Below are 144,179 nucleotides of genomic sequence, written 5' to 3'. Positions count from 1 at the left end.
CCTAGACTAAGAGCCTCCAGTTTTCGAAGCTTCTTAGGTAAGGATCAGGTTTCATAGTTTTGTCCCCCATTTATGCTTGAATTCTGACTGACTGGAAGATTGCATGCTCAGATCTTCTAGAGGCAACCACATCCATTCTGAATCCATGAATGAAATGCCCCTCCCATGTCCACAAAATGCCATTTCATAGCAGTAGTCCCCAACCTCTGGCTTTTACAGCCTTTCCATCTCCATGTCTTCAATGTTCTGCAAGCCATATGGGTAGGAGAGTAATGAACAAACGAGTTTAATCATAGAGATTTGTATTTTTAAGTCATAAATAGCCAAGAGTTTTCTAAATAGGGCTCCAATAGCAAAGGCAATAATCCCAAGAATTGTCAAAAATGATTACATAAAATCAACAATTTTTATTTACAGTGAATGGACAGCTTCCAGAATCAAAAATTATTACCATCTGTACTTTATAAATGGAATTAATATCTAGAATATGTAAAATACTTCAAAAATTCTATACCAGGGTTGGAGAGATGCCTCAGCAGTTGAGAGTACTGACTGTTTTTCCAGAGGAGCCAAATTCAACTCTTAGTAGCAGCACAGTGGCTAGCGACTGTAACTTCAGTTCCAGTGAACAGGTATATTTTTCTGGTCCCCAGATATGTACATAGGACACAGACATGCATACAGGTAAAACCAATACACAAAAGTAAGTCAATCTACAAATATTACTAATAACATCAAAAAATATCAATAATTGGATCAATAAATTGAATAGAAAATGATTAACATAATATAAGAGGTCAATATTTATGCTTATTTGTTTTCCTTTTTTTCCATTTGTTTTTTAACAGTTCATGTAATTCAATGAATTTAACATTAATTTTGCTCTTTATTTTCTTCTCACGTCCTCTCCCTACACCTCTGAAATCTTTCTTTCCAATTTGACATTGTCATTAGATTCATCCTCATTCATTAGAATTCCTTGCATAATTGTGATGTTATTTACTAGAGCACAAGCAACCAAAAAATCTTTTAGGAGGTATTTAGTATCAGGGTGTAGGCATTGGGGTGGCTCAATCAGCAAAATGCTGTTGTGCCAATATTAAAATGTGATTTTAGATCCTTAGCACCCTATTGAAAAGCCAGGTGTGACAAAATGTACCTGTCATCACTGAATGAGGAATGTTGGTAGAAATAGATTCCTGACATTGGTCTGCCAGCCTAGCCAATTAATAAACTTTAGGTTCAATGAGAGACTCTGTGTTAACATCTAAAAGTAGAAACTGATCAAGGAGAGACATCTATCATCAACCTCTGGCCTCCACATACAATTAGGTACATGCATGTTCACCTACATATACATACTCACATGCTGCATTCTGCATGACTTGGTCCTTAAAATATGACTAAATATAGCAAGCAGATGAAGAAAAGATAGACAGAAAAACACACATAGAAAATTTTGATTTAGTGGAGCTGTATATACTGTAACAGGGCTGCATCAACTATTCAACGATGTGTTTATTATGTACACTACAAAGAAGAGTAGTTAATAAGCCTTAGAAATAGTTCTCTATAGGAAAACACTCTTAGGCTGCAAATATCCAAGAGAAGGAAGCTGAAATTATTGGATTTCATACACCATGGTGAATCATTAATAAAACTTGAATGTGCAAATACTCTCAATTCTTATACTTGGACTAAAGGAAATCATGGAACTAAAGAAAGGCTTTGAGAGTCACATGAGTATGAGATGTTGGGTCCTTGATATGATGTTATTCTTGGTCATTATGTTTTATCACACCAACAGAAAGTAACTAAAACACCAACTTTTAATTTTTGAGTATAAAATTTTAAATTTTATGCATATATATGAGTGAGAAGTCTTTTTAGGTCCTAAAACTAGAAAAGCAAAAAGCAAACAAACAAACAAAAAAAATAGTTTAAAAGGTCAGGAAGAAGATAATGGATACATGTGCCATGAAAGTAGAAAGGAAATTAAGAATAGAAGGGGCCAATTAAGAGTATGGTAGCAAGATCAGAAGAGTAAACAGGAAGATCAAAGAAGGAAAATGAATGCTATTTGATAATCAAGAAACATTTTCTTTAAATTATATTTAAAATAAAATCAAGAACTGTTCTATTACAATGTTAAGACACCATGATTAAGGCAGCTCTTATAAAAGAAGGCAGTTAATTGGGGGTATATTACAGTCAGAGGTTTAGTTCACTATTATTGCAGCAGTGATAATGAGGGTGTGCAGACAGATGCTGAAGCAGTAGATGAGATCTGTATGATTATATTAGGCAGAGAGAGACTCTGGGCTTGGCAAGGGTTTTGGAAACCACAAAGCCCACTTCCAGAAACACACTTCCTCCAAGAAGACCCTACCTTCTAATCCTTTTAATCTAGTTAACAGTATCACTCTCTAGTGAGTGAACATTCAACTATGGGAGCCCTTTATACGCAGATCACCACATTCCACTTCCTGGTCCATAGGCTTATAACCATATCATAATGTAAAATGCATTTAGAATTAAAAGGCTAAATTCTCTTCTGAGACTCATGAATATAACTCATAATTATAACCCCATCTAAAAACAAATGGAAAAATCATATCACATACTTCCAACACACAATTGATCAGAATATACATTGCTGTTCAAAATGGGAGGAAAGGGAGCATAGTGACAAAATACTGAAACCATAGGAAGACTGAAAACCAGCAGGCCAAATTCCACATTTTTCAACTTTTATGTGATGTCAAAGTACTATGTAGATCTTCAACTTTCAGCTTTGTTGACTGGAGAATATTTTTCTTTCTTATGCTGGTTCCACATCCAGGCTGCAGCAGGAATCCCATGATTCAAAGGCACAAAAATTCTGTCTTCAACACAATTTAGTCTTCACCTTCACAAGATTCAAGCAATGACTTCTCTGGGCCTCCATATAAGTACAACCTTAATTGACATACACCTATCTTCTGTAGCTTTCCTTAACCATAGAGGGATATTCTAAATCTCTTTTCAACTCTAAAGCCAGAACCATGATGCTGAAAAGATGCCATAACCAAGGTATCTCTTGCAAAAGAAAGCATTTAATAAGTTAATAGGTGCTTGGTGACAGTTTGAAGGTACAGTCCATTGTTATCAAGGCACGGAGCATTTAGGCAGTTCCTAAAGCAGTAGCTGAGAGTTGCAACATGTTATAAAGCAGAGAAGCAAGATAAGGAGGGAGGGAGGGAGAGTGATAGGGGAGAGAGGGGGCGGGGCATGGGCTTTGAAACATCAAAGAGATACCTTGTTCCTTTTCATTATAGATCTGTATTAAGACTGACCACTAATAAACACACAATAGAGTTGATACTACCCTATCTTAAAATCTTCCCTGCCAATACCATTAATCAAAAACTCTTCAATTTAGCCTCAGGTAAATTTATGGACCAGGGTAGAAACCAACCACATTCTTTAACAAATACCACTAGAATAATCACCAGGCCAGTTACTAAATACAACTCCCCCCTGAAACTACATGTACTGGGTCCAACCAATCGCAGTTACCCTCAAATCTGCCCTTTTCATGACCCTATTAGGATGCCCCATTGAACTCTGCTTAAAGCGTTGAAGAAGTCTATTTCAGTTTAATTGGAGATACAGGGGATTATGCTTCTCTGAGAAGCCATATATTGCCAAATTTTAAAACCTTAAAAATCCTTAAAATGGAGTCTTCTTGAGCTTCATGTGGTCTGTGGATTGTATCTTCGGTATTCTGAGCTTCTGGGCTAATATCCACTTATCAGCGAGTGCATAGAATATGCATTCTTTTGTGATTGGGTTACCTCACTCAGGATGGTATTTTCTAGTTTCATCCATATGCTTAAGAATTTCATGAATTCATTGTTTTTAATAGCTGAGTAAAATCTCATTGTGTAAATGTACCACATTTTCTGTATCCATTCCTCTGTAGAGGGAGAGACCACATGAAGCTCATGAAGAAGGAGGACTAAAATGTGGGTTCTTCAGTCCTTCTTAGAAGTGGAAACAAAATACCCATGGGAGATAGAGAGACAAAGTGCATAGCACAGACTGAAGACCATCCTGAGATGGCCCCACCTGAGAATCTATGCCATATACAGTTACCAAACCCAGATAATATTGTGGATGTCAACAAGTGCTTGCCGAGAGGATCCTGATATAGTTGTCTGTTGAGGGGTTCTGACAGTGCCTGACAAATACAGAGGTGGACGCTCTCAGCTAACCATTGGACTGAGCAATGGAGGAGCTAGAGAAAGGACACAGGAGCTGAATGGGGTTTGCAGCCCCATAGGAACAACAACAATATGAACCAACCAGTACCCCCAGAGCATTCAGGGACTAAACCACCAACCAGAGTACACATGGAGGGTCCCTTGTGTCCAGCCACATATGTAGCAAAGGAAGGCCTTATTGGACACGAATGAAAGTAGAGGCCCTTGGTTCTGTGAAGGCTCAATGCCTCAGTGTAGGGGAATACTAGGACAGGGAAGTGGGAGTGAGTGGTTCGGTGAGCATGGGGAGAGTGGATGGGATAGGGGGGTTTCAGTGGGGAAATGAGGAAAGAATTTATTTACATTTGAAATGTAAATAAAGAAAATATCTAATTTAAAAAACTGATTCTTTGAGAATTTCACATCATGTACCCCAACCTTACTCATCTCCCTGTCCCTTTCTATCTGCCCTTTCCCTTGCCATGCCCCCTTCAAAGAAAATAAGAGCATAACAGAGAAAAAGGTCTTGTCATGTAGTCTGTCACACTGTGACACACAGTATACAATTTTGTCCACATATATTTATTGCTAATGTTCATCGCAGTGAGTCATTGTTCTATTTTGAGGCCTGTGGCTTCTGCTACACTATTTATACTGGATCCTCACAAGGACTCCGATTCGATATCCTGTTGTTGGCCTGTGTCATGGATATCCTGCAGCTTTGGATCTATAGGAATGGCCCTTCCATATGCTCCAGGAGATGATAGATGGGGTAGATTTTGTGATTCACCAACTTAAAGCTCAGAATCTGGGCCTGGAAGGTAGCTGAGTTGGTCAGCTAGTCACCTTTCCTAGGCCTGTGAGCTCTCCAGTATTACTGCTGCTTGCTCATCCAGTTACACAGCCAGCAAGGAGCAGGCACAGCTCTACTATTCTCCTGTCAGCAGGCTCACTTGCACACTAAACAGAAAGCCCAGCTCTACTGTGATCCCTAGGTGAGATGCAGGGCTCACTCTCCTGTGTATTACAACCAGTGAGAGGAAGGGACAGCTCTGTTGCTCTCAAACTCAGGGCCAACTCTCCCACCTGTCACAGAAGTCAAGGGTAGAGAGGTAGTGGAGGGCATTTCTTCCTTGCCCAAGCCACTCCAAAGCAGACTAAGAGTGGGGCCTGATCTCCCATGCTTAGGCGCTTAGAGGGCTCACAGACTCATCAGTGCAATGTTTACTATGCTTCCCACTCAAGGGGTGGGGCCAGCTCAGCACAGTGCCTCAGGTGGCAGTCCAGACCAGAGACATAGGTGTGGCTTTCGGTAGATATCAACACAGATCTGGGTGTATGAAATAATTAAGAATATAGTAAAGATACCTAGTAAAAGTAAGTAAAAGCAGATAGTATAAGGAAATAAAAGAAACATATATAGACTCCTTGACAATAATATAAATGTCAGAAGCCAAAGATGAATAATGATGAGCATCTACTAGTATTTTAATAGTAGAAACACAAATGAATAACATATGTGAGATATGGCAAAGGTGAAGTCAATGGGGAAAGAAAAGCAAATAATGAGTAGAATGATAAGTATTTAAATAACTAAAACTACAAAAGCCCATTAGAGAATTAGCAGATGTGTAATAAAAAAATTTTAAAATGAGAGATAAAGATAGAAATTCAGAATTATATGTCAATATTTTGATGTATCATAGAGAAAATGTGAATTCAAATAGGATACAGATACACAAAGGAAGATTAATATATCAAAACACAGCCGGGTGGTGGCGTATGCCTGTAATCCCAGCACTTGGGAGGCAGAGGCAGGCAGATTTCTGAGTTTGAGGCCAGCCTGGTCTACAGAGTGAGTTACAGGACAGCCAGGGCTACACAGAGAAACCCCGTCTCAAAAAAATATATATCAAAACACAGAAGACGTAGAAAATATAAAAAGAATCAATGGGTAAGCAAGAAAGTAAAAAGAACAAGAAGAAATGTCTAAATATAAGTCATCAAAGATACAAGCTATCAGTATCTTTATGTCAATGCCAACTCCTTAAATATTCCAGTTTATGATTGAACCTTTGAAACGCTAGCCTCTCCACTCATTATGTGATATTAAGATCAGTATGTTTCCAGAACTTAGGAGAGAATTCTGTAAATAGTACCAAACATTAAACCGAGAGAAAATGAGATACTGAATTGATGTTTTCTTATCATTGCATTCTTATCATTGCATTCAATTCTGAGATTTAATGCCAGTCAAAACAATTCATACCAAATAAGCAATAGTGAAATACAACACTACAAATTTTCACTATCATTGACTAGTGTTGTGCTAATCATTTCTCAAATTAGAAAGAAGTAGAAAATGGAATTTATTTAATGTTTGTAGTTGAAATTGTAAATTCAGAAAAGTAAAAAATTAGATGCATAAAACTTTTAACAGATATCTGAGCATGCTTAACACTCACAACAATAATTTTTCTATCTAGCTGATCATTTGGGTATGATAGCTTCAGAATATGTTGATAAAACGGCATGAATTGAAAAAGATAGTTTTCCTCAAATCTTCTTCAACCTTCTGAATGAAGGCATAAAACCTAGTTGAACATTCCCCAAAGTAAGAAAATCTTCATTTCAGAGATATCTACCCTATATCCCAAACCAGGTAAGCCTTTGTGCCCCCGGCTGCGGGGCTTTTCAACAGAGGACCCTAGAAGAGAAGGGCAGAGAAATAGAGACAGGAGATGCGAAGAAGGCCAAGACCAACTTTGTTCAAGGCCCCCAAAACTGTATTTTCTCAGGGAACTTATATAGGCAGGGAAGAATTAAGGCAAGTGGGATTTTCCATGTAGCCCAGGCATTCTGCCAAGGTGAATCTCTGGCAGCTGTAAGATGCTTTCTTCTTCTGGGAGGGCACAGTAACCTGATCTCTCCAAGGTCTGTAGCTGAGAAGGCAAAACTCAAGTCAATCTTTAAAATGAACTCTAAACATAAAGTAAGGCCAGTTTGACTCCGGGCATCTCCTCCCTTTTTATTTAATTGTGAGGCTGGCGAGACAGCAGACATCTATAGGTCTCATTGATGTACGAGTGGGCATTAACCAAAAAGGGGGGAAGAATTGACCGGATCCTTCTCGTGGGGAACAGAGGATTGTTCTTCCCACATCTTAGGTGGCTCTTGGTGTCTTTTAGAGAGGAGGGGGCAGAGCCTATCTTGGTGGGAGGCACCCTCATAACGTAGAGTGGTCCGAGGACCGACACCAACCCCTATGCAGATCGTGTGTGCTTTACAGGGGACTCAGAAGTAGACATTTGGGTCCTCCCCCTGCAATGCCTTGCTCTACACCCCTTAAGGTGCCCACACTGAGTTCATACCATGCTGAACCAGTGTGCATAGTTCTGAGTTTCTATGCATTCCCCGTGGGGGCGATGTCATCGCATGGCTCAGCCCAGCCTGTCAGTCAAATCAAGTTGATGATAATGTACTTGTATGGTTTTGAATGCCACAAAGTCAACCTGTTGTCTAATAAATCTTATACATAAGCAAAGGCCCAACAAGGGGCATAAGGAGGGAAAACACTACCAATCAGTGGCAGCTCTAGAAAAATTCTGTCTCTTAAGATCCTCACTCAGCTTATGGAGTTTATGCACCTGTAATTCTATCAGACCAGATTCATTAACATAATAATGACATTCTTCCTTAAGAAAAAAACCACCCTTCTCAACTGTGAGAAGGTCTAAGGCACAGCAATTCTGAAAGGCAACTTGGGCAAGTGGAGTTATTTGCCTTTGCCGGGAAGCCAGAGATTCAGCAGAAGCCTCTATAGCTAATTGAAATTGTTTAGCTAACTTAATGATGATTACAATGGAATGTCCCAATCATCCACCCGCCAGTCCAGGGGCCACCACAGAGGTAGTCAGGGAAAGGCCGATTACAAAGGGAATGCATGTTTCTTCTGAAATGTTCAGAAGACATCAAAAATTCTGCAGGGGGATGTTGCGTCTACAGATGTCTGTAGTGTCAGCACTAGCAGGAGGCGTCGTCTAAAGGTGTCAAGGACCATGGCTGTTTTCAATGATCAGCATCTCTCGTTAACCACTCTGGCAGCTAGCATGCTCCTTCAGCATCCTGCAGAAAAACACAAACATGCCCTCTTCCCCACACTCAGAGAGTTCCTTGGCAATTGAAATTCTAAAATTTTTGTAGTGTATGGAGACATGATTCTCCCCTTTTATTTATAAAAATATTGTTTTAAAGTTCTATGGGCCTGTTCCACATTATCTTGTCCTTGAGGATTATAAGGAATCTCGGTAATATGACTAATATTAAACTGTTAACAAAACATCTCAAATGACTGACTGTAATAGTTATAATATTTGTTTTAATCTTATTTGAAACGTCTAGTATAGAAAAACAACATAGTTTTATTTTTAGTTGCTTCCCCTGTTATAGCAGTTGTAATTAGAACTTGAAAAACTGTTAATAGTCATATGTATATTTTTAATTTTTTAAAAATCAGAAATATGAGTTACATCTATTTGTCTTGATTAGGTACAAATCTTTAAGGTTTGACACTATTGTGTGGTACATGAAGAACTTGAGGACATTGAGAACAAGTCTTTATAATTTGACTTGTACATTTTTAGAAATATTAAATTATTGTTTTAAGCTATAAAGAATGAGACCTTTGTGCAAAGTCTATAATCTGCCTGCTAGGTAAACCTGCTGTGTCATTGTCTGCATTAAGGAGTCTGGGCAATCTAGTATGAGCTTTTAGGTGTATAAAATTTGAAAATTAGCAATATCTATAAAAAATATAATTTTAAGCTATTGTAAGCCATGAGCTATTTCAATTATCAGTCTATAAATTAAAAGCTTGATTATTTAACGTTTTAAAAAAACAGTGGCTATAGCACGCAATTTAATTATTTGTGAATAATATTAATATTATATTAGGAGATATATTAATGAGAATAAACATGTGATCTAATATATATTTTTCTATCATTAGAGGAACTGTTTATAAATATAATAAATGTATTTTTATTGGTTATATATATATATATATATATATATATATATATATATATATATTTACAAAAGTATGTATAGAGGCAAATTTTAAAAACTTGTCTTTGGGATAATGATTATCAAATTTGCTTAAAAAGTTTGCTATGCAATTGCCCAAATATTAGTATTCTTCAATAACCAATGTAATTGCTGTTTGGACTAAGGAATAAATATAGTTTTTTACAGTATTTTTATAATTCTATCTTATAATTTTGTATTAACATAGCAACATATTTATAATAGGGTGTTCAAAATTTACTTGGAGGTGAAGAAATATGAATTTATATTAATGGTCCCTTTTGCCAAAGGACTGCTGTGAAACAGCCAACAATTGACTTTTTTGCAATGTTATTTATCCCTCATCAGTTAATTGTCCAGGGGATTAGGATTTGCATTCACCTTGAGACTACCAAACAGAGGTTTAAGTTCTCCTGTGGCAAGCTTGAGGTGAGGTCTTAACGAATTAACATTTTCTCAAAACTTTTGAAAATCATTTAAATCAAATAAACTATCTTTTTTTATTTGAATTTTCTGTGTCACAGTTTGTTTAGGATATAACTGATCCATTTGTCTGATTTTTTTTAATTACAAATATGGATGAGTTAAAAATCCTGAGCTTGTGATTGAATTGTGAACTGAAACTAATGGAACATTGGCAGTTTATATTTTAATTTTTTTTGTAATATTAGAGCATGCCTATAATTTTGAAGAACAAAACTCAGTTTAAAATAATCTATTTTTTTAAATTAATATTAAGATCATTACTTTCACAAACAAAGTTTGACTGCCAGTTCTTACTTGTAAATGCATGACAGTGTAGCATTTAATGCATCAGTAAAGAGACATTGTTTTAAATTCTATCTTTTATAAGTCTAGTTTCTAGGATAAGAATTACGTAAATATTATCTCAATTTAGAACTGTCTTTAGAGACCTGTTTTTCTAGGTTGGCTCATGTCACCTGTTCTTTAGAATGACTCCAACCCTGAGTTACCAATTTAAGCTAACTTTTTATTACCAATGTTATAAATGTTTAATCATACCCAATAACTTATAAGTCAATACGCTATAACCAAGACATGTAAAACATATTTATATCTTAAAAGCCAGTCAGAAACAAAAGTGAAGTGGCTATATGTATAGACTTATTTAAATCAGACAAAAGTTTTTTACATTTTTTAACTGTCATTTAAAGAGAAAAGCACCTTGTCATTTGTTGAACCCACTAAACACAATCACAGAGGTTTCTCTAGGAAAAAACAGCCATCAGCTCTTTTACCAAAGAAAAAGAGCTGTTGGACCCTTTAAGAGTGTAGAAAACCAGGCCCTAGCAGGACTTGTCCAGCTGCACTTGACACCCAGTCACAGTGCAGGGTAACTTATCAGTTTCTGCTGTGCAAATTGAGACTGCCTTTTAAACAAGTTAAACTAAATCAAACCATGGACAGCCAGCACAAAAAGTTTTAACCATTTTTTAAACATGAAACACACATCAAATCAATCATTCAAACAACAAAAACAAACACAAATTGACAGACATATGGTGCACCAAGGACAGACAATAGACAGAGAGGGAAGAGAACTTGATGTCCCAAAGAGATCCAGATATCCTAACCAGAACTAAGGATATCTCCAGTAGGATCCAGCGAGGAAGCAGGATGTCTCCTGCTTTCCTCTCATCTCCAGGAGACACCTGAAATAGCTTATAACCATTTTTCTTCTTCTTCTTCTTCTTCTTCTTCTTCTTCTTCTTCTTCTTCTTCTTCTTCTTCTTCTTCTTCTTCTTCTTCTTCTTCTTCTTCTTCTTCTTCTTACTTTTATGAACAGTATTTCTATTTTTTTCTGCTCAAAAGATTTTTTTATTCGATAGTCTTTATTTACATTTCAAATGATTTTCCCTTTCCTGGATCCCCCCTCCCTGAAAATCCCATAAGCCCTCTTCCCTCCCCCTGTTCCCCAATCCAATGGCATACTATTCAACCATTAGAAATAATGAATTCATGAAATTCTTAGACAAATGGATGGAACTGGAGAACATTTTCCTTCTTTTGTTATAACGTCCCAGACACAGAACAACTGCTTTTCTGAAACCTACTTTCTCTCTCTCTCTCTCTCTCTCTCTCTCTCTCTCTCTCTCTCTCTCTCTCTCTCTCTCTCTCTCTCTCTCTCTCTCTCTCTGTCTTTTTCAAGCCCTAACTCTTTATCTCCTTCTTCTTTTGGGAATTCTGCCAGAGAAGGGAGAGGAGGCACAGTGGCAGCCACTGATAGGTGTTCCCCAGCGCCCTGCTTTTCCAACTTTCTAGATTCCTCTTTACATGCACAGACCTTTTATTTACATACCCACTTTCACTTCCAAAAGCCATGCATAGCACAAATATACTTGAGCTAAGAATCTTTCTAGCATCTGTTTTTTTTATTTTTTTTGTTTTTGTTTTTTAGTCTTTTTATTTTATATAAACATAAAACATTTATGAAGATCTTAATTTTTAACCCTTATTCCTCGTGCCTTGAGGGCCTCCTTGAGACCATAAAGAAAAGCTTCCTGCTTTACTTAATGCCTGACCCATAATGCATTTTTTGACTTACCCTGGATCTCCCACAGATGGGTGTTTCTGTGGTGATCAATTACCCTGGATCTCCCACAGACAAGCACTTCTGTGATAATCACCCATGACCTGATGAGTCAGTGGTTCCAAATGATGAGCAGCTGCTCCTTTTAGAGGACTTTCTTTGTGCTCCTTACTCAGGAAGGGGCCCCACATCCAGCACCAGTTGCCCCTGCCTGCAGGGGTTTCTGACACATTTGTCTCCAAAGACTCAGGAAAACAGATATATAAACAGGAACAAACTTTGCTAATTTCTCCCTACTAGCAGATAATATAGGATCTTTGTCCAATGACACTCTTGTACAGTATCTGCCACATCAGAGTTGGCATAAAAATAGACATATAATCAGGTTTGTTTGGGTATATCAGATAAAACTTATTGAATAATATTTATGATCTTTTCCTATTAAGTCTTTCTTGTAGAGTCCCATGTGTAACCCTAATGATATATAAGGGAAAAATTGTTCTCCCTGTCAGAAACAGGAAGCTGAAGAAAAATATCTTTTTTTAAATCTTTTTTTTATTGAATATCTTCTTCATTTACATTGCCAATGGTAAAACCTTTCCCAATTTCCCCCCTCCCAAAAGCCCCCCTCCCCAACAATTCCCTACCCCTCGTCCCACCCCCTGCCTCCATGTATATGCCCCTCTACCCAACACACTCCCACCTCCCCCCAACTTGCTGCACCCCCCCCCCCCGAAGTCTGTTTTCCTTTGTTGGAGCCTTTATTGAGCCTTTACCTGACCAAAGACCACTCCTCCTACTGATGCCCAACAAGACATTCCTCTGCCACATTTCTGGCCGGAACTATGTGTACCCCTTGGTTGATGGTTCAGTCCCTGGGAGTCTTGGGGTGCTGGATGTCCGAAGTCATTGTTCTTCCCATGGGGCTATATACCCCTTCAGCTCCTCTGAACCACCCTCCAGATTCTCCATTGGGGACCCCAAGCTCAGTCCAATAGTTGGTTGCTAGTTTCTGCCTCTGTATTTGTAGGGCTCTGGCTGGGCCCCTCTGGAGACAGCCATGGCATGCTCCTTTTGGTATATGCTTCTCGTCATAGTGTCTGGGTTTGGTGACCTTTTATAGGATGAATCCCCAGGTAGGGCACTCACTGGGTGGCCTTTACTTCAGACTCTGCTCCACACATTGCCCCCCCTTGTTGCTCCTGTGAGTATTTTGTTCCCTTTCTCAGAGGAACCATAGCACCCTCACTTAAGTCCTCCTTCTTTTTGAGCTTCCTGTGCTGGGTGAATTGTAAATTGTTTATTTTGAGCTTTTGGACTAGCATCCACTTATGAGTGAGTGCATACCATGTACATTCTTTTGTGACCTTGCTCAGGATGACACTTTCTAGTTACAGCCATTTGACTAAGGATTTCATGAAGTCATTGTTTTTAATAGCTGAATAGTACTCCATTGTGTATATATACCACAGTCTCTGTATCCATTCTTCTGTTGGGGAACATCTGGGTTCTTTCCAGCTTCTGGCTATTATAAGTAAGGCAGCTATGAATATAGTGGAGCATGTGTTCTTATTACGTGTAGGAGCACTTTCTGGGTATATACCCAGGAGTGGTATAGCTGGGTCCACAGGTAGTATTATGTCTAATTTTCTGAGGAATCACCAAACTGATTTCCAGAGTGGTTTTACCAGCTTGCAATCCCACCAACAATGGAGAAGTGTTCCTTTTCCCCCACATCCTCTCCAGCATCTGCTGTCCCCTGAGTTTTTCATTTTAGCCATTCTGACTGGTGTAATGTGGAATCTCAGTGTTGTTTTCATTTGCAGTTCCCTGATAACTAAGGATGCTGAACATTTCTTGAGGTGCTTTAGAGCCATTTGAGTTTCCTCAGTTGAGAATTTCCTGTTTAGCTCTGTACCCCATTTTTAATAGGGTTATTTGATTCTCTGGAGATTAACTTCTTGAGTTATTTGTGTACGTTGGGTATTAGCCCTCTATCAGATGTAGGGTTACTAAAGATCTTTTCCCAATTTGTTGGATGCTGTTTTGTCCTATTAACTATGTCCTTTGCCTTACAGAAGCTTTGCAGTTTTATGAGGTCCCATTTGTCAATTCTTAGAGCATAAGCCATTGGTGTTCTGTGCAGAAACTTTTCCCCCGTGCCCATGTGTTCAAGGTTTGTCCCCACTTTCTCCTCTATTAGCTTCAGTGTGTCTGATTTTATGCATAGAACTTTGATCCATTTGGACTTGAGCTTTGTACAAGGAATAAGAATGGGTTGATTTGCATTTTTCTTCACACAGACCTCCAGTTGATCCAGCACCATTTGTTAAAAATGCTGTCTTTTTTCCACTGGATTTTTTAAGTTCCTTTGTCAAATATCAAGTGACCATAGGTATGTGGGTTCTTTTCTGGGTCTTCAATTCTATTCCATTGATCTTCCTGCCTGTCTGCATACCAATACCAAACAGTTTTTTTCACTATCCTCTTTAGTAGAGCTTGAGGTCAGGGATGGTGATTCCCTCAGAATATCTTTTGTTGTGGAGAATAGTTTTTGCTATCCTGGGTTTTTTGTTATTCCAGGTGAATTTAAGAATTGCTCGAAGAAAAATATCCTAAGACCCTTCTTCATTAATGTCCCAGCTTGTTTTTGTTCTTCCAAAACAAAACACCATAGATTGTATGCTAGTGTGGATCTTATCATTGGTAAAACCCTGAGTGTTGAAGTCTTGGCTTCTGGAATTGTACCATTGGGAGGTGATGAAATCTAAAAGAACTGACAATTAATGGGATATCCTTGAGTTACTGGAGAATATATAAATGAAGAAGGTCCCATTTCTTTTTCTGGTTGATCCTTGACTCACAAAAAGAATGTTTTTGTTTTTGTTTTTAACTAAGATGTGTTCTCTACCATAACCTGTTGCTCATTTCAAGTCCAAGATAAAGACAAACCAGCCAGGGACTGGAATCTCAAAACACTGAGATCTCGAATGCCTTTTCTTTTCATGAATTAAGTATAAAAAGCAGTTCGTTAGAGTAAAAGAAAGTTAGCACATTGGGTAATTCATAAGGAGTTTATGCATTTTATTTACCTTATACTTCTGAAGCTGGATGTCTTAGTCAGGGTTTCTATTCCTGCACAAATATCATAACCAAGAAGCACGTTGAGGAGGAAAGGGTTTGTTGAGCTTACACTTCCACACTGCTGTTCATCACAAAAGGAAGTCAGGACTGGAACTCAAGCAGGTCAGGAAGCAGGAACTGATGCAGAAGCCATGGAGGGATGTTCCTTACTTGCTTGCTTCCCCTGGCTTGGTCAGCCTGCTCTCTTATAGAACCAAAGAACACCAGCCCAAAGGTGGTACCACCCACAAGGGGCCCTCCCCACTTGATCACTAATTGAGAAAATGCCTCACAGAAAATGGATCTCATGGAGGCACTTCCCCAACCGAAGCTCCTTTCTCTGTGATAACTCCAGCCTGTGTCAAGTTGACACACAAAACCAGACAGTACACTGGAAAAACCAAAGATCAAAGAACACATCAGATGAGGTTTTCTTGGGCATTACAAGTGAAAGAAACACAAAATGGTGAAGAGTCACACAAAAGAAGCAATACTCTTGTAAATATTAATGCTATTTTGTAGCAGATCTACTTCCTACATGACAAGCCCATGCTCATCACAACATCATCAGTGCATTCATGAGGGCAAAGGTCTCATAACCTAATAACCCTTTAAATGTCTTATCTTTCAATGATGCTGCTTCACTGGAATTTAGATTTCTAGTACATGAACATGGATGCTATATTTAGACTGTAGAAGATAGTTTATTGGAGTACATATTTAAGTCCTTAAACAATATTTTTCTTTTCTCCCACCATCTTAAGAATTAAGAATATTAATATATGAACACACCACATTTCATAGAAGTGACATACTCACAAATTCTAGTAGCCTAGAATTTGTGTACCATGACTGGAAACTTTTTATAAGAATTATCTCATGAAACAGTATTTGTGGTGTTCAGAATTTAGGATAGCTATGCATAGTAAAATAATTCTCAAGTGCAGATAACAAACTAAAAATTCTGCTCCAATCATTATCACAATTAATAAACACAGAATTAATTTTTCATTAATATTTCAATAATTTCTTTGGCTTAAAAGGCTACTTGCTCCTAAAACCTCACATAATGTTCTGGGTAGTTCAGTGTTTGCAGAAAAAGAATGAAAATTCTGAGCTCAGATTCTAAGCACTTTCACAAAAGTTGAATGCAGTATTGATTTTTAAATTCCAGAGATAGGAACAGGAGGGTCCCATGGGCTACATGGACAGCAATTCTAGCCTCAAATACAATCTCCAGGTTCAGTGATAGGCCCTGTCTCCAGAAGATAAAATGGAGGACAGTTGAAGACACCTTTTACACTTGTTTTCTATTGCTGCAATAAAGACCATAACCAAAAGAAAATTGGGAAGGAAAGGACTTATTTGGCTTTTATGTCATTGTGGCTTCTATTACATCATTGTGGAAAGTCAAAGCAGGATCTCAAGCAGTAGTGGATACAGAAACTTTGGAAGAAATCTCACTGGTTTTCTTTTAAGGTTCAAGTTCAGCTACCTTTGTAATACCTCACATGACTAGTTGCTAAGGTCTGGACCCTCTAACATAAATTATTATTTTTAAAAAGGCCCCTAGAGAGTTTCCTACAGCCATTATGAAGGAAGCATTTTCTCAGTTGAGTCTTCTTCTTTCCATGTGAACCAAATTTATGTCAAGTTGCCAAAAATAAAAACAAAACAAAACAAAACAACAACAACAACAACACTAACCAGCATAACACTGAGTATTTGTATCTGGTCTCTACATGTACACATAAGGATATGTCCACCCATGCATACCACCCACTCCACCATACACATACAAATAGAAGTTTATAAAACTCAGATACCATATACTGTTATGGTCTTTATACTCCATAAATAAGAATAGAAAAACATTTGATTTTCGCCTGCTTTTTAATAGTTATTTTAAACTGTTTGTTAAGTTCAGTGTGTTTAAGACTAAGAACATATCCATTTATCTATAGCTATTTTCATTAATAAAAGTCAGTTATATTCAAGTGGGGATTTCAGATTCTTTACAAAAACTTGCTGAAAAGTAAGAATTAATTTTGAAAGTGGCTCTGGTATACAATCTAAGATAGAGTTTTGTAAACTATTTAATTTATGTTGATTTTTTTTATCCAGGAAACTGATTCTGAGAAAAAAATTCACACTATTACCTATTATCTTTTAGGAGCTGAGATTGTTAACATTTCTTTTTATAATGTCTAAAGTATGTCCATATAGAGGTAGTGTATAAGAGCACAAAACCTTATTTACTGTGCTATTAGAGTGCTCGGAATTTTTTTAAATTAGATATATTCTTTATTTACATTTGAAATGTTTTCCCCTTTCCTGTTTCCCCACCCCCCTGAAAATTCCATAACCCATCTCCCCTCCTTCTGTTCCCCAATCAACCCTCTCCTGCTTCCCTGTCCAAGTATTTCCCTACACTGCAGCATCGAGCCTTCCCAGGACCAAGGGCCTCTCCTCCCTTTGATGTCCAACAAGGCCATCCTCTGCTGCCTATGTGTATGGAGCCATGGGTAACTCTATGTGTACTCTTTGGTTGATGGTTTTGTCCCTGGCAGCTCTGGGAGTACTGAGTGGCTCTTATTGTTCCTTCTATGGTGCTGCAAACACCTTCAGCTCATTCGGTCCTTTCTCTAGCTCCTTCACTGGAGACCCTGTGCTCATTTCAATGGCTGGCTGAGAGTGTCCCCATCTGTATTTGTCATCCACTAGCAGATCCTCTCAGGTGGCAGCTATATCCCGCTCCAGTCCACCAGCATTTGTGGGAATCGATAATAGTGTCTGTGTTTTGTAACTGTATATGGTATGGATCCCTAGGTGGGGAAAACTCAGGATGGTCTTTCCCTCAGACTCTGCTCCACATAGAGTGTGAAAAAAAAGTACAGTTGTGCTGAAATAGTTTAATTTAACAAGATTATTCTCATAGTACGGAAATTCAGGCATAATGTGTACCACATAGGGCTCTAACTATTTTAACTCTGCCACACACTTCATTTTAATGGTGGGAGTGAGTAATCCCATGCATGAGGAAGTAATATAATTTGATTTAGGACACTCAACAGTAGAACTAACTTGTCTTTCATATTATTTTCTTTATGCAACAGAAATCTATTCCAATTACCTATCATTGAAAGGCCATCTAGTAATGGATCAGTTTACACACTAGGAGAACATGACCCACTGAGTAAATTGTATTCTATGATTTAATCCACAGAAAATACTTGTAAAGTAAAAAGTATAATCATTTCTGTTTGATATCTGAATAAAAAGATTCAAGATGAGATTGTAGAATCTAGGTTCATGCCATTTGGACTGTTCTTTGCCTACATACTCATCATGTAGTACTAAAATGGCCCTTCTGAAACTCCTGAATGCATTTTATACTACCTATGAATTCTTTAATCCCAACTCACATAACTCAAATTTGTATTTCTCATTGAATACGTTCAGTAGTACCTGTATATATGTTATCTACTTGTGCCTCATTATCCCTACCTTGGTTTCAGGCTTTGTACACCTTATCAATGTGACTAAGGCTAGATTTATGTTCATTTTTTCATCCCAGATAACATTTTAAGCATTTATTTTCACAAGTTCACAATATATAAATGGTGGTCCAGATCACAGTCATGGTGCAATAGACTACAATTGCCATTTAGTGCTTAAAACTGAAATAATTGGAGCTGGATGTCTGGTTTATATTCTAAATTACATTACATTTACAGAGTTTGATGATCAAAAAGTTGTGGTAAACTTAAAAATGATTGTTAGAGGGATACCAGTTGGTAACAGGATAAAAGGCAAAATAGAAATTTTGTGATTGAAATGCAACAATTAGAGAAGAATTCAATGATTAATCTTTCTTCTACCCCTTCAAGAATGAATGAATGAATGAGATTTCTTTTCCTCTTTAATCTAGTCAGGTTAATATTCTTAGATATTCCATTGATTTTATCTTGAGTTTTATAACTAACTTTTAACTAAAATATAGTCAGATAAGCATCTGATATCCAAATTGCCACCAAATTATAAAAAAAAAAATTGCCAAAGCATTAAAACAGGTAGATATATTTGACAGCTTGTAGCTATCAAAGTAACAGAAACATCAGTGCCGACTCTACAGTACTGAATTTTTATTAAGTGTTGGGTATGATTTGGGGGCAATTTATTCTGTTTTAATATTTATGGTTAATAATTTCTACAAAGATGTCTTCATAAAGAACATTTTGGTGACAATAACAAGTTTACTGAGTTTGAATGACTTCATATTTGGTCACAATCTAGCAAAGTCAATGAACTGAAATATATATATATATATATATATATATATATATATATATATATATATATATATATATATATGTGTGTGTGTGTGTGTGTGTGTGTGTGTGTGTGTGTATGAAATTTTCTGTCACTTAATTCATCACAACTTGTAGTAACCTTAGATCAGGAGTTATGAGAACTGTTTGAGCCATGTAAAGCCTGTTCTCTGAATCCTCTGATCTATTCATCACTTCATACTTTTTAAAATGGTCTTAATCTATAACCCAGGCCAGATTCAAATGAATGCTTCTCCAGAGTGCGGGGATAATAAACATATACTAGAACATCTAGATAGGATACCAATTTTATTCTATTTTAGAACATCTATTTCTATCTTGAAAGCCATACAACTTACTCAATATTATTATGCCAAGGTTTATCTTCTCTCAAGTATTCTTAAAGTATTCAACATTCTTATCTATCACATAATGAAAATTAGAAATACTTTGCAACTGTGGGTAGACAGGCTTAAGTGGAGATGAAAATAGAGAGATAGGGAACAGGAGAAGTTAGGATGGAATACTCTATGTAAAAGTTTACTCTGGAATAGGAATAGAGGAAAGAATAAGGAAGATGGAGGGTTAATAAAAACTAATGATGTATGAAAAGCTTTATGAAAATCCAATCTGAATGGAAGGACAATTCTGCTACCAGAAGTCATAGGTAATTAAATGAATATTGCAGGTCAGACTTGACTTGCCTAAACATGAGCTGAACAAGGACAACACTAGAAATGCTAATCTGGGTCAGAGAAAACTCAGAAGGCATCTGCCTAAAGTACTATAGGTAACTAAGAAATATCAAGAACCACTTCCAGTTTCCATTGCCTCCCAGAGCTGATCCTGTGCCACAGTGCCAACAGCTGATCCTGTGCCACAACACTACATACCCAAATATTGCTGGGAGAGAACTGGTCTCCTAGGAGTGCTAAACCACCTATGAGCACAGGTAAGACCATCATTTCTGCTCTGAGGGACACATGTGGAGACTGCAGGACAAGGGAACGGAGGAGCAGCCTGGGACAGGATCTTTCCAGTTTCCATCTGCACCTGGGGCTGATCTTGTGCCACAGCACTCCATACCCAAATACCACTGGGGGAGTGCTGGCACACCTATGAGTACAGGTAACACTATCACTTCAGTTCAAATTCCTGGCCCAAGAGGGACCATCAGTGCCATCAGAACACAGGAACCAAGGAATAGCCAGGGACAGTATTCTTCAGGTTTCCATCTGCATCCTGTGCCACAGTTCTCCATACCCAAATTTATCTCAGAGAGAACTGGTCTTAAAGGAGTACTGACACACAGGTATGAAGGAGGAACAAGCCACAGCCAGAGACAGCAAGACCAGCTAACATCAGTGATATCCACATAGCAAGAGGCAAGGGCAAGAATATAAGCAACAGAAACCAAGGCTATGTGGCATCACCAAAACCCAGTTCTCCCACCAGAGGAAGACCTGGATACCCCAAGATACTAGAGAAAGCAAAATTCTGATTAAACACCACATCTCATGATGATGATAGAGGACTAAGAAGGACATGAACACAGGCAAACAGGTAGAAGTCATTTAAAGTCATTAAAGAGGAAACACAATAATATGTTAAAAATTACAGGAAAACACAACCAAACAGGTGAAGGAATTGAACAAAATCATTCAAGTTCTAAAAACCGGAAATAGAATCAATAAAGAAATTGCAAAGAAAAACAACACTGAAGAACACTGAGATAGAAAACCTAGAAAAAAGATTAGAAGTCATAGACACGAACATCACCAACAGAATACAAGAGATAGAAGAGAGAATCTCAGGTGTTGAAGATACCATAGAAAACATTGACACATCAGTCAAAGAAAATGAAAATGCAAGAGGATCCTAATCCAAAACATCCAGGAAATCCAGGACATAATGAGAAGACCAAACCTAATGGTAAGAGGTATAGAAGAGAATGAAGACTCCCAACTTAAATGGCCAGTAAACATCTTTAACAAAATTATAGAAGAAAACTTCCGTAACCTAAATAAAAAAATGCTCATAAACATACAAGAAGCCTATAGAACTCCAGACTGAGCTAGAAAAGAAATTCCTCCTGTCACATAATACTCTTAACACCAAATGCACAAAACAAAGAAAGAATTTTAAAAGCAGTAAGGGAAAGAGGTCAAGTAACATTTAAAGGTAGATCTATCAGAATTACACCAGACTTCTCACCAGAGACCATGAAAGCTAGAAGATCTTGGGAAGATGTCACACAGACCCTAAGAGAACACACATGCCAGCCTAGGTTACTATACCCAGCAAAACTCGCAATTACTATAGATGGAGAAACCAAGATATCCCATGATAAAATGAAATTTATACAATATCTTTCCACAAATCCAGCCCTATGAAGGATAAAAGCTGGAAAACACTAACACAAGGAGGGAAACTCTACCCTAGTGGAGTTTCTTTCAACAAATCAAAAAGAAGAGAGCCACACAAACATAATTCTACTTTTAACAATAAAAATACCAGGAAGCAACAATCACAATTCCTAAACATCTCTTAACATCAGTGGACTCAATTGCCCAATAAAGACAGACTAAAAAACTGGATAGGTAAACAGGATCCAGAATTTTGCTGGATACAGGAAGTACACCTCACTGTCAAAGACAGAAACTACCTCAGAGTAAAGGGATAGAAAACAATTTTCCAAGGAAATGGTTCTAAGAAACAAACTGAAGTAGCCATTCTAATATGAATAAAAAAGACTTTCAGCCTAAAGTTATCAAAAAAAGGTAAGGAAGTACACTTCATACTCATCACAGGAAGTATCTTCCAAGGAGAACTCTCAATTCTGAATATCTGTGCTCCAATTTCAAGGGCACACACATTCCTAAAAGAACCTTTACTAAAGCTCAAAGCACACATTGCACCACACACTGTAATAGTGGGAGATTTCAAAACCCTACTCTCATCAATTGACATATCATGGAAACACAAACTAAACAGAGACATGGTAACACTAACAAAAGTGATGGACCCAATGGTTTAGCAGATAACTATAGAACATTTCATCCTAAAACAAACCTTCTTCTTAGTATTGGTCAGAAAGCTGTCATCAACTGATACACGTAGATTTTAATAATACCATGCATCCTATCAGATCACCACAGACTTAAGGCTGGTCTTCAATAACAACAAAAACACCAGAAAACTCGCATACACATGGAAGCTGAACAGTTCTCTAGTCAATGATAACTTGCTCAAGGAAGAAATTAAAGGCTTTTTAGAATTTAATGAAAATGAAGTACAACATACCCAAATTTATGGGACACAATGAAAGCAATGCTAAGAGGAAAACTCATAGTTTTGAGTGCCTTCAAAAAGAAGCTGAGGAGAGCATACACTAGCAGCTTAACAGCATAGCTGAAAGCTCTAGAACAAAATGAGGCAAATACATACAAGACGAGTAGATGGCTGGAAATAATCAACCTCAGGACTAAAATCAACCAAGTATAAACAAAAAGAACTGTACAAAGAATCAACAAAACCAGGAGCTGGCTCGTGGAGAAAATCAATCTTTCTTTCTTTTTTTCTTTGTTTGTTTGTTTGTTTGTTTGTTTGTTTGTTTCTTTCTTTCTTTCTTTCTTTTCTCTCTCTTCCTTCTTCCCTCCATCCCTCCCTCCCTCCTTCTCTCCTTTCTTCCTTTCTCTCTATTTCTCTCTTCCTTCTTCCTCCCTCCCTCCATCTCACCTTCTTTCCTTTCTTTCTCTCTTCCTTCTTTCTTCCTCCCTTTCCATCCCTCCCTTCTCTCATTCCTTTCTTTCTTTTTTCCTTCCTTCCTTCCTTCCTTCCTTCCTTCCTTCCTTCCTTCCTTCCTTCCTTTCTTTCTTTCTTTCTTTCTTTCTTTCTTTCTTTCTTTCTTCTTTCATTCTTTTGTTCTTTCTTTGATTATTTGTTTTATCTCAAATATAGTCTAACAGGAGTCAAATTGAAAAGGGAAACTTCAGTTGAGAAAATGCCTCCATCAGATTGTCTAACAGGCAAAAGATCATTGAGTGTTTTCTTGACTGATTGGTTACTGCTGCAAGTGCCATCCTTGAACAGCTGGAGTAAGATATCAGATGGTACAAGATAGTAATTCTTTTCCTTCATGACCTCTTCTTCAGTGCCTACCTCTAAGTTTAAGTTTGATTTCCTGTCCTGACTACCATTCTTAATTACTATAAGATCTAAGAGGAAATAAACTCTTACCTCTTCATAAAAAAGAACTACATAAAAAAGAAATCATTTGAAATGTAAATAAATTATATCAAATAAAAAAATTAAAAAAAAGAAGTATAGCAAAAAAAAAATATCTTAGTGTTACTCTATCCAAGCAAGTGAAAGATCTGTATCACAAGAACTTATAAGTTTCTTAAGAAATAAATTGAAGACCTCAGAAAAAGGGAAGATCTCACATGTTCATGAATTGGCAGGATTAACATAATAAAAATAACCATCTTACCAAAAGCAATATACAGATTCAATGCAATCCCCATCAAAATCCCAACTCAATTCTGCACAGAGATAGAGCAATTTTCAACTTCATTTGGAATAACAAGAAACCCAGGAGAGTAAAATCAATTCTCAACAATAACAGAAATGCTAGGGGAATCACCATTCCTGACCTTAAGCTGTACTACAGAGCAATAGTGAAAAAAACTGTGTGATATTGGTACAGAGACAGACAGGTAACTCAATGGAATAGAATTGAAGACCCTGAAATAAACCTACACATCTATGGTCACTTGATTTTTGACAAAGAAACCAAAACCATCCAGTTGAAAAAAATAGCATTTTCAACAAATGGTGATAGTTCAACTGGTAGTCTGCATGTAGAAGTATGAAAACTGATCCATTTTCATCTCTTTATACAAAGTTCAAATCCAAATGGATCAGGACTCCACATAAAACCAGAAAGGCTGAATATAATAGAAGAGAAGGCGGGAAAGAGCTTCAAACATATCAGCACAGCGGTAAATTTCCTGAACAGAACACCAGTGGCTCAGATTCTAAGATCAACAGTTCACAAATCAGACCTTAGAAAATTGAAAAGCTTCTGAAAGGCAAAGGACACTTTCAATAGGACAAAACAGCACCCTACAGATTGGGAAAAGATCTTTATCAACCCTATATCCAATAGAGGGTTAATATCCAACATATATGAAGAACTTAAGAGGTTAGACATCAGAGAAGCAAATATCCCTATTAAAAATTGGGTACATTTTTTGAGGTCTTCCTCTATTTCCTTCTTCAGAGTCTTGAAGTCTTATCATAAAGATCTTTTACATGTTTGATAAGAGTCACCCCAAGGTACTTTATACTGTTTGTGGCTATTGTGAAGGGGGTCAGTTCCCTAATTTCTTTCTCAGCCTGCTTATCCTTTGAGTATAGGAAGGCTACTGATTTGCTTGAGTTGATTTTATAACCTGCCACTTTGCTGAAGTTGTTTATCAGCTGTAGGAGTTCTCTAGTGGAGTTTTTTGGGTCACTTAGGTAGACTTATCATATCATCTGCAAATAATGATAGTTTGACTTCTTCCTTTCCAATTTGTATCCCTTTGACCTCTGTATGTTGTCTAATTGCCTGAGCTAGTACCTCAAGTACAATATTGAAAAGATAAGGAGAAAGGGGGCAACCCTGTCTAGTCCCTGATTTTAGTGGGATTGCTTCAAGTTTCTTTCCATTTAGTTTGATGCTGGCTACCGGTTTGCTATATATTGCTTTTACTATGTTTAGGTATGGGGCTTGAATTCCTGTTCTTTCCAAGACTTTAAGCATAAAAGGATGCTGAATTTTTTCAAATGCTTTTTCAGCATCCAATGAAATGACCATGTGGTTTTTTTCTTTGAGTTTGTTTATGTAGTGGATTGTATTGATGGATTTCCGTATATTGAACCAACCCTGCATCCCTGGAATAAAGCCTACTTGATCATGGTAGATGATCGTTTTTATGTGTTCTTGGATTCGGTTGGCAAGAATTTTATTGAGTATTTTTGCATCGATGTTCATAAGGGAAATTGGTCTGAAGTTCTCTTTCTTTGTTGGATCTTTGTGTGGTTTTGGTATCAGCGTAATTGTGGCTTCATAGAAGGAATTGGGTAGTGTTCCTTCTGTTTCTATTTTGTGGAATAGTTTGAAGAGTATTGGTGTTAGGTCTTCTTTGAAGGTCTGATAGAATTCTGCACTGAAGCCATCTGGTCCTGTGCTTTTTTTTTTTTTTTTTTTTTTTTGGTTGGAAGGCTTTCTATGACCCCTTCTTTTTCTTTAGGGGTTATGGGACTGTTTAGATGATCTATTTGGTCCTGATTTAATTTGGTATTTGGTATCTATCTAGGAAATTGTCCATTTCCTCCAGATTCTCCAGTTATGTTGAGTATAGGCTTTTGTAGTAAGATCTGATGATTTTTTTAATTTCCTCAGTTTCTGTTGTTATATCCCCCTTTTCATTTCTAATTTTGTTAATTTGGATACTTTCTCTCTGACCTTTGGTCAGTCTGGCTAAGGGTCTGTCTATCTTGTTGATTTTCTCAAAAAACCAGCTTCTGGACTCGTTGATTCTTTGTATGGTTCTCTTTATTTCCACTTGACTGATTTCAGCCCTGAGTTTGATGATTTCCTGTCTTCTACTCCTCCTGGATGAAATAGCTTCTTTTTGTTCCAGGGCTTTCAGGTGTGCTGTTAAGGTGCTAGTGTGTGCACTCTCCATTTTCTGTTTGGAGGCACTCAGGGCTATGAGTTTTCCTCTTAGCACTGCTTTCATTGTGTCCCAAAGATTTAGGTATGTTGTGCCTTCATTTTCATTAAATTCTAAAAAGTCTCTGATTTCTTTCTTTATTTCTTCTTTGGCCAAGGTGTCATTGAGTAGATTATTGTTCAGCCTCCATGTGTACGTGGGCTCTCTGTCGTTTTTTGTTGCCATTGAAGACCACTTTTACTCCATAGTGATCTGATAGGAGGCATGGGATTAGTTCGATCTTTTTATATTTGTTGAGGACTGTCTTGTGACCAATTATATGGTCGATTTTGGAGAAGGTACCATGAGGTGCTGAGAAAAAGGTATATTCTTTTGTTTTAGGGTGAAATGTTCTATAAATATCAGTCAAGTCCAATTGGTCCAAAGCATGGATCAGCAGGATTAATATAGTTAAAATGGCCATTTTGCCAAAAGCAATATACAGATTCAACACAATACCCATCAAAATCCCAACTCAATTCTTCATAGAGTTAGAAAGAGTAATTCTCAAACTCATCTGGAATAACAAAAAGCCCAGGATAGCTAAAACTATTCTCAACAACAAAAGAAAGTCTGGGGGAATCAGTATCCCTGACCTCAAGCAATATTACTGAGCAATAGTGTTAAAACCTGCATGGTATTGGTACAGTGACAGGCAGGCAGATCAATGGAACAGGATTGAAGATCCAGAAATGAACCCACACACCTATGGCCACTTGATCCTCAACAAAGGGGCTGAAAACATCCAATGGAAAAAGATAGCCTTTTCAAGAAGTTGTGCTGGTTCAACTGGAGGTCAGCATGGAGAAGAATGCGAAATGATCCATCATTGTCTCCTTGTACTAAGCTCAACTCCAAATGGATCAAGGACCTCCACATAAAGCCAGACACTCTGAAGCTAATAGAAAAGAAACTGGGGAAGACCCTTGAGGACATCGGTACAGGGGGAAAGTTTCTGAACAGAACACCAATAGCTTATGCTCTAAGATCAAGAATCGACAAATGGGACCTATAAAATGACAAAGTTTCTGTAAAGCAAAGGACACCATCAAAAGGACAAATCGGCAACCAACAAATTGGGAAAAGATCTTCACCAACCCTACATCAGATAGAGAGCTAATATCCAATATATACAAAGAACTCAAGAAGTTAGACCCCAGAAAACCAAATAACCCTATTAAAAATGGGGTACAGAGTTAAACAAAGAATTCTCATCTGAAGAACTTTGGATGACGGAGAAACATCTTAAAAAATTCTCAACTTCAATAGTCATCAGGGAAATGCAAATCAAAACAACCCTGGGATTTCACCTTACACCAGTCAGAATGGCTAAGATTAAAAACTCAGGAGATAGCAGATGTTGGTGAGGATGTGGAGAAAGAGGAACACTCCCCCACTGCTGGTGGGGTTGCAAATTGGTACAACCACTCTGGAAATCAGTCTGGCAGTTCCTCAGAAAACTGGGCACCTCACTTCCAGAAGATCCTGCTATACCACTCCTGGGCATATACCCAGAGGATTCCCCAGCAAGTAATAAGAATATATGCTCCGCTATGTTCATAGCAGCCCTATTTATAATAGCCAGAAGCTGGAAAGATCCCAGGTATCCCTCAACAGAAGAATGGATGCAAAAAATGTGGTATATATACACAATGGAGTACTATTCAGCCATTAGAAACAATGAATTCATGAAATTCTTAGGCAAATGGATGGAACTGGAGAAGATCATACTAAGTGAGGTAACCCAGTCTCAAAAGATCAATCATGGTATGCACTCACTAATAAGTGGATATTAGCCTGGAAAACTGGAATACCCAAAACATAATCCACACATCAAATGAGGTGCAAGAAGAACGGAGGAGTGGCCCCTGGTTCTAGAAAGACTCAGTGTAGCAGTATAAGACAAAACCAGAACAGGGAAGTGGGAAGGGATGGGTGGGAGAACAGAGGGAGGGAAGGGGGCCTATGTGACTTTCGGGGAGTGGGGGACCAGAAAAGGGGAAATCATTTGAAATGTAAATAAAAAATATATCGAATAAAATTTTTTAAAAAATTAAAAAAAAAGATATACATTGAGCTCTCTTCCAACTTTCAAAATGGATCAGTACTGTGATGATACAATTGCAATGAAGCGGCTGTCTAAAGGTTGGCACTCTGGTGTATTTGAAACTGAGGCAGAGGAGATGAAAATGAGCATCACTCAACTTGAGAACTGCAGCCCCCAACCTTCTGAGGCAGGCAGCCCCAGCACTGAAGAGGGCATGCAGAGAGAGCTGTGTAATTACTGTGCAGGGCAGCAGCAACCCTCCACAGGGCACCTGTTATGACTTTTGCTCCCTCATCATGTTACATCCTATCCACAAAGGTGTCAGACTGCTCTTACCACTTTCTGGTAACAGATGAGGAAAGAGACCCTAGATGTGGCCATCCCAAGACTGATCTCTGGTCCTGAGTATGTACCCACATTTCCTTTTCAGTTTTACTTTGGGGTTTGTTTTGTTGTTGTTGGGTTGGGTTGGGTTTTTTTAACTTCAGAGATTTTGTTTTTCATTACACCCCCATTTAATAAAAAAAATGGGTACACAGCTAACAGAGAATTCTCAACAGAGGAATCTCAAATGGCTGAGAAGCAACTAAAGAAGTGTTCAACATTGGGCAGTGGTAGCACACACCTTTAATTCCAGTATTTGGGAGGTAGAGGCAGGTAGATTTCTGAGTTCGAGGCCAGCCTGGTTGAGTGAGTTCCAGGACAGTCAGAACTATACAGAGAAACCCTTTCTTGAAAACAAAACAAAACAAAGAATGAAAAAAAAAAAAAAAGAAATGTTCAACATCCTTAGTCATCAGGAAAATGCAAATCAAAACAGCTCTGAGATTCCACCTCACAACAATCAGTATGGTTAAGATAAAAAAACTCAGGTGAGAACAGATGCTGGAGAGGATGTAGAGAAATAGCACTCCTCCATTGCTGGTGGGATTGCATGCTGGTACAACCACTTTCAAAATCAATCTGGCAGTTCCTCAGAAAATTGGAAATAATTCTACCTGAAGACCCAGCTATATCACTACTTGGCATATACCCAGAAGATTCTCCAACATAAAACAAGAACACGTGCTCAATTATATTTATAGAAGCCTTAATTATAATAGCCAGAATCTGGAAACAACCTAGATGTCCCTAAGTCAAAGAATGAGTAAAGAAAATGTTGTACATTGGAGGACTACTCAGCTATTAATAAGGATGAGTTCATGAAATTTTCAGGCAAATGGATGGAACTAGAAAATATTATGCTGAGTGATGTAACCCAGACCAAAAAGAACACATGGTATGCACTCACTGATAAGTGGATATTATCCCAAAGGCCCATAATACCCATGATAAAACTCACAGACTATATGAAGCTTAACAGAGGGTAGACCAAAATGTGGATGCTTCAATACTACATAGAAAGGGAACAAAATAATCATGGAAGGTAGAGGGAGGGAGACAGGATGGGGTGATTTCTGAAAAATCATTGTTCAGAATCAGGTATGGGAAGAGACAGGACAGAAGTCAAGAGGGTTAGGAAAAAGAATAGAAATATGTAGCAGTGGAGGGTGCGGAATGGGGGAGAACCACTAGAAATTCTCAGACTGCAGAGAAGCAAGAAGTTCCTAGGACCCAACAGGGATAACATTAGCTGAAACACCCAACAGAAGGGAGATAGAACCTGAAGAGACCCCCCTCCAGTAGATATGCATGGCCCCCAGTTGAGAGATGGGACCACCCAGCCATCTCAAAATTTTTAACCCACAATTATTTCTGTCCAAAAGAAATGCATGGATTAAAATGGGAACATAGACTGAAGGAAAGGCCAGTCAGAGACTTCCCCACCTAGGGATCCATCCCATCTGCAGAAACCAAACCCCAACACTATTGCTGATGCCAACAAGTGTTCTCAGACAGGAGATCAGTATGACTGTCCTCTAAGAGGCTCTATCAGCATCTAACTAAGACAGATATAGGAGGACACCAGTAGAAGTGTGAGGGTAAAGAATGAATGAGTTGAATGGAATCAAATGAATGAATGAGTTGAATGGAGGACAAATCGGCAACCAACAAATTGGGAAAAGATCTTCACCAATCCTACATCAGATAGAGGGCTAATATCCAATATATATAAAGAACTCAAGAAGTTAGACTCCAGAAAACCAAACAACCCTATTAAAAAATGGGGTACAGAGTTAAACAAAGAATTCTCACCTGAAGAACTTCGGATGGTGGAGAAGCATCTTAAAAAATGCTCAACTTCATTAGTCATTAGGGAAATGCAAACCAAAACAACCCTGAGATTTCATCTTACACCAGTCAGAATGGCTAAGATTAAAAATTCAGGAGACAGCAGGTGTTGGAGAGGGTGTGGAGAAAGAGGAACACTCCTCCACTGCTGGTGGGGTTGCAAATTGGTACAACCACTCTGGAAATCAGTCTGGCGGTTCCTCCGAAAACTGGGCACCTCACTTCCAGAAGATCCTGCTATACCACTCCTGGGCATATACCCAGAGGATTCCCCACCATGTAATAAGGATACATGCTCTACTATGTTCATGGCAATTTATAATTGCCAGATGCTGGAAAGAGCCCAGGTATCCCTCAACAGAAGAGTGGATGCAAAAAATGTGGTATATCTACACAATGGAGTACTATTCAGCCATTAGAAACAATGAATTCATGAAATTCTTAGGCAAATGGATGGAGCTAGAGAACATCATACTAAGTGAGGTAACCCAGACTCAAAAGGTGAATCATGGTATGCACTCACTAATAAGTGGTTATTAACCTAGAAAACTGGAATACCCAAAACATAATCCACACATCAAATGAGGTACAAGAAGAAAGGAGGAGTGGCCCCTGGTTCTGGAAAGACTCAGTGAAACAGTATTCGGCAAAACCAGAACGGGGAAGTGGGAAGGGGTGGGTGGGAGGACAGGACAAGAGAAGGGGGCTTACGGGACTTTCGGGGAGTGGGGGGCTAGAAAAGGGGAAATAATTTGAAATGTAAATAAATTATATCGAATAAAAAAATTTAAAAAAATTGCAGTTTCAAAAATAGAAAAATATTAAAAATGAGAAACATAAGGATAAGTGAAACAATGAAGACAATTTAGGATTTAAAAGCTAAATTCAATAAAGAGATAGAAACATTGGAGAGAAATTAAGCTGAAATGAAGATAGAACTGAAGAACTCAATAAACTAATTAGAAAATTCAAGAGAAATCCTTACAAATAGAATGAAATAGATGAAAGAGGCCTTAAATATAAAACAGAGAGATTAGACAACACAAGCAAATAATAGGAAACACACACATATAATACACACAGGGGGTTGGCAGAGGCAGAGGCAAAACAGAATTTGCATAAACACTGCAATATTATGAAAAGAACAATTCTTCATATAGGCATAAATGAGGGAGAAAAATGCTAGGTTGATGACTTAAACTAAAACTTCCCCCAAATTAAGGAAATGAGCACCCAAACAGAAACTAGAAGCTCAAAAACATATGTCAAGTTTATTAAAGAAGAAATTAAGTGCCCCATGGCATAAAATAGTCAAAACAATGAGCAGCATAACAAATTAAAGAGTATTGAAAGCTGTAAGGGAAAAAAATGTAAGAAAACTCATATAAATCAGAAATTTTGCAAGAATAACAACTGATTCCTGAATGAAAACTTTGAAATCCAGAAGAACCTGGAGGAATACACTCTAGGTTTAAAAGACTAAGACTGCAAACCTAGGCTAGTATATCCAGTCAAGCTGCTTGTTATAGTTGAAAGTGAGAAAAAAACCTTTCTATAAAACAAAGAACCTTAAAAAATTGTGTCCACCAGAACACCATTAAGGAGACTCCTAAAAAAATAATATTTCAGACTGAAGAGAAGAATAAGTACGTAGAAGAATTGTAGAAAGAACAAAATTCATGTCCACCAAAACACCCGCTAAAGAGTATCCTGGAAGCAACACTTCAAACTAAACAGAAAAATAAGCACAGCAAAGACATTTGAGATAGAACACAGATGAAGACCATCCACAACTAAGAATACACACACACATACACACACACACACACACACAGGGAGAGAGAGAGAGAGAGAGAGAGAGAGAACAACAGAATGACTGAAATCAACACAGATTTTTTCATAATAAACTTGAATATTAATGATGTCAGTTCTCTAATCAAAATATACAGAACTGTCTTTCTGTTGTATATAAGAAATTCACCAGATCTTTAATGAGAAATACCACTTTAACAGAAAAGGATGGGAAAACAGTACTCCATTAAATGGGACCAGGAAGCAAGTAGGATTTTCTAATATATGACAATACAAATTTCAAACTAAAACTTATCATAAGAGTTAAAGAACACTTCATTCTAATTCAGTAAAATGTTAATCAAGAACACATTACAATACTAAACAAATATGTACTAAATTCTAGTAAAGAACATTTAATAAATATCACACCACTAAAGCTAAAGAACAGATTATTATCAATCTGATAATAAAATGTTATTGCAGAATTTCAATTTCTATAATCAAGAGGTCAATCGAACAGAAAATAAACATCAGAATTAAATGATACCATACATCAAATGAACGTAACAGACATTTACAGAATATTTTACCCCAGAGGTAAAAAATATACATTTTACCAATGGATGCTTTCCTAAAATAGACAAAATCCTAAGACAAGTAAATTTTAACAAAGTCAGAAAAAATTAAATAATTCCATGTATACATTCTAATAATGATGGAGTAAATTTTAAGATTCAAGCAAACAAATCTCTAGTAGAGATTAAAACTTGTAGAGATTAAACAACTCAGTGCTAAATGACTTTTTTAAAAAAGCGGCCAGCACGGAGGAGGCAGCCTGCACAGGTGAGACTGGCCCTGCAGATCAGAGGATCCTGTCAGGAGGACTCTGGCAAGAGCCTTCCAGTTTCTGCCTCCAGATCAGGAACAACCCGGCCACAGCATACCATCTCCAAGCAGCTCAGGAAGCCACCTATACACCCAGCAGCCATTGTGGAAGAAAGAACCAGCACAGCCTGCATCCAGAGTTGATCATGGCCACAGAGCTACATAAATACAACTACAAGAGAGTGGGTCTCGGCCGCCGTATTTGCTCCTGTAACAGAGTGGTAGGCAGGGTAGAGGATCGCTTGGGACATACCCCACCAGGACTCTACCTACACCCAGGAACTCGGCAGCACCACAGCAATTTGTGACAGGGGAAAGCAGGTCACCCAGGGTTGCTGAGATAGGCTTGCAGGCACTCAGGGGGTGGGGATGGGGGGCAAGCTCCAGCCTGTGACAGTAGGCCCAACTAACACCAGAAATAACCAGAAGGCAAAAGGCAAACGTGGGAACATTGCTGTGAGAAATCAAGGTAATATGGCACGATCCGAGAACCCTATTCTCCCACAATAGCAAGTCCTGGATACCCAAACATACCAGAAAAGAAAGACTTGGATTTAAAATCATAGGTCATGATGCTGATAGAGGACATCATGGAGGGCTTCAAGAAGGACATATATAACTCCCTTAAAGAAATACAAGAGAACACAAGTAAACAGGGAGAAGCCCTTGAAGAACTAAGGGAAAACACAACAAAACAGGTGAAGGAATTAAACAAAGCCATCCAGGATCTAAAGAAGGAGGTAGAAACAATAATGAAATCACAAAGGGAGACAACTCGGGACATAGAAAACCTAGGAAAGAAGTCAGGAGTCATGGATCCAATCATCAATAACAGAATACAAGAGATAGAAGAGAGAATCTCAGATGCAGAAGATCCCATAGAAAGCATTGATAAAATAGTCAAAGAAAATGCAAAATGCAAAAAGTTCCTGACACAAAACATCCAGGAAATACAGGACACAATGAGAAGACCAAACCTAAGGATTATAGGTATAGAGGAGAGTGAAGATTTCCAACTGAAAGGGCCAGTAAATGTCTTCAACAAAATTATAGAAGAAAACTTCCCTAACCTAAAGAAAGAGATGCCCACAAACATACAAGAAGCCTACAGAACTCCAAATAGATTTGACCATAAAAGAAATTCCTTCAGTCATATAATAATTAAAACACCAAATGTACTAAATGAAGGAAGAATATTAAAAGCAGTAAGTCAAGTAACATATAAAGGTAGACCTATCAGAATTACACCGGATTTCTCACCAGAGACTATGAAAGCCAGAAGAGCCTGGGAAGATGTCATGCAGACCCTAAGGGAACACAATTGTCAACACAAACTGCTATATCCAGCAAATCTCTCAATTACCATAAATGGAGAAACCAAGGTTTTTCATGACAAAAACAAATTTACACAGTATCTTTCCACAAATCCAGGTCTTTAAAGGATAATGAATGGAAAACACCAACAAAAGGAGGGAAACTAAACACAACAAAAAGCAAGAAAATTATCTTCTTTCAACAAACCCAAAATAAGATAACCACACAAACATATTACATCAAAAATAGCAAGAAGCTACAATCACTATTCCTTAATTTCTCTTAACACCAATGGACTCAATTCCCTAGTAAAAACACATAGACTAACATACTGGATTCTTAAACAACACCCAAAATTTTGCTGCATACAGGAAACACATCTCAGTGTCAAAGACAAACACTATCTCAGAGTAAAAGGCTGGGAAACAGTTCTCCAAGCAGTTCCAGGAAATAAGCTGGAATAGCCATTCTAATAGCTGATAAAATAGACTTTCAACCAAAAGTCATCAAAAAAGACACAAAAGGACACTTTATACTCATCAAAGAAAAAAATCTACAAGGAAGAACTCTCAATTTTGAATGTCTATGCCCCAAATACAAGGGTACTGGCATTCATAAAGGAAACCTACTAAAGCTTAAAGCACACATTACACCCCACACAATAATTGTTGGGGACTTAAACACCCCACTCTCTTCAATAGACAGATCAGGGAAACACAGATCAGGGAAACACAAACTAAACAGAGTCACAGTGAAACTAACAGAAGAAAGATCTGTATGAGAAGAACTTCAGGTCTCTGAAGAAGGAAACTGAAGAAGACCTCAGAAAATGGAAATCTTCCATGCTGGTGGATTGGCAGGATTAATATAATTAAAATGGCCATCTTGCCAAAAGCAATCTACAGATTCAATGCAATCCCCATGAAAATCCAAACTCACTTCTTTATAGAATTAGAAAAAGCAATTCTCCTCCCTTTGCCACATTTTTGTCTGGAACCATGTATGCCCCTTGGTTGATGATTCCGTCCCTGTGAGTCTTGGGGCATCTGGGTGCCCAAAATCATTGTTCTTCCCATGGGGCTGTAAACCCCTTTAGCTCCTCTGGACCACCCTCCAGCTCCTCCATTGGGGACTCCATGCCAAGTCCAATAGTTGGTTGCTAGCATCTGCCTCTGTATTTGGAAGGCTCTGGCAGGGCCCCTCTGGAGACAACCATGGCATGTTCCTCTTGGTATACACTTCTTGTCATCCATAGTAGTGTTAGGGTTTGGTGACTGTTTATAGGATGAATCCACAGGTAGGGCAATCTCTGAGTGGCCTTTACTTCAGCCTTTGCTCCACACATTGTCTCCCTTATTGCTCCTATATTTTGTTCCCTTTCTTAGAAGAATCAATGCACCCTCACTTAAGTCCTTCTTTTACTTGAGCTTGCTGCGTTGGGTGAATTGTAACTTGTTTATTTTGAGCTTTTGGGCTAACATATGCTCATTAGTGAGTGCATACAAGGTGTGTTCTTTTGTGATTGGGTTGCCTCGCTCAGGATGACACTTTCTAGTTCCATCCGTTTGCCTAAGAATTCATGAATTCATTGTTTTTAATACCTAAATAGTACTTCATTGTGTATATATACCACAGTTTCTGTATCCATTCCTCTGGAAACATCTGGCTTGTTTCCAACTTCTGGCTATTATATTCGATATATTTTTATTTACATTTCAAATGATTTTCCCTTTCCTGGCTCCCCAATCCATGGGAGGAATGGTCTTTGGTCAGGTAAAGGCTCAACAGAGGCCCCAACAAAGGGAAACCAAGGCAGGGAGGTGGGAGTATACCAGGTGGAGGGGCACATGCATGGAGACTCTACTTTCATTGCAGAATATGAAAAAAATCAATCTCAGTTTAATGTAGAAACTTCATTTCTGGTGTTTATCTTTCACTATGCTGGAAGGTACTAGATAGAGTGCAAGAAGAAAGTTATCATCAAAGAACCAACTGGGCTTTTGAAAATGCCACATTGTCAACATGTCATATAAGATGTGCCACCTAGTAAAATAGTGAAATAACTACTTAGAGTACAACCAACTACTCTCCTGTTGGAATTGAGACCTATTCCCAAATTCACATCTGGTACTGTAAACATTTTCAGAAGCTTGTAGCTAAGAAGGCAGAGTCCCCAGGGGTTTAGCTATTGCTATTATTAGCTAAATTGATATGATTTACTTCTCAATTTTTCTTCTAAATATTTATTTTTGTACCCATGGATTATATTGATTTCACTTGGTCAGAAATACTTACTTTTACAGTTCATAGCAATTAGCCTTCAGAGTTATAACAGATTAATATGATTAGAACAAGTGAAGAGTGCTTAATCTTAAATGAGACAGCTATATCAGTCTATTAGATATAAGACCCAAAGGACATTGTGGAAGAGAAAATGCAAGTATATGAGATATGAGGAAGAAGCTGATTGTGGTGGAACTTTTATCTATAGGCATGGTATGGCAATTGCTTTCCTTATATCTCTACTACTGTGATGAGCCACAGAATATCTGTATAATATTGGACATATTAACATCATATCTTTTAGAAGGAAGGGCCTCACAAATCTCTACCCTTTCTCAAAGTTATGTAAATAATTACAGGTCATATGGGGAGAGAGACTTTGGTGGTGTGCCCACCCTTAAGTTGTCTATACTCGTGCAGTACTCCACCATATACTCCATGGTTCACATAATTTGAGCTAGGTGAAATCATCTCCTTAGTCTGTCATTGGTGCCCTATATGGAATAAGTAGACATTTGTTCACATCCTCCCAGGAAATAGTCATACAAGTGGAAAATTAAGTCTATGAAACATTAAATGAACATGTAAGGTTATACAACTATAAAATCAAGACTTGCTGGGTGGTGGTGGCACATGCCTGTAATCCCAGCACTCTGGGAGGCAGAGACAGATGGATTTCTGAGTTCAAGGACAGCCTGGTCTACAGAGTGAGTTCCAGGACAGTCAGGACTATACAGAGAAGCCCTGTCTCGGAAAAAAAAATGAAAAAACAAAACATAAGAAAACAAACAAACAAACAAAAACCAAGACTAGTCCAAAATCCCATTTTTCAGGCTTCAAAATTATAGACATGACTTTTTCTAAATCTCATTCAGCCTTTAAAAAAAATTATACGTACATTCTCAAAATGTTGTTTTCTATGCATTTTAATAATCTTTTATATGTTGATTTTCTACTATGTTGTAGTGTTGTTGATGTTTGTCTCTGACTTTATTTAGGGAATGAAGTGTAGAGGTATAAATTGGAGTTCTCTGGCAAACTAATTCAACTTCTTGTTGAATAAGTTAAGCCTCTGTAAATTTACAGATTTCTTTTTAGAACTTGACGAGCTTAGAATTAAAGAGAAATTATAGTTTTTCAGTCCATGATCTAAATAGTATTTTCTTGTATGGTTGTCCCAGTGATTTAAGGTTGAGGTTTAGGGCTTCATACCCAACATTGAGAGAAAAAGTTTTATCAAAGTCTGAAAGAGTTTTTGCTGCTGTTCCCTTCTCTCTCTCTCTCTCTCTCTCTCTCTCTCTCTCTCTCTCTCTCTCTCTCTCTCATTTTATTATAGCAGGATGCTTCAGGGTCTCTCTCTCTCTCTCTCTCTCTCTCTCTCTCTCTCTCTCTCTCTCTCATTTTATTATAGCAGGATGCTTCAGGGTTAAAAATGGAGAAAATTATAGTAAAAATCTGAGCTGTTCCTCTGATATTTGTGTACTTCAAAAATACTCAGACCTGAGAACTTTACAGCAACAAAAGGGTTTATTTCCTTGTTTGTTCCTTGTTTGACTTTAAAAACATAACTTCCTGTGATTTTAAAAGTAACTAGAAAAAGCTTGCTTCCTTGAGAGAAATTTCATACATGCCATCTCAGACTCCTACTTTTTTCTTCAATAATCAAACAAACTTCACAGATAGCTTCTTACAATGTGATATAGCCAAATATTAGAAAATTACTTTCAAGAGATTCACATAGCCTATTCTAGTTTTCCACTAATTAATTTATTTAATTACTTTACATGCTAATTATAGTCCTTTCCCCTCCTCACACAGTCCTAACTCCCATCTCCTATCAGTTTTACCTCTGAGAAGGGGACCCCCTCTGGGTATTGATCCATTTTAGCACATCAATTCACTGCAGGACTAGGTGTATCCTCTTCCACTGAGGCCAGACAGCACAGCTCAGTCAGGAGAACAATTAGATACACAGGTAGGCAACAGATTTAGAGACAGCCCCAGCTCCAGTTGTTGGGGGACCAGCATGAACACCAAGCTGCACACCTGCTACACATGTGAGGTGCTAGTTCCAGCCCTCTTTGTTCCAGTGCTCTTGGTTAGTGGTTCATTCTCTGGTAGGCCCCAAGGGTTTAGGTTAGTTGGTTCTTTGGTCTTCTGTGGTGTCCCTATCCCCTTCAGTTACCTCCAGCTTCCAAAAGAGTTCCCAAGCTCTATCTGATGTTTGGCTGTGGGTCTCTGCATCTGTTTCCACAGTTTCTGGGTGGAACTCTCAGAGGACAGCCATGCTAGGCTCCTGTTTGCAAATGTAACAGAGTACCATTAATAGTGTCAGGAATTGGTGCTTGTCCATTGGATAAACTTCAAATTGGGCTAGTCATTGGTTAGCCATTTCCTCTGTCTCTGCTCCATCTTTGTCCCTGTAGTTCTTGTAGGAAGGACAAATTTTACATTGAAGGTTTTATGGGTGGGTTCTTATACTCATTCCTTCACTAGGAGTCTTGTGTGGCTACAGGAGGTGGCCATTTCTGCTTCTATATCCCCCACTGCTAGGAGTCTCATCTAGAGTCACCCTCATAAACTCCATACCCCCAGCCTGTCCCAAGTCTCTGGTAAATCCTAGAGATGTTCCCCACCAGACTGCCGCTGATTTCCGTTCTCTCTCCCCAGCTCTTTCTACATTTGATACCTCCACTGCATCCCCCTTGTAATTTTCTCTCCTGTCTCTTTCTCGATCTATTTCCAATGTCTATTTTATTTCCCATTCTGAATAAGATTCAAGCATCCTCTCTTTGTAGCATGGTTATCTTGCTCTTTATAGTTAATGTCTACTTATAAGAGAATATATACAATACATATCCTTTAGGGTCTGGGTTACCTCACCCATGAAGATACATTTCAGTTCCATCCATTTGCCTACAAGATTTATGGTGCCCTTAATTTTAAAAGCTGAATAGTATTCTACTGTATAACTCAACTATAATTTCTATATCCATTCTTCAGAGACATTAGTTTGTTTCCAGTTTCTGGCTAATACAAATAAAACTGCTTATGGAATGATAGAGCATCTTTTGGTTATATGCTCAGGAGTGGTATAGTTGGATCTTAAGATAGCATTATTCTAAATTTTCTTAGAAACTGCCAATTGATTTTCAGAGTGGTTGTAAAAGTTTGTACTCCCACCAGCAATGGAGAAATGTTCTCATTGTAGCAAATCCTAACTGGTATATGCTATCACTTGAGTTCTTGATCTTAACCATTCTGATTGATGTAAGATAGAATCTCAGAGTGATTTTGATTTTCAAAATCACTTGATTACTTGGACATTGATCACTTGATGTCTAAGGACATTGAACAGTTCTTTAAATGTTTCTTCGCCATTAGAAACTTTTCTATTGAGAATTCTGTTTAGATCTATACCCCATTTTTTAAATTGGGTTATTTGGGTTCTTAGAGTCTAACTTCTTGGGTTATGAATATGTTTTGAATATTAGCTCTCTGTTAGAAGGGTTAGTGAATATTTTTTTTTTTTTTTGGTTTTTCGAGACAGGGTTTCTCTGTGTAGTCCTGGCTGCCCTGGAACTCACTCTGTAGACCAGGCTGACCTTGAACTCAGAAATCCACCTGCCTACTCAGAAATCCACCTGCCTCTGCCTCCCAAGTGCTGGGATTACAGGTGTGCACCACCACGCCCGGCTGTGAATATATTTTCTTAATCCATAGGCTGTGATTTTGTCCTTCTGACAGTGTCCTTTGCTTTACAGAAGAATTTTAGTTTTATGAGATCCCATTTATTAATTGTTAATCTTAGTGCCCGGAGCTATGGTTTTGTTGTTTAGGAAGTTATCTTCTGTGCCAATGTATCAAAGGCTATTCTTCACTTTCTCTTTTATTAGATTTTGTGTATTCAGTTTTATACCCACTTGGGCCTGAGTTTTGTGCATAAATATAGGTGATAAATATGGGTCTATTTACATTCTTCTACATGCAGACATCCAGATAGATCAGCACCATCTGTTGAAGATGTTCTCCCTTTTCCATTGTATAGGTTTGGCTTCTTTTCAAAAATCAGGTATCCATAGGTGTGTGAGTTTCTTTTCAGATCTTCAATTTAATTCTAGTGATCCATTGTCTGTTTCTATAGCAATACCATGGAGCTTTTATTACTATTGTCCTGTTCTATGGTGTGAAGTCAGAAATGGTTTTACCTCCAGAAGTTCTGTTATTGTTCGGGATTGCTTTAGCTATCTTGGGTTATTTGTTTTTCCATATGAAGTTGAGAATTGCTTCTTCAAGGTTTGAAATAATTCTGTTGGAATTTTGATGGGAATTGCATTGAATCTGTAGATTGCTTTTAGTAAGATGGTCACTTTCATTATGTTAACCCTATCTGTCTATGAGCATAAGCATGGGGAGATATTTCCATCTTCTGATATCTTCTTTAATATCCTTCCTCAAAGACTGGAGTTCTTTTCATATAGGTATTTGACTTGTATGGGTTAGAGTTACACCAAGATAATTTATACTATTTGTGTCTACTGTAAAGGGTGTTGTTTCTATAATTACATTCTCAGCCCACTTATCCTTTGCGTAGAGGAAGGCTGTTGATTTGTTTGAGTTAATTTTATATCCAATAGCTTTATTGAAGGTGTTTTTCATCTGTAGGAGTTCTCTGTAGAATTTTTTTCAGGTTACTTGTGTATACTATCTTTTGTGAATAGCAATAGTTTGACTTCTTTTCTGATGTTTATTACCTTGCTCTCGTTTAGCTGTATGCTTGCAGATAATAGGGATAGGGAAAGAGTGGACAGCCTTGCCTTGTTTCTGATTTTAGTTGAGTTGCTTTAAGTTTCTCTCCTTTGAATTTTATGTGGGTTATTCACTTGCTATACATTGCCTTTATTGTGCTTAGGCATGTGCCTGGTATCCCTCCTTTCTCCAAGACTTTTAACATTAAGGGATGTTGTAGTTTGCCAAAGGTTTTCTTCAGTATCTAATGAAATGAACATGTTTGTTTATATGGTGGACTATGTTGATAGGTTTTCCTATATTGAACCATCCCTGCATCCCTGAATGAAATCCCATTGGTCATCATAGATGATGTTTTTGATGTGTTGTTTGTTTCAGCTTGTGAATATTTTGTTGAGTATTTTTGCATTAATATTCAGAAGGGACATTGGATTAAAATTCTGTTCATTCTTTTGAGCCTTTGTGTGGTTTAGGTATCAGGGTGACTGTGGCCTCCTAGAATGAATTTGGCAATGTTCTTTCTGTTCCTATTTTGTGGAATAGTTTTAGGAGTATTGTAATTAGCTCTTTAAACATCTGCTAGAATACTGTGCTAAAACCATCTGACCCTGGGAATTTTGGTTAGGAGAATTTTAATGACTGCTCTTATTTCCTTAGGGACTACAAGACGATTTAGATAGTTTAACTTGTCTTGATTTAACTATGCTAAGTAATATCTATCTAGAAAATCATCCATTTTTAGATTTTCCAATTATGTGAAGGCTTTCAAAGTAAGACCTGATGATTTTTGTTTTAATTTCCTCAGTGTCTGTTGATATGATTCCCTTTTATTTCGGATACTGTCTCTTTGCCATTTAATTAGTTTGGACAAGGATTTATCTAAGAAATTTTCACAAAGAACCAGCTCTTCATTTAGATTCTTTTTATTGTGCTCTTTGTTTATAATTGATTGATTTCAGCCCAGAGTTTGATTGTTTTCTGACATTACTCCTCTTACGGGCATGCTCTTATTTTTTTATGAGCTTTCAGGTGTACTTTTAAATTGATAATATGAAAACTCTTCAATTCATTTATGAAGTCACTTAGTGCTGTGAACTTTTCTCTTAGAACCGCTTTCTTTGTGTCCCAGAAATTTGAGTATGCTGTTCCATTTTTACTGACTTCTAAAAAGTCTTAATTTCTTTATTTTTTGCCTGACCCACTCACCATTATATAGAGAGTTGTTCAGGCTTAATGTGTTTGTAAGCCTTCTGTTGTTTCTGTTCTTGTTGAGGTCCAGCTTTAAACCATGGTGGTCTTATAGGATACATGGAGTTATTTAAATTTACTTGTATCTGTTTAGGCTTGCTTTGTGACAAACAATGTGGAAAAAGGCTCTGTGAGGTACTGAGAAGGAATTTTTTTTGTCTGTTTGGGTGAAATATTCCTTAGATATCTGTTAGGTCCATTTGATTCATAAATTCAGTTAGTTTCATTATTTCACTGTTTAATTTCTGTCTTGATGGTATGCCGATTAGTGTGAATGGGGTGTTGGAATAACCCAGTATTAATGTGTGGGTTTTTCTCTGCTATTTAGCTTTAACCATGTTTCTTTTACAAATGTGAATGCCCTTGCTTTTGCAGCAGAGAGGTCCAGAATTGGGACATCATTGGTGGATTTTTCCTTGGATGAGTATGAAGCATCCTTTTGCATCTCTTTTGATTGGTTTTGGTTGAAAGTATTTTATTAGGTATTAGAATGACTGCTTCATATTGTTTCTTGGGTCCCTTTGCTTATAAAATCATTTTCTAGTTCTTTACTGTGAGGTACTGTCTATATTTCTGGTTGAGGTATGTTTCTTGTATGCAGCAGATTGATGGATACTGCTTATTCACCCACTCTGTTAGCTAGTGTCTTTTTTATTGGGGGCCTGAGTCCATTAATGTTGAGAGATATTCATATCCAATGATGGTTAATTCCTGTTATTTTGAGGCTGATGAGATTAGTGTGGGGTGTGTTATATTTTCTCCTTTATTTTTCTTGGTGTGAAATTATTTATATTTTGTGAGGGTTTTTTGGAGGTATACCTCCTTGCATTGGAGTTTTCTTTGTAGTATCCTCTGTAGGGCTGAATTAGTGGAAAGATTGTGTTTAAATTTGGTTTTCATGGAATATCTTGTTTTCTGTCTATGGTGATCAAAAGTTTTGCTGGGTATTGTTTTAGTTGCCATCTGTGATCTCTTAGAGATTGTAAGTCCAGGCTCTTTTGGCTTTTAAAGTCTTGTTGAGAAATTGGGTATAATTCTAATAGGGCTTCCTTTATATATTACTTGTCCTTTAACCTTTGTGATTTTTCAATATTCTTTCTTTATTCTGTATATATTCAGTGTTTTCATTATTATGTGGTTGGAGGATTTTCATCTTTGGTCTGCTGTATTTAGTGTTCTGTAAGCTTCTAATACATTTATAGGCATGTTTTTCTTTCAGTTAGGAAAATTTTCTTCTATGATTTTGTTGAAGATATTTTCTGGGCCTTTGACCTGAGAATCGTTTCCTTCTTATATTCTTACTATTCTTAAGTTTGGTCTTTTCATGATATCCCAAATTTCCTGGATGTGTTGTGTTAGAAACTCTTTTGCCTTTGCATTTTCTGTGACGAACGTTTCAATTTCTTCTATCACGTCTTCTACACCTGAGATTCTGTCTTCTATCTCTTGTATTCTATGGCAATGGTTGTATCTGAAGTTTCTGTTCTTTTCCCTAAGTTTTACATCTTCAGGATTGCCTCAGTTTGTGTTTTCTTTATTACTTTTATTTCCATTTTCAGGTCTTCAACAGCTGTATTCATTTCCCTCAACATTTTATTGGATTTTCCTATATTTCTTTAAGGGATGTGTGTGTGTGTGTGTGTGTGTGTGTGTGTGTGTAGTCTTGGTCATATGTAGATGTGTTCAGGGCTGATGACTTATTGCTAATAAACTAAGTGTTCATTTATTATCAACCATCGATTGTCTATAGCTCTTGTGTGACCTTGTAACATTTGTCGCATTCATTTGACTTGTTGATTAATGATGCAGTTATACATGTTTTGTTAGTATTCCTTCTAGGTTCTGCCGCACCATTACCTGGAAACTACCAGGTATGCCTGATTCACTATAAAAGGGGCTGTTTGCCCCCTCATCTCTCTTACTTTCTTAATTTCTTTCTCTTAGTCTCTTAATTTCTTTCTTACTTACTTTCTTAATTTCTTTATCTCTTACTTTCTTACTCTCTTACTCTCTCTTATTTTCTTACTCTCTTAGTCTCTTACCCTCACTGTTCCTTCTCTCCCCATTCCCCTTCTCCCCCCTCTCCACATGTTCTTGGCCACCAGCCTCTTCTCTTCTCTTCTCTTCTCTTCTCTTCTCTTCTCTTCTCTTCTCTTCTCTTCTCTTCTCTTCTCTTCTCCTCTCCTCTCCTCTCCTCTCCTCTCCTCTCCTCTCCTCTCCTCTCCTCTCCTCTCCTCTCCTCTTCTCTCTCTCTCTCTCTCTCTCTCTCTCTCTCTCTCTCTCTCTCTCTCTCTCTCTCTCTCCATTTTCCTCTCTCTCTCCAATTTCCTCTCCCTCTCTCTGTCTTTCTCTATCTCTCCTCCATCCTCAACGCCCCTTCTCATGCCCTATATAAATGCTATTCTATACTATATCTGTTTTATGGCTGGTACTTCAGGGGGAATGCATGCCTCAGTATGGACCTGCAGAAGCACCCCCATTTTACCTTACCATATCTTGCTTCTACAAACACATACCGCCTCTTTCTTTTTTTATAAAACACAAATTTCATAGATATGTCTAAAAGGAACTATCTCTCAGCAGGTTCTCTTGTTCTTACACTCTTTACTTCCTTTTCCTTGATAATATTTGATGTTTATTAGGACTAGAGGGTGGCTTGTAGATATACTAATGAGGGCTGGGCTTCCAACAATCACATGTGTTTTGCATTTTCTCTTATTATGAATCGATCTAATGAAAAATGAAGTTTCTTTAATGAGCAGAGCTACAGTTATCTGTGTATGTAAAGAAAAGTACTTAAGGTACAGTTAGAAACTATATTTACTTAAGAAAATTACAGTACTAAGTTCATCCCTTAGGGCTATGATCTCTTTAATTATAGGTATTTAGGTTTTATAAAACTGGCATGGGTTCCCTTTCAATGAAGAGTCTTAGATCCAATGTCAGTATTGCACCAATGGGGATGTATGTAAGGGCTAGTGATTGTTTTAGTTAACAGGCTTTATAGACAATTAGGTTATTGGTTTATTTTCTCCTTTGGCATATTGAATAGCTCATTCTGTTTGTTTGATTTTTGAGACAGGGTTTCTCTGTATAGCCCCGACTGTCCTGGAACATACTCTGTAGACCAGGTGGGCCTTGAACTAAAAATCAACCTGTTTCTGCCTCCCAAGGGCTGGGATTAAAGGCATGCACCACCACTGCCCAGCCAAATAGCCAAGTTCTGGTGGTGCAGGCCATTAGGATTTGCTGAAGGAGGCAGAGGCAGGAGGATCTGGAGTTGGAGGCCAGCCTGGAATAGCTCATTACAATATGACAAGAACTAGCCCTCAGAGAGGAGCCCTCCAGATCAATCCAATCAGTACAAACTTCATTCCTCCAAGTGTGTGATTTTCTTAGAAATAAATTTTGAAAACGGGCAGTCTACAGATTGGGAAATGATGTTCACTAACCCTACATCCAAAAGAGTGAGACATACAAAATAAGTTCAACTCCAACAAAGCAAAAACCCAATTTAAAAATTGGGTTCAGATCTAAACAGAGAATTCTCAACAAATGACTCTCAAGTGGCTGAAAAGCAGTTTAAAACATGCTTAACATCCTTAGACATCAGGGAAACTCAAATCAAAACAACCCTTAGATGAGACCTTATTCCAATCAGAATGACTAAGATCAAAAACACAAACTAAAACATATGCTAGTGAGATTGCAAACTGGTACAACCACTCTGGCAATCAGTTTCGAGTCTTCTCAAAATATTGTACATAGTTCTACCTGAAGACTGAAAAGATACTCCACTATGCCAGAAGGACATGTGCTCCACTATGTTCATTAGCAGCTTTACTCATAATAGCTAGAAATTGGAAACAATCTAGCTATCTCTCCACTGAATGTAGGATAAAGAAAATGTGGTTCATTTACACAGTGTAATACTACCCAGTCATTAAAAATAAGAAACTAATGAATTTTGCAAGCAAATTGGTAGAAGTAGAAAATATCCTGAGTGAGGTAACTCAGACCCAAAAGGACATACATGGTAAGACTTTCTGATAAGAGGATAGTAGCCATAAATTGCAGAATACCCATGATATACCCCACAGACCCAAAGAAGTTAAATAAGAAGGAAGGCCCAAGTGACTGTAAGCCTTCTTATTCAGAAAGGGGAACAAAATAGTCATGGGATGCAGAAAGTGGGAAGGACCTAGTGGAAGAAGGGAGGGGAACTGCCAGGATTAGGTGTGGAGAGAGGCTTGGAGAATGAATGGGAATCTGCAGCTGCTGGGTACGGGAGTTGGCTGGTAATTTCTAGTAACTGCCAGAGACCCAGAATTGGGGAGGCTTCCGGAAGTCAATGAAGGTGACCTTAGCCAAGATACCTAAGAGTGTGGACATGGAACCTGAAGAGGCCACCTCTTGTAGCCAGCCAGGATATCCCCCCACACATACACATACACCAGTGAAGGGATAAATATACTAACCCATCCAAAAAATTTTCAACCCAAATTTGTCCTGTCTAAAAGAAATACAGGGACAGAGCTGGAGCAGAGATAGAAGGAATGGCCAACCAGCTTGAGACTCAGCTCATGGGAAAACACCAATCCCTAACACTCTTAATTATACACTGTTATGCTTGTAGACAGGACGAGATAACTGTCCTCTAAGAGACTTTATCCAGGAGCTGACTGAAGCAGATGCAGATACCCACAGACAAATATTGGAGAGAGGTTGGTGACCCTTATGGAAGAGGTGGGAGAAAGAGTGAAGGCCCTGAAAGAGATAAGAAGCCCACAGGAAGACCAACAGTGTTAACTAACCTGGACCTCAGGGAGTTTTCCCAGACTGAGCCACTAACCAAAGAACGTACACTGTCTGGACCAAGGCACCCTGCACAAAATTGTAGCAGACATGCAGTTTAGTCTCCACATGAGTCCCTCAACAACTGGAGACAGGACTTTCCCCTAAAGCTGTAGCCTGACTCTGGAATTCATTCCTCTAAGTCTGCTGCTTGTCTGACCTGAGTGGGAGAAGATGCACCTAATGCTGTAGAGACTTGATGCACCAGAATGTGAAGATGCCTGTGGGGGAGGCGTGAGGGAGAGCACCCTCTCAGAGGAGAAGGGGAGGGGTACTGCTTGAAGGAGTCTGTGAGGGGAGAATCAGGAAGGGGCAGCATTTGGAATGTAAATTAATTAAAAAAATAAATCTTCAAGTTATTGGATAAGTTTTCTCTTCCATTATATTCCTGAACCTTTGAACATTTATGTCACATTTACGGTCAAATATTCAACCAATCACATATTTTAAATACTTTGACCAGTTATGAATTTCTGCTGTTATGCTACTTGCCTCACTAAGAAGCTACACTGACAAAAGCTGACAGCTGCAACAATCTACGGAAATAAACATGACCACTTAGAAGGCAATTCAATGGATATATCATGTCCATCTAGTAAAATCAATAGCTAGAGCTCTCATACTAAGGCCTATGACTTGCCCAGCCATTATCTATCTATCTATCTATCTATCTATCTATCTATCTATCTATCTATCTATCTATCTATCTATCTGTTATATGTAAGTACACTGTAGCTGTCTTCAGACACACCAAAAGAGAGTGTCAGATTTCATTACAGATGGTTGTGAGCCACCATGTGGTTGTTGGGATTTGAACTTAGGACCTTCAGAAGAGCAGTCAGTGTTCATAACCACTGAGCCATCTCTCCAGCTGCTCCCCACCCTACCCCCCATCCCCACCCCCTCTCCTGTGCCCAACCCCAGCCACTGTTTTGGTTAGGTTTAAGGTAACATTTTTCTACATTTAAATCTATATACGACCCTAAAATTCTAAGCCAAATATTTGCTTTAATGCTAAATTATCTTTCTGTCCTCTTATTTTATAATTGTTGGTTTATACATGTTTATTTTAATAAGCTGTGATTCTGCTCATGACTTCATTTTACCAATTGAAGTTTAAATTATGTCAATAAGTCATGGAAAAATACAAGAGCATGAGAATCTAAGTCACCTGACTACAGATGGCTATGTAGGTATTATGTTTTTGTGTACTGTGTTAAGGTTACCCTTGTAACATTCAAATGCTGATTTCTCTGCCCTTATATATTGTTTCAATCTAGACACAGCATTGTAAAGTTTGTCTATAACCTCCTGTCTTAAGTTTGTCTAAACAATTCTTCTCATTTATTCCTACCTTGTCAATAAATGCTGATCACCCAATTGCTGGGCAGAAGAGAGAATTGGGCAGAAACTTTGGCTAGCCTGGGTGAGGAGAGGGAGGGAGAGGGAGATTCAAGAGTCACATTGAGAGTGTTCTTTTTTTAATTAATTAATTAATTTTTTATACTCCATATTTTATATCCTCCTACCCACCCCATCTCCAATGGATGTCCCCATCTACCACCCCACCTGACCTCTAAACTCCCTGGGACTTCCAGTCTCTTGAGGGTTAAGTGCATCATCTCTGAATGAACACAGACCCAGCAGTCCTTTACTGTATGTGTTTTGGGTGCCTCATGCCAGCTAGTGTATGCTGCCTATTTGGTGTTTGATCCAGGATCTCATGGGTCCAGATTAATTGAGACTGCTGGTCCACCGACCAGGTCACCTTTCTCAGCTTCTTTCAGCCTTCCCTACTTCAACAACAGGGGTCAGCTGCTTCTGTCCATTGGTTGGGTGCAAATATCTGCATCTGACTCTTTCAGCTGTTTGTTGGGTCTTCCAGAGTATGGTCATACTAGTTCCTTTTTTGTGAGTGCTCCATATGCTCAGTAATAATGTCAGGCCTTGGTACCTCCCCTTGAGTTGGATTCCACTTTGGGCCTGTCACTGGATCTTCTTTTCCTCAGGCTCCTCTCCATTTCCATCTCTGTAATTCTTTCAGACAGGAACAATTATGGGTCAGAGTTGTGACTGTGGGATGGTCCCCCTTTTCCTCATTTGATGCCGTCTTCTGTTGGAGGTGGGCTCTATAAGTTCCCTCTCCCTACTATTGGGCATTTCATCTAAGGTCCCTCCCTTTGAGTCCTGACAGTCTCTCACCTCCTAGGCCTCTAGTTCATGCTGGAGAATTCCCCCATCCTCCTGTCTTCTGAGGTTGCCTGTTTCCCTTCTTTTTCCTGGCCTTCAGGGCTTCAGTCCTTTTCCCTTACCCAACACTAGATCAGGTTCCCTACTGCCCCCCCTCCCACTCTCCTATCCCTTCTACTTTCCCTCCAATGTTCCTCCCTCCCTCCCTCCCTATTTGTGATTGCTTTCTTCTCCCTTCCAAGTGGAACTGAGGAGTCCTTACTTGGGCAATTCAGTTTGTTGACCTTTTTGAGTTCTGTGGCTAATATCCACTTATTAGTGAATACATACCATGCATGTGCTTTTGGGTCTGAGTTACCTCACTCAGGATGATATTTTCTAGTTCCACCTATTTGAGTGCAAAACTCAGAGTGTCCTCGTTCTTAATAGCTGAGTAGTATTCTGTTGTGTAAATGAACCACATTTTCTGTATCATTCTTCTGTTGTGGGACATCTAGGTTGTTTCCAGCTTCTGACTATGACATATAAGGCTGCTATGAACATAGTGGACCATGTGCCCTTGTGGCATGGTTGAGCATCTTTTGGGTATGTCCCCAAGGGTGGGATTTCTGGGTATTCAGGTAGATCTATTTCCAATTTTCTGAGGAACCTCCAGAGTGATTTCCAGAGTAGTTGTACCAGTTTGCAATCCCATCAGCAATGGAGGAGTGTTCCTCTTTCGCCACATCCTCTCCAACATGTATTGTAACCTGAGGTTTTGATCTTAGCAATTCTGATTAGTGTAAGGTAGAATCTCAGAGTCATTTTGATTTACATTTCTCTAATCGCTAAGGAATTTGAACACTTCTTTAGGTGCTTCCCAGCCATTTGAAATTCCTCAGTTGTGAAATATCAGTTTAGTTCTATACCCCATTTCTTGATTGGGTTGTTTGATTTTTTGGTGATTAGCTTCATGAGTTCTTTATAAATTCTTTATAAATTTTGGATATTAGCCCTCTGTTGGATGTGGGGCTAGTGAAGATATTTTTCTGAATCTGTAGGTTGGCAATCTGTTGTCCTTTGCCTTATGGAAACTTTCCAGTTTTATGAGGTCCTATTTATCAGTTCTTGATCTTAGAGCCTGAGCCATGGGAGATCTCTTTAGGAAATTTTCCTCTATGCCAATGAGTTCAAGACTCTTTCCCACTTTCTCTTCTATTAGATTCAGTGTATCCAGTTTTATATTGAGGTCTTTGATCTATAGATAGCCTTTGGTAGGATGGCCATTTTCACTATGTTAATTCTGCCAGTCCATGAGCATGGGAGATCTCTCCATTTTCTGAGATCTTCTATTTCTTTCTTGAGAGTCTTGCCATACACATCTTTCACTTGCTAGGTTAGAGCAGAGTTACCCCAAGAGTTTTTTGTATTATTTGTGGCTTTTGTGAAGGGAGTTGTTTCCTCAGCCTGTTATCATTTGTATAAAAGAAGGCTACTGATTTATTTGAATTAATTTTATATCCATCCACTTTGCTCAAGTTTTTTATCAGCAAGATATGTTGTCTGGTAGAATTTTTGGGGTCGCTTATGTATACTATCATATCATCTGCAAACAGCGATACCTTTATTTCTTCTTTGCCAATTTGTATCCCCTTGATCTCTTTTTGTTGTCTTATTGTTCTAGCTAGCACAATTGAATACTATATTGAATAGATATGAGGAGAGTGGGCATCCTTGTCATGTCCCTGATTTCAGTGGGATTTCTTCAAGTATGTCTCCATTTAATTCTTGAAGATACCATGGGAAGAATCATCTGAAGCAGAGCTAAAACAATATCAAACTACAGGTAACATAGGGATGGGTGATGATGATGGGATATAGCCAAGTTAGCTTAAGGGATTAATATAAATCAAAACTACCCAGATATTGAGATACAGCTTGAAATAAATCTTGGCTTATCTGTATGGTTATTGGGGATTAACAAAGATAAAGAAATATAACTGTTGAATTAATTTACATTTATATTACAATAGTCCATTTTACATGGCTATGATGATTCTTTTCTAGAACAGAGGTTGACCTATGGCAGGATTAAAAATAACCTGGGGCACATATATTCACTCAGTAACTGAATTCTCCCTAAGGTCTATACAATAAAATGTTATAATAAGAACAAAGGTTTTGTAGAGTTCAATAAGTAATTGTACCTTTTTTTCATATAAAAGCAAGAACTATAGCATTGTTGGTCATTAAATAGAGCCTCAAACCAGTGTATAAAATTTTGCAATTTCTACATACAAAGTTAAGTATAGTGTTATTTGGGATTTTTTTTTTGTTTGAGCCAGGGTTCAAAGTCAATATGTATAAAAGTATGGTTTTGGATTTCTGAACACCCTGCATCCAACACCTGTATTCTATAATTATCAGCATGGTTCAACTTGTCCATAGTATTTGTTTCTGAAACTCCAACTCAAGTTCTTATATATATATATATATATATATATATATATATATATATATGCAAGTATTGTACTTAATAACAAAATGGTTTTTAAAGGCAGTCCTTTAGAAAGAGATTTCACTATCAAAACATATTTCATTGTGAAATGTTATGCAAGTAATCGGCACACATATTTCTAGTGAAGTGGAATAGGGTAGAAAGGACTAATAATTAGACACTTACTGGTACTACTTATCTGCTAATCACAACTTCACATGCTACTTGAAACAGAATGACCTGAACAAATAACTGAAAGAATAGGCTGTTGCTCTTAACAACTTACATTTTAGAAAAGCATGCTTTTATAAAATCTTGCTTGCTTCTTTGCTCCCACCTGTGGTTTGAGGTGTAAACACTGGAGCTGGGATTGAAGCCTATCTCGTGCTTTCCTGGCTTTGGTATACCCATGACATCAGCTCTCTTCCACTTTCACTGGTGTCCAGAAAGATTCCTACATTTCTGGAGAACCCCATTAAGATTTCCTTCTTCTCTATGACCCCATTTGGTCCAGAGAGGCTGCTGCTTCAGGACTGCTTCACCTACCAAAGGTCTCTTGAAATGAGAAGCATGTGCCCCCATGGGATTCCAGGGTCTGCTTACAATGATGAACAGGACTGTGAGACCCAAGTCCAGAATCTCCATGTGGAAGAAGAGAAAACTAGGCTGGTTGTTCAGATCAGGTAAAGATCTAAACCAGGTAAAGACCCTGAATAGCTGATTTGTCTTGATTACTCCACAGGAGATTGCATCTAAAGGCACTATGGGATATCCAGGTGGCCCTGGTTTCCAAGGAAAGAGCTGTTAAGTTGCTGCTGTGAGGTGGCCCAGGCCGTTACTTGCTTGAGAAGTAAGACATTTAGACTTATGTTTATTATAATAGCTTTAGACCTTATAGATTAGGCTTGTTTCCAAATAACTTGTAACTTAATTTAACCTGTTTATATTAATCTAAGTTTTGTCATTCACCTGGGTGAATGACCTGGATTACTTCTTCCTCTTTGTCTGACTGGCAAATCCCTCATGTCTGACTCTCTTCCAGAGGTTTTTTGTTTGTTTGTTTGTTTGTTTGTTTGTTTGTTCTAATCTCTTTTTTCCCCAGTGTTTAAGCTTTTGCTTTTTGCTTTTTTTAAATTTTCTATATTCTTTGTTTACATTCCAAATGATTTTTTTCTTTTCCGTTTCCCCCCTCCCCATAAGTCCCATAAGTCCTCTTCCTTCAACCCATTCCCCAATCAACCCCCTCCCACTTCTCTGTCCTGGTAATCCCTTACAATGCTGAATCAGGCCTTTCCAGGACCTTCTCCTTCCTTCTTCTTGGGAATGATTTGCTATGTGAATTGTGTCTTGGGTATTCAGAGATTCTGGGCTAATATCCACTTATCAGTGACGGCATTCCATGTATGTTCTTTTGTGATTGGGTTACCTCACTTAGGATGATATTTTCCAGATCCAACCATTTGCCTAAGAATTTCATGAATTCATTGTTTTTAATTGCTGAGTAGTATTCCACTGTGTACATATAACACATTTTCTGTATCCATGTCTCCATTGAGGGACATCTGGGTTCTTTCCAGCTTCTGGCTATTATAAATAAGGCTGCTATGAACATAGTGGAGCATGTGTCCTTATTGTATGCTGGGGAATCCTCTGGGTATATGCCCAGGAGTTGTCTAGCCCTGTCCTCCAGAAGTGTCATGCCCAGTTTTCTGAGGAACCACCAGACTGATTTCCAGAGTGGTTGTACCAGCTTGCATTTCCACCAGCAGTGGAGGAGTGTTCCTCTTTCTACACATCCTTACTAACACCCGCTGTCTCCTGAGTTTTTAATCTTAGCCATTTTGACTGGTGTGAGGTGAAATCTCAGGGTTGTTTTGATTTGTATTTCCCTAATGACTAATGATGCTGAACATTTCTTAAGGTGCTTCTCAGCCATTTGAAGTTCTTCAGGTGAAAATTCTTTGTTTATCTCTGTACCCCATTTTTAATAGGGTTATTTGGCTCTCTGGAGTCTAACTTCTTGAGTTCTTTGTATATATTTCTTCCAGAGTTCTAATCTCTTTGTCTGGAAGTCTCACCTTCCTTCCTGCATTTGCTATATGCCATCAGATTTTTATTAAAACCAATTTGAAGGTAAGAGAGGGAGTGTTTACAAACTATGATATAGCCATATAAATAACAATACCAAAGTTTGTTCTGTATTCAATTCTTTGCCAACACAAAAATCAGCACTTAAATAATAAAAAGACAATCTTTCATAGTGCACAAAAAGATTACACCAATATTTGCTACAGAAAAGAAAACTGATCATCAGTCTTATCCATCTGTAAACCCTATGACATGGAATAATATTGGTCTGTAAGATATGTTCATTTGTGCAACCATGTTACAAATGTTATAGGAAAACCAACCACTTTTGATTTGATTTAAGCACACCTTGAAAATTGAACTCAGATCTAGCACCATTACTGGTTACAAGAACCCATGAGTAGACATGTCATAGATCTTAGGGGAAAACCTACTACTATTACCCTGGTAACATGACACTATATTAAATAGACAACATTATATCCATAGATGAGGGAATTGGTCAACTTTCATTAGAGAAATTCCTTTATTCAGTAGATGGTGATTAACACAGAGACTCACAAATAATCAAGGTGCAGAGAAGAGACTGTGGAATACTTAGCCCTAAATGGGATATCTATATCAAATTTTCTCTTCTCAAGGATTGGTGATCATTAAAGAAGAGGGGTAGAAAGATTCTAAGAGCCACAGGTAGTGGATAACTAAGGAAAAAGGGTTTTCTGCACACAGCAAAACAATTGCACATGTAAATTAACAGAAGAGACAACATGAACAAGACATACATGGTTTTAGACAAGACAAAATTCTGACATTGAGATGGAAGATGGGCATGAAGTCCCACACAGAGATAAGGTGCTATTAGTAGCTGGGAGCCTCTGGAAAAGAGTAAGTCAGTTTTCTTCAAGGATACACTGGTGGATTGACGACTCTCCAGTGAAGGCCACACACCCAAAAAGTATGGGTAATGCCAACTATACCTGGTGAAATCTTTTAAAAAAGAAGACACAAAGTGTGTTGGGTAGGCAAGAGGTCTGTGAGAAGTTGAATATGATCAAAATGTATGAAATTCTCAGGACACTATTAAAAGATGAGTAAAAAGTAATTACCTAATTCAGTAAGCCTCTTCTACCATAAATTTACACCATGATGTATTATGATATGACAGGACCATAAGCAACAGGGTTTAGTTGATCATAAGCTGACCTTTCTAAAACTGCCAAGTCAGAGCAAACTGGATAGACTAATTTTTTTCTGACAAAAAAAATTCAAGACATCATAAATTGTTAAAGATTGCTTTCTCATTTAATTCTCTCACTGTGCATACACAATGTACATATACAATCTGAAACAGTATTCTAAAATTTCAGAATCACTAATAAAGAATTCAGAGAAATCTTGCAACGTCAAATGTGAATGGCTAGCTCACTTAAGCAATACTTCTGAGTTAGAAGAGGCATATTTTAAGTTAATTTCTTGGGGACATTTCAGATTTTTGTGTGTATATTCTAGATCACATATGAGTGATGAAAAGAGTTATAGTGAAGTGACACCTTGAGAAAATAGGACTCAAAAAGCCACAGCTAACGTGATCCTGTACTTATTCAATATAGTATTTAACATCCATGCAAGACCAATAATACAATTGAAGGAGATAAAAGGGATAGGAAAAGAGAAAGTTGAAGAATGTTTATCTGCAGATAATAGGACATTATTTTAAATATTTTAAAAAAGGACCCTAAAGACACAACCAGGAAATTTCCATAGCCAATAAAAACTTTCAGCAAAGTAGCAGGATAAAAATGAACACATAAAAATTAGTAGTCTTTTATATAAATGAAAATCATACTGAAAAATAATTCAGGAAAACAATGCCTTTCACAATTGTCTAAAAAATTAAAACAACTCTGGATAACTCTAATCAAGCAAGTGAAAAGTCTTTTATAAAAATTAAAAACAAGAACAAACTTTAAGACACGGAAGAAAGAAATGGAACACCAGAAGATGGAAAGACCTTCCATGCTCATGAATTAATAGTACTAATTTTGTGAAAATACCAATCCTATGAAAACAGTCTATAGATTCAGTTCAGTTCTGTGTTGTGGGAGTAACTGACTTCATATTCCCTCTCATCTGTGTTTCCTAGCCCCATGTTTCAGATTTAAGAGTATATTTTGCAGAAACCGTCATAGTAAAAGGTAGTGGTGGTGCAATAAAGATAGTATAGCTGGGTAAAAGTGTTCCAAACAGTGAAATGGCAAAAAAAAAAGTGCAATAACTTTAAGTAGAGGGGGACCCAATAAATACATAGGAAAGAAGGATGAGGATATAACTTCTTCTTCAAGTACTAATTGATGTACACTGATGGTGCAATGCATGTTTTCAAGGAATGGAACAACCAACAGTTGTGTCCAGCTATGGTGTTTATGAAGCACTGCAATGACAGCCAGCTTGGCATTTGTACTGGCTGGTGGTGTCAACTTGACACAGGCTGGAGTTATCACAGAGAAAGGCGTCTCTCTTGAGGAAATGCCTCCATGAGACCCAGGTGTAAGGCATTTTCTCAACTAGTGATCAAGTGGGGAGAACCCAGACCACTGAGCGTGGTGCCATCCCTGGGTTGGTAGTCTCAGGTTCTATAAGAGAACAAGCAAGTGAGCCAGTAAGACATTCCTCCATGGCCTCTGCGTCAACACCTGCTTGAGTTCCTGTTCTGACCTCCTTTGGTGATGAACAGCAATTTGGAAGTGTAAACTGAATAAAACCTTTCCTCCCCAACTTGCTTCTTGGCCATGATGGTTTGTGCAGGAATAGAAACTCTGAAAAAAAATTTCAACAGATTCTGTCAGAGCTACAAACAGAATTTCCCAGGAAGGGGACAAAGAGGACCCCAGATAGGGACATAGAGGACCTTTAGGAGGGACAAAGAGGACTGCTACCTCTTACTCTGGAAACTTGATTGAAATAAAAATACAATGTCCCAAAATAGGTCATGCTTACCTTTTATGGAAAGGCCTAAATTCTGTTTTCTTGTCCACTCTCATGGCAGCTGAATCACAGAATTAGAGATTCCTGCATCTAGCACATCTGTGTCAAGCCCTGGGCAGTTACTGAACAGCCTGAGACTATAACAGCTGCCTGGAAAGCTGCAGGTTCCAGGTGCACCTGTGAACCACTAGATGAACTCTGATTGCTCTTCATGTGTCAACACTTTTCAGATTCAGATAAGGTCCCATAAACAAGAGAGGCATCCTGTTGAAGTATCAATCTCTGATGATTAAAATGCTTCTGGTGACACTTTTTTACTGGTGACCCTTCAAGCAGGCTTGATGGAGTGTTCTTTAATATCCCTCTAAGACTCCACTGTTCTTTGAACCAGATTCCAAGAAATAGACAGATGGGAATAAGGTCCAAGTTACATGTAACATTGTACCATCACTGATTCTAGTGCTATAGAAAGATGCATTCCAAAACCAACAATGGGTAATGGTCTCATACAGTTTTGCCACTTTTCATTCTTCAGGAAAGGAAGAAAAAGGAGTGCATTCTTACTCTGAGATGGAACAAGACCGTCTTAGACCTACAAACGGAGAAATGCTTTTGGAAGTACTCTTATATTTGAGTCTGAGCCCCATGAAAAGTTCTCTCTGGTTGATACCTATGTGGAAAAAACAAAATTGTCAGGGAAAAATCTATGTCACAATATATATGATTAATTTCTCTGGGCAAGAATGGCTAACCAACTTGAAAGCTCACTACCAATCTTATACCTCTGTGTGCAGAGTTCATGAGCCTAACCAGATATGTAAGATTCACTGTAAGTTATAAAGCTGTCCTAAAAGATCTCTTGCCTGAACCTATGGGATACTTACAGAGTATCAACCCCCAACTTATCAACATAACCAGGTGGCTAGAGGCCTTCCAGAGCTAATCTTACTTTCTAGGCTGAATCTGTCAGGAGTAAAATGACCAAAAGGCCCACCACTAACATGCATACATGCATTTGGGAACCCCTGTGGCATACATAAAGCACAGCCTACATGGAAGTGGTTTCAACCACTCTCATGCTTCAATGAGAGGACATTTCTAGATTCTGGATCCATAGATTTTATACTAATTGTACCTCAATGACAGACTATCAACAGATTCAGCTCCTTTGTAGCTATTGCAAACTTGGCCTAAAGAAAACCCAGAGTGCACGATGGCTTCACACTAGTGCCTTCACAAAAGAAAGACCTACTTGGGGAACTGGCACAGGCTTCAAGATTGCAGGACAATTACAATGGGCCAAATTAGAAGAGACACTTCCTAGAAAAGGCCTTTATATCTAAAGTAGGACATAATGTTGGAATGTTATTATGAGACAAAGAAAATGGATAGGTACATAAATTTGGGGTTAAAAGAATGGATAAAGGCCAGAGAATAGAATTTCTAGAGCTTTGTGGCTCCTGTGACCTGTGAGAGGGCTTATACAGAAGTTAAACAGGATCTTCTGATCATTCTAGTTCCAGTGAGATCTGAACTCACTATGGAACAATAGCTCACCCTTCTAAATTCTGAGGCTAAACTTAGTCATATTTTTACTACTTAGGGTATCCCCATTCTTCTGCAAAATAACCTCCCATTACTTTGATGAAACATTCTGCATCCTACCCATCCATTTTCCTTTACTAAATAAGTAAATGACATATTATATTAAAATGAGACTTTCTTTGGATCACCAGCTGCCAGATAATGACATAGAGACCTTTTATATTTATTATAAGTTTTGGTACTATAGCTGGGTAGGTTCTCAGGTATTTGAACTGGACAATACTGGCTTGTCCTATGTGCCATTACCTGGCCCATTACCTCTCAATCTCTAGCTCCAGCACCTGCTTCTTGATCCAAGTTTGGCTGGTGACTTCCTCCCATGGACTCTTTTCCTAAATTCTGTTTCTGCTGGAAGTCCCACCTATTCTTTCCTCCTTTGCTATAGGATACCAGACTTTTATTAAATCAATCAGAAAGTGAGAGAGGGTGTGTTTGCAATATATGATGTAGTCATATGAATATCAATACCAAAGTCTGGTCTGCACTCAACTCTCTGACACATAGAAATCAACATTTGAAATAATACAAAGACAGTCTTTACATAGTGCACAAAAAAGATGACCCCAACATCATATGATCAGACTCACAGAATTAGGAGAAATTATTCAAAAGCCAGTGTTGTACCTATGGGATATTGATGGGTACTTCTATGAACCAAAGCACAATGACAGTATGTTTCTCTTTCAGAAAGAGAAAATGGCACCCAAAAGAAATGGTATCTAGATTTCATCCAAATTAGTCCTTTAGCATTTTCTTCCAACAAAAATTATGTATGCTAAATTAATAATACACTTACTCTTTTCCATTTCTCATGGGATGTTCTCAAACACTCCTTCAATCCTACTGGACCCTGGTGCACGGCTTAGCTGGTCATAGTCACAGTACAATACTAAACAAAGTTTGTTAATCATGATGTTCAGGAACTTTCCTCATTAACCTTGTCTCCTTATATTCCGCAAGAGGAAACTCAATGGCAGAGTTTTGAGACTAAACTGGCTAATGAAAGGCTTCTGGAACTCCTGAACTAAAAATGGCCTCTTCCAAGATATACATATCTTAAAGTAGACAGTGTTGTCAGAGAAATCATCATTCTTATTGTTACCTTTGTCAAAGTATGCAAATAATTCTTAGGATGGTTTTCTTCCCTGTTCTCTTCCTCTCATAAGGGAGAAACTTCCTCAGCTATTTTTCTAACTGCTTTCAGTAGGATTTACAGTACTATGGATATCTTCCTTTTTATGTGCTACAGATGATATCCTACTCATGACAAGCTTCAAGGATACATATCATTACCAAATGCTTGTCTGATGCTATGGATCATTACTATTGGCTAAGTTTTATCATGGCCCCTTAGATAAATTCTCATCGGACTCACTGCCAAATCACAGAGCGTCTTTAAGGGCAGTTAGGGTGATCTCTTGAGAGGGCATAATGACGACCAGCAGTTAGAAAGACTCCCTGGTAGGCAAACAGATAGAGAGAGGGGGCCATAAATAAATGTAATAAAGGTTCCAAATTTCCAAGATGGCCAGCTTCTTCCTCATCTTCTTGACTTGAGACAAAAGCCGCATAGCCTTTGTCTTCAACCCATAAGCTCCTGTTGATGGACTCACTCAACAGTTCAGAACACATTACACATTTTGAAAAACAATCATCCTATGTTTCTTCAAACCAATCAACCTCCAAAGTAAGGGAGGAAAACATTTCACTGGCCTTAATAACCCCAACCCTCAAGAAAAGACTTCATTTTTGTCTATTCAAATCATTTACTCCTCTGCTTTGCCGAGGGTCTTTTTCTCTTTCTTCTGTCTGTCTAGTTCCTCATTCCTAAATAAATACATTCCTTTAGCTACCAATTCTGCTTGCAGTGCATATGGTTTCTGTTGTTACCTGGGTGTTCAGTTAACAAGGGGGTGGATTTGTGGTAGTTACATTTGTTAACTTGACAAGTCTCAGACTGAGTACAAAGTAGGCGACCTGTCAGTCAGGATTCATCATTCTGCTTCTGCACACTGGATGCAATGTGGCCCTATGTTCCTGTTACCATGTTTTCATTGCCATGATGGACTGTACTTTTTTAGCAAACCAAATAAATCCTTCTTCTCATACATGGTTTTCTTCAGGTATTTTGTTGTAGGAACAGGACAAATAGCTAATATAAGTGTGCCAATAAAAATGTTCTGGTGTCATACATTTCTTTAAGCTTCCAATGGCTAAAGAATTGAAGCAGTAACCTCTGCATTGCCATATTTGCTAAGGTTTAGTTTACTGTGGGTCAATCTCTAGTTGTTGGCTGGTCTTGAGCTCTACAGACTCCTCTCTTGTATGGAAAGTCCCCTTCATTCTCTCCAACCTAAAATGTCTTACATCCAACTATTTACCCACACAGACTTGGGTCTCAGCTTTTAAAACAGTTTGGGGCTCAGAATGGGAGGTGAGCAAAAGTTACACCCGGATGCATTCTTAACGGGCCCTGGCGGCCTGCTGTTTTCCTCTCCGTAACGGGATCTTTTGAGACAGGAGGCATCCCTGGGCTTCTTGCTCCGGGGAAACTTTCTATCTGGAGTTGAGAAGTATATGGGTAGTAGGAAACTGGCAGCCCAGTACGCAAACCCGCCGCCGGAAGTTCCGGACCTCGGAGCAGGAAAAGCTTCTTGGCGCATGCGCCCTGTTACTGGCGGGGCGGAAACTGGACGCTCGAGCCGGGCGCACTCTTTGGCGGCGGGTGTGTTTACTGTGGGGAAGAAGTTTAGCAGCGGTCGAGAACAAGGAGGGAGGCCGGGAGGAGGATGCGGCTTGGCCGGGGGGAGCCCGCTGCAGGAGCTCGCCGCCACCTCAGCCTCGGCCCCCAGGGCCGCCGAGGGCCCGCCCGCCGCCCCGCGTGTCCCGGTAGGTGTTCCTGCCGCCGGCCGGTCCTGGGTCGGCTCCCTCTCTTTGGTGCTCCGGCCCACGCCCTCCGGCCCTGCTACCGCTCTCCCTCCGGCCTTTCGGCTTCCTCTGGTCGTCCCTGCCCCTTCCGGAGTCCGCTGCTTCGGTCTCAGATCCCCCTTTGCTCGCGTTGAATCTAGGTTCGCACATTTATTCCTTTTCCTGTCTTCCCGAAGCAAAAAGAAGCGCACCCCTTTATAGTCTTCATCAGTCCCCGCAAGCATGGGTTCTGAAAACTGTCGTCCTTGCTAGCTCATCTTAGGGCGATTTAAGCTCCCCGGACCAGGAGTGCCCGTCTCCAACCACATTCTTGCCCCTAACAGCTCATATTTACCAGGACATGACAAGCCAGCCTTGTGATTAATAGTCTAATTCTTGAATATCGAAAATTTGTCTTCCCTTTTTAGCCTTTGCTGCCATATTTCCCTCTAATTCTCTGTCTTAAGTATGTGTATTTGTGTTGGCCAAAAGGAAATGGGTGATAGAATTTTCGCCCTCCAAGAAATTGACACTCCCTATAGAAATAAAAGTCACTCCTTCTGTTTCCATAACTTAATACAATGCCTAAGTTGTCTGCCGATTTTCCCCAAGTGTCTGACACTTAGTGTATATCTGAATAATGCTGGGCTTAGTTTGTCTCATTAGGAGACTTTCCTTATTTTCTTCTACAGTTGAAACCCACTGTTTATTGGGATGGAAACAGAAGTAGTAAAAGGCTTATAACTGGGAAAATTACTCCCCCCCCCCCCCCCCCCCGCCCCTTGATAAGAGTGGCAGAATATTTCAAATTATTCCATCATTCCTAAGAGAAATGTTGCTTCATGGTTAGGAGCTCAGAGAGTGTAGTTGAATTGCCAAACATTCTACCCAGCAAGCCCTGTTCTGGCTTTGAGAAAATCATTTAACTTTTATAGCCTTCAGTAGGCTTATAACTATAAAGGAGATGGTGACAATATACCTTGGTAGTAGTGCTTGAGCAAGTTAATGCAGTTAAAGTACCTATCAGTGCCTGGAATGTGGTAAGTGCTTCTGAAATGTTACCCTTTTATAACCTGACTTGATTTAAGTGTTAGTAAGTTGATTCTAAGAGAGGAAAGTAAGAATTGAGAGGTACTGTGTTGTTTTTACATAATGTCCATTTTTGGTGTATATAAGGTTTGTACTGCATTATTATGCATATATATATATTTTTTTCAAGTACATCTTTTAGCTTTGTGTTCCCAATTTTTGTATAGTAAAATAGATGAGTTCCTGTTTCAGATATCTGTTTGGAACTTGTAAAACTTTATCATTGATTTTGGAATAAATGAAATGAAGTACATAGATTTTTCACAGTGGAAAAATTACATAACAATATTAGTACTATAGGTGAAATATTCAGAACTGGGTTGGTAGTCTACACATGACTTTTATATTGAATTACAGGAGGCAAAGACTTGCCTTCATCTAGAATACTGGCAATTCTTTTCTTTGCACCTCTTACATTCATTTATATTCCTAAGCCTTATATTCCAAGTACCAGGACCTGATAATAATTTGGGCAAGAAATGATGAAACTTTAGAATAGCAAGAACAGAGTTGAAGTAGCTTTCATGAATACCTGAGAGGCAAAATTGATAGGACTTAGTAATGACTCAATTTGGGAGCTCAGAGAGAGGAAAAGGCTGGTACCTGAAGTATGTCTAAAGAGGCAAGTGTCTATCCTTAGTATGGATGGGTATTACAGGTACACAGTGTCTACAGAGGCCAGGAGATGACATTGGCTCTTCTGAAATTGGAATGACAGATGATTGTGAGCCATCATGTCCGTGCTGGAAACTGAAACCAGGTCCTCTGGCAAGAGCTCCAAAATGCCCCTATCCACTGAGCAATCTCTACAGACCCCAGGAAACAGTGTTGAATGTAGCTAAGAAATCAGTTAAAAAACTACAAAATGCACATTGGTTTTAGTGACATGCAGACAGTTATGAGTTCCTTAGTCCACCTACAAACCATTTGATGATTAAATTCAGTTTTAATTGTCAAAGCTACCACTATCAGCATAGAGGGATTAAAAATTTATAGCATGAATCATATTTTTCTTCTTGACCTCTGGCCCATATATGTATGTACATGTACACATATGTTTTGTTTGGTGACATTTGGATACATATCTGTAACCTCTCCTTTTTTTTTTTTTAAAGACTCAGTATCAGATACTGTGTTCTAGACTTAACTATATGTAAATAACAAGGGCCAGGTAGATGAATAATTGTTACTCTGGTATGAATAGTGCCATCAAAGCAGTTTAAGTTGACTTGGAAAAAGAGTGACATTGGGCTAGAGTGTTTAATAGCAAGTTGAACTTGGTTGGGTAGTATAGTAGTTGGGACATATAAGGTCATACTCCAGGTGTTTTTGACAGCATGTGTGGGCAAGGAATTTTAATGTTGTAGCCTTGGTTCAGCAGGGTCCCAGCCAAAGAAAACAATGATTTGAAAGAAAAGATGTGTAAGATGTACTTTATATCATTTTGAGGCATCATGTTTAGGCATCATATTGATGAGACTTTATAGGTATAGATAATCTTACAGCACACTCCATGAATATACTGGCTTTTATAATCTTTCTGCTCCATTTCTTACAATGTTCTTGAGCCTTTGGTGTAGGAAGTCTTTCATAGATGTATCCCTTTATAATGGTCTCTGTTGCAAAGAAAAGCCTTCTAGATGAGAGGCGAGGACTATACTTAGATTGTTCCAAGTGTCTTTTCTTTTAGTATATATTTTTAATTTATGAATATGTTTATCCTGTATATGCCAGGTATATGAAGGTGCTAGTAAAAGCTAGAAAAAGGTGTTGGATCCCCTGGAATTGGAGTTACAGACAATTGTGAGCTGTTCAATATGGTTGCTAGGAGCCAAACTCAGGTACTCTGGGAGGGCAATGTGCAATATTAATCACTGAGCCATCTCTCTGCCCCATTAATGATTTATTACTTTTATGTTTATGTATATATGTATGTATGTGTATGCTTTTGTGAGCTTATTTTCACCATATATGCATAAGAGTCTGTGGAAGCTACAAGAGGGTGTAACTCCCCTGGAAGTGGAGTTACAGAGGATTGTGACCTACCATGTGGGTTCTTGAAGCAAAACCTTGGCTTCTTCAAATATAGCAGTCTATTTCTCTATTTCTCTAGCCCCCAAATTGCTATAATTTCTTCCTTAAATTATCAAGCTACCTAGGCATGATACTTTGTTTGGAAGTATAGTTATTATTGATTAAGTTTCTTTAGCAGATCAATCTTTTCCCCTGGTCTTGTAAGACTCCGGGAGTCTTAACTTACTAGTGAGACCCCCTGAGTGGACCATGCAGAGATGGGAATCAATGAAAAAAGCAAGAGGATTTGTATTCAATCCAGCATGAGAGTCTTTTTACAGTCCTCAGGGCAGCTGCCATTAGACACTATGTGATTGGCAGAACAGTGTTACTTTTAAACTAATTGGTGGTTAGGGGATGAGGTAGGTGGTCAAAGGTTTCTGGAATAACTCTGGGTCTCCCTTAGCCGCAGGGACCTCCCTGTGGTCTGAGAAAAGTAATTTAGCCTCTCCCTTATGGGGAGACCTTATCAAAGTTACTGAGTTAACCTTTTCAGTCTATCTGATGGAACTACATGGTAGATTCTGACAAAAATCACACCATGCAAAAACAGATCTCGGGAAATTTATGAAAAGGGAGGGGGAAAGAGAAGACAAGATGGGAGGTGGAAAAACATGGCCTTTTATTAGGCTGTATTGCATGCACAAGAGAGCATGCAATGGGGTGATAGTTTATCACCTCTGGGCAACTAATGAGGACATGTTTTAATGTCAGCTGATTCCTTGAAAGCTGGCTAGGAAGATGCCTGGTTGCAGACATTTTCATGGGGTCCCTTTTGGCTGTGGAGGTCTGTGGAGGTGCCTGATTGCTAACACTGTCTCTTATGTGAATTTGGAAGATTCTTTCTCAAGGAATTGGTTCATTACATTCATTACATTTTGATTTTGACTATCCAATACTGGATATAGAATTGATTATGTTACCCATTTCACTTCCATGGAGTCTTTTATGATCTTTCCCAGCAATTTGTGTCTTTTTTTTTTCTTTTTTTTCCCTGATTACCAGTTGGGCTGCAAGCTTATCAGTTTCATGCTTCTTTCTAAGGAATCCTTTCTTGGTTTTGCTGTTCTTTCTTTATTGCTTTCTTATTTCAATTTTGTTGATTTCTTTTATTAACTTTGGGTTTACAGTGGTTTTTGTTGGTTTGGTTTGTTTTTTGTTTTTTTGTTTGTTTGTTTTTCCTGTTTACTAAGACAGAAATATAAGTGAGATTTTAAATCCTCACTGATGTTCTGATAATTAGTTGTCTTTTGGTATCTATGGGACATCAATTCTAAGGTCCCTATGGATACTAACATGGAAAGATACCCAAGTACTTTATAAAATGGGGAGGTATTTTTCACATAATCAGTGCATATCTTCTCACATAGTTTAGACCAATTTATTATGACCCATATTACCTAATTATTATTATATAGAGAGTATTATATTGCCTATAACGTAACTCCTTTGTTGTTACTATACTATATAGTCTTGTTTACAGACTAAGGGCAAGGGAAAAGAAATGTAATGTTCATTATATATGCAGGTCATTTCTATAGAAGTATTTTATTTAGTCTACACTTGATTAATTGACTCCACAAATACATAACAGAGGCTAATGAAATATTCATTCATTATTCCTAATTTTCCTTAGAGGGTTGTTTTGGTACATCCCACAGATTTTAATAAATTGTCTTTTAATTTTTGTCTACTTTAGTGTATTTAACAGTGTGCTGTTTAACATCCAAGTAATTTGGGGTTTTATAGCCCAATTCTAGTTTAATTCCACTATGGTTTGAGAGCATCATTATATGATTTTCGCATTTATAATATACATAAGGAGCATGAATTCTGGTTCCTATATATTCTGCCACAATTGCTTTATGCCATATCTTATTTTTTAGCTATCTTGGCCATAAAATGGTATTGCATTGTAAATAGGTTATTTTCTCAAAATAAACATGATTTCTTTCCTTGTGGAACATGGTCATGGAACATGGAACAGACACCTGTATATTTTCACAAAATCTGTAAGATGGTCCCAGTTCGTCAGATGGAAAATATAAAACAAATTTAAGTATTGTATGAGAGAAACAGGATTCTCATGAAAATTGTAGCTTTCTAGTATAGTTATTAGCTTTTGGAAAATAATGTATTTCTGAGTCATTTGCTACATACACGTAGAACAGCTTTCCAACCTTTGAAATCTGGTCAGGTTTCTTAGTACTCAATTTTTTTTTTTTTTTGAGTTAATCTGCAACATTGTCTATAGCTTTAATTACACATATTGTAATATACTTTTCCTTGACCTACTACTCACACTGTGATTGTCTCCTTTGTTGTTCTGTGAGACTTTGCTACATATTAAGAAGGGAAATACTGTCTACACCAGTTTTCTTAGCTATCAGAACTTGAAATTAACAAATATTGAGAAAGCAAACTGACTATGGGCTCATAACATGCCTATTTAAGATTTATTTATTTTTGTTTGTTTAAAACGAAAGTTTCACTGAAGGAAGTGCATCTAATTTTTCTTTTTCATTATTGAGTTATGGAATTAAAGTCACCAAATTAAATGTTGTTTATTGTATATATTTTTATTGTGAATATTGTAGTTCTGCTCTTATTAATATAATATTTTAACATATGAGAGTTTTATATATTCATATAGTGTATTTTGCTCCTATTCACCCTCACTTCTCTCAGCCAGTTTTCTGCTTAAAAAAGTTTCTTTGAGGGAGACCAGGAGCTTCATTAATCCATTTAGAGATGGCATATTCAGAGAACAGTTTGATAGTGTGTCATTTAGAAAGTAATAGTGAAAGGTTCTTTCAATTAGGGTTATCATTGCATGGTGAGGAAACGCCATGATGAAAGCAAGTTGGGGACAAAAGGGTTGATTTGGCTTGCATATCACAGTCCATTGAAAGAGAGGAAGCCAGGATCTCAATCTGGGAAGGCAGAAGCATGCAGGAGCCCTTGTAAGAGGCCATGAATGAGTACTCCTTAATCATTTGCTTTTCTTGGCTTGCTCAACTGCTATTTTACAAAATCTAGAACCAAGGGATGGTCCCACCCACAATGCTGTACAGGATTGTCTGCTTACAGCCTGGTCTTCTGAAGGCATTTTTCATAATTGAGGGTCCTTCCTTTTAGATGACTACAGCTTCCAGCACTTAGGTTCACCTGTAGGGCCTATGAGCTTTGCTACCATGAATTCTTGACCGTATTTAAACTACTAGGCATGCATTTTCTCTTATATAGCTCTCCTTAAGTTGAATCAGAAAATAGTTGCTTACCCTTATTAATGACCATGCAGATGGTTATTGTAGCTCTTGTGCTTCACAGATAGGTAAAGTGTTGATGACCTTTCTCTTCCAACAGTGTACATAGCACCCTATGTACTATGAAAATTGGCTATCAGAAAGGATGCCTCCCAGTCATTATTCACTTGAGTTCTTCATATCCTTTGATCAAAGTGTACACTGTCTTCACAGTGGGGTCTGATGGGCAACCAGGAGCAATGGTAATAGCTTGTCTTATTTGTATTTTTCTCTTTTTTTTTGAGAGAGCCTAAACTCTTAATGAATGAGAGTTACATTAGAATTCTCCCACATCAATCAGTAATCAAGAATGCTTTATAGACTTGGTTACCTACAACCCAATAAAGGCATTTTTTTTTTTTTCAATCGAGGTACCTCTTTCCAAATGTCAAGTTGACAAAAAACCTAACCAGGACAAACAGTGAGTATTAAGAACAATAGCAAATTCTTTGCTGCCATGAGTGACAACAGTGGTGTATTTGATGCTGATGCCTTTATCTTCTACTTTGAGTTCCGACAAGAGTATATTGCTGCAGTTTGTGATATTCTTGAACTACCAGGATAGGAATAAATGGAAACTGTGGTTATTAGTTAGACATCTCTAGAAGAACAGAACCTATAGAATAAATCTATATATATTAAACTTAATTTGAGTGGCTTACAAGTTGTGCTCTGGCTAGTCCAACTGTGGTCATTTCCTGACAGAAAGGCCAGGAATCTGATAGCTCTTCAGTCTACAAGGCTGGATGTCTCAGCTTGTCTCTAGTCTACATTGGAATCCCGAAGAAGGTGGCTCTTAAGTCCAGTGAAGAAATGAATTTACCCGGGGTAAGTGAGGTCAAGCAGGCAAAAAGTAAATCTTCCTTTTTACATGTTTTATGTAAGCTGCCAGCAGAATATGTGACTCAGATTTAAGGTAAGTTTTCTGACCTCATATGATTCTGATTTAGGGTGGGTCTCCCATCTCAAGTGATTCAATGAAGAATAATTTCTTACCCTTGTGTTCAGCTGGTTGGGTTTTAGTTGATGCCAGAATAGTTAACTTGACAATGGAAATGAGCCATCATAAATGGAGAAAGGTATGTGAATTGAAGTACTGGCTAATTCTTCTTAGAGCATGCTTACTGATTCTGTTTCATAAATCTGTGTGCCATGATAAAAAAAAAATTCTGCAATCTTTGCTTTATAACAGAGCAGCTATTGCCTTAGGTCTGTTGAACAGTTAAATTAAATCTAGAACAGTTGCAGAATTGGATTTCTAGTTTCATAATTTAAACTGAAATAGGCATGTTTGGCTAGGGCTTACCATTTTGAACAGTTTGAAAGCTCTAGTGACATTATACTTAAAATTTCCAAGTAATTATTTCATCATTTGGTAAGGCCTTTATTTTGAAGCAAATTCTTTGACAACTGTTGAGTTTGCAGCAGAGTACTAATTAATGAAATTGATACCTTAACACAGGTGCTGTTCTGCTTTTGAAGTCTTTCTATGCTCTACTTTTCAGCTCAAAAAAGGTGATGAGCTTGACGAGAGTTTATTTGTAGGTTATAATAATGGAACAAAATAGTGAATTGTTAAAAGTATTACATGCAGATTTCAAGTTTGGTAAGGAAGATAATTTTAAGGAAAGACTGGTGACAGAGCAAGGATGTTTTGGTAGCAAGGTATTAAAGGATTAAGTCTGTGTTATGAAAAGGTAAAGCAAGATTTATTTTCAGAGTTAGTAAATCTATCAAACAAGTTTACTTGAGAACAAATGGTAACATAAAATAGGTTATTCAGGAAGGTCAGGGGATTTGTTGCTAGTAGGTAATAGGTTGAAAGTTCACAGGTGTGGAGTAATCTTAACTGAGGTTAGGAAAGATTATAAGTGGGACAAGAGAGAAAAGAGTTGGTGTTACAAAGAAGGCTGGAAAAGTGGTCTTGAAGCAACTGGAAGGAGTTGAAGGAACTTGGCTGCCCATGCTTCTTTCTAGATCCACAGGTTTAAGAAAGTTGAATAAGTTTGGGGACTTTATCTAACTCAACTCTCATCTTTGTTTCAGTTGCTGGTCCATTTAAAAAGGTAATACATATGTGTTCAGGATGTGCTAAAGACATGAATAAAAAAATCAAGTGACTTGGAGTTCTAGAACAAGAAGCATTTCTTAGATTTGTTTAAAAATGGGCAAAGCAAATGTTAGGTCAATATGTAGTTTCAAGTATTAACCTCTTGCAATGAAACATTTGTTCCAAAGGGTTATTAGTACAGGAAATAATAGCACAAGTACTTACAAAAAGTAGTGCATTGCAGTTTCTTGACTTTTTTTTTTTTAAAGGAACAATTTTATTTCTATTTTTTAACATGAGCATATATCTGTGTGGTTGTATCTGTGAGTACAGTACTGTTGGAAGCCAGAAGAGGTTATGGAATGCCTACAGTTAAGTTACCCAGCATGGGTGCTTGGATACTGATCTCTGCTTCCTCCTGTCCTCTGCAAAGGCATTATTTACTTGTAACTGCTGAGCCATCTTGACCAAGCCAGCTCAATCAGTCAGCAAGTTCTCCAGCTCAGGAACTAGGATTAAAAAGAAAGAGATAATTAGACAAAACTGTAGCAAGCCTCAGTCACTTCTTGGACTGAAGGCAGGTTTATTTTTTCCAATCTACTTTTAAATCAATTTAATTACATGCACATATGTAATTAGTACATTGACGAATCAAGCAAGACAATAGTCAAGGAATAAGCAAGACAATAAACAACAAAGCCCCATGATCACTCAGGTGATCGCTGTTTCGAAGATGATGAAGATGTCTGTGCCTACTTCTTTGTCCTCGCCTAAAGTCATATATGACTGAAGCCTGATTCTTTGTTCCACCCTAAAGTCAGACTCCTGCTTGGATTTATTTCTTTGTCATGCCCTGATGTCAATTCCTGCCAAACATCCCATTTCCTTCTCCTTGGTCTATGTCAAGTTCCCTGGTCAATGCCAGAAGACTCCTTGGCCAATGTCAGACTCCTGCCAGTTGGCAGAGTACCCCAATAAGGCTCTCTACTACTCCCCCTTTTTATTTTATAAACAAGGCTGAGCCTGTCTTAGGTTGTTCTGACAAGAATGTCTTTCTTAACTGTCTTTAAGACACGTGTAGCTTATTTGTGTTTATTTGAAAAACATGGCCTTATTAGTGTTTATTAATAAACAAACATGGCCTCTCCACACATGTCTCTGTCTTAGGTTGGTTAGACTCTGTCCAGAATCTTATCCATCTTTAGCTTGTCAGCCTGTTAAATGAATGACTCTCTGGGGGTTTGTTTTTAGTTTCAAGTCATGTACTTTGGCTGCCAGCATGCTGATGTCGTTAAAGGCAAGCTTTAACAAGATGGGCAGTAATAAAAGTATTCTCAGGACAAGAAGGGCTAGCATGGTCAATCATATATGTCATTTTTGAAGCTTGACCAAGATAGAAACACTGACTTTAGGCCATGGACAATTTTACCAGTAATATCAGCAGCATCAAAGTTCAGTGGAACAGCATTCTTTAAATTTATAATTTCAGTATGTAAAGCCAAAACACCTAGAGAAGTGTTGGAATTATGTCAAATACCCTGTAAGTGTCTTTGAACTTTTTCTCAACTATAGTGACTGTCATTGTAAACTTTAGAAGTAACATAAATCTATTGGTATCTAGCATGACACTCGAGATGTTTTTTTACTTTTAAACTCTGAACCTCTTCTCTAATAATTGGAATAGTATCATAAAGAACGTCAATCTGTAGTTCTAAATGCCTCTTTAAATCCTCTTGAATCCTTAAAACATTAGTAACATTTTTTGTTAAATGATTAACAAAGGTAGCTGTCTTAACCCCTTGTGTCAAAGCAATTGTAGAGGCAGTGGTGTTAGCTATTAATGTAATTAAAGCTGTTATACCAGCAATAATCAAGCCCACTACCCTGTTGCTTCTACTTAAAGCCTGACTCACTTTTTCCAGTACCAAGGTCCTGTAATATTCACAGGCAGTAAAACAAAAGCTGGTTGATAGACCACCATAACAGACATGTCAGGTTTCAACATACTAACACAATTACAAAGTGTATAATCAGCACAACTTACATTAAATATTGTAGAAGAAACTAAAGTAATTTTAACATGACCAATTAATAAAAGATTGGGAGCTTTGACACATGTACTAACACTTGTTTGATATCTAGATTTTGTCCCAAATTTGTCTATAGCCAATATAACTTTATAGAGAGCTGTAGCTAACTTTCAGATATGTTGTTGGAAATGGCCTGTTTCTGATTGCCAAAAGCCTATGGACATCTCCTTTTGCCCAATGTATGACTGATTACCTGTCTAATCAGTAATTTGTATTCTCTTGGAAACATTAAACCACATGGGGGCGTTGATTAAAACATTTTTTTTCTAACTAATAACTTTGTTAAATACCTGTTCTATATTTTTTTGTGGGTCCAGATCTACAAGGTTGTAGTTCATGAGAATCAGGGACAAATCCCTTATTTAGGCATGCCTATCTCTATGATTTGAGTTATAGTTTGTGAGACCTTTTTCTTCCAAGTTTGAGGAAATACTGAAATACACCCATCATTTGTACTGTTCTTCACAAAGCAAACAGGGATCCCATGACTAATGAATTGAAAGGCACAGTCTTATAAATTTATTCCCCTGTCCAGGGAGATCTAAGAAGTTGAGTATTATTACTGGTCACAAGAATCTCTGGTCTGGACCACACTGCTGGATGTATCAGTGGCAGGTCAGGAACAGAGGCCCAGAGAACTTCACTGTGTGCAGGAATTGTCATCATCATCAGTAGGGGAGTGAGCAGGAGTGTGGGGTTGTTCCATTTGCCCCACCAGCCTTTCTGGCAACCACCTTCTTGTGAATAAACACAAACGTGGCCTCGTCCCCATATGAGTACAGGGTCGGGTCCAAGCCATTGGCCTGTCATAGGACCCTTCAATTTCATTGAAGCATACGTAGAGGAAGTGTGAGGATGCCAAAAATGCTGAGCTGCTGAACGTCCATGAGCATCCAAATTTAAAAAATTTAGAATAAAAGAACATGACTTAAGTAGTTTCGTGGTGTATGGGGGTAGGTGGAGCTGTCTCTTTAGCCCCTCTTGATAGATTTAAGAGATATCAGACAGTGTTCTTCATTTGTTTGGCAGGAAGATACTGCAAAATCAGTGCAGAATTTCCAATAGATGTTGCTCTCATCTCTACTGGCTAGTTTACTCTCTTGTTCTTGTAACAATAAGGTTTTCGGTGAATTATAGGAGATGAATATTAGGGAATGATCTATAAATAAATCAAGTATTTTTTTCCTATGTTTATTGCTTCAAGTTCCTGCACTGACTTCCCTTAAATATAAATCATGATCTGAATACATAAGCCAAAGAAATCCTTTCCCCTCCTAAGTTTCTATTTATTTATTTATTTATTTATTTATTTATTTTTATTTACATTGCAAATGATTTCCCCTTTTCTGGGTCCCCACTCCCCGCAAGTCCCATAAGCCCTCTTCCGTCCCCCTATTCTTCCATCCACCCCTTCCCACTTCCCTGTTCTGGGATTCCCCTGTACTCTTGCACTGAGTCTTTCCAGAACCAGGGGCCACTCCTCCATTCTTTTTGGACATCATTTAATTTGTGGATTATGCCCTGGGTATTCAAAGTTTCTAGGCTAATATCCACTTATCAGTGAGTGCATACCATGATTGATCTTTTGAGACTGGGTTAACTCACTTAGTATGATGTTCTCCAGCTCCATCCATTTGTCTAAGAATTTCATGAATTCATTGTTTCTAATGGCTGAATAGTACTCCATTGGGTAAATATACCACATTTTTTGTATCCATTCCTCCGTTGAAGGACACCTAGGTTCTTTCCAACTTCTGGCTACTACAAATAGGGCTGCTATGAACATAGTGGAGCATGTGTCCTTATTGCATGCTGAAGAATTCTCTGGATATATGCCCAGTAGTGGTATAACAGGGTCCTCAGGAAGTGACATGCCCAGTTTTCTGAGGAATCAAGTATTTTAAGTTAAATATTCTGACCATTGTTTCATGAATCAAACAGGAAAAATATGAAGGCAAAGAACTTTTGTGATTTTTATTTTAAAAACAAGTGTGGAAGGTAAACATAAAATTACTTAATGAAAATTTCCTGAAACAGGAGAGAATTGAGAAGTGGGAAGCAAAGTTTTTATTTAGTATGAAAGTTTTGGCAGTTAGGTGAATTTTGAAAGGTGCCTAGAATCAATGTCAGTGCATGCAGAATTAGTACCTGATGGTGCAGAAACTGTCCTGAGTATGTTAAAGACCTTTCTTCATTTGATCCATGCTCACTGTAGTCTTCCTGTGGTTAAGAAATTAGTATTCCTTTTCTGAAGAGAGAAAACAAAGGGCCACAAAATAACATCCGTTTAGTTTATAAAATAGCCATTCTCCTTTCCCAACCTATTCCTTTTGGGGGGGATTTCATACAATGCACCCAGATCATACTCACTTCCCATTCCTTTCAAGTCCACCCTTCCCCCTTCTCCCCTCCCCCCATAAAAGAAAAAGAAAAAAATGCACCAAGTCCAATTCATGTTGTCTGTATAATCTTTGGAACATAGCTAAACTCCCAGTGGCCAGGACCTTAAAGTTAACTGAGTCCTTCTCCACCTCCCCACCAGAAGCCATCATCTGTGAAGAGCTACAGTTCGTTATCTTTATCACAATTTTTTTTTGAAAAGCATGTTCTTTTATTGAAAAAGAAAGTAAAAACATTTTATGATAAAATTGAAGATATACATGGAAAATATTTCTGATAAAATAGAAGCAATATATAGAAAAACACATAAAAATTGACAATTTTCATGGAGAATTAAAGAGTAAAGTGGTAGATATAAAAATATTGCTAAATTAATTGAAAAAGGAAGTAGAAACATTTTATGATAAAATTGAAGATTTATGTGGAAAATATTTCTCATAAAATTGTAGAAAAATGTAGAAAAACATGTTAAAATTGAAGATTATCATGGAAAATTTTATATAGATATAATAATGGTAGGCATAAAGGTATTCCTAAGTTGATTGAAAGTAGAATTATAAACATTTTCTGATAAACTTGAAGATTGACATGGAAAATACTTCTGATAAAATTGAAGAAATATATTTCTTCTTTCAGGGCTTCTGCCTGTTGACCCACATTCTCCTGTATTTCTTTAAGGAATTTTTGTGTTTCCTCTTTAAGGGCTTCTGCCTGATGACCCATGTTCTCCTGTATTTCTTTAATAGAGTTACTTAAATCCTTGTTGAAGCCTTCTATCAGCATCACGAGATATGATTTTAAATCCAACTCTTGCCTTTCTGGTGTGTTGGGGTATCCGAGACTTGCTGTGGTGGGCGAATTGGCTTCTGATGTTGTCAAGTAGCCTTGGTTTCTGTTGGTAGGGTTCTTGTGTTTGCCTTTCGCCATCTGGTTATCTCTGGTGCTAGTTGGTCTTGCTGTTTCTGGCTGGAGCTTGTCCCTCCTGTGGGCCTGTAAGCCTGTGTCTGTGCTCCTGGGAGACCAACTCTATTCTGGCAGGGTCTGTACACAGAAGGCTGTGGAGCTGCCTGGCTCCCTGGTACATACGGCAGTGTGAAGACCTCTGTCTCAGCCTCTTCACTGAGCTTATGCCCTGTGTGCTGTTATGCTGTTGCCCTCCAGTGAGAAGGTTTAGATTTCACCTCCATGCTTAGAAGTGAAAGCGCTGCTGGGAGATAGTTCTCTCCTGGTGGGCCATGCACAGAAGGCTGTGGAGTCACCTGGCTCCCTGGTGCAAATGGTGGCGGGAAGACTGAAGCGGATGTTTTATAAATGACTCTAACACCTTTATCACCATTTTAAGGGCTCTTTTCCATGTGTTGCTGCCCAGACCTATCGTCCCTCCCTCCTTTCTTCCCTCCCTCCCTTCTTTCCTTCCTTTTTTCCATAAGGGGTTGTTGAAGAAGTCTCCAATGTCTCCTAATCTCAACTATGAGTTTGCAGTCAATGATATCCCTGCAATTAAAGCTTCCTTGCCTATAGCAGTCAGTAGCAGCACAGATCATGAACTAGCCATAGTAGGGATCACAAACAAATGGCCTCTGGCAGTAGCACCGACCACAAACATCAACATGGACATCTAATAATCTTCATCAGCAGCACCAACAACCCTCTTCATACCCTTCCACCTCAACCATCTCACCACCCCCACTCCCAACTCCATAACTTTCTAACCCCTAACTCTCCATGCTACATCATGAACCATTGACACCAACATGGCCTCTGGTGGCAGCATAGACCCTGGGAGTCTTTTGAGGATACCCAATTCAGTAAACAAATGGTTTTCCATCCTGGATATCTTGGTGTTGCCCAAAGCTAGGGCAATCCAGCCTCCAGGCAAGCTATTGTATACTACATTGCTGGCCTTACTCAGTACAGACATGCTCCTTTCTCCATCTCTACTCCATTCCAACACCTATTGCCACTTCTGCCACTGTAGTTCCACTTCATTGCATGTTTATTCATTTATTCGCATCATTCACATTATAAAGTGAGTGCAGTGTGCCAAACAATATACTGTTTACCCAAACAGTTTTACATTCAGATGCGTTTTGCAATGAGTTATTGATCTGGTTCGGGTTTCTGGGGCACTATAAATACTGGACTATCATTGAGACTCCTCTTAGATATCCTGCTGTTGCCTAGAGTTAGGGTGTCTAGCAGCAGGATACTTGAGAGTGAGCTCTAGGCCACCGCACATATCTCTGCCTTCAGTGCCAGCCACCCCACTGGCTCACTGGGTATGAACACTGTGCTTTCAGCCTGCAGGCAGCTCATGAGACCCAAGCTCTATTCCCCTAAGCAGAGTGAGCAGCACAAAGGGCAGCAGGGAGCTCCATTGTGCTGGCCTGGCCACTGGCCCAAATCTACTTGCAGACAATGCTGCTTAGCAAAACCAGGTTCCTTTGTTCCCTGCAATTGTGCTCTAGTACCACTCCCACCAGTGGCCATCTTTCAGTTTCATAAGACCTGCCTTTTAAAAGTTGTTCCAGAGATACTGTGTGTTCTACAGACTCATCCTCTACTGCAGTACCTCATGTTAGAGTCTCCCGCCCTTTTGTTTTTTACTTGCAGGTTTCATACATAGATTTTTGTTTTTAAAGTAATGCCAGTGAGCTTTAATAGAGGTACTCAACAGCTTAGTGAAGATATAAATCAATTCCATTGTTTCAGTAAAGTTCACTCAGGTTATGCAATTCCTGGAGAGTGCTTGGGTATCAACTTTTTTCGCCTAGTTTGGATTAAAAGGTGGATAAAACTATTATATATAAGCACCATGAGAGCATCTAAGATAATAGTTAATAGAAAAACTGATGGGAGCCCAAGTGATAAAAGGTAGAAAAGCAATGATAAGATTTCAGGAACTTTACTTGGGTAAGGTTCCCTCTTTCATAGTTTCTGATAATGCTGTTTTCTATAGTCATTCTTTTTCTGTACTAGACACTGAACTAAATGTTTTGTATGTGTACCCCTTGAGCAAACTAGTATTTTGAAATTATTATTCTAATTTTATGGATAGGAAAATTGAGGTTTAGAAAGTGCACATGGTTTTGAACCTGATGTTAATATCTGTAACCAAAATTGCAACTTTAATAGTATTCTCTGGATTATTCTGTTAAAAACAGCCTAATATTGTACTTTGTTTTTGAAGGCATAGGTTAAGTATAACTTTTTCTAAGTATCTTATTTAGCAGTGTCTAAATTCAAATCCAGTTAATACAATGTGACTTACTACACCTAGCAAGCTGTAAATTTGTATAGATAAAGGAGCTTAGAATTGAATATTTTTAACTAAAATTTATGAGTTTAACTTCTGATTTCTTGGCCTTTTGGAAAAAAATCAATACCCTAAGCTTATGTCTTTTTTTTTTTTCTTTTTTGCATTTAAAGTTTCCTTATCAATAAAACAGACTTTGCACGTGACTCTTTAAATCTTTTTATTCAGATGTTTTTGATTATGTTAATATTTTAAATAACTTATTATTTTTATTTTATATACCTGATGCTCTAGGAGGTGTTAAGAGATAGTTGTGGATGCTGGAAATGATATTTGGTAGAGCAGCAAGTGCTCTTGGCTGCTAAATCATTTATCTTACACCCCAGGAGTTTTGTACGAGATCAAATGAAATTATATGTATAGGAATAACATTTTAAGGTGTGAAACAAAACCTTACTGATCATTAACTACTGTGTATTTCAATAATACTTAAAGAGTCATTACAATAAGGGGCCATGTAACTTGTGGTTTAATTATTTTTACTAAATAATAGGTGGTTAGGTTTTACTGAAAAGGCAATAGTTAAGAAAAGCAGATTAGTCCCACCTCCATGCACATTCCTTTCCAGTCATGTCCAGGTCTATCTAGTGCTGGCGTCTCCCATGGTAAGAGATGTGCTAACCAGCCCCATATATTGGCCTATGGTACTAAATGATATTTTTACAGCTACAAGAATCATATAAGTACTATAAATTGATTGTTTGGACCACAATCCTTTATGCAGTTAAACCAGGGAGAGTTGAGGTCATAGAACAGTTTCTATTCATATACAACTCCCAGAAAGAACCCTAGCTTCTTATCTAGATTCCGGGTCTAAACGATGAGGCTAGCCTATATGCACTCATGAACAAGCTGCACCCCACCCATATTCCCTAGATTAGCTGTTTTATGGGTAACTGGCACCAACTGGAAATCTTTTCCAATTTCAAGGCCATGGTTAGCTATGAATGGACCTGTTGGGGAGTGGGAACATGATGCAGCTGACAGGGGAGCACCTACTTGGACATGGCATCAAATGGAGAAGCAGTAGTTGAACATTGATGATGATAGCTGAGAAAGTCTGCTGTTGCTTCCATGTTGCTTCCACACCAAGAAATGTGCTAACCGGCCCCATATATTGGCCTATGGAACTAAGTGATATTTCTACAGCTACAAGAATCATATAAGTACTATAAATTGATTGTTTGGACCATAATTCTTTAGATAGGATCCAACAACTGTCATACTCACCAGTTGGGTATGACAGCCCAGGGATCCAGAGACAATACAATACCAGACTAGGCACACACAAGTATGACAGTTCTTTACTTTCTTCACAGAAGGGCTATATGCAGGGCACTAAATTGAATGGCCATGTCTGGAGTGTGTCAATGTATAGCTATCTATTGTCACCTGCAGGGCTCTATCTAGGGACAGTTACCAAGGCACTGAAGTGTTCCCCAATACTACCAGAAACAGGCTGGCTACAGTGAGCTATCTTTTTTCTCTTTAAAATGAGAGCTCTAGGTTTTACATTGACAATCATTGTGCTAACCTTGGGCACTGAGAATGTCCCACTTTTTATAGGATGGATCCCTTGAATACAGCGCATCTGGTGTCATTTCTTTTTTTCTCCCATTTTAGAAACTTTTTGAATGTCATTTGTTCTTCCTAAATGAATTACTCTGCTCATACTTTTGTTTAAATTTTTTTTTGAGATTGCAAAGTATCATTTCTTTTTATTTTCTATATTCTTTTTTTACATTCCAAATGCTTTCCCCTTTCCTGGTTCCCCCCTCCCCATGAGTCCCAAAAGCCCTCTTCCCTTCGCCCATTCCCCAATCACCTCCCTCCCATTTCTCTGTTGTGATACTCCCCTACAATGCTGGATCAAGCCTTTCCAGGACCAGAGCCCTATCCTTCCTTCCTTCTTGAGAATCATTTGATATGTTAATTGTGTCTTGAGTATTCTGAGCTTCTGAGCTAATTAATATCCACTTGTTAGTTACTGCATATCATGTGTATTCTTTTGTGATTGGGTTATCATACTTAGGATGATATTTTGCAGTTCCAACCATTTGCCTAAAAATTTCATGAATTCATTGTTTTTAATTGCTGAGTAGTATTCCATTGTGTACACATACCACATTTTCTGTATCCATTCGTCCATTGAGGGCCAGCTGGGTTCTTTCCCGCTTCTGGCTATTATAAATAAGGCTGCTATGAACTTAGTGGATTTTGTGTCCTTATTGCTTGCCAGGGACTCCTCTAGGTATATGCCCAGGAGTGGTATAGCCCGGTCCTCCAGAAGTGTCATGCCCAGTTTTCTGAGGAACCGCCAGACTGATTTCCAGAGTGGTTGTACCAGCTTACAATCCCACCAGCAGGGGAGGAGTGTTCCTCTTTCTCCACATCCTTGCCAACACCTGCTGTCTCCAGAGTTTTTAATCTTAGCCATTCTGACTGGTGTGAGGTGAAATTGTAAGACCCCCCAAAACCGAGGGTGCCCCAGCACCCCACACCTCGGAAGGCGACACCCAAATCACTCGCGAGAAACGGTCTCGATGCAATAGCATGAGGATTTCTTTATTCCAGAATTCTAGGTTTCACAGCCATACACCTCTCAGGGGTAGAGGACTGAGGACCACGAGTGCTGAATTGCGACAGCTTTTATAAGTTTATGACAAAGCCCTTGAATCACAAACCAATCATTTCTTAGCATGGGGAGCCCAAGAAATTCGAGCCAATTGATTTGTACCACTCCATAGATTTTAGGCCAGTCAGTTTAAATTATTGGAGCCTGCTCTCAGTGGACCAATTAGTTTCCTATTTTCTTGAATGTCTATAGCTGCATGAACTCCTGCATAGGGGTAATGGTGTAAGTTTACTGAAGCAAGATAAGCTTAGCCCATTTCCAGTTACCTTGTGGGGCCAGGATCACCTATTCAAGGCCTTTTCTGCTAGGTCTAAACAAAGGGTGGGCTCTGGAATGTGACCTTTTACCTAGTTTCTAACAAAGCAAGATACCACTTACACTTCTGACTTCTTGGGGTCAGTAGAGTTAGGCTGTATTATTTTCTATCCTTTCACTATCTCAGGGTTGTTTTGATTTGCATTTCCCTAATGATTAATGATGTTGAACTCTTCTTAAGGTGCTTCTCAGTCATTCAAAATTCTTCAGGTGAAAATTCTTTGTTTAGCTCTGTACCCCATTTTTTAATAGGGTCATTTGGCTCTCTGGAGTCTAACTTCTTGAGTTCTTTGTATATATTGGATATTTGCTCTCTGTGGGATGTAGGGTTGGTGAAGATTTTTTCCCAATTTGTTGGTTGCTGTTTTGTCCAGTTGACAGTGTCCTTTGCCTTACAGAAAATTTGCAATTTTATTGCCATGGATGGTCCCAGCCTGGGGAATTCAGATCCAAGGGGGAGCTCTGGATCTCAGGAGAGGAACAGGTTCTGTAGGATGACAGACAGACACAATCACACACAGATGCAGTTTGAATCTGTATTTTTCTGTTTTGAGGCTTGAGCCTTTTAAGCTTGAGGGATTGACATTTACATATCAAAAGATGTACTCAGGAAGTACAGCCCACACAAGGAAAAATTAGCATAACCGTTTGGTACAAGGAAGTATAAAATCAACCAGGTAAAATGTTTTCCCTGTATAACAAATTTTGAAGCTCGAACACAGCTAGCCTCAATCTTCTTGATACAAACTTTTAAAGAGACTTTAAAAGACGTTTTGTCAAACTCCCTGAGTTTAGATGAGTCTTCCTGAATAATAAGTATGAACTGCATCCTGAACCACACCTGGATAAGTTAAGAATATTGTTTTCGCCAAAGACCCGCTTAGGTGGGGTCTGCAAGACAAAAACAGTTCCCCACAAGCTTCCATTGAGGCTGCTCTGCATTTTGCACCAATTCAAAAATAAATTTTTTCTAATTTGCCCAACTCTCACCTGTTTGGCTATGACCTTGTATGAGGTTTCTCAAATGCAAATATCCTCTAATATGAGCCTATTGTCTAAGACCAGACCCAAATCCACCCATCCTGCAATGGCATCCCTATGAGGGTCGAATAACAAAAGGAATCTGTAATTTTAGGGTTCCTGGAAAAATTCTATTATCTGCTATCAATGCTTTTCATACCATAGTGTCAGAGCCATACTTCATTTATACATGGTTGGGAGGTAAATGTAATTCCGTAAATAACTGGAGCAAAGTGTTGCAGAATTTCTGGGTAGTGACTTAATTTAAGATGGAGTCTTTTACATCTTAATTTGCTTGTTTTTTATTAGTCCTGGCTATTAAGAAGGAGGAGAGTTTAGAAAATTGCGAAGTGAGATTTTCAGCTTCTGAATAGGTGTGTTCCGGAGAGCCCCAGGAGGCATTTCTTACCTCAGTCTCTAAGACTTTGTCTTACAGAGTTTACTGGGGCCACTGCAGCATTTTATGAAGTCCCATTTGTCAGTTCTTGATCTTAGAGCATAAGCTATTGGTGTTCTTTTCAGAAACTTTTCCCCTGTGCCCATGTACTCAGTGCTCTTCCCCAGTTTCAGTGTGTCTGGTTTTATGTGGAGGTCCTTGATCCACTTGGACTTGTTCTTAGTACAAGGAGATAAAAATGGATCAATTCGCATTTTTCTGCATGCTGACCTCCAGTTGAACCAAGCGCCATTTGTTAAAAAAGGCTATCTTTTTTCCAGTGGATGGTTTTAGCTCCTTTCTCAAAGATCAAGTGACCATTGATGTGTGGGTTCATTTCTGGGTTTTCAATTCTATTCCATTGATCTACCTGCCTCTCACTGTACCAATACCATGCAGTTTTTAACACTATTGCTCTGTAGTACTGCTTGAGATCCGGAATACTGATTCCCCCAGAAGTTCTTTTACTGTTGAGAATAGTTTTAGCTATTCTGGGTTTTTTGTTATTCCAGGTGAATTTGAGAATTGCACTTTCTAAGTCTATGAAGAATTGAATTGGGATTTTGATGGGAATTGCTTTGAATCTGTATAAAGCTTTTGGCAAGATTGCCATTTTTACTATATTAATCCTGCCAATCCTGCCAATCCACAAGCATGGAAGATTTTTCCACTTTCTAAGGTCTTCTTCAATTTTCTTCTTCAGAGCCAGAAGTTCTTGTCATACAGATCTTTGACTTGTTTGGTTAGAGTCACACCAAGATCCTTTATATTGTTTGTGTCTATTGTGAAAGCTGTCATTTCTCTAATTTCTTTCTCAGCCTGCTTATTCTTTGAGTATAGGAAGGCTACTGATTTGCTTGAGTTGATTTTATGAACAACCACTTTGCTGAAGTTATCAGTTGTAGGAGTTCTCTGGTGGAGTTTTTGGGTCACTTAAGTATACTATCATATCATATAGTGATAGTTTGACTTCTTCCTTTCCAATTTGTATTCCTTTGGCCTCCTTATGTTGTTTAATTCATATAGCTAAACTTGAAGTATTACATTGAAAAGATATGGAGAGAGGGTGCAGCCTTGTCTATCCCTGATTTTAGTGGGATTGCTTCCAGTTTTTCTCCATTTAGTTTGATGTTGGTTACCGGTTTGCTGTATACTGCTTTTACTATGTTTAGGTATGAGCCTTGAATTCCTGTTCTTTCCAAGACTTGTAGCATGAAAGGATATTGAATTTGGTCAAAAGCTTTTTCAGCATCTAATAAAATGACCATGTGGTTTTATTTCTTTGAGTTTGTTTATGTAGTGGATTGTATTGATGGATTTCCATGTATTGAACCATCCCTGCATCCCTGGGATGAAGCCTAATTGATCATGGTAAATGATCATTTTGATGTGTTCTTGGATTCGGTTGGCAAGAATTTTATTGAGTATTTTTGCATCAATATTCTTTAGGGAAATTGGTCTGAAGTTTTCTCTCTTTGTTAGATATTTGAGTGGTTTTGGTATCAGTGTAATTGTGGCTTCATAGAACGAGTTGGGTAGTATTTCTTCTGTTTCTATAATGTGGAATAGTTTGCAGAGTATTAGTGTTAGGTCTTCTTTGAAGGTATGATAGAATTCTGCACTAAAACCTTCTGGTCCTGTGCTTTTTTTGGTTGGAAGACTTTCAATGCCCACTTCTATTTCTTTAGGGGTTATTGGACTGTTTAGATGATCTATTTGATCCTGATTTAATTTTGATATTTGGTATCTGTCTAGGAAATTGTCCATTTCCTCCAGATTTTCCAGTTGTGTTGAATATAGGTTTATGTTGTAGGATCTGATGATTTTATTTTGAATTTCCTCAGTTTCTGTTGTTATATCTCCCTTTTCGTTTCTAATTTTGTTAATTTGGATACTGTCTCTGGGTCCTCTGATTAGTCTGGCTAAGGGTTTATCCATCTTGTTGATTTTCTCAAAGAACCAGCTCCTGGTTTTGTTGATTCCTTGTGTGGTTCTCTTTGTTCCTACTTGGTTGATTTCAGCCCTGAGTTTGATGATTTCCTGCTGTCTACTCCTCTTTGGTAAATTAGCTTCTTTTTGTTCCGGGGGTTTAAGGTGTGCTGTTAAGCTGCTAGTGTATGCTCTCTCCAGTTTCTTTTTGGAGGCACTCAGGGCTATGACTTTTCCTCTTAGCACTGCTTTCATTGTGTTCCATAAATTTGGGTATGTTGTATCTTCATTTTCATTAAATTCTAGAAAGTCATTGATTTCTTTCTTTATTTCTTCCTTGATCAAGTTATCATTGAGCAGAGTATTGTTCAGCTTCCATGTGTATGTGGACTTTCTGTTGCTTTTGTTGCTATTGAAGAACACTCTTATGCCATAGTGATCTGATAGGAAGCATGGGATTAGTTCGATCTTCTTGTAACTGTTGAGGTCTGTCTTGTGACCAATTATATGGTCGATTTTGCTTTAGCATGAAATGTTCTATATACATCTGTTAAATCCAGTTGGTCCAAAGCTTCAACTAGTTTCACTGTGTCCCTGTTTAGTTTCTGTTTTCCTTCTTATATTTGTTGAGATCTGTCTTGTGACCAAGTATATGATCGATTTTGGAGAAGGTACCATGAGGTGCTGAGAAAAAGGTATGTTCTTTTGCTTTTGGATGAAAAGTTTTATATATATATATGTGTGTGTGTGTGTATATGTGTATGTATATATATATATATGTTAAATCCAATTGTTCCAAAGCTTCAATTAGTTTCACTGTGTCCCTGTTTAGTTTCTGTTTTCCTGATCATGTCCATTGAGCAGAGTGGAGTGTTGAAGTCACCCACCATTATTGTGTTAGGTGCAATGTGTCCTTTGAGCTTTAGTAAAGTTTCTTTTATGAATGAGGGTGCCCTTACATTTGGAGCATAGATATTCCGAATAGAGAATTTGATGTTTTTTTTCCTTTGACCAGTAAGAATTGTCATGCTATATCCCTTTTGGTGACTTTAGGTTGAAAGTCAGTTTTATCTGATATTAGAATGGCTACTCTGTCTTGTTCCTGAGCTCATTTTCTTGTAAAATTGTTTTCCAGTCTTTTAATCTAAGGTAGTGTTTGTCTTTGACACTGAGGTGTGTTTCCTGTATGCAGCAAAATGTAGGGTCCTGTTTAAGTATCCAGTCTGTTAGTCTATGTCTTTTTATTGGGGAATTGAGTCCATTAATGTTAAGAGATATTAAGGAATAGTGATTATTACTTTCTGTTATTTTTTATGTTATTTTTATGTTTGAGTGCTTATCTTCTTTTGGGTTTGATGAAAGAAGGTTACTATCGTGTTCTTTCCAGGGTGTAGTTTCCCTCCTTGTATTGGCATTTTCTACCTGTTTGGAAAGATATTGTGTAAATGTGGATTTATCATGGAATATCGTGGTTTCTTCATCTATGGTGATTGAGAGTTTTGCTGTATGTAGTAGTCTTGGCTGGCATTTGTGTTCTCTTAGAGTCTGCATGAGATCTGTCCAGGATCATGGTCTGTGGTGAGAAGTCTGGTGTAATTTTGATAGGGCTTCCTAATGTTACTTGACCCTTTTCTCTTATTGCCTTTAATATTTTTCCTTTGTTTAGTATATTTTGGGTTTGGATTATTATGTGACGGGAGGTATTTCTGTTCTGGCCCAGTCTGTTTGGAGTTCTGTAGGCTTCTTATATGTTCATAGGCATCTATTTCTTTAGGTTAAGGAAGTTTTCTTCCATAATTTTGTTGAAGATATTTGCTGGCCGTTAAGTTGTAAATCTTCAATCTCATTTATACCTATAATGCTTAGATTTGGTCTTCTCTTTGTGTCCTGGATTTCCTGGAGGTTTTGGTTTATAAGCTTTTTGCATTTTGCATTTTCCTTGACTGTTGATTCAATGCTTTCTATGTTATCTTCGGCATCTGAGATTCTTTCTTCTATCTCTTCTATTCTGTTGTTGATATTTGCATCTATGACCCCTGATTTCTTCCCAAGGTTTTCTGTCTATAAAGTTGTCTCCTTTAAAGAGGAAATGCAAAAATCACTTAAAGAAATACAGGAGAAATTGGTTCAACAGGCAGAAATCATGAAAGAGGAAACACAAAAATCTCTTAATGAATTACAGGAAAACACAAACAAACAAGTGAAGGAACTGAGAAAAGCCATTCAGGATCTTAAAGTGGAAGTAGAAACAACTAAGAAATCACAAAGGGAGACAACTACAGGTTGTAAGGTTTATAGAGGCATTTTCTCTCAATTGTTGTTCTTATTAATTCTAGCTTGTGTCAAATTGACATAAAATTAGCCAGTATATTCCCTCACCTAACTCCTTCTAGTTCAATGGTTCTCATCCTTCCTAATGCCATGGTCTTTTAATATGGTTCCCTAACCACAAAACTATTTTCATTTCTACTTTATAACTATAATTTTTTACTTTTATAATTCATAACATAAAAATATCTGTGTTTTCTGGTAGTCTTGGGTAGTCTTAGGTAACTCCTATGAAAAGGTAATTGGAGTTAGTACCCACAGGTTAGAACTACTGTTTAGTTCTACCTCCATCCAGACCCATTAATTTTGTTTCATTCCTTCCCTATCCAAATTTAGTGTTGACCATATTTTCTTGGACTTGTTTTCTCCCATTGGAGTGTGGTTCATTTACCAGAGGTAACAATCTTAAAGAAAACTTACATTCCCTTACTTTGAAAACTGACATGGAGTTATTTTCATTGCTTCTTCATCACATAACAGTTTGCTACTATTAGGAATCATATACTATGTCTGTTTTTCCAAGGTTTCTTGGACCTCCAGAGGGGCCACGACGCACTGGTAGAGAGCCACTAGTATAGACATTTAATTTTATAAAGTCTTCTCTTAGTCCCATAGATTGTGGTTTGTTGTGTTTTCATTTTTGTTCAACTTTAGAGATTTTAAATTTCTTTCATTTCTGCCTTCATCCAATTTTCATTCAATAGTGTATTGTTTATTTCTATGAACTTGTGTAATTTCTGTCATTTCTATTGCTGTTGATACCCAGTGTTATTCTACTGTGGTCAAACAGAATGTAAAATGTTATTTTAGTTTTTCTTAAAACTTCCTTTGTTCCCTTGTACGTGGTTGATTTTTTTTTTTTTTTTTTTTTTTTTTTTTTTTTAGAAAGCTCCATGGGCTATCGAGATTTTGTATTCTTTATTATTCAAGAGGAAAGTTCTGTAGATCTCAGTTAGGTCTGTTTGAGTCATGATGTCACTAACTCTGAGGTTTTTTTTGTTTTTTTTCTAGATGACCCTTCTATTCATGAAAATAGAGTATTAGAATTACCAACTATTACTGGATTAGGGTTGGCCTATTTATAATAGTATTTCTTGTATGTAATTTTGTTCCCCCGTGTTGGTGCCTCTATGTTTAAGATTATACCATCATGTTGGTGAATTTTTCCTTTAATGAGAATAAATACTGTTTCTTTTTTAACTAAATTTTGGTTGAAATCTGTTTTGTCAGTTACTACAATAGTTGTGTTTCTTTGTTTTTTAGGTTTTTTTTTTTTAGAGTGCCATTTCTCTTCCTCATACATTCCAGTGTTATCTGTTGATGATGAGGAACATTTCTTAGAGGTAGAAAAACAATAGATTTATGGTCCATTATGTGAATCTGTATCTTTTCATTGTGGAATTGAGACCATTAGTCTTCAAAATCATTTGGACATGTGTTAACTACTGTCAGTTTGCTGATTTTTTTTTCTTTTTTGCCTTATTTACTTATTTATATTTTCAGGTTTGTTTTGATAATCTAACCTGGTATTTATTTGTTTGCTTGGGTTTTATATTTTTTGTTGTTGTTCCATGTGACTTTTTGCGTGTGTTTATTTTTCTCTACAGATTGCACTATTTTATCCTTTGAAGCATTTTTAGTAAATATCTTTAATCTGTTCAAAATATATAAAAATTCAAGAAGATAGATACCAATAAACCAAATAACTCAGTTAAAAACAGATACAGAGCTAAACAGAAAAATTTCAACAAAGGAATCACAGATGGCCAAAACGTGTGTAAAGAAATCTTCACACCCATCTGAATGGCTAAGATCAAAAACTCAAGGGGCAGCACATGCAGACAAGGATATGGAACAAGGGTGCTGAGAATGCAAACTTGTACAACTACTCTAGAAATGAATTTTGTGGTTTCTCAGAAAATTGGGAATAGTTATACCTCAGGACTCAGCTCCTGGGCATATATACAAAAGATGTGCCACCATCTCAGAAGGACAGTGGTTCAACAATATTCTTAGAAGCTTTATTCATAATAGCCAGAAACTGGAAACAACCTAGATACTTCTCATCTGAAAAATGGATCAAGAAAACATGGTTCATTTATACAGTGGAAGCTATTAAATACAAAGACATCATGGATTTTGTAGGCAAATGGATAGAACTAGACAATATCATCCTGAGTGAGGTAACCCAGGCCAAAAAGGACATGATGGTGTTTACTTACTTAGTGAATATTATCCATAAAGTATAGGATTACCACACAATAATCAACAGACCCAAAAGAAGTCAAATAGTCAAGAGGGACCAAGGGAGGATGGTTGAATCTCTCATAGAAGGGGAAATAAAATAGATATCCGAGGTAGATGGAGGAAAGGAACTGCGTGGGAGAGGGGATGAGGAGAAGAGTAGAATATGGTGGCTAGGGGGATCAGATATAGGGAGAACATGGGAGGGAGAAGGGAAATTGGGGGTGGGAGCAATCTCTAGGAAGTACCTGGGATAGGAGAGCCCTCAGAGGGTCTTTGGAGTGACTCTACTTGAGACTCCTAGCAGTGCGAGGTAGGGATCCTGACATGGCCACTTTCTGTAGCCAGACAGGACTTCAGTGGACAGACAGATAAAGACATCAACCCAAACATAAAACCTTCAACCCAAAATTTGTGTCTTGCCTACATGTTGTGCCGGGGGAAAAGGTAGAACAGAGATGGAGGGAATGGCCAAGCAATGACAGTCCCAAATTGAGATCATTCCCAGGGGCAACACATAATCCTTGACACTATTAATGATACTTTGCTATACTTACAGATAGGAGCCTAGCAAAACTGTCCTTTTGAGAGGCTCCACCTAGCAGCCAGTGGGATTCAGAGATCCACAGCCCACATTAGATAGAGCTTGGGGAATCTTATGGAAGAATTGGGGAAATCATTAAGGGATTCGAAGAAGACAAGGACTCCACAGGAACACCCACAGAGTCAATTACCTGGACTCTTGGGGCTTCTCAGAGACTGAATCACCATTCAAAGAGTGAGCAAGGGCATGTAGCAGATGTGCAACTTGGTCTTCATGTGGGAGACGCCCAACAACAGGGACAGGGATTCTTTTTGAATGTTGCCTGCCTGCTTGTAGATCCTGTTTCCCCTAACTGGACCACCACGTATGGCCTCAGTTGGAAAGGGTATGCCTAGTCCTACAGCAGTGACTTGATGTGAGGGGCTTGCGGACAGTGTCAGATGGGTAGTAGTGGAGAAGTGATGCCTAGAGAAGGGCTCCACACAGGAGAAGGGGAGGGAGCAGTGGAAGGAGAGAGAGGGTTGATATTGGGATGTAAAATGAATAGATAAATTTAATAAACCAATTTAATAAAAAAGTTACAATTTTAATAAAATTTGTATTTTATTAAGTACAAATTATTGTATTTAACAATAAAATAAAACAAAGTTAATATCACAATAAAACAACTGAAACATATCTTTAGTCCATTTTTATTTGGAAAATGTTTATTTCTTTTTTAAATTTTTTTTATTTGTTTTCTTTTTTTATTTATTTTTTTATTCCATATATTTTTTATTTACATTTCAAAATGATTTCCCCTTTTCTGGCCCCCACACTCCCCAAAAGTCACATAAGCTCCCTTCCCTCCCCCTGTTCTCCCATCCACCCCTTCCCACTTCCCTGTTCTGGTTTTGCCCTATACTGCTACACTGAGTCTTTTCAGAACCAGGGGTCACTCCTCCATTCTTCTTGTACCTCATTTGATGTGTGGATTAGGTTTTGGGTATTCCAATTTTCTAGGTTAATATCCACTTATTAGTGAGTGCATACCATGATTGATCTTTTGAGACTGTGTTACCTCACTTAGTATGATGTTCTCCAGCTCCATCCATTTGCCTAAGAATTTCATGAATTCATTGTTTCTAATGATTGAATAATATCCATTGTGTATATATACCACATTTTTTGCGTCCATTCTTCTGTTGAGGGATACCTGGGTTCTTTCCAGCTTCTGGCTATTATAAATAGGGCTGCTGTGAACATAGTGGAGCACGTATCCTTATCACATGCTGGGGAATCCTCTGGGTATATGCCCAGGAATGGTATAGCAGGATCTCCCGGAAGTGAAGTGCCCAGTTTTCTGAGGAACCGCCAGACTGATTTCCAGAGTGGTTGTACCAATGTGCAACCCCACCAGCAGTGGAAGAGTGTTCCTCTTTCTCTACATCCTCGCCAACACCTGCTGTCTCCTGAATTTTTAATCTTAGCCATTCTGACTGGTGTAAGGTGAAATCTCAAGGTTGTTTTGATTTGTATTTCCCTAATGACTAATGAAGTTGAGCATTTTTTAAGATGCTTCTCAGCCATTTGAAGTTCTTTGGGTGAAAATTCTTTGTTTAGCTCTGTACCCATTTTTTAATAGGGTTATTTGGTTTTCTGGGGTCTAACTTCTTGAGTTCTTTGTATATATTGGATATTAGCCCTCGATCTGATGTAGGGTTGGTGAAGATCTTTCCCCAATTTGTTGGATGCTGATTTGCCCTTTTGACGGTGTCCTTTGCCTTACAGAAACTTTGTAATTTTATGAGGTCCCATTTGTCAATTCTTGATCTTAGAGCATAAGCTATTGGTGTTCTGTTCAGGAACATTCCTCCTGTACTGATGTCCTCCAGGGTCTTCCCCAATTTCTTTTCTATTAGCTTCAGAGTGTCTGGCTTTATGTGGAGGTCCTTGATCTATTTGGAGTTGAGCTTAGTACAAGGAGACAAGGATGGAAAATGTTTATTTCTTATTCAGTTTAAATAGACAGTTTTGCCTGGCATATTAATCTGTTTGACAATTGTAAACTTTTGAAAGGTAGAATACATCTTTACAGCTCCTTTTTGTTTTAAAGAGTTCTGTCAAATATATTATTCTAATTGACCTGCCTTGGTATTTGTCTTGACTTGTCTCTCTTGCAGCTCTCAGTTTCTTTCTGTACTAGATGTTTGTAATGTTTTAACTGTAATGTGTGGTGGAGAATTACTTTTCTTCTCTTGATTGTTCCATGTTCTGTTCACAGAACTCCCTTCCCCCCCCCCCCCCAAACTCGATGCTTACCAGGTTTTCCAATTCCTCTGCTTCATCCTCCATCCCTGACTTTCTGCTTTTGAAATGATCCTGTGGTAAGGCTTTTCGTTGAGTTTTAACTGGCATACTGAAATTTTCAGTTCAAACATTATTTCAGTTTGGGTTTTAATAGTTTCAAAGTCTACTTTCCTGTTTTGGGCTATTTCATTCATCTCTTTGTCTTAGTATTCTTTTAGTTGTTTAACCATCGTTACAGTTTTTTTAATTCTTTTGAATTCTGTATCTGGGAGCTTTTTCATGTTATTTTCAATTAGGACTATTGTGGGATTTTTTACTTTTTGGAGGAGATGTTGTTTTGGTATTTCCTGTTTTTATATTTGTGTTTCGATGTGTGTATTTACAGTTAGTTGGTTGAATTTTTCTGTTTTAGATAGCATGTTCTTTCAGGGTGGGTGGTTGCAGTGCTCAGGAGGGGGCTAATTCAAAGCACAATTGGGATATCTATGTTTCCTATTGGAGACTGTGGTTCATCTGTTGTCAGCTATAGCCTTTAGTGAAATGGTCAAGTTGCTTGGAACAAGTTAAGTGTCCCTTGGGCTGGGTTTCAAGACTGGATAAGCAACTGAAGATCTCAGTCAAGCAGCTGTTACAGTTTTGTTATATTGTGAACCAAGGGAGTTTATTGGGTTTTCCAGCCATGTGCTCTGCTGGAGGATGCTTTGCAGGGAACAGGCTGAACACTGGGAAATCCCAAAGAGAGGATGAGAGATTAAGAGGGAGTGATGTTCATAGAAAGTTATTATGTGGCATAGGGATGACCTGGATGGAACAGGGCTGGACAAAGAGAATGCAAGTAATCTACATGTCTCTTTATGATATATGAGTAATCTGGAGTCTTTCTAGTGAAGAGTGCTCTTAAATTCCTTTTTAAAAAATATTTTTATTGGTTATTTTATTTATTTACATTTCAAATGTTATCTTCATTCCCTGTTTTCTAAACCCCATCCCATCCCTGCTCCTCCCCTGCTTCTATGAGGGAGCTCCCTCATGCACCCACCCACTCCCACCCACCCCCCAGCATTCCACATTTGCTACAGTAAGCCACATTTGCTTTTTGGCCATGCTAGTAAATAAGTGGTATTCAATGGTGTGTTGTATAGTTATGCTGTGATGTTCAGTGTGTTTTTAAACTACATAGGATAAATTTATCATGCCATGGACCTATCATATGTCCATAGAATAAGGAAGAAATCATTTGTTTACTAATATTATTTTAGTAATGTTCTTTTTATGCAATCTTATTTGAACGAACAAAGATAGGAAGCTCTGAATGACATTAGTTAATAGAATACATTATTTCTTTTTTAAAAAATAAAGTGATGGTAAAGAATACAGGAAATAGTGAAGTGGATGTTCAAGGATCTCATCTTTGTCCCTTATTCTAGTACTTACTTAACATTGCAAAACTGAGATTTTATTTAACTTGTATCTTTCGGTTGTCATCTATAAAATTAAGAGTCGAAACAGTCAGCCTGACGCATCTCTATAATTTTTAGAGGCAGCAATATTCTATGAGGAGCATGGGTTTAGAGCCAGGCAAATTTGTGTTTAGTCACTTGTCAGTTCTTTACATTCTAAGTGTAAGATTTTAAAATGACTATCATCGAGGAAGGAAAAAGGGACTAGATGCTTGCTTGGTGTGGATGTTGAGAATTACGGATACTTACACACTATGGTGATGAGACCTAGGACAGCCTTTATGTAATCCAGGACTTGGAAGGGAGAGGAAAGGTGATAGTGATTGTGAAGCCAGCCTGTGTTATATAGTCACCATGCCTGGCTACCATTTCATTTGCAAACATGAATTTCTGGTTTATGTTCATATGATATAAAAAAAATTAGAACTTCTTTATATGGAGGCTGTGGGTTTTTATTTTTGTTTCTGTTTTCTTTACATGTCTGCCTTTGGAAAGTAACTTAAGTGAATTTATCATGTTCAAGAAATAGCTTTTCTTAACAGAGTAGGTTGCAGATCCACTCAGAATGCAGTTTGCTAATCCTATGTGACTCTTGTTATTATTGGACCAATGGGCACATCTTTTCTGGCAGGTTGATCAGTAGTTAAGCTGATTTAATTCTCTAGGTGCTGTGACTAGAGCAGCAAGAAGCATGCATGTGCACGTACCTCTGTGTTAGAACAGACTTTTGGAGTATATGCCTGGGAATGGTATACCTGGGTCATAATTTGTTCTATTTTAATTTTTTTTAAAAAATCCATACTAATTTCCATAATGACTATATTAGTTCTCATCCTCACTTATAATGCATAAATAAATGTCTCTTCTCTGCATTCACTTCAGACCAACATCTTGTTACTTCCCTCCCCCCTTGATGGTAGCTATTTTAAATGGAATGAGATTAATCTACATTTCTCTGATGGATAGCTAAGGATGTTCAACACTTTAAAGTGTTTCTTGGCTATTTATATTTCATTTGAAAACTGAAGATTTCCATATATTTCCATAGCCAATTGTGTTTTTTATATATACAAAACATTTTTGTATATATAAAACATTAATTCTATGTCCAGTGTATAGATAGCAAAGGTTATGTAGGTGGCTTCTTCAGTTAAATTATAGTTTCCTTTGGTGTACAAAATCTTTTTAGTTTCATCAGCTCTCATTTAGCCTCTATTGATCATATTTTTTGAATGACCTGAATCCTTTTCAAAATTTCTTACTTTTGACCTGTATTCTCTATTTTTTGCTATAGCTGTACTGGTTTCTGGTCTTAGGTTAAGGGCTTTGATTCCATTTAGAATTTATATACTTATTTTGGTAGGATAAGAAATGATGATCAAGTTTCATTCTTTTGTTTTTCCCTTATTTTTTTAATACTCTAGATTTTATTCCCCTCCCCTTCCTGTCCACCCTCCAACTCTTACACATCCCATACATCCTCCCCACCCCCTATCTCCACAAGCATGTTTCCACCCCCTCACTCCCTACCCCACCTGACCTCTAAACACCCTGGGGAGCTCTTGAGGGTTAGGTGCATCATTTCTGATTGAACACAGACCCAGCAGTCCTCTGCAGTATATGTGTTGCTTTTCTAGCAGTATTTGTTTGAAATGTTCTATTTTCATCAATGTGTGCTTTTGAAATCATTGTCAAAAATCAGTTAGTTTAAGGGCATGTTTCCCTTTTCTGATCACCACTTATGAAATAAGGGAGAGCTGGCCCTGAGAGCATCAGAGGAAGAGAACTGACCCTGTCTCTTGCTTGCTGAAGCATCCTAGAGAGCGGGCCTTCCTTGTACCTTGCCTAGTCAACACATTAGAGCTAGCCTTTATGGTGTGGGTGTGGAATAGCCAGCGACTAGGACATGAGAGCCAGAAAACTGGGGTATGAGAGGGTGAGACAGCGGGAGCAGGGCAAGAGAGCTTGCCCTGGTCATGTGGGTGTCAGAAAGCTAGCGCACTGACCACCTCAGATAGCTCTAAGGCTTTGAATTGGACTATCCCAACATCTACCCCATTGATGAACTGTTAAAGTATATGAAGGATCCAGTCCTACAGATCCAAAACGACAGGATCTCCAAATGATAAAGGGCAACAAGAGAGCCAATGAAAAGTCCCAGTGAGATTCTAGTATTGATAGTGTATCAGACGTCAGAGCCTGTACCAGACCAAGACTCACTGCAAGCAAAGAAGTAAGGACAAAAGGGTGTTCTATGTTTACACAGTGACCCAACTACAGCTTCCACAATGAGGTTCCCACCCCCCCCCTGTTTGGGGAGAGGCTTACAAGGGAGAGGGGGATAAATGGGATTGGGGTACATGATGTAAAATTCACAAAGAATCAAGAAAAAGTTAAAATAATCAGTTGCAGTTACATGGGGAAACTTTTATATATTGCGGAAATATTTTTTATTGTTATTGTCTGTGTTTTCTTCAGTTCTCACCTCCATCCTCTTTCCCTCCCTCCTGTTGTCCTCTCCTTTTTCCCCAATTTCTTTCTGTCCTGCCCTGTTACCACCATCACCAACTTCTTAACTATTTCTGCCTCTCTTCCTCCACTTCTATTTTCTTTATTTTGAGACAGTCAGCAGGAATTTGATATGTAAACCAGGCTAGTCCATTATCCCTAGTGATTCACCTTCAATTCGCCTTGTTTACCAGACTCTGTTTCTGTGATCCTTCTGCCCCTGGCTGGGGCTCCAATTCTGCGCCTTGGTTCCTGGCTCTTGTTTCTTATCTGTATTGAAGAATTTTAAAGTGCTTCTTCACTCATAGTTTTATATGATAGCTTATCTTTTATAGCTTTATTTCTTTCTTAATATGTCAAATAGTTTACTCAATCTTCATTTTCTTATTTATAGCTTTAGAGAAAAATCTCTCTTTTATTTTAGGTAAAGAATTTGCCGCCTTCTGCCAAGTATTACCCTCTACCAGATTTATGTGCTGTTTTGATAAGCTCTTAAATCAAAAGTAGGTTCTCATTGTTCCTACAAAGTATAGGGTATTCAACAAAATCAATGACAATAGGAGAATGGAAGGTGAGAACTGAAGAAAAGGATATAGTCACCAGTAATGAGAACTATTACTATAGTGTGTTGATGCTTTCCCATGCAACTGCAACCAACTGATTTTGACAGATTTCAGAAGTACACCTTGGAGAAAAGAGATCATCTGAAACAAATACTGATAGGTTACTAATTGTGCATCCAAATTGATGTGGATTAGGAATAGATAACCAGAAGGGACATAAATCATTTAGTACATCTCCGAAGGAAGCACTACGACACAGATACAGTCTTAGGACACAGCTGGTAGTCTGAGTTATTTGTAGACATCTGTGTTCTTTGGTAAGAACTCGGATCTGGCAGGTGGTGTTGACACAGAATTACAGTGAAAACTTGATTATGGCCCTTTGCATTTCAAGAAACGATGGCAAAAGATGAGGCAGGCATTGATGACATTAAGTTTCTGTGATATGGTACATTACTAGATGGATATTTTTGATTTGTGGTATTCTGAAAAATAGTCTTGTAAATATCAAGCTGGTTTGCATTTCAGATTTAGATTGACAGATGTTTATGGATTTATGAAAATTTACTAAAGTTATTTAAATACCTCATGTACTCTTTCAAAATCTTATTTTATACTTATTCCCCCAACTTTAAAAATAATCTTCCTTAATTCCTCAAAGATTGATCAATAAATTCAATTTATTTTTTATAGCTAAATTATTCAAGTTTGTGGGATACTGTATGAATCTTAAGACTGTAATAAGGTGGCAATGTCTCGGGAACCTACTCCACCTTTGCTTGGAGATATGTCTACTAGTCCTGTTGCAGAAAGCTGGTGTTACACACAGGTAAATGTCATTTAAAATGCATTTGCTGCTTGATACATACATTTTCTAACGATGACAAGTATTACTGTTAAATTGTAAAGCAATATGGCTTCATCACTGTTGTTAGAATGAATATTTGATTTGTGACAAGATTAAGTCATTAATATAAATAATATAAAAATGTTTTTCTTATCTCGTAGGTTAAAGTAGTGAAATTTTCCTACATGTGGACTATTAATAACTTCAGTTTTTGTCGAGAAGAAATGGGTGAAGTGTTAAAGAGTTCCACATTTTCTTCTGGCCCAAATGATAAAATGAAATGGTAAACATATTATATTTTTTATACTATTTTTTGTTAACTTTGTTTTTATTATTATTGTTCCTATGGTTATTAGTATAATTTTACATTAAATTAGTAATTAATTCCTAATACAATGGAGAATTGTGAAAAACTATGGGGTTATTTCAGAAGTGCTGTTGTGATATTAATTTGTAGGTAATTTTAGTATTGTCTGCCTTTTTTTGTTTATGCCAAATACTAAATTACTATAAATGAACTATTGTTTTATTTTAGGTGCCTGAGGGTAAACCCAAAGGGATTAGATGATGAAAGTAAAGACTATTTGTCCTTATATTTACTTCTAGTCAGCTGCCCAAAAAGTGAAGTTCGAGCTAAATTCAAATTCTCTCTTCTGAATGCTAAAAGGGAAGAAACAAAAGCAATGGGTAAGTGATTGGCAAAATGGATTAAGACTTCTCTTCATACTTTACCTGGAAAAGTTTGATGTTATTGTCCTCTCTTAAGTCTTAGTCCATTATTTATTTTTACAATTCACATTCTAGCTTGTTTCATAATGTTTTAGCTCCATAGACATACAGAAGTAGTTAAAATAATATTAAAATTTAACTGCTTCATGTCCTAAAATGATGTTGTACTTGTCACTTGGAAAAGTAGTTGCTGCTAAAAAAGGGTTCCTAGTATATGTCATCAGGAAAATGTCTCCTCTCCCTTGCCTTTTTGCTGAACATTACAAGGAAATGGAATGGCCTTATATTTTGTCACTAGATTTTGTTTTTTTTTTTTTTTGTTTTTTTTTGTTTTTGTTTTTGTTTTTTTTTTTTTACAATAAATGAAGAAAAAGGAAATTTTCTTGTAGTCAGAGCCTTTTAATTTCAATGAAAATTCTTTACGTCAGAGCTACATAAGAGAAGAATGTTAGAGAATATTTACAATGTGTTTTATTAAGGTAGTAGCCTATGAAGTGCCACACTGAGTTCTTAGAAATGAATCAAAGAACCGAATAACTTCATTACACATACAATTATTAATTTTTACATTTCATATTATGTGTCATTTAAAATAGATTATTTCAGTTAAAGTTCTATGTTGATTGTATAGATAATGGTATATAATAAATACTTCCTTGAGAATCTTATGTATTTCACAGCATACAATTGAGCAGTCCATAAAATGTTTGAAACATCTTAGATATTTATTAAAATCTTTTACAAATTATACAAAAATCAATTTTTGGACTTTTATGTATGGATGTTTATTTCACAAGATTATATATGAAATCCTGGGAATGGGAAGAGGCTTTTTAACATTCTCACCAACTTTAGGTTTTCTATAATTCAGCAAACTTAAAGCAATAGGATGTGTTTGCAAGCAGTGCTTAAAGGCTTTCTTAATGAATTAGATCATTTGGTTTTAAGGGGAAAAATAAGAAATGTGATTTTTTTTTTAACAAAGTTTTGGTGTTAGATGATGACTACTATGCCAATATTAGTATGATTTGAATTTATTATTTACAGGCAACAGTGTGTATGTGTGTGTGTATGTGTGTGTGTGTGTATTGTGTGAGAAAACGAGAATGTGTACATGTGTGTCTATGTGTATCCTTCCCCTCTAGGGGATTTGATGGCTTTTAAGACATTCACAAGTTTTAAGTACAGTGACTATGGCCAAACTTTGAGGAAAAATGAAATGGTTTAATTCTTCTTGACACATTTCTTCAGATGCCCTTTTTATATTTGTAGCTCATACATCATAGTGAATATTCTAGTTATATCCTCTACAGCTATATTTCTTTATCATTAAGAAAACAATTATCTTTGGTTCTTGTTTGATTTAAACTTCTGTTTTCTACCAGAAAGCCAAAGAGCGTATCGATTTGTACAGGGGAAGGACTGGGGATTTAAAAAATTCATTAGAAGGGACTTTTTGCTTGATGAAGCTAATGGTCTCCTTCCAGATGACAAGCTTACGCTATTTTGTGAGGTAGGTATGTTTTTATTAATATATACCACCATGGCTTATTTACTGATGTGGAAAAAAGTATGAACTAGATTAATACAGGGTATAATTTTTTAAATGAAAATGATTGGTTTATTTTACAAGGTTTCTTTTGTAAATTCTTTTTTAAAATAAGCTGACTAAAATAATCTTACAAATCAACATGGTGTTTTATATTTTTGCCATCTCTCTAGTTGTTTGCATATTATACTACCACGTGTTTGTTTAATATCTTCTTTATTTTGAATAATGCTGACATAGCCAGTTTTATAGATTAATCTGATACAACTTTATATGTACAGTTTATAGTATGAATGAAAAAGTCTGTGGAAAACATTGGGAATCCTTCCGGTCCTTTAAGTTATTGGATTAGCAATCAAATCTGTGTTAATATTCTAAAAAACAAATCTGAGATTTTAATGACGTGCACATAGAATATGGTTTAAGGATATATGCTTAATTTATACTCATAATGCATCATAATTTGAAAATTGTGAATATTTCCTCTGCAAGAAATTTGCTCTTACGTCTTGTATTGAGTTTAGGTTTGGATTTGCTTATGTCATTTTTATTTTTGGGTAGTTTTATTTATATAAAATCATAAAATTCAACTTTTGGAGTAAACTCAAGGGTTATATTTTTTCTAGTACAATTTTATTGATATAATCAAAGTAGCAGATGACTTTCTTAAAGTATCAACAAGTTAATGTGAACAGATGAATATAGTAACTTATTTACTGATTTAGCTTTAGTCTCTGTAGTCAATGTATAAAACCTTTTAAAATTACAAACTCTGTATCATTGTATTATATCATTCTGAAGTATATATAGTAATTAAAGCATGACCACAGAGAAATGCATACATAAATGCACTGCATAATTCATTTTGTAAATACAATTATTGGGTTGTTTTTTTCATTTCAAGGGGTTAAAACATGAAGCGTTTGTAGTAAGCAGGCATTTAAGTAGTATTTTAAATAGATAGAAGTTATTATACTGTTTAAATTTTGGCCTTTATTGTAGACTCTTTCAGAATTTTAGAATTGATCTTAATTTGAAAATGTTATTTTTTTAAATGTCATCTTAGAATTTAGTGGTCCTTAAATATTATTTGAGCAATCTATGAAAACGCAATGGCCTGATAGTTTTGATTAGTGATTTAACCGTTTTTAGAAAATAATCTGCATTATAGAACTGAAATAATGTTTGTTAATAGGTTTTTGTGGGTATATGTACTGGAACCTAGACAATTAATAAATTCAGAATTAAGGCTGAAATTAATTTTAAGATTATTCAAGTATATGTTTTGTGTTATCAATATGCTAAATAGTACATTCTAGTGACCCATAAAACTTTGACATGTTTTTAAGGTAATCCCATTTTTAGATCTTGAAATGTGCTTTTCACTAGCCCAGACATTATCTCTTGGGCACTATCTTTAGTATAGATGGGCAACATCAACTTTACTTAACATTCTTTGTGCCCTCCATCCTTCCTTCCACTCCTCTCATGGATACCCTTCATTCTACAGCATCTCCAACACTGCTTGCAGAAGAGGTGGAAGCATTGCACTGCCCTCCCTAAAGAACTGGCACCTCCCCCTCCACTGCAAGTGGTGCTGTAGACAGGTAAGGCAGCTGGATGCTATGTCTTTTTGTGCAAGACATAGCTTAGTCTTGCAGTCTATGTAGTGGCAAGCATTAGATGAAAATTTCTAACAGTGTAAACAGCTCTGCTTCCTTTCTCCAAAATGATACACAAACAGGAATTGAGAATAAGCTGGAGAAATAGTATACTGGTTAAAGTTACTCCTATTTTGAAATCTTAATCTTTTTTAAAAAAATAATATTGATAGTCTACAGATCTATGCCATTCCTTGAGAAACAGAGAAACATTTATAGTATACTATAGTCAAAATAAATGAGAAGCTTTTAATAAAGCTGAGCTCATTCTTTCCTAAGGACACATAAAAAAATCCTATTGATAAAGTATCCTTTTAATAAGGTCCGTTTAATACATTGTGGTAATATGTAGAAGATGGGTTTTATTTTCTGAACTCATAACTGTGAGAAATGAAAAGTTGATTACCCTGTTGCTATGACCAGAACTTTAAAAATGGGATCCTGAAACCCCCAAGCTCTTACTATCTCCCTTTTCTAGAAGATATGCAAAACTGGACTTTTAAAAATATCTGCCATTAGAGTCTGTCTAGAGGTAAACAAGCTGTTAACTCTAGTGACTACATTGTAATGCTGTGTGGGTTTAGAAACAGCTCCCTTTCAGAACAGTTTTGCAGAGTTCAGGTTCAAGTACTCTTCAGTCAAAGCAGAAAAGAAGAACTAGACTTGTGAGCTAGATTCAAATTCAGTTATACCCCTCAAGTGTTCATCTATGTTCTTAGGCTGAACCAATGGCAAGTATAAAAAGAGAATTGTCCTATGTGTTAAGTCAGCAGAGAATCTCAGCCTTCTTCCTGAATTTTCTCTCTAGGTTCCATAAAGTTTTTCATTACCTGTTCTTGATGTTTTTATCATTTCAACTTATAGATGTCAAAGCAGTGAGAACCCATCCCTTCACAACTTTATTTAGGTCATTAATTTTTATTTGAATTGAAATGTGTGGTTGCTTTGATAGCACTAGCTAGATATGCAAGGAATACAAGTCCTTTACATTATGATTGCTTATAAAGAATGTAGTTGGACATAACTATCACAATGATAATTTCTCTGTTTTCTTATTCTTTTATATACTTATTTTATATATGATTGTGTATCTTCTGCCACATTTTTATATTAAGTATGGGGCCAAGGGAGATAATTCAGTTTGTAAAAGCACTTGCCATGCACAGCCTCTATGACCAGAAAATACAAAGAAGGCAATTGTGATGGCACATGCCTATAGTCCCAGCACTTCTACAGTAAATGAGAGGCCTAGTCAAGAGAATCAGACTGAGACTTGTGGGCTAGCTAGAAATAACATGATAACAAGCCAGATTCAACCTTAAAAACAAGGAGAGAACTGACTGTTCAAAGTTCCCCTCTGATGTCTGCATTGATGGTATGACACTGTGTACTTGCATTTCACACACACACACACACACACACACACACACAAAATGCTATATTGAATTAGATAGAGACAACAAATAGAATTTAAGAAATCTTTTCCTATATTGTTGTGACTATTTTTTAATAACTACTGTATAATTTATGCAGGTGATTAAAAAATTCAGTTCTCTCTACTGAAAAGTTTCAAGAGTAATTATTAATATAAGCAATTAAATACATTATATGCTAAAATTATCACTAAATAAAGGATGTATTTACATCAGCATATTCCATTTATGTATCATTGTCTTTTGATAAGTAGTAAAATAGGTCAATGAAGTAAAGGTCAATATAACAGTTTTTCTCTTTGAAGTTACCAAAATTTTAGATACTTTGAATTATGTAAGTCTTAAGATAGAACCTTTGTGTATGGCTTTATGTAATTAATACCTTGGCCCCCATATTTAGAAAATAAGATTATTATAATAAATACTTTTGTTCATAATTGTTAAAGGTAATAGTATAAGGTAATTTTATATACTAAAAATAACATGTAGTATAAGACCATAGGAATCTGGAGGTATATGGAGCCTTTTCTCATACAAATTATCAGTGTGATTTACATTGCTTTATTTACCTTATGATACCAGTTTGAACTGTCTATAACATAGAGTGAATAGATCAGATTACCACTCTGCTTCATATACTTCTAGTCTAAATTTTGTCTAGCTTTTTTCATAAGTGTCTAATAACTTATTTGAAACATACATTTCTATATACTCACTTATCAGGTCTCTTAAACCTTTTAAACAGGACCATGTATTTGCATGTTAAAAATTGGCTCCAGTTTATCTGTTATGTGTTTTCATTTTCTACATGGTTTATTGTAATACATGTTTCCTGCATGGTGTTTTGTTTTGTTTTATTTTTTGAGACAGTGCCTCTTACTGAACTTGGAGCTTCGTCATTTGGCTGACTGGCCAGCAAACATTAGGGTTCCTTCTCTCTTGGCCTTCCCAGTGTCATGATTATACTTGCTAGTGTAAATTATTATTTTTTTCACTTGGGTAATGGAGATCAAATCAGATCCTTACGTTTGCACAGCAGACATTTTACCAACTGAGCCATCTCTCAAGCCCAGTGTATACCCTTAAATTACATTCTCAAGAAATCAGTTAATTTGTCTACTGCTTTGTAAAAAATATTCCTGTTCCCAATATTTAGTATTCAAAAGTATAACTAATATATCACATGCAATATAAATTTTAAAAATTGTTCATTTGCTCTGAACTAATTGGTTTGTTAGTTGAAGTATTTTTTTTTTTTTTTGGTGGGTGTTGTTCATCGTAATATGAAATTTCCAAGGCAATATAATAGAGTGCTTTCTTTTAAAGATGGTGTGAAGGTTATAAAATTTGATTCAGTAAATAACGATTTTTCATGGGGGATTTATTAAAAAGAAGTGTCATAGTTATCCCGATTCTTATTGCTTCACAAATAAATATTTGCAAATTGAGCTAAAGTACATTTGTATTGAACTCACCTTTGTCTTTTCAGAAAATATCTTGAACTTTAAAAATTACAGTGGGAATTCTTTTCCTTAAGTGTGTCTTTTATTTAATTAATTTAACTTAAAATTTTAAATCAATTTTAGCAGATATTTAAATCAGTTCAACTGTTGGTGAAATGTGTAGGAATTTCCTTTTTATATTTACTTTATTTTATTATGTGTGTAAGTGTTGTGCATTTGTGTCTCTATACCACTGTCTGGTGTCCAGGAAGGTCAGAAAAGAGTGTTGGCTCCAATGGAGTTGAAAATGGGCGAGGGCTGTTGTTTTGGAGCCCATGTCTTCTAGAATGGCAAGCTGGGCTCTGACCCGAGTCCTCAGCCATTTCTCTACCTCCAAGTTTCCGATTTTTATATGATAATAGTTTTATGTCTTTGAAAATTGTACATATAATAAAATTGAAATGTTAATAGGTGTGCAGTGTAAGTGGGAAAAAATGAAAATTCCTTCACAAAAAATGTCAACTCTGTAAATCTGATGATGTTGTGGAATTTCTAGTAAGAAATAATTTTGTGGTTGTAATAAATGAGCTTTCTCATGGATTGATAAGCCATTTATTTACATACAGTGTCACCACAGAACAAGATTTAGGTTATATTTTAGTTCCCCTAGGCTATTTCTCTCATTTATATCATTAAATATGCTTTGAGGATACTAGGGTTTGGGAATACTAGATGTAGATATGTTGAATTAATCAGGATATCTTAAATTTAATAAATAAAATGTATACATAATAACTAATGATTGATAACGCTGTATGAAAAATATTTTCCTTGTTATTTTCTTTATTAGGTGAGTGTGGTCCAAGATTCAGTAAATGTATCAGGACATACTAATACAAACACTTTGAAGGTGCCAGAATGTCGCCTAGCAGAAGATTTAGGTAATCTCTGGGAAAACACAAGATTTACAGATTGCTGCTTTTTTGTGAGAGGAAAAGAATTCAAAGCTCATAAGTCTGTGCTTGCAGGTACCTTTTCCTTTTAATAATATAACATTTCAAAAATAAATCTGTGCATTGAGTAATGGTGCTTATTCTTGTTATAGCTCGATCCCCAGTTTTTAATGCAATGTTTGAACATGAAATGGAAGAATGCACAAAGGTAAATGTTGTTAAAAGGCTTCATATTATTTAATTTGTATATATGTATGTGTATAGAATACACATATTAAAAATATCTGTGCATGTTCTTGTTCTCAAATTATAATAGAAGAACTTTAGAAACTGGGGAAAATGTGTCCTCTAATAAAACAGCAGGTGCTTTCAATGTGGATGCTCACTGGACATTGTCAGAAACAACTGTTTCCATGGTCTCATTGCTAGAGTACTTCCTAGTCAGTATACAGAAAGCCTTGGGATTCGTCCTCGTGAGAGAGGAAGAGGAAGGAATCACTCTGGGGATATTATTGAATAACTAATCGTTTCAAGGGCATAAATTACCACGTGTGTACAGACTTATGTTCAAAATCTTTTTGGATTATATTTTTAATACATCAACTTAAAAATAATAAATAGTAAGTTTTATGGAGTTTTTTTCCCCCATTGCTTTTGATTATCCTTTCCTCTTATATCTTCTCCTGCATTCCTTGTCTTGTTCCCCATGTAAGAAACCTTTTCCATCAATAGTGTTTCCTTTCTCTACTTTCACAGATATGTTTTGTACTACTCTCCTCTCCATTTAGGTATGGTTCCGCTTCCACTAATGGACCCATTCTAAAAGTTTGCATAGTCTAAGAATTCAAAGCTGGAATCGTGAGAGACCATGGGGGAGTTTTTCTGTTCAAGGCCTGATTACTTCATTTAATATATGATATTTTCTAAATCAATCTGTTTAAATGAAAATTTCATGATTGATTAATTACTTTGTTAATTTTTGCACCTGAATACAATTCCAAAGTGCATTATCTGCTTGTCTGTTGATGGACATCTAAGTTGCTTAAATTGCCTAGCTACTGTGAATAGAATTACAGTGTACATGGATATATAAGTTTATCCATAGCCAGGTATTCATTCCTTTGGATATATTCCCAGGAGTGGTATAGCTGGGTCATATGTCAGATCATTTAGAAACATCCATACAAGGTTGTATGAGTCTGTATTCTCACCAAAAGTGAATAAAGGGTTCCTTTATTCATATCCTCATCATAGTTTTTGTTTTCTTGATGAAAGCTATTTTGACTGGGATAAGATGGTATCTCACATGCGTTTTAATTAGTATCTTCTCAGTGGCTAAGGATGCTGATTTGTATTTCTTTGAAGAATTCTCCATTTAATGGTCCATTTAATTGGGTTGTTTCTTGATATTTAGTTCTTTGTATATTGTAAATATTAATCATCTATCAAATGCATAGCAGATAAAATTTTTTCCCATTCCTTAGATTATCTCTTTGTTCAATAGTTTCTTTTGATGTGCAAATTTTAATTATATGAGGTCCCACTTATTGATTGTTTCCATTATTTCCTGGGTAAGCAGAATCATCTTTACCAAGGCATTTCTTGTGTCTGTGTATTTAGTATCTTTTCTGCTTTTTGATCTAAGCATTTCAAAATTTCACATTTTGTGTTGAGATCGTTGATCCTTGTGCACCCTCCTGTGCACTCTTCTCCAAGCTCCTTTGCCTCTCCCTCTTTTTCTTCCTTCCCTCCCTCAAGTAAGGTTAGAAAGCAGGGTCTAGTGTCAATCTTCTGCATGTAGATATGCAGTTTTCCCCACACAGTTTTTTAAAGATGCCTTATCCAATATGTTTCTGGCATCTTTGTCTGTAGAGCATGAGCATACATTTACACCATTTCTTTTCAATCTTGGATTGATTATGTGTCTGTTTCTGCACCAGCAGCATGTTACTATTACTATTACTTAACTTGAAATCAGGTATTGTGATATCGTCAGAAGAATTCCTTTTATTCAAGGTTGTTTGGGCTATGAGTATGATAAACTTCAAGATTAGTTTTAAGAGAGTTTAAGGGGGATTTTGTTTGAATTTCTCTTGTTTTTTTTTTTTCTTGTTTTTTTCTTTGCTTGTTTGTTTTTCCTATTTATGTTAAGAACAGCCCAGCATTTTATTGGTATTACATTGAATCTGTATATTTTTCTTGATAGGATGACTGTTTTCTTTCTTTTTCTTGGAAAACTCTTATCTTTATTTGATTGAGAAAATGAATTCTATGCTGGGCAGTGGTGGTGCATGCTTTTAATCCCATCACTTGGGAGGCAGAGGCAGGCGGATTTTTGAGTTGAAGGCCAACATGGTCTACAGGGCTATACAGAGAAACCCTATCTGTCTCAAAAAAAAAAAAAAAAAAAAGAATTCTGAGAACAGTGGAACAGTGCACATATGTGACACAAATGCTGTGGCCTGATTGTCCTAAAACTCACTCTGCACACCAGGATGGTCTTGAACTCATAGATATTCACATACCTCCATCTCCCCAGTGCTAATACTCAAGGTTACGCCATTACTTCCAGGCTCTAAATGCCATTTTAACTCACCTAATACATTCTACCTGGTTGGTGGTTCAGTGTCTGAGAGATCTCAGGGTTCAGGTAGGTTGAGACTGCTGGTCTTCCTATGGGGTTACTTTCATTCTCAACTTCTTCAAGCCCATCCCTAATTCAACCACAGGGGTCCCTGACTAAAGTCCATTGGTTGGGTGTAAGCATCTGCATCTATCTCAGTCAGCTGCTTCTAAGGTGTCTTATAGGGCAGCCATGCTAGGATTTTGTCTGTAAGCACACCTTAGCATCAGCAATAGTATTATGCCTTGGAGTTGCCCCTTGAGTTGGATCCCAATTTGGGCCTGTCACTTCACCTCCTTTCCCTCAGGCTCTTCTCCTTTTTTGTCCTTATAGTACTTTTAGGCAGGAACACTTCTGGGTCAGAGATTTTGACTATGGGATGGCAACCCCATCTCTCTACGTGGTGCCCCGTCTTTCTACTAGAAGTGGACTCTATAAGTTCTTTCTCTCTATGGTCAGGCATTTCATCTAAGATCCCTCCCTCTGAGTCCTGAGAGTCTTTCACCTCTCAGGCCTCTGGTGTATTCTGGAGGCTCCCCTACCTCCCATCTAACCAGTTTGCTTGTTTCTAGTCATTCCGCTGGCCCTTAGAGTTTCACTCCTGTCCCCCCTTGTCCCACAATACCTGATCATGTTCTCCTTTTCCCCTCCTGTCCCCTCTCCCACCCAGGTCCCTCCCTCCATCTATCCTCTGTGATTGCATTTTTTTCCCATCTCAGTGGGATTGAGGCATCCTCACTTGGACTCTTCTGCTTGTTAACCTTCTTGAGTTCTGTCAATTTTATCCTAGGTATTACCTACTGTCTTGACTAATATCCACTTTTTAGTGAGTACATAGCATTCCTGCCCTTTTGGGTCTGAGGTACATTGATCAGGATGGTACTATTTTCTACTTCCATCCATTTGACTGCAAAACTCCTGATATCCTGGTTTTAAATAGTTGAATAGTACTCCATTGTGTCAATGAACCACGTTAACATTCTTCCATTGTGGAGCAACATCTGGCTTGTTTTCATCTTCCAGCTATCACAAATAAGGCCACTATGAACATAGTGGAACATGTGCCCCTATAGCGTGGTGGGACATCTTTCGGGTATATGCCCAAGAGTGGTATAACTCAGGTAGATCTATTTCTAGTTGTCTGTCTATTTCTAGTTCTACCTCAGTGGTTCTACCAGTTTGTAATCCCACCAGCAGCGAAAGTGCTTTCTTTTTCTACATCCTTGACAGCATGTGCTGTCACCTGAGTTTTTGATCTTAGCAATTCTGATTGGTGTAAGGTAGAATCTCAGGGTCGTTTTGATTTGCATTTCCTTGATTGCTAAAGACTTTAAAGTTTTCTTTAAGTGCTTCTCAGCCATTTGAGATTCCTCTGTTGTGAATTCTCTGTTTAGTTCTTTACTTCTATACCCTATAATTTGATTGGGTTGTTTGGTTTTTTTGGAGGATAGCTTCTTGAGTTCTTTTTATATTTTGGATATTAGGCCTCTGTTGGACGAGGCATTAGTGAAGATTTTTTTTTCCCAATCTGTAAGTTGCCAGTTTTTCCTATTGAATATGTTCTTTCCCTCATAGAACATTTTCAGTTTCATGAGGTCCCATTTATCAATTCTTGATCTGAGAGCCTGCATCACTGGTATTCTGTTTATCATCATTTCTCCTGTGCCAATGTGTTTGAGGCGCTTTTCCACTTTCTCTTCTACTAGATTCAGTATTTCTGATTTAATGTTGAGGTCCTTGATCCACTTGGACTTGAGCTTTGTGAAAGATGACAAATATGGATCTACTTTCATTTTTCTACATAATGATGGCCAGTTAAACTAGCATCATTTATTGAAGATGCGTTCTTATTTCCATTGTGTATTTTTTGATTCTTTGTCAAATATCAAATGTCCATAAATATAAGGTTTTATTTCTGGATCTTCAATCTTATTTCATGGATCAACCTGTCTCTGTACCAATACCATGCAGTTTTTATTACTATTGTGCTATAATATAGCTTGAGGTCAGGGATGGTGATTCTCCAAGAAGTTCTTTTATTGTTAGAATGGATTTTGCTATCCTGTGGGTCCCTCCCCCCCAGATTAATGTAAGAATTGTTCTTTCCATGTCTTGGAAAATTGTGTTGGAATTTAGAAGGGAACTGCATTGAATCTGTATATTGATTTTGGTAGGATTACCATTTTTGCTATGTTAATGAGCATGGAAAGTCTCTCCATTTTCTGAGGTCTTCTTTGATTTCTTTCTTGAGAGACCTACAGTTGTCATACACATCTTTCACTTGTTTGGTTAGAGACAACCCAAGATATTTTATATTATTTATGACTGTTATGAAGAGTGTTGTTTAGCTAATTGCTTTCTCAGCCCTTTTATCATTTGTATAAAAGAAGGGTACAGATTTGTTTGAGTTAATTTTATATTTAGCCATTTTGTTGAATTTATTTATCAGCTGTAGAAGTTCTATAGTAGAATTTTTGTCACTTATGTATACTATATTATCTGGAAATAGTGATGCCTTAACTTTTTCTTTGCCAATTTGTATCCTCTTGATCTCCATTTGTTGCTTTATTGTTCTAGCTAGAACTTCAACTATTATATTGAATAGATATGAGAAGAGTGAACAGCCTTTTTTTTTGTCCCTGATTTTTGTGGGATTGCTTCCAAGTATCTTTCCATCTCATTTGATATTTGCTGTTGGTTTGCTGTATATTGTTTTCATTATGTTTAGTAATAAACATAATTTTTATAGGCCTTGAATTCCTTTTCTCACTAATACGTTTCTCATGAAGGGGTATTTGTCAAAGGCTTTTTCAGCATTTATCGAGATGATCATGGGTTTTTTTTTTTCCCTCTTTGAGTTTGTTTATATAGTACATTACATTGATAGGTTTCCATATATTGAACCATTCCTGCATCCCTGGGATGAAGCCTACTTTATCTTGGTAAATGATGATTTAGATGTGTTCTTAGATTCTGTTTGCAAGAATTGTATTGAGTATTTTTGTATTGATATTCATAAACGAAATTGGTCTGAAGTTCTTTCTTTGTTGGGTCTTTGTGAAGTTTATGTATCAATGCTATTGGCTTCGTAGAATGAATTAGATAGAGTTCCTTCTGTTTCTATTTTATGGAATAGTTTGAAGAGTGTTCTTATTAGCTCTGGTGGAAATCTACACAAGAGCCATCTGGCCCTTTTGGTTTGTTTTGTTTTTGGAGGTTTTTGATGACTTCTATTTCTTTAGTAGATATGGTCCTGTTTAGATAGTTTACCTGCTGTTGATTTAACTTTTGTCTGTGGTATCTGTCTAGAAATTCATCCATTTCATTTAGATTTTCCAGTTTTGGCAAATATAGGCTTTTGTAGTAGGATCTGATGATTTTTTTAAAGTTTCTTAATTTACTTTATGTCTTGCTTATCATTTCTGATTTGGTTAATTTGGATACTGTCTCTGTGCTCTTTAGTTAGTGCTAAATTGGCTAGGGGTTTTTCTACTTATTGAGTAGCTCAAAGAATCAGCTTTGGTTTTGTTGATTCTTTGTATCATTCTCTTTGTTTCTATTTGGTTGATTTAGGTCCTGACAATTTCCTGCTATCTACTTTTTTGGGGTGTGTTTGCTTCTTTTTGTTCTAGGGTTTTCAGGTTAAATTGCCAGTGTAGGGTATCTCCAATTAGTTTCTGAGAGCACTTAGTGTATGAATTTCCCTTTTAGCTCTGCTTTCCCTATGTCCCATAAGTTTGGGTATGCTATGTCATCATTTTCATTGAATTCCAGGAAGTCTTTAATTTCTTTCTTTATTTCTTCCTTGACCAAGTTATCACTGAGTAGAGAGTTATTCAGTTTACATGGGTATGTGGGTTTTCTGTTGATTTCTTTTTATTGAAGTCTAGCCATAGTCCCTGGTGATCTGATAACAAGTATGGGATTGTTTCCATCTTCTTGTATCTTTTGAGGCTTTTTTTGTGACTGATTATATGGTCAGTTTTAGGGAAGTTTCCATGAGGTGCTGAGAAGAATGTATATTCTTTTGTTTTAGGATGAAATGTTCTGTACATATCTGTTAAATCCATTTGCTTCCTAATGTCTATTAGTTTCACTGTGTCTGTTTAGTTTCTGTTTCAATGACTTGCCCGCTGGTGAGAGTAGGGTGTTGATGTCTCCCACTATTACTTAGTAGGGTTTAATGTTTGTTTTGAGCCTTAGAACACTTTCTGTTATAAATGTGGGTGCTGTTGTCTTTAGGGCATAGATGTTCAGAACTGAGACTTTCTCTTAGTGGATTTTTCCTTTGATGAATATGAAGTATCTTTCCTCATCTCACTTGATAACCTTTGCTTGAAAGTCTATTTTATTGAATATTAGGATGGCAACTCCAGCTTGTTTTTTGGGACCATTTGCTTGGATGACTGTTTTCTAGCCTTTTATTCTGAGGTAGTGTCTCTCTTTGTTATTGAGGTGTGTTTTTGTATGCAGCAAAATACTGGATACTTTTGGATATTGTCTGTTAGCTTATTATGTCTTCCTATTAGGAAATTGAGTCCCTTGATATTAAGAAATATAAAGATGGATGATGTGTACTTCCTGTTATGTTTGTTGTAGCATGTGGCCCTATGTGTATGTGATTTTTACCTTTTGGTCTTGTTGTGAGATGATTACTATCTTTTTTTTTTTTTTATTTTGGTGTACTCTCCTTGTGTTGGATCTTTTTCTCCTCGAATCTCTCTGTAGAGCTGGATAGGTACATAGATATTGTTTAAATTTGGTTTTGTCCTGGAGTATTTTGGTTTCTCCATTTATGATTATTGAGAGTTTTGCTAAGTTATAGTAGTTTGCACTGGAATTTCTGTTCTATAAGGATCTGCATGTCCTCTATCCAGGCTCTTCTGGCTTTTAGCGTCTCTGTTGAGATTTCTGGTATAATTGTGATAGGTCTGCCTTTATATTTTACTTGACATTTTCCTTACAGCTTTTAATAGTCTTTCTTTGTTTTGTGCATTTAGTGTTTTGATTATTAAGTAAGTAGAGGATTTTCTTTTCTTGTCCAATCTATTTTGTCTTCTATAGGTTTCTTGTACATTTATGGCCATCTCTTTCTTTAGTTTGAGGAAGTTTGATTCTATGATTTTGTTGAAAATGCTTTCCGGTCATTTGAGCTAGGAATCTTCGCTCTCCTCTTTTCTGATTATTCTTAGATTTGGTTTTTTCATTGTGTCCTGGATTTCCTGGATGTTTTGGGTTAGGAGTTTTTTTATGTTTTGAGTTTTCTTTGACTTTTGTGTCAATATCTTCTTCACCTGAGATTCTCTCTTCTATCTCTTGTATTCTGTTGGTGATGCTTACATCTGTATTTCCTGACTTCTTTGCTAGCTATGTTTTCCATTTCATTGTTGTCTCCATTTATGTTTTCTTTATTGTTTCTACTTCCACTTTTAGGTCTTGGGCTGGTTCATTCAATTTCTTCACCTGTTTGATTGTGTTTTCCAGTATCTCTTTAAGGAATTTACTTTTTCTTTAAGGGCTTCTACCTGTTTACCTGTGTTTTCCTTTATTTCTTTCAGTGACTTATTTATATCTTATATCTTCCTTAAAGGATTCTATTATCTTAATGAGATAGGACTTTAGGTTAGCTTCTGGATTTTCAGGTGTGTTGGTGTATCGTATCCATGGCTCACTGTGCTGGGCATACCGAGTTGTCATGATGCCATAGTTGCTGCTGTTGCTCCTGGTCTTGCTCTTACCCCTTGCCATCTGGTTATTTCTGATGTTAGCTGGTCTGGGTATCTCTGTCTGGAGCCTGTTTCTTGTGTCCCTGAGTTGCTGCAGGTCTCCTGGGAGGCCTATGGCCCTGGCTGTAGTAGACCTCCTGTGAGGCTTCAGATTGTGGTGTTTTTAGAGGGTCATGCTCTCAAGGTGATCTGTTGCCCTCGATGTAGAAGATTTCCTGGGAGACCGTCAGACTGTGGAGTCTTCAGAGGGGCATGCACTCTGATGATCTGTTGCTTTTGATGCAGCAGATCACCTAGGAGGCCTTCAAGACTGTAGTGTCTTCAGAGGAGCAGATAAGCTGAGGATCTTCTCCTAAGGAAAGCACAGAGCAGAAAGGGGGTGTAGTTCGAGTAGGGGTGGGGTGGAGCTGGCTCATAATCTGCTGGGCTCCTCAGGGTTCCCAGCTGCTGACATTTTTCAGGAGGCCCTAAGTGTTGCCCTGTGTGCAGCAGATATTTTCTCAGGCTTTCAGACTATTGACTGTTATTTTAATGTCATTCCTGTCAGTACATGTGCCTGAAGGTCTCACGGTTTTATATTATCTTCAGTTTTTGACATTTATTTAGTGTTTCATTTTCATCCGAGAGCTTTTTCATTTTCTTGATTAGGTTTATTTCAGGCTGTTTTTACTCAGGCTATTTTCAATTTGATTATTTCCCTGGCTTTTTTCTCAGTGTTTGTCTTTGGTGTATAAGAAGATTTACATGAATCCTAGGAGAGTTGCCTCCTTTAGTTCTCTGGAAATTCCTAAAGATCAGCTATTCCTCCTCTCCCTTACCTATAGCAGCTGCAGATTTCTGTTCATTTTCCAGGCCTTCTGGGTCTCTTGTCTCTCAGCACATCTGATCCTGCCCCACATTCCTCCCCCTCTCTCCCAGCCACTTCTCTGCCTCTTATGACTATTTTGTGATTCAAGTGTCCTTACTTGGGCCTTCCTTCTTGTTTAACTTATTAGGTCTGTGGGTGTTTCATGGGTATTATGTGCTTTATGGCTAATATTAATTTTTAATGTAGGAACTTAGAGGTATAAGATTTCCTCTTCAAACTGTTTACAGTGGGTTTCAGAGGCTTTGTTGTATTTTCAGTTGATCTCATGTATCTTTAAAAGATATTTTTTGATTTCTTTGTTCTTTATGATTCAGGATTGTGTTATCTCCATGAGTTTTATAATTGTTAGAGATTCATTTGGAGTTCTTAAATTTTCTTCCATTTGGTCAGGTTTGATACTCAGAATTATTTCAGTTGTCTAAATTTTGTTCAGCTTTGTTTTTAGAAAGCTTCACGAGGATAGAGAGGAATTAGCATGTGGGTACCAGGCTACGGCTTCAGATTGCATATTTCTCCCACCCTCGACTCCTGTAGGCTTTGAGAACTATGAACTTCTTCTTATAACTTCTTTCATTGTATCTCCTAAATTTTGGTATATTACATTTTAAATTTTATTTATTACAGGAATTTTTATTTTTTTATTGCTTCAGTGACTTATTATTCAGAGGTGTACTGTTTAATCTCTGAGTTTGTGTTTTCTGTATTTTTTTTATAGTTTTCAGCAGTTTCTTCTTTTCTTTTTCTTTTATTGGATATTTTCTTTATTTACATTTCACATGTTATCTCCTTTCCAAGTCTTCCCTCAGGAAACTCTCTATCCCATACCCCCCAGCCCCTGCTCCTGCCTTTATGAGGGTGCTCCCCCACCCACCCAGCCACCCATTCCTGTCTTCCTGCCCTGGCATTCTCCTACACTGGGGCATTGAATCCCCACAGGACCAAGAGCCGCTCCTTCCAATGAAATCCAACAAGACCATTTATCCTCTGTGATATGTGTGGCCAGAGACATGGGTCCCTCTGTGAATTCTTTTGTTGGTGGTCCAGTCTCCGGGAGCTCCAGGGGGCCTGGCCTGTTGACACTGTTGTTCCCCTCATGGCTCTGCAAACCCCTTCAGTTCCTTCAGTCCTTTCTCCAACTCCTCCATCAGTGACTCCGTGCTCAGTCCAGTGGTTGACTGAGAGCATCCACCTCTATAGTTTCTGTACTTTGGCTCCTCATTTCTTCCTTTCTTCCATTGTGGTAAAATAAGATATAGGTGCTTATTTCAGTTTCCCTAAATTTTGTTGAGACTTGCTTTGTATTCCATCTGTAGTCTATTTGGGGTAAATTTCCATGGGCTACTGAATTATATTCTGTAGTGTTTAGTTGGGGGCATGTTCCATATTTCTGTTATATCTATTGCATCTTCTAAGGTCACTTAATTCCATGCTTCTCTCTGTTCATCTGGATCATGTGTCTGATAGCAAGAGTTGTAAAGTCTCCCATTGTTCTTATGTTGGTGTTAATCTCTGATTGTATCCTTAGTTATATGTGTTTTATGAAATTGGGTCGACCTCTGTTGAAGGTGTTTATGTTTTGATTTCGTAATGTCTTTTTGATGAATTGTTTACCTAATCAGTATGAAGTGACCTTTATTTCTCCTTACTAGATTTGGTTTGAAGTATATTTTCTCAGATTTTAGACAAGCAGCACTTGCTTGTTTTCTAATGCCATTTGCTTGGAATACGTTTTTATGCCCTTTCATTATAAGGTAATGTTGTCTTTGTTTCATGTAAAAAGCAAAAAGTAGGATCCTGTTTTCTAATCCAGTCCTTTTTGGTGTGTATGGTCCAGTTTGGATAAATGAGAACATTAATATTCAGTTGTTATTAAAAGTTGTTATTATTATTATTATTATTATTATTATTATTATTATTATTAAAAGTTATTATTCCTTAAATTTTGTATTTTAGATGGCTTTTTGGTTTGGTTGATTTTGTTTGTTTGTTCGTTTTCTTCAGTCTAGAGTTTCCTGTCCAGTATTCTATTGAATTGACTTGGTGATCATTAATTACTTTATCCTATATTTATCAGTTTTCTCCTTCAGTTGTGCCACATGAATTAAGTAAAGACTTGCAGTTCTGATCTTTCAGAACTTGAAATATATCTTTCTGCGACCTTCTATTAATGTTTTCATCAAATATTTACCAGTATATCTACACTTTCCTTTATATTGACCGTGCTTTTCTGTAATTCTTTCAGCAGTTTGTGTTTTTTAAACTTCTTGAACATATGCATATTCTATGAGATTAGTAGATTTTTATAGCAGATAAAATGTCTCAAATTACCTGTGATTTTTGCATCAGCAGTGTTCATCTGATGCTAGATAACTGGTTGAGTTTATTGCTATTACAGATGTTTTAAGTTCAGATTTCCTTTTATTTTCAGTGGACATGTTTACAATCTTCAGGAGAGACTAGGTTGTATAAAGTTGAGTTCATATTTTTCTCTTAAAGAATCAATTTAATGATGTTAAGGACACTGGCCAGGCTCTAGTTCTATGGCTCCCCTGAGAGTTGATTACTGCCTACAGCAGCACTCACTGTAGCAGTGATTACACTGAAAAGAGTACTATCACATCTTAAGTACTTGAAGTGCTTTGGTGAGTAAAAGGACACTGATAGTACTTTGTATAATAATATATTAGTTATTGTGGGGATGAGTGAGGAAAAAGTCACAGCTAAGTATTAGATTGCTAAATGGGAAGTAGAAGAACAGAAGTGGAAGAGAAAATGGTTCAGGTTTGGGAAGATGCTTAGATGTGGAGTGAGAAGGAAAGACTAAAATACTTGGACTCAGGTGACATGTAACTGTTTAATCTGCAAAAGGAGGAGTCATGTCGTGTTAATTTGTCAATTGGATAAAAAAAAAAATCCTGGGGAAAGGTCCGAGAAGGAGGACTAAGAACAGGGAACACAAGTGAAAAACAGCAAAAATGGAGGGGTAAAAAAAGTATGAACAGTAGGATATCAGAATGTCCTGCTGCATTCTTCTTGGATATCATAAAAATAACACATAGCTGCAGGGTTGGGTGTGAGGTGCAGACAGTCCAGCTATAGAACCAGTCGGAATTCATTCCCTGACTTTACAGAACAATGTGGTGTAGGGGCAAATGTAAATATACTCTCCACCTCAGAGGTAACCCTGGGTTTGGGAATGAGGGACCAGCATTCTTCATGACCTCATTGAAATGTCAGTCCAGAGGAGGGTCTGAAGTCCTAAGTTCCCTGACTTGCCAGCATATCTTGTTGTGGAATCTGAAGTGTTTGTAGGCTCACTGACCTCAGAGTGTGGCCAAATGGAGTCCAAAGTCTCCTACATACTCCCAAATTTCACAGGGTAACATAAGACAGAAGCTAGGCTCTGAAATCACATGACTTGTCTGGAGAGCATTGACCAGTGGGCTATGAGGTGCACAACAATTATGATATCCACACAAAATGTGTGTTTCAATATGCCTGGTTTGTTCATACAAACATTCCTTATGATAGCATACTAAAATAAAAGTTAAACATCTCTAAGCAGGAAATAGTTGGCTGGGCATAAAATGCTACTACAGGATTCCACTGGAGAATTTTCTCCAGTGAGGATGCTTCAGAAGCATGCAGCCTCAACCCATATCCATGGTGAAGAGACTGGGAAGAGGGCATCTGGTGCATCCAGAACGTCCTTGAGAGCATAGGCTATGTGATTAACAGCTGGGATTGTGTGATCCCAGGGCCACACATACAGAGTCTCAAATCTTGCAAATGAATATCAACATAAGTTACAGAAACCTTTCTCTAGAGCACAGGGGTGTGATCCTAGGAACCATTTCCAAAATTCTAATTTTAATAACAGTTTGTTAGGTGGTAGCTTTGCTCTATAGGGCTCATAGCTGGCTGTTGGCTCATCAGCAAATCATTACCACTTCCCATTATAGTGTGTCAGCATAGCAAGGCTTTTCTTGGATTATGCTCTTATCTGAACCACCAGGCTGTCTACTTGGAGCTACCTTCTGAGCTCTTCCTTTCTAGTTCTATCAGAGCTGCCTGATAGCAAATTTAGACACCACATAAAAAGCTACACTAAATGGTTTTTTAACTTGCACAAAATGATGTCATGTATGTTCCTAACATCTTGACTTCACAAAATGTCCCAAGATGGTTTCTGGAATGTTGACATTTTCTGCTTCCTTTACCTTAAAAGAGAATTGGTGATAAGGACACAGAAATATAAAAGCAACTTGTCTTATTTGAATCAGAGTATGTCTCAAGTAAGTATAGCTAGCATGACCAGTAAATAATATCCAAGTCTTCTCAGCTAGTGAGCTCTCATTACAAGTATTTGTAGACTCTTTTTTCACTTAAAAACTGTGACTAAAGTTTGTGGCTATAAGGTTTAGGTACTCAGGGAAAGCCAGAAAGTGTCTTCTGAAAGCCAGAAAGTGTGCGATGTATTTTATTTGAACTGCATTATTTTATTTGTCTTTTTAAATTATGAAACAAATGGGAAGTTTCTCATACAGTAATACTTACACTGGTTTCACTACCCATGCTTGTACTGTCTGTCTGGTCATATCTATCACATGGACAGTGTGTGCTTTTGATCTTAAAATTACCTGTTATACTTTGGATGATTAACTTATGACAGACTTACTTAACCTCAATTTTGAAATAGAATTTGAAAGTGTTATATTTTTTAATTGCCATCAAAGATTCACGTGGAGTCATGTGTATACCTGCTCTTAATTTTTTGTGTTCTTTTCAATAATAGAATCGAGTGGAAATAAATGATTTAGACCCCGAGGTTTTTAAGGAAATGATGAGATTCGTTTACACAGGAAAAGCACCAAATCTTGATAAAATGGCTGACAGCTTGTTGGCAGCTGCAGACAAAGTAAGTAATGGCATTTTTAAAGGACAAAATTAAAAAAAAAAAAAACAAATCCTCAAACTTGCCATTTATTGGAAGCTCTTATACATAAAAAACTAAAAGTAATTTTTGATATAACTTAATTTGTACTATTTATTATCTTCAAGAGTTTTATAAAATAACATAAAGTAGACTACTATAGAGATAAAATTGTCTAAAATATCAAGATGATAGAAAGGTATTAGGGGCCTGGAATTTTCCATGGGAGATTAAGCCATAAGCTTAATAATTTCTATGATAAATGCAACATATAGCTGTATGTAAAATGTTATTGGAACTAGGTACACTGCACAACGTTTGTGTATTTTCCTTAAGAACAATATGCTTGACATTATTCTCTTTATAGATTTATTTTACTATGATAGTATAGAAAGGAAAAAATTAATAATTTTGTTATATTCTATTGTAAATATGTTCTGTCTTTTTGAACACAGAGAAACTTCAAAAATATCAGAAAAGTTTTGGATCTTCTGAGTCTCAATCCTAAAACATTTATTATACATACCCTTGGTAGTTTTATATTCTAACTGTATAAAGACCATTTAATCCTCATGGCGGGGGGAAAGAGTAGATAAAGTTTAAATAAATAGTTCCCAAATACACTAAGGAAGTTCATTAAATAAAAACGACAGGCATCATTAAAGAAGTTGAGATTAAACCATCATGGTGTGTTCACCCTTTATAATGGCTAAAATTAAAGTCTCTATATAAGACTTGACAAAGATCTGGAAGAATTGGGATTTTCAGACACCGTTGATAGAAGCATGAATGGTGCAACCACTTTAGAAAATTAAAGTTTCTTTTGATGTCAAAAACTTGCCATGTATTCCATTGTGTTTACTTTGAGACTTTTAACCTCTCTACCACCCACTGTAAACGTATATCTATTCTGATTTAAGATTTATATGAGTATTTATAACTATTATAGTTAAGAACTAGCAATAAATATAATTGTACATCAACTGGTAAATACATGTATACATGTGTATACATATTTAACTGCAAAAATAGTGGTTATTAACATTTCCTCAGCTGTCTAAGGTTGTTTTTCAAGATTGAATATTGTTGAAGTAAATAGTCAGTAGTTAATACTAAGTTTGAAGTGTTAGAAAAGAAAATGAATTGTTATAGTAGGTATCTGGCACACACACATATGTGCATATATATACATTTGTATACACCCATGTAAGTATGTATAGAGGAGTGAGAAAAAGATGTTCATATTTAAGGACCTACTACTTCGCGGTAAAATGGGGATTGAACTATAATCAGTAATGTGCTTCAGCCTGAAAATAGTCACACTGAATAGTAGTGCTAGATAGTGAGTGCATACTGTGTAATTACATTTGTAAAAATAACTTCAGAAAAAACAAGATCATTAATCAATAGCATGACTCAGTAGCACAGAAACTGCTTGGAATTGAATGGGAAAGATAAATTTCAAAGGGTATATTCATTCTTTTGGATGATAAGTTTATGGTTCTATTAAATCATCAAGATAAAAATTTTAAATAGGTGCTATTTATTGTCTGTCATTAAATCTCAATAAACCTACTATTGCAGTTTATGCTAATAACTGCAAAAATTTGTAGTTACAGTATTTACTTAGCTTTCAGTTAAATCATTCTTCACGTTTGAACAGTGGCAAAAGAAAAACAGTATGCTATGTACTAAGAGTAAAGTAGTAGAAAGGAAAATGAATTGTTACAGGAAGTAACTGACGGCACATGTCAACAAGGGGGGAAGTGGGTTCTAGATAGTTACTACTTCTACAGTTAGGTATTTTCATACCTAGTAGCCGGGGAGCTGGGTAACTGTACTCTTTCCTGGTAGTGGAATGAATGTCTTTCTGTGGTGCAGCATCCTTCTTTAAGGATGGCTAAGGTTGGGCACCAAATTAGACACTTTTCACAATGGTGAATATTCACACCAGTGAAGATCTAATAAGTAGAGAATTTTTTAAAAGAACATTATGCCTCGGGACAGCATAGAGTAGAAAGAGATGAAATAAAAATACCCAGAAAGAGAAATTTGAAAATGATGTCATAAGAAAAGGAACTGTAACCATCTTAAAAATTCATTATGCAAAACGTACCAGACTGCTGTTATGCTTCCCCTACTTAAGGGCAGTTTCACTCGGATCTCTCTTTGTAATGTGCTCATTACTTTGTTTTCTTTTAGTAAATAAAATATAACTTAAATTGTCTCTCAGATGAATTCTTTGCTTTGAGAAGAATTGAGGTAATGTTTATCTAACAATATATTCTTTAGTATAACTTATTACTAAGATAGGTGTCTTGTGTAAATCGTACTTTAAAGTTTACTATATTTTGCACTTAAGACAGATGCTAAAGTAAATTAGTATTTCTCCTGTATGCATTCATTTACATTTTCTTCATAAGCTAAACCAAAATTTATTGATTTAAAATAGCATTAGCTCAAAACAAATTTTCATGTGCTTTATCTACTGTGTTACAAATATCACATATTTACACACTAAATAAGGGGGATAAATGTTTAATAATTGCGTTTTCTTTTGGGTAGTATGCACTGGAACGGCTGAAGGTCATGTGTGAAGAAGCTTTGTGTAGTAACCTCTCAGTAGAAAATGTTGCTGATACCCTTGTCCTTGCAGATTTGCACAGTGCAGAACAGTTGAAAGCCCAGGCAATAGATTTTATTAATAGGTAAGCTATACTTGAATTTCATTGGACATGACACATTGAACATGTTTTCACTGGGATTTTCTTAAACCCTGTCTGACTCTTCAATGCAGGTGCAGTGTTCTTCGACAACTTGGGTGTAAGGATGGGAACAACTGGAACAACAAGTAAGATGTGTATCCTTTTGCTCATGGACAATAAATGTGGCTTCCGATGAAGGCACCCGCCAGTTATTTTAAAAATAATAATTTTACTACTTACAGTAGATTCCTAGATGTTTGGCTTTTCATGCAAACTGAGATGGATACCTTTGTGTTGTTTGTTGGTTTGTTTTCTGTTATAGAGTTTCTTTGTGTAGCCTTCCTTGTCCTAGAACTAGCTCTGTAGACCAGCTTGACCTCAAACTCACAAAGATCCAACTGCCTCTGCCTCTATGTCTGGAGGTGTGGGTCACCACTGCCTGGAATGATGGATGCTCTTAATTTCTTGAACAGGTACACATGCACATCACACACATGGTATATAGCTGAGTACAGGCATTATAAAGGTTACTAGAAATCCGGCTTCTTGTTTTCAGAACATGTTAAGGAAGGCTAAATCCTCAAGACTTGCCTTGAAAATCTTTAAAATTTTTTATTGATTTTCATAATTTTTGTTGATTGAACCTGAAGTCTTGCACATGCTATACAAGGACTCTACCACAGAGCTACATAAATCTTAACCCTTTTTGAAATTTAAGTTTGAGTCAAGATCTTAATAGTTTTTTTTTTTTTTTTTTTTTTTTTTTTTTTTTTTTTTTTTTTTTTTTTTTTTAAGGATAGAGTCAGACTTGACTTTTCCTGCCCTAGCATCTCAAATAGTGAGGATTACATATCCATAGAACTTACAGGTTTGTTTGTTTGCTTGCTTTTGACTTAAAAGTCTTGCTATGTATTCTGACCCATCATCAAATTCAGAGACTTCCTGCATTACCTCAAGAGCTAACTTACTACTACTTAGATCAGCCCAATACTTTGCCTTATATTAATACGCTGCCTAATACTGTAAATTGGTAGCATGTTGATTGCTAAGAGGTTGGTTGGATGCTAAGTCCTGCTGATCTTTGTTATATACAAAGTATTAGAAATGAAAAATTTTCTACTTTTCCCCATCTTATTGTTGAGTATTCTTATAATTATTTGCAATAACAAAAAGAGATTATAAATTAGAGATTTTCATAAATTATTGATTAGTTTTACTTATAACCCCTTAAATTCTGCTTTTGAAAAGTTTTCAAAAGTTGATATACAAAATTACACACCACCATTGCCTATCTATTGCAAAACACATTATTGAGGACGTGGGATAGTCAACAAAATTTAAAAGGGGGATAGTATTAAAGACGATAGTATATGTAACTGTTTTCAGTTGCACTTATTTGTCAGTTTCATATTAGTTTGTAAATTCTGTTTTCTGAAAGTAAAGCTTTTTACTGCTTTGAAATCTGTAATAGTCCTCTTCTCTGACCAGTGAGTCTAACATTGTACATGAGTAGCAGTGGCTCTTTTTGGTCCTTTTTACTTAGCTTTAGTTTTAGTTTTTCAAGATTTTTCTTTAGTTGTAAAAAAATACATCATACCTTCTATCAAAATATTAGGTAACTTTATACACTTTTGTTGTTATATGTACAGAGTTTCAATATATACTTACTGAATCACATATTTATTGAATGTAATACTTATTAAATGAAAAAATTCAAGTAAATTAGTAAGTACCAATGTGATTCTAAATAACTAGTTAAAATTTTAAACATAATGGTGGAACAGAAACATTTTGTGGATATCAGCTAGTACTAAATTCAATATACTTAACTTTCAATGTATTTCAAGCACTGTTCTAATGTACTGCATATAAAATGACATTTTAAAAATGTCTTTACTCTTAAGAGTTGATCTAATAAAGATAAATTCATGCATACACCCTTTAAAGTGATCCATAGAAGAGGATATATACAGGTTCTTGGCTAAGCCCTGGGATTTAGTAATGGCTTCACAGCCTGGGCTGAACTGCATTTTAAACCATGAGTAAGAGGTAGCAGAAGGAGTGAGTGAGAAGGACAGATGAGACAAGGCAGACAGGGGGGATTCATGAAACAAAGCAGAGCATGTGCATGGTGCAGGGTTCTTCTACTGATTTCCTGGACAACTGCTGCTTAGCACAGAAGATAGAGTGGCAAGCAAAACAGATATTTCCCCTCTATACAGGTAGTTTATGGTATATTGCAGATTGATTGAGCAAGTATTTGAAAGTATGGAATCTAGTTTTATTTATATTACAGAAAACCAGAGTAAAGAATGTGTGAAGTAAGTTGATAGTGGGAAATAGCTAGAGAAAGTAAGCAAAGGACAGATCCCTCAAACCACATAACATTAGGACTTTCGGCAGTAGTGTCAAGAATAATGAATCTCTAGGAACAGTTAATGCCTTTCAAAGGACACAATAAAGCTTTCACTCTTAGCATTGTTGATTCCTTTCTTAACATTTAGCAAGTTGATGAATAGGTACAGAAAGGTTGGAGAAATATTGGTATTTGAAAGACAAGATTAAATTTATGTAAATGGAAGGTATAGAGGAGAGAAGGAAGGGAAAGAAACTAATGTGTTGTTACCTTTTCAGTTATTCTGATTGCTCCTTGAGAACAGGTTGCACATATAGGACACAAATAAAAAGCTAAAGGAGAAAGTGGAGTGTAAACGTAGGAGTGCAAAGCTATAAAGAAGATTGAACCACATTTCTCACTTTTAAAACTTAAACGCAAGGAAAGAAAAGTGGAATAAAACATAATAGAGTCATATTTCTGTTAAAGCATTATGGGAGCTGCAATAAGAGTAACAGTATAGGAGATTAAACACAAATCAGGAAAGTGTGATAAGCCATTTGTGAGATTATGAAGATTAATTTATGGATGCTTGATGACATTTAGAATTAAAATGGGACTTTGATGTTTAATCATAGGACTGATTCTAGGATGGCTCTTGGATGTTTAACTTGAATCACTGGACAACAGTGAAAGCTACAGCCAAAATTAAGGACAAAAAACTTGAGACTTAAGGAGAAAGGTGATGAGTTGTCATGTGACAGTGCTGAATTCGTGATACTTAAGGCTACAAGCATTTCACTACAGGGAAGCACTGAGGTTTGACTTATCAGCAGTGATTATTAGAAATGTGATAAGTGGCTGAGATCTAATCCACAGTGTGGTCAAAGGAGAAGAGTTAGGTGAAAGGTTGAAACTCTGGAGAAAACCTGTAGGAGGTATGCATGAGAAGGGAAAAGAGATGCTCAGGTCCTGGGAAAGAAATGGCTCGCGTCAGTATAGAGCTGTGGTGGCGATAACAGGTCTTAATGTTTAAACTTGCAGAACAGACCTGTTTAGGTTTGCCAGAAAATGCTAATAAGATAAAGATAATGTTTTTAAGCACACCGGTGAGTGTATGGATAGAGGTATGATGTCTAAAATTTCAAAGTGTTCAAATTAAATAAACAAAACCAAAAAGTGAGAACTCAGCAAAGCATTTGTAAAGTGTCTTTTCAGTAAACTTCATTTAATTTTGTTTTTCAGCCAAGGAACTGACATAATGGAAACATCAGGGTGGAAGTCCATGATTCAGTCTCATCCTCATTTAGTAGCAGAAGCCTTCCGAGCATTAGCATCTGCACAGTGTCCACAGTTTGGTATTTCACGCAAAAGATTAAAGCAGTCTTGAGTCTTCCATGGACAGTAGGAAATTTATTTGCCTTTATTCCCCCAGGTCCCGAAGGATTCCAATACAAACCATAAGCAACAATTATTTCTGTCTCTTGTCTGCAGAGCAGAAGCTGGAAAGGCATATTACTTGCTTTCACATGGATAATTTATGGTTTATACTTCAGCTTTAAATCTGACTGATTAATTCACTTCAAGGCCTTAAATTGTCTTCAGTGACTTTTCTTGTTCATATAATAGTTTTAATTTTTTTTTATTGTGCCTTGTCAGTTTGCCAAGGCTATGCAGGATTGCACTAGCTCTACAATGCAGTAACATTGATAACTGATGATACTGAGTTTCAAAGGATCTTCCATTATTTTAGAAACAAAAGAATTTTATAGGCTTTGTTCTGTATGATCTCCAAGTATAAAACTAGGTTCTATTGGATTTGGAGATTGCAGAGGCACATCCAGTCTCAGTTGTATAGGCACTAAAGAGCATGTTACCATCCAGGTAAGTGATGGCCATACACTGCTCTGATTTAAATTATTTTTCATTTCAAGGGGCAGATACGCAATGAGTTGACCTAAAATTTTAGTAATATTTGTAATGTTTGTATATTAATTGCTCAAGAAACTGGGTTTATGCATATTTGAAAAGATTGAAAAATAATATGAAGATTTCAATAAAAAGAAAGCATGGTTTTTGTTAATGTTCTAAATTTATAAAGACTTACATTTGAAAGAAAAATTCAATAGATGTTAAAGTCAGGATGACCAAGTATATGTAATTAGTGGGCCAATTAAGAAAGATATATGTGCACTTTTAATGTGGAAATTTCTATGATAAATGGTACATATATATTTTCCTTTTGTGTGGATTAATAAGATTTTAGTTATGTTTTAACATTTAAAAGAACTTTTTATGACACATGGAGCCAACTTGGATATTGATGATAATAGATAAAATTATGCTTGATATTAGATACTTTGAATGGGATTTCAAATATTTATCATTGAGTTTATTACAGTTTTATTACATTTGGGGAAGGAACCTAACAATAAATGGGTCCTGTACAGTCTGCTTCTTTTCAAAGCAATTAACAGATAATATTTGCCTGTGCAAAATGTGTGGGAAAGCAGAGAATGTTCTGAGAGTGCGTGTAGTCACACTAGGAAATTTTTCTCCTTGGTGGCTTAGTTACTAGCATGGTAGATTATTGAAATTTTGCATAATATGAATGGGATAAATGTTACCAACTATTTTTAGTGAGCCAGGTTTTTTTTTATTATTATTAAAGTTTAGCTTTAAACATGCAAATGTTTTGTGTTTAATAGTTGTGAGATCTGTTGTGATGCATTATTCTAGAGAAACAGGAGTGGTCAGTATCAGATCATATTTTATTGAAGCACTGATGATGTGCTCTAAATAAAGACGGAGCATGTTACTGGATAAACAGGTGTATGTGCCTGTATTTTGCATATATACCCTTATTCCCTGCATTAAAATTTGTGTAATTTATTATAAAATTCAGGAAAAAGTAAGCATATTGTTTTAAAATAGCCTTTGTAACTATAGCTTTTTAGCTCTTAACTGAAACAATCTTAAAATACACTGAGAAAATACTGTCAAATAAGCATTAGTTATCAAGAGAAAATGAGCAAAGTTTGTATTTTTAGATAGTTTAGTTTTGATTCTTTGTTGTGTTAAAATGTTAAAAATTATTTGGGATAGAAGAAAAATTTTCAACTGACAGAGGGTTTCACCCTATATAAGAGAATCATGATGAGCAAAAGTTTATTCCCTTAATTTTATCATAATACAAACCCTGTTAGATTAACAGTGTCACTTTTTAAACACACACAGAAACACACTTTTAATATAAGATATTTTCATGGTCTACCAAAAAGCAAACATTCTACTCAGTGGGTGGAATACATTGTCACATGCTGTAAAAACACTGAAGTGTATGTACGACACATTCTTAATTCATTCGCTGGTTTGGTCTACATTTCTAACCACGGTGAAAACAGCAGTAATGCCATATAATAAACATTATAAATGTGTAATGATAATGTTCGCAGTTTTTTATACAGATTTTTGGTTTTAGTTTGCTAACATATTTTCTACCAAAAATGTCCACCTGTGTGCTCTGTAAATATCAGTGTTTCCTGAAATGCCCACTGTTTGGATGGTACAATACCAGCCTTTACACTCACAGAATCATACACACTTTTCTGTTTTTTTTTTTATGTATATTTTAGTAGTTTTGGTTCTTGAGTGTGTGATAAAAGACTGTTTATTTTCTTCTTGGAGTGACCTAATTGCATTTTCACTCATTTTTAAACTATATACAATTTGATCAATATAGGTATGATTTCTGCTTAATGCAGTCTTTTTTTTTAATTACCATTTTGCTCTTATTACCTTTTAGTCACCTAAACATGGCTTTTCTCGGAACACAATGAGTGGTTTTAAATATTACAATTTAAAAACGTATCTATTGGAAAACTGTTCTATAGAGTACGATTTAGAAAATTGTATTTGTGCCTTTTTCGTTGTTTTGCTTTTAATGTGTTTTGATATTTGGAGCACAAATATGAAGGTGCCATAAGATGGCTTGCTAATGTTACCTCCTTAAATACTTTCTATGTTACTTTCTTCAAATAATATTTGGAGAACCTTGAATGAAATGTGGTCCTTTGTGTGAGATATGTATGTGTTTATATTTTCTTTGGCTATGTGTAATATGCTTAAGAGTGAATTTATGAAAATAGAACTTAGTTAAAGATGCTGAAAGTTCAGATTAATTGAAGTATCTCATTTAAGTGTGATTTATTTGAAAAGACAGTGGATTGCTAGAAGTGTAATCCTCAAAAATGTGACCAGCATTCTGCATTATAACATAGGAAAACAGTGCTGTTTTAGGATATATAGGATAATTAAATTTTAAAAATAATTACTTTAAATATTTTTAAAGTTTCATGAACATTATTGTTTTATTTTTAACTTGATCTAATTGAGAGTTTAAATTTTCAGAAATATTAATTTGCTCAATTAAAACTTTATACATGAATTTTAAGCAGAAGTTTTTATATGAAATTGTAGATAAGGGCTTCACATATGGCTCAGCGATAGAGTGCTTATGAATACTTGAGATCTGTAGGTTGAATCCATAGCAACACCAACACACAAAAAGATGGGATCATAGATACTATTCATTGTTAGAAAAATGCAACAATGTCTTGGGTAAGTTTTATGAAAATCTCAGCAGTTTTACTACAAGTTACGTGTTCATGAAGAAGTGAAACAATCTGTCTTAGACATGCCTTGTCTTTGATGGTTACAATGGAAATACTTGTGTTCTTGAGACATCTGGGTGGGTGAGTGAGTGGGTTTCAGTGTTCTCAGAAAATAAATACAGCACTTTCAGCACACATGAGAGTATTTTACAAGCCTTTTTATATAGAGATTGTGAGCTCCAACTTAAGTGTTCATGGAATGATGTAAATTTGGCTATTTCTAGCTGAAAAAATAAATACTGAGTGCCTCCAATGCAAAACTTCCTTACTCGTAATGAAATCACGCTGTATCTTCTGTTGTTGTATTTAAATTTATGTCTGAGAAGAAATACTTATTTTTAAATATTTTCCTGTTAGTAAAGCTTATTGTATACTATAATCTAACTAGTTAATTTAGCATTGCTTACAGATTAATTGACTTCATTTTTGAAAATAAAGTTCTGCTAAATTATTTACTTGTTAGTTGGCAAGGAAGTTGACTTTTAAGACCCAGACTTTTAACATTTAATTTTCTGAACTTTATTTAATCCATTTGTTGTTTTATGATGAGATACACACTATTTGTATTATTGTTGGAAATAGATTTTGTGTTTCAGCACATTGAGTTAAAATAAAATTGTTATTACTTATTCAGAATTAATTTCCTTTCTTGGGTTTATCTGAGTCTTCTCTAAAATATCTGTGTTAGTGTGCTGCTTTAACATGAAAATTAAAATTTCAAATGCTATGTACCTTCTACATAGGGAAGCTTATAGTTCTGACAGTTTAAAATGTTACTATTAAAATGCAGACACAATAAGGATATTCCTAAACAAGCTTACTTAAAATAACAAAGTGCTTAGTAGTTGTAGCCTTGATGTCAGGTAGGATACCATGAGAAACCTTCTATGTACCCAACACATGCCCTAAATTTTTACTAGGATTGTAAAATAAAGTATTTTCCATGTAAGTGTAATGAAATGATATAGAAAAGTTGTAATCAGACCCAAAAATATTTAAAAAGAACTTTTCAGTCTTACACTACAGCATTTATCCTGATTGAGCATGTTCAGATGAATAGTCTGTCCTCTTCTACCTCAGAGGACTTCTAAAGGACCAAGAATAGTATTTGTTTTTTTCATACTTTAATTTTTGAGATTATATTATTATAACATATATCCCTTGTATTTCATCACTCAAAGTCCTCCATCCTGTTTTTCAGATTCATAACTTTTTGCATTAATTGTTGTTGCATATGTGTGTGCAAGAATGTAAGTGGGTGGTTTTGAAAATACATAAATACGGTTAGTATGATGTTACTTTTTTCTGTTTTCAGGACTGACCATTTTTCCTGCTGTCAGCATTGCTTTAGTTCTAGTAGATTTTTTTTTTTATGTTTGGGTTCAGGCCTTCTGCACTCCACCCCTACCCTCACCCATTCTTAGCTACATTAACATGTCTATTGTTCTTGTTCAGCTCTGACCTAAGCAGTCTTAGTGAGACTTGGACTTCTAACATTCCTAAGAGCCTTAGAGCAAACTCTCTGGTTCTCTGGCTCTTAAAATCTTTCCATCTCCTACCTCTTCAACAGTAATTCTTGAGTCTGAGGAGCTGTTGTAGATGTATCTCTTGGGACTAGCCTTTACACTTCTGCATTTTGATTGGCTGTAGTTACAGTCTGTAAGTATATTTCAAAGAGAACTTTAATTGACCATGGGTGAAGATTATGCTTATATGTGGGTCTAAGGACTAATGTTTAGAGAGTAGGTGGTATCCTGGTTTTGTAAAATGATGGCTATAGGTTCTCCTCCAGATCCATGTAACAATCCTTGAGTGGTTGTCCAGGTTTCCAATATCAGGCATTAGTTTCCTCTTGTTGAGTCGGTCTTAAGTCCAAGAGCTGTTCATTACTGGCCAGTTATATGTGCCAGTACTCCACTTTTAGGGTTATACCATGCCAATTATCATTGTGGTTCATTGGCATTATAGCAACTGCTCACTGCTTCTGTAAGAGTTAGGACAAAAATAAAAGCCTCCCCCCATTGTGGGGACTTTCCAAGCCACATAGACATGCCAGGTGTGAGGCAAGATAAGGAACGAGGCTCAACAGAAAACTGTTCCTAGAAAAACCACAAATACCACAAGAATAGGCGGGACAGAGCTATATGTCCAAAATGATCACCCCATACTGTTCCACCAATGCCTGAAAGGGTGATTAGACACTCCAACTTAGAATCCAGTCCTAACCAAAAGCTGTATAAATGATAAGTGTTTTGTAAGCTCTGGGTCACTCTGGCCTGTATGTAGAGTGACCCAAAAGCACTTTGGATCAATAAACCTCTTGTAGTTTGCAGCGATACTGGCCTCTACCATTTTTCTGAGTGAGGGTCTTCCGTAGGACTCTAACATTTCTTTCCTTCAAAGCTTGTGTGGTTTGTTGTTGTTGTTGTTGTTGTTTTTCTAATAGCATGAAAAGCTAGTCCTCAGGGAGGAGACATTCATTCAAGTCAGTTCCAGCTCAGAGTCCTCTGGGCCCTGTGTCTGAAATAAATGGGTTTTGAGCTATAGAGACATACTTTCTAAATCTGGAGGACAACCAAGGACTATAGGAATGAATAGGCTATAACAATGTATATGAAAAGGCAACATAGACCCCATTTGTCTCCATTTAAGGATCCGGCCTGATTTCCAAAAGGCTGTAAAGTACCAGCTTCAGGAATAGTCATAAGTCCCGGAAACTGAGTCATGAGACACCAGCTCTAGAAATAAGACAAAAAAGTATATCACCTGAATAAGACAATAAAGTATATAGCCTGAAGCCAGGTGCTGCAGTCTCTGTTGTCTAGCACCTCATAGTAAAACAGAAGGGGATTAAGTAGCCTTTGTTCTATCTAGGCTAAAACTCTGACTGCTAGTTAAAGTTTCAGGAAGAGACATGCTGAAAAGTGATTTTAGCCTTTATTTCTAAGCTCTAAAAAGTTGACCACAAGTTTACACATAAATTTAAACCACAAATTGAATAAGTTTACATCATAGAATGTTTTCATACATATCCATTAAGAGTAATTATCTGGCTAAACATTCATCATTTGTCACTAACTCTACAGGTTCATGTAGAGTTAAAAACTGTAGCTAAGTTATCCTTGAAGTTTTGTATAGATAAACCCAGTCAATATTTTATCTTCTGTCCTTGCACCTATAGTAGTTCCCTTTCTATGACCTTTGATTAATGGCTTTACAACCTCTTAGAGTGACCTCTAAGTTGTAGATGTCTGCTTGTTGTCTCAATTAACTCATGACACTTGATGAGTGGCCAAGTTCTCATTGCAGTCTTGACATTAGAGGAGAATGAATAGCAGTCCTATTACTAAAGAGGTCCCAGTGTCTTTGTCTGGGTTGCCATTTTGAAACAGTGGTGACCCCTGCATCCTGGTTGTTTCTGCAGAATAAATACTCTTTGTTCTTGCATGCTATCTGGGTATTTCTGCAGTGATTGTTGAACCTTAACATATAAATTACAATGACATTAGTAGTTCTCAACCTGTGGATCACAACCCTTTTGGGAGTCAAATGACCCTTTCACCATGGCCATCAAAGACATTCAGAAAATAGAGATACTTACATTATGATTCATAAGAGTACCAAAATTACAGTTATGAAGTAGCAATGAAAACAGATGGTTGGGGTTACCAGAACATGAGGAACTATATTGCAGTGTTTGGGGAGTCTCTTTGAAAACACATGAACACCAGAAAAGAGCACTTCTCATAGTTGGTGTTAAGGTTTTTGTTGTAGGATTTTTGGCTCCTAGCGAATTAGTCCAGATGGGAAATTTTCACTTGAAATGTTAATGTATGTTCATACACTGGTAACATTTATTTTTAGGTAGATAGTTAATATGTAATAGATATTCTCTGCAGATGAAGTGAGCCAATTCAAGCCAAATTAAAATATGTAAAGGCAAGTTTATTGGGAAGCTACTCTTGGACAGGTTCATTGGTCTCAAAGGAATGTGGCCAGGGAAGTTGCCATGGGGAGGAAGATAGAGTAGAGGGAGGAAAGAAAAAGAAAGAGCATTCACACAGACATGGGGAGAGAATATGCAGAGAGAAAAGGAGAGACGGACAGATAGGCAGGAGCCAGTATGTCTGCTATGTAGATTGAAGAACCTCTCTGGTGGATAGGAAGCCTGGCTCCTGATCTGGAAAGTTCAGGATAGAGGGCAGGGTCTTCTCTGCCATGACCCATGGGTCTAGCCTTGACTGGAACAGGTAGGAGCTGAGGGATCCTGGGAGAACCTGGAGGCCAGGTTCTCTTTGGTGTGTAAAATATGCACATCTGGTCTTTGTCCCTGGTCTGAATCCCAACATCCCAGCATTTTGTTGATAATAAATGAATAAGGGGATACATAATCATCTATGACTACTTCCAGCTGACATTGGGGTGTCATTATGAAAGCAGGGCAAAAAGCTGTATTGGCCAAATCCAGGAACAGCAAGCTATTTTACTTGCTGTCGGGGATTATAAGACCATCTGGAGCTAGCCACTTTAGGAGCTGTCCTAGATACAGATTTTGGAGGAAAATCGGGACCTAGTAAGATACTGGAATGGTATGTGTGTGTGTGTGTGTGTATGTATGTATGTATGTATGTATGTATGTATGTATGTATGTATGTATTATATGGAAGAAAAAGTTTAGGTATTTAGGGAGAAAAACATTTTTCTTAGGTGTAGATTTAGAACTTTTAGGCCTATGATTTTGGAAGGTTGGGGCAGAGTAAGTCAGAAGTAGGGAATAGGGAGGAAGGTCCTTTATGAATATGCAGTTGGGCAAGTAAACAGGCTATTGATTGACTGTACTTCTCTGGCATCCATTTGATCTGTGAGGGTTGGATTTGAATGCATTTCCTAAAGCTTACAAGGATTTTTTTTTAATTTAGAAAAAGATAAATTTTAAATGTGTTAGTATTACCAGTGTTTGAAATCTGTGCTGAAATCCACATTTTAGAAAAAGCAACAGAATCATGTCTTTATATCATAGTAGAGGCTTGGGTAAGAGTTTAAAAAAAAAAAAGCTGAACTTTCAAAATTTTTTTAAAGATTTATTTATGTATTATATGTAAGTACACTGTAGCTGTCTTCAGAGACTCAAGAAGAGGGCATCAGATCTCATTACGGATGGTTGTGAGCCACCATGTGGTTGCTGGGATTTGAACTCGAGACCTTCAGAAGAGCAGTCAGTGCTCTTAACAGCTGAGCCATCTCTCCAGCCCATGAACTTTCAAATTTTAATAAAACAGTAGCATAGTGAGGGGAAAGAAATCTGAAACCTTTATCATTCTTTTTATATACCTTATATCTCATTGTTATCACCATTTAAGCTTCATGACTTCATAACTTGTATTTAGGAACCATTTCTGGTTTTTTTTGTTTTTCAAATTTTATTAATCTGTTATTTTAGTTATTCACTTTACTTGCCACTTACTGGCTGTTCCCTTTCTTACCTTCCCACAATGCTGCCCCCATTCTCCCTCCTCTTCTCCTCAGAGTTGGTTACCCCTCTCTTCCCCATATCTCCTTCCACCCTGACATGTTAAGTCTGTGAGGCATTCACTCCCAGTGTGGCCAGACAAGGCAGACCACGTAGAAGAACATATCCCACATACAGGCAGCAGTTTGGGGGATAGCCCCTTGTAGTGGCTGTTCCTGGTTGTCATCTTGATTATATCTGGAATGAACTGCAATCCAGAATTGGAAGGCTCACCTGTGATCCTAATCTGGAGACTGAGAGATACAAGTTTCTGACCTAAATCTTGACATGGGGATCTTGAGGCATAGGGATGATGAATTCCAGATTAAGACAGGGAGAGCTTTGAGTTCAAGGTCATTTTATAGACTAAGTCATCAACAAATTCCCTTACTTTATAGAGACTACCCATATGTTCTGTGACTCTAGAGAGTCCTGACTAATACAGAAGTTGGTCCTGGGTTTGGTTCTAGAAGAGCAGAAGTATAGGGATGAATCTTTTAAAAATCTGGAGTTGATTTGATGATTCACCAGCACCTTCAAATACTGAAACTTCTCCAGATTCTCTCCCTCCTGGGAGCTCGGAAAATATTGAAGACCCATAGTTAAAACTATATTTCAAGCTTAAAGCAGCTAATGCTTTTGATTATCTTGAAGCATTTTGTGTACAAAACTTTCTACTTCTAAAGTAAGGACATTGGGGAAAAAATTGGAAAATGATTTTGCTGGCTGGTTGCTCTTAGCATCTTGGGGGCAAAGCAATGAAGGAAAAGGATCTAAAAGTTGCTAAGTGTGTCCTTGAAGAGAATCTTCTTTCTAGCAGCCATAGAGCTCAAGTTGCAGAAAATCAAACTGAAGTCCTCATTGTAAGGTTGTCTGAATTACAGCAAAAATTCAAGTCTCAGCCTCAGAGGGTATCAGCAGTTAATGTAAGGGAATTCATTAATTGGCAAAGAATGGAATCTTATAACTTGGAATGGGGATGTGTGAGAGGACCTTGTTAAAGCTGAGAAGTTTGAATCTTCAGATTCTCAAGGGTTTCCCCCACCTAAGGAAGTAGTACCCTCAGCTCCACCCCCTGAAATAATGTCTTCTCCACATGAGGAAATTAGTACCTCAGAGTCTGATAAACCAGCAGTTATTTTTGCTGAAGAAAAATGCCAGACAAGACAATACTGATGTTTCTCAAGACCCACCAATAGTTTCTTCTATAACCAGACTCAAAGCAAAATACGCCCCTAGAGGGGAGGTAGGAAGTGTAGTCCATGAGGAAGTGCGCTACTCTAAGGAGCTCAATGAATTTACTAATTAATTCAAGCAGAAGCCTGGGGAATATGTGTGGGAATGGATTTTAAGGGTGTGGGATAATGGTGGAAGGAACATAAAACTAGAGCAGGCTGAGTTTATTGACATGGGCCTTCTTTTTTTTTTTTTTTTTTTTTTTGACATGGGCCTTCTGAGTGGAGATTCTAGGTTCAATATGGAAGCTCACACACTTAAAAATGTTAGAAAAGTTGACTGAAGTGTTTATCAAAAGATGGCCTACTGAAAAGGAGTTGGAGATGCCTGATATTCCTTGGCTTAGTATTGACAAAGGGATCTTAAGGCTTAGGGAAATTGTAATGCTAGAGTGTATACTTTGTGTAAAACCTAAACCTCCATAATGGGAAGGCCCAGAAGATATGCCCTCCACCAATCCTATAAGATGCAAACTGGTGAGAGGGGCACCAGCACATTTGAAGTGTTTTGTTCTTGCCTTTTTCCTTGTGTCAGACTTTCCTTGGTTGGAGATGCTTCTGCTCAATTAGATGAATTAAATTCAATGGGTTTACTTGGGCCCCAAGGTATCAAGGGTCAGGTTGTAGCATTGAATCTAAAGGTGATTGTAGTTATTATAATGGATAGCATAGACAAAACAATGTTTATAATGACATATTCCTTAATGGTCAGCGCAAGAGAGATAAAATTTACAGTAGCATGACTTATTTGGATCTTTTCTACTGGCTTAATCATGATGTTTCCAGGCATGAAATAGATAGGAAGCCTACTGCATATCTGTTTGATCTGTGTAAGCAGAAAAATTCTCAAATGAAAGAAAGGCTACATTGGTTCGTAGCAAAAGGCAATCTTGGCCAGTGAATCTATTTCTAGACTTGAGCAAGTTTGCAGATACAGAACCCCTTGGATGAAGGGATGGCCAGGTTCCCTTGAGAAAAGGATCTTGATAAGAGGACTAAAAGTTTCAGTTAGTCTTTCTTCAGTTCTTCCCCAGAGGGACATGTGGCCTTTTACAAGGGTAACTGTATACTGGGGGAAAGGAAATGATCAGATGTTCCAGGGTTTATTGGATACTGGTTCCGAATTGATGCTGGTCCCAGGAGATCCCAAGAAACATTGTGGTCCTCTAGTTAGAGTAGGGGCATATGAAGAATAGGTAATTAATGGAATTTTGACTGATGTCCAACTCAGTTTAAGTCCAGCTTGTGTATGCTCTTTGATTGATGGTTCAGTCTCTGAGAGCCCTAAGGGTCTAGGTTAGTTGACTGTTATTCTTCTTGTGGATTTCTTATACCTTTGGGTGGCATAATCCTCCTATATCTCAAAGCTCCATTCACTGGCTGTGGTGCTTGCATCTGTCAGAGTTAGCTGGTGGATTAAGCCTCTCATAATACAAATAGCAGAGTATCAGCAATAGTGTTAGGGGGTTGGTGCTTGCCCACAGAATGGATTTAAGTTGGACCATTCATTGGTTGGCCTCAGTCCTTCTTCCTCATCATACATTTCTTGTAGACAGGATAAATATTGGATCAAAAGAATTGTGGTTAGTTTGGTATTTGTATTGTTTCATCTGAGTTCTTAGCTGGCTGTAGATGGAGGCTTCTTCAGGTTCCGTATCCCTCATGCTGTGAGTCACAGGTAAGGTGACCCCCACTTATTCTTGGGCACTGTCTCTTCCTGAAGATGCCCCTTATCTCCTTACCCTCAGTGATTTAGAATTTCCATTCATTGTCACAGCTATCTGGCCACCTTTCCTGTCACTCCCCACACCTGATCCTAATCCCCTCCCCTTGATTCCATTCCTCACACTGCTACCACTCTGTTCCCTCACTCCATCTGCCTCTTTAATCCTGCTTCTTTTTTTTTTTTTAATATTTTTTATTCGATATATTTTTTTTAATTTTTTTTTTATTCAGTATATTTTTTATTTACATTTCAAATGATTTCCCCTTTCCTAGCCCCCCCCCACTCCCAAAAAGTCCCATAAGCCCCCTTCTCTCCCTCTGTCCTCCCACCCACCCCTTCCCACTTCCCCGTTCTGGTTTTGCTGAATACTGCTTCACTGAGTCTTTCCAGAACAAGGGGCCACTCCTCCTTTCTTCTTGTACCTCATTTGATGTGTAGATTATGTTTTGGGTAATCCAGGTTTCTAGGTTAATATCCACTTATTAGTGAGTGCATACCATGATTCATCTTTTGAGTATGGGTTATCTCACTAAGTATGATGTTCTCTAGGTCCATCCATTTGCCTAAGAATTTCATGAATTCATTATTTCTAATGGGTGAATAGTACTCCATTGTGTAGATATACCACATTTTTTGCATCCACTCTTCTGTTGAGGGATACCTGGGTTCCTTCCAGCACCTGGCAATTATAAATAGGGCTGCTATGAACATAGTAGAGCATGTATCCTTATTACATCGTGGGGAATCCTCTGGGTATATGCCCAGGAGTGGTATAGCAGGATCTTCAGGAAGTGAGGTGCCCAGTTTTCGGAGGAACCGCCAGACTGATTTCCAGAGTGGTTGTACCAATTTGCAACCCCACCAACAGTGGAGGAGTGTTCCTCTTTCTCCGCACCCTCTCCAACACCTGCTATCTCCGGAATTTTTAATCTTAGCCATTCTGACTGGTGTAAGGTGAAATCTCAGGGTTGTTTTGATTTGCATTTCCCTAATGACCAATGAAGTTGAGCATTTTTTAAGATGTTTCTCCGCCATCCGATGTTCTTCAGGTGAGAATTCTTTGTTTAACTCTGTACCCCATTTTTTAATAGGGTTGTTTGGTTTTCTGGAGTCTTAACTTCTTGAGTTCTTTATATATATTGGATATTAGCCCTCTATCTGATGTAGGATTGATGAAGATCTTCTCCCAATTTGTTGGTTGCCGATTTGTCCTCTTGATGGTGTCCTTTGCCTTACAGAAACTTTGTAATTTTATGAGGTCCCATTTGTCAATTCTTGCTCTTAGAGCATACGCTATTGGTGTTCTGTTCAGAAACTTTCTCCCTGTACCGATGTCCTCAAGGGTCTTCCCCAGTTTCTTTTCTATTAACTTCAGAGTGTCTGGCTTTATGTGGAGGTCCTTGATCCATTTGGATTTGAGCTTAGTACAAGGAGACAAGGATGGATCAATTTGCATTCTTCTGCATGCTGACCTCCAGTTGAACCAGCACCATTTGTTGAAAAGGCTATCTTTTTTCCATTGGATGTTTTCAGCCTCTTTGTCGAGGATCAAGTGGCCATAGGTGTGTGGGTTCATTTCTGGATCTTCAATCCTGTTCCATTGATCCTCCTGCCTGTCACTGTACCAATACCATGCAGTTTTTAACACTATTGCTCTGTAGTATTGCTTGAGGTCAGGGATACTGATTCCCCTAGAATTTCTTTTGTTGCTGAGAATAGTTTTAGCTATCCTGGGTTTTTTGTTATTCCAGATGAATTTGATAATTGCTCTTTCTAACTCTGTGAAGAATTGAGTTGGGATTTTGATGGGTATTGCATTGAATCTGTATATTGCTTTTGGCAAAATGGCCATTTTAACTATATTGATTCTACCGATCCATGAGCATGGGAAGTTTTCCCATTTTTTGAGGTCTTCTTCCATTTCCTTCTTCAGAGTCTTGAAGTTCTTGTCATACAGATCTTTCACATGTTTGGTAAGAGTCACCCCAAGATACTTTATGTGGCTATTGTGAAGGGGGTCATTTCCCTAATTTCTTTCTCAGCCTGCTTATCCTTTGAGTATAGGAAGGCTACTGATTTGCTTGAGTTGATTTTATAACCTGCCACTTTGCTGAAGTTGTTTATTAGCTGTAGGAGTTCTCTAGTGGAGTTTTTTGGATCACTTAGGTAGACTATCATGTCGTCTGCAAATAATGATAATTTGACTTCTTCCTTTCCAATTTGTATCCCTTTGACCTCCTTATGTTGTCGAATTGCCTGAGCTAGTACCTCAAGTACAATATTGAAAAGATAAGGAGAAAGGGGGCAGCCTTGTCTAGTCCCTGATTTTAGTGGGATTGCTTCAAGTTTCTCTCCATTTAGTTTGATGCTGGCTACCGGTTTGCTGTATATTGCTTTTACTATGTTTAGGTATGGGCCTTGAATTCCTGTTCTTTCCAAGACTTTAAGCATGAAAGGATGCTGAATTTTGTCAAATGCTTTTTCAGCATCCAATGAAATGACCATGTGGTTTTTTTCTTTGAGTTTGTTTATGTAGTGGATTGCATTGATGGATTTACGTATATTGAACCAACCCTGCATTCCCGGGATAAAGCCTACTTGATCATGGTGGATGATCGTTTTGATGTGTTCTTGGATTTGGTTGACAAGAATTTTATTGAGTATTTTTGCATCGATGTTCATAAGGGAGATTGGTCTGAAGTTCTCTTTCTTTGTTGGATCTTTGTGTGGTTTTGGTATCAGCGTAATTGTGGCTTCATAGAAGGAATTGGGTAGTGTTCCTTCTGTTTCTATTTTGTGGAATAATTTGAAGAGTATTGGTGTTAACTCTTTTTTGAAGGTCTGATAGAATTCTGCACTGAAACCATCTGGTCCTGTGCTTTTTTTGGTTGGAAGACTTTCTATGACTCCTTCTATTTCTTTAGGCATTATGGGACTGTTTAGATGATCTATTTGGTCCTGATTTAATTTTGGTATTTGGTATCTGTCAAGGAAATTGTCCATTTCCTCCAGGTTCTCCAGTTGTGTTGAGTACAGGCTCTTGTAGTAGGATCTCATGATTTTTTGGATTTCCTCAGTTTCTGTTGTTATATCTCCCTTTTCATTTCTAAGTTTGTTAATTTGGATACTTTCTCTGTGCCCTTTGGTCAGTCTGGCTAAGGGTTTATCTATCTTGTTGATTTTCTCAAAGAACCAGCTCCTGGTTTTGTTGATTCTTTGTATGGTTCTCTTTGTTTCTACTTGATTGATTTCAGCCCTGAGTTTGATGATTTCCTGCCTTCTACTCCTCCTGGGTGAAATACCTTCTTTTTGTTCCAGGGCTTTCAGGTGTGTCATTAAGCTGGTAATTTATGCTCTCTCCATTTTCTTTTTGGAGGCACTCAGGGCTATGAGGTTTCCTCTTAGCACTGCTTTCATTGTGTCCCATAGATTTGGGTATGTTGTGTCTTCATTTTCATTGTGTTCTAAAAAGTCTTTAATTTCTTTCTTTATTTCTTCCTTGACCAAGTTATCATTGAGTAGCATATTGTTCAATTTCCACGTGTATGTGGGTTTTCTGTTGTTTTTGTTGCTATTGAAGACCACTTTTACTCCATAGTGATCTGATAGGAGGCATGGGATTAGTTCGATCTTCTTATATTTGTTGAGGTCTGTCTTGTGACCAATTATATGGTCGTTAAACCTGCTTCTAAATGAGATTCAAGCATCCTCTCTTGTGCCTAACTTCTTGTTTACCTTCTTTGGGTCTGTGGAGTGTAGCATGAGTATCCTGTAGTTTATCACCTAATCAAAGCATCAGAACCACCCTCTACAGTGAAGATGGACCATATTTTCTTTATCCATTCTTCAGTAGAGGGACATCTAGGTTGTTTCCAATTTCTGGCTGTTACAAATAAAACTGCTGTAAACATAGTTGAGCAGGTGTCTTTGTGGGATGTTGTAGCATCTTCTTGGTATATGCCCAGGAGTGGTATAGCTAGGTCTCAAGGTACAACTGTATTCCCATTCTTCTGAGAAACCGCCAGTTTGATTTCCGAGGGGTGATTATACAAGTTTGCATTCTCAACAGCAATGAAGAAGTGTGCTTTATCTTTTCCTCGATGTAATTATCCTCTTGGGGTTAGAGTTTTCCTTCGAGTATTTTCTGTATGACTAGATAGATAGATGGTTTAGATTAGGAGTCTCTTGAAATATCTTGTTTTGTCTAGCTACAGTGATTGAGGATTTTTCTCTGCATAGTAGTCTAGGTTGGTATCTGTGATTTTTTTTTTTTTAAGGTTGCACAATAAATGTCCATGCCCTTCTAGCTTTTAGAGTCTATATTGAGACATTGGGTGTAATTTTGATAGGTACATTTTTTAATGTTACCTGCCCATTTTCCCTTGCTCATTTTAATATTCTTTTTTTGTTCTGTAGATTTTGTGGTTTGGTTATTATTTGTGTCACATAACAGAGAGCACAGAGTTCTCCATGCTAATGAAGTATCTAGATGGGCCGTCTCTGAAGGTTTATCCTGCAAAAGGAATGTAATCTCTGGTCAACCCTGAGTAAGTCGTATACATTAATTTTTCACTACCAATAGACAGTTTGTACAAATAAGGAGGGAGGTGAGAGCATGGGTCCTACAAAACCTTGACCCAGGGAATTAAGAATGAAGTTGTCAGTGCAAAATCTTAGACAAATCTAATTTGGATAAATGTTGCAGCAGATATCTGGCATTGTCTGGCAATCAAGGTTTAGACCCAGTGGTGTCCCCTTCTCTGGAAGCTGAAGGCTCAACTCCATAGTTTCCTGCTTCTACGCGTTGGATCATATTACAGGGGGAAGCCTCAAGTCAAACATGTTTGAATCCAAGGCTCCATGAAGCAGAGATCCAGTCTTTGTTATAGAACAGATCCTGTACGTTAGCCAGCCAGCTCCTGATAGGGTATCCTGGGAATCTTGAGAACTGGAAGGTGCATTGTGTACTCCATGGCTGCTGGGAAATGGTTACTCAGTGAGTCCAAAGTTGATTGCATCAGGCGGGAGGGACAAGGGGAAAGAGCAGCACCATATGGCTGGACACTCAACAACCCCAACACTCATCCCACCCCCATTTTCAGTGCTAAGTATTCTCTGCCGACAAAATGAACCAATATTTTTTTGAGAGGCCAGACTTACTCTTATCTTGGGACTGGCCTCCAGATTTAAAAAGAAAAAAAAAAAATTCCTGAGAACTTAACCTACAGCAGAACCCAAGCTGCACCCAGTTACCAGAAAGAACCCCAGGGTTGTACTTGGCCAATTTTCCCCAAACTACTTCCTAGCAACAGTTAAACAAAGATTAGTCTGACTGCTTCAGATATACTTTTGAACCTTTTGTGATTGTATACTGTCTTGCTTCAGAGTATCCTCATGTCAGCTTATAGTCATTCTATTAAATGCTTGCCAGACTAGACACCCCATTCCTCACCCTCCCTCAACTGCTCCTTTTTTTCCTATACAAACTTGTCTTGCTGAGGGATTGAGGCTGCTCTGCCTGCCTTCCCATCCTACTGCATCAGAGTTGGGTTGTAGGAGAGCCCAAGCCCAAGCTTGTAATAAAGAGACCCTCATGCTATTACATCAGAAATGGCTCCTTGGTGGTCTGTTGGGGTTCAGAAATGCTTCCTGCCACGACATCATTTGTATTTCCTTAATTGCTTGGGGTGCTTAACATTTTTGGGTTATTTGTTACTTATTTTCATTTCTTCCTTTGAGAACAATGCTGTGTTCAGATCCCAGGCCCATTTTTTGAGCAATTTATGTTTTCTGGTGGTGGGACTTTTTAAAAATCATTGTTTATTTTGGATATTAATCTTCGGTTAGATGTATAGCTGACAAAGACTCTTTCCCTTTCTGAGGATTCCCTCTTCACCTAGTTGATTGTTTCCTCAGCTTTGAAGACCTTTTAAGTTTTATGAAGTCCTGCCTGTCAGTTGTTGGCCTTAATTCTTGGGCAAATAAAGTATGACTCAGAAATCCCTTTCATATACCTATATCACGTAGAATACTGCCTTTGTTTTCTATCTGTCTGGTAATTTGTCTATGTATCTGTCTGTATGTCTATACATCTCTCTCTTTTTTATGTGTTTTATTGGATATTTTCTTTATTTACATTTCAAATGTTATCCCCTTACCTGTTCCCCCTCCCCATCCCAGAAAACCCTTATCCCATCCTTCCTCCCCTATGAGGGTGTTCCTCTACTCTGGGGCATCTGTCAAGCCTTCATAGGACTAGGGACCTCCCATTGATGCCTGAGAAGGCAATCCTTTGTTACATATGCAGCTGGAGCCATGTGTACTCCTTGGTTGATGGCTTAGTCTCTGGGAGCTCTGGGGGGTCTGGTTGGTTCATATTGTTGTTTTTCCTATGAGGTTTCAAACCCCTTCAGCTCCTTCAGTCCTTTCTGTAATTCCTACGTTTGGGGACCCTGCACTCAGTCCAGTGGTTGGCTGTGAGAATCTGCCACTGTATTTGTAAGGCTCTGGCAGTGCCTCTTAGGAGACAGCCATCCTTTCATCAAGCATTTCTTGGCATCCATCATAATGTATGTTGGGAATTGTTGACTGAATATGGGATTAATCCCCAGATGGTTCAGTCTATGGATGACTGTTCCCTTCAGTCTCTGTTCCACATTTTATCTCTGTATCTCCTCCCATGGGTATTTTGTTCCCCTTCTCAAAAGAACTGAAGCACTTTGGACTTCCTTCTTCTTGAGCTTCATGTGGTCTGTGAATTGTATCTTGGGTATTCTGAGGTTTGGGGCTAATATCCACGTATCAGCGAGTACATACCATGTGTTCTTTTGTGATTGGGTTACCTCATTCAGGATGATATTTTCTTTTTTGTGTGTGCGGTTTT

The 144,179-nt window shown here is 37.3% G+C and overlaps 1 protein-coding gene across 7 annotated transcripts; it reads left to right on the top strand.

Annotated features, from left to right (window-relative positions):
- Positions 1-61,531: 61,531 nt before the first annotated feature.
- On the top strand, positions 61,532-129,444 carry Spopl (speckle type BTB/POZ protein like). Of its 7 annotated transcripts, none has more exons than XM_052181754.1 (13): positions 61,532-61,737; positions 68,594-68,643; positions 68,928-69,050; positions 97,043-97,178; positions 97,358-97,479; positions 97,732-97,883; positions 99,311-99,438; positions 104,861-105,038; positions 105,116-105,171; positions 118,976-119,098; positions 121,679-121,821; positions 121,911-121,964; positions 125,399-129,444. In XM_052181754.1, the coding sequence occupies exons 4-13, from the start codon at positions 97,101-97,103 to the stop codon at positions 125,541-125,543; spliced, it is 1,179 nt and encodes a 392-aa protein (XP_052037714.1). In that variant the 5' UTR covers positions 61,532-61,737; positions 68,594-68,643; positions 68,928-69,050; positions 97,043-97,100; the 3' UTR covers positions 125,544-129,444. The 7 variants fall into 7 exon arrangements, with proteins under 7 accessions (XP_052037714.1, XP_052037712.1, XP_052037715.1 ...); XM_052181752.1 differs by lacking the exon at positions 68,928-69,050 and adding an exon at positions 64,579-64,685; XM_052181755.1 differs by lacking the exon at positions 68,594-68,643.
- The last annotated feature ends 14,735 nt before the right edge of the window (positions 129,445-144,179 follow it).

Source organism: Apodemus sylvaticus, chromosome 5 (assembly GCF_947179515.1).
Source record: "Apodemus sylvaticus chromosome 5, mApoSyl1.1, whole genome shotgun sequence".
NCBI classification, from domain to species: Eukaryota; Metazoa; Chordata; class Mammalia; order Rodentia; family Muridae; genus Apodemus; species Apodemus sylvaticus.
Note: the sequence above shows the minus strand (reverse complement) of the source record. Positions and strands in the feature narration are given on the sequence as shown.

What these genes read in the sequence shown, in the direction of transcription:
- Spopl (XM_052181753.1), top strand. Translation starts at nt 97,101, where the DNA reads ATGTCTCGGGAACCTACTCCACCTTTGCTTGGAGATATGTCTACTAGT. An exon ending in TCATAAGTCTGTGCTTGCAG is followed by an intron (nt 105,039 to 105,115) that starts GTACCTTTTCCT and finishes TTCTTGTTATAG; the next exon opens with CTCGATCCCCAGTTTTTAAT. An exon ending in GGGAACAACTGGAACAACAA is followed by an intron (nt 121,965 to 125,398) that starts GTAAGATGTGTA and finishes TTTGTTTTTCAG; the next exon opens with CCAAGGAACTGACATAATGG.